This window comes from Heptranchias perlo, chromosome 27, assembly GCF_035084215.1.
Source record: "Heptranchias perlo isolate sHepPer1 chromosome 27, sHepPer1.hap1, whole genome shotgun sequence".
In the NCBI taxonomy this organism is placed as follows: domain Eukaryota; kingdom Metazoa; phylum Chordata; class Chondrichthyes; order Hexanchiformes; family Hexanchidae; genus Heptranchias; species Heptranchias perlo.
In genome coordinates, this window is record NC_090351.1 from 32461995 (window position 1) to 32579616 (window position 117622).

Sequence of the window (117622 nt, forward strand, 5' to 3'; positions counted from 1 at the left end):
CATTGATTAACTTCCTGGATGTAAGTAATCTGTGAGTTTTGTAAACAAAAGTTGGAAAATATTAATATATTTATATTAAACTTACATTTATTGCAGCTATCGCCTATAATTTGTATTCTGCTCAGAGCTAGGTATTATTCAAAGGTAAAAATTCATTAGCAGATAGTTTGTGCTGATATAATTTAAATATAAGACAGCATGGTCAAAACGCTCAACATCATCTCAACCATGAAATACATTATCAGTATAATACATAGAAATAGAGTGATTTCTTCTTCTTACTCATTATCTCTCTTCAATTTAAATGGCCTGTAGACTTCTGATTCTGTACCACGTGATTTCAAAAGCAGTGATCGGGGGATTTACCATTACTGATGGATACAGAGGAATATTAACCTAATATCACATGGGTATATTCCCACTTGATACATTGTGGACATTTTGTTTTTGCTGACAGTTGTCGTACTATGGAGCAATCAGCATTGGGAATCCACCACAGAGCTTCACCGTCATCTTTGATACTGGCTCATCCAATCTTTGGGTTCCATCAATTTACTGTTCCCAACGACCATGCAGTAAGTAAATTTTACCCTGCTGTTAAACAAGCTTATGCTCTTGACTTTCCTAATCGTTAGAGGGCTATTGCTAATCCCAACCGATAGTTAAGCAGTAAACTGAACAAAGTCAACAATCAACAATGAAGACACATTCTCCATAATGCTGTGTCTGGTTGAAGTTTAAGGTTAAATTAGATTTAGGTTTAAGCTTAAATTCACTGAGTAGGCTAACAAGAGGACAGCTGACCGTACCTGGCCCAACATGTAGTATCTTCCTTCACACAGACACATATACACTCACAAACCATACTCTGACACACTCACACACATATACACTTCCACAAAGCCAGCCCCCCACCCCAACACACCCACCCCACCACCCCAACACACCCACACACACACACACGTGCACGCGCACACACACGCGCACACACACATTTTATTTCAGGCTCCCTTAAAAAAAAATCCATGCAAGTTCCTGATCCTCTTCATGTACCTGGGTCTCCCTCCAAGAAAATGGCAACCAGTAATACACTTATGAGGCTACAGAAAATTGGATGGGATGCTTGGTAACAAAAATAAATTATATCTTCAATGTGACAATTTAGATTATTTTTTGGCACAAATATTTGAACCAGCATTGGATTAAATGCTGAAACCTTTATAATAATTTGATGAAATGGATGTTTCTTTGCAGTGGACCATCACCGATTCAACCCAAAAAAGTCCTCAACATATAAGTCAAATGACCAGTCCTTATCTATCCAGTATGGCACAGGCAGCATGACTGGTATACTGGGATATGACACTGTCAGAGTAAGTAGACTGTGATCCTCATCAAGTAAATCAAATCCCGTAACAGTGATAATTGCTTTCCAAAAGTTACAGGTTCAAGTCAAAGATACAAAGATTTTGGAATCAAACATAATGAGTTGGATCAGTTGAAAAGCCGGACAGTTGAGTGGATGTCTAATGATGATGTAGCAGAGGGTATCGCGAGCTTCAAGTTGATGATTTGAAATAAAAGATTTATTTATAAAATATATAAAATATAAATATAAAGTGTAAGATCGACTTTCATAAATTTATTGACAGAACTCCTTTTTGTTGGAGCATCATAGAAATTTCATGAAAATACTCTCTTGATCTAACCATTCAGTTCAACTCAGACCTTTACGCCTATTTGTGTTGTATGTGGGATCTGACAGCCTTTGCTCAGTGGTAGCACTGAGTCAGCAGATCGTGGATTCAAGCCCACTTGAGCACATCATCCAGACTGAGAGTGATGTACTGTTGGAGGTATCATCTTTCGGATGAGACGAAAGTTCTCAGGATGGATGTAAATGATCCCAAGGTACTATTCAAAGAAACGCAGGAAAGCTCTCCCACTGTCCTGGCCAACATTTATCCCTCAACCATCACTACCAAAAAAAAGTAGAATTGGTCATCTATCTCATTGCTGTAATTGCTTGGCTGTGAAGTGTTTTGGGACATCCTAAGGTGCGATATAAATGCAAATTTGTTCTCTTTCATTAAATTCTGATTTTAGATACAAAGAGTAAAATAAAAGTACTGCAATAATATTTAACAAATAGTGTAGAATCGCCTTAAAAAATTTAATTTAAGAAAGCATGATTTAAACAGATGAATAAAAGCGAATGTTTACTAATGTTCTCCTGATTTTTATCCTGATTTTATCCGCTGGATAATTAACTCCAAACTTGGCTCTTCTGCAATAGTTTTAGAGGCGAGTTTTATATTGATAGGAGGTACACTAGAAATTGTGAAGTTAACTGGAGAAAAGCAAACTTCAATTCTTGCCTCCCAACTCTACAACTAAAATCTCTTGTAAGTACCAAAGAACTGAAATCATGGGGTCACTTCCAAATTATTTGCACTTTGCAACAAAAGGGCATCAAATTGACCACGAGATGGAACTATCAATGGCAGGAGGTTGTGAAAAACCTACTCGCCATGTGTGATCAATTTATGAAGAGGATGTCATCATGTCATGAAATTTGAAGTTCGAGTCCAAACATCTGTGCTCTAAACTGTTTGTACATAGTTACATATCATAGGGGCAGTCAGCATGGTTTCAAAAGCAGGAGACAAATCCCCACCAACTTATTAAAACTATTGCAGAAGAGCCAAGTTTGGAGTTAATTATCCAGCGGATATAATTCACTGGATAAGATTTTGGTTAATTCCTCATGATTTATCACATTATCTTGTTTTTCTAGCTTTCAAACGTAGCTATCAGCAACCAAGAATTTGGTTTAAGTGAGACCGAACCAGGCAGTTTCTTTACCTACAGTAAATTCGATGGAATTCTGGGCTTGGGCTATGCATCTCTTGCAGCATCAGGTGCCACGACTGTGTTTGATAACATGATGTCTCAACAATTGGTGCAGAAGCCCCTCTTCGCTGTGTACCTATCCAGGTAAACATTTCGTATGTCTTTGTTTCTCCATCGTATAACCCCTAAATGAAGCAGGTACTGTTTTTTTATGCTTTCACCCAAAAAAACTCAGCTTGACTCAGTTGGTAACACTTTTACCTCTGTGTCCGAAGGTCTTGGCTTCAATCCTACTGCAAAATTTCAGCACATACTCCAGGCTGATGAGTCAGTGTGGTATTGACATTGTCGGACATACTCTGCAGTTTTAAGAATGTACGGCATTATTAGAGGTATTGTCTTTCTGACGAGATGTTAAATTGAAGCCCCGCCTACCTGTTCAGGTGGGTGTAAAAGGTCCCAAGGTATTACTAGGTGTCCTGTCCATCGGAAATCCCTCAATCTATTTGTGGCACTCTGCTGTGTACAAACCGACTGCTGCATTTATCTATAGAACAGTGACTATACTTCAAAAGCATTCATTGGTTGAGGAGCACTTTGAGCCATCCTGAGGATGTGAAAGGCACTACATAAATGCAAGAGCTTTCTATCAAAGTTATTCGTTTTCAAACCTTGCATCCCTTCTCTGGTGCTATCAGCCCAATTTAGAATTGAATCCAATAGGATCCCAAAGGTCACAGATTAAATCCTGTATAATTTATTTAAAAGGCATAGTTGCTTTATTTGAGCAGATAGAATCCTATTGGATGGCATGAGTTTCCTGGAGTATTTATGGCAAGGATACTGACACATTGCAATTAATTACTTTTAATAACTGATTTGGAAAAATGATGATTTAGATACAATATCCAATGGGCAGTGACATCACCAAGTGCTAAACCTCTAAACCAGAAATATTTCAATGTGAATGAAATTGTTTCTTTGTCTCTGAACTTTTTTTAAAAATCTATGTTTTACAGAGAGGATGGTCAGTCCGGAAGTGAAGTTGTATTTGGTGGAATTGATCCAAACCACTACACCGGTCAAATTAACTGGGTTCCCGTTACTCATGAAGCCTATTGGCAAATCCTCATTGACCAGTGAGTGATTTTCCCATCTACAACTGGGATACTTCTGAAAGTGGCGTTCGACAAATCAACCATATCAAAAGATAAAACTTTATTGAGACAATGTGCTGAGGATGTCACTAATAATATTTTTCAGGTGAAAACATTTTTGGAAGGCTGATTACAGTAGAGAGCACATTCACTGTATTTCAGTCTTGCAATCAATGTTTAATCCAATGGTTTGAAAATAAGTAGCCAGAGGCGACATGAGGATGCATTTGATCAGACGAGTGAGTTGTAATGATCTGGAATTCACTGCCTGAATGGGTGGTGGAAGCAGATTCAACAGCAACTTTCAAAAGGGAATTGGATAAATACTTGAAGGAAAAACATTTACATGGCTATGGGAAAAGAGCAGGGGAATGGGTCTAATTGGATAGCTGTTTCAAAGAGCCAGCACAGGCACGATGGGCTGAATGGCCTCCTCCTGTGCTGTACCTACTCTGATACTATGATACCATGAAGTACATATATTTTACTTGAAGAGCTTTTTGTCAATAGCGACCATATGAAAATTCTGTTGGTCGTGAAAGGCCAAAGATCATGTTAATTGAATTCAACTCTCATTCATAAAATGAGGGCAAGTGTCTGTCTGTGGCACCCATAACCTTATACTGTATTGGCATTTTTGTTATCTTATTGATTGGACAGGGGCAACTGCACCTGACATATGGGCCTGTGGTTGTCCTGCAATTTTACACACAATGGCGTCCAAGTGTGCCACCTATTGGTGGAACTATTGGATCTTTACAAACCACTCTTGGTCGGTTCACAGCTGTGCCCATGAATGAGGTTTCCCATCACACTGTCAGCAAGTGGGAAATGGGGCACCTGTTCTTGGCATCATTGGACCAACAGGCATTAGTGCCAGTGGACGGTAGAACTTGATACTGTCTGCTTCTCTACTGAAAACTGATTTTACCAAACTATGTTGAAACATACAAGCTAAAAGAAATGAAGGATTAAAATACTGAGTCTGTTTTAAAAATGTCAGTTGTGTCAGCATTTACTGAAGATATAACGTATATCATAGCTGATTAGGAACCCCAGCTTGGTATTACTTGTTCAATTGGTCTAATAAGTGTAGTTTTTTTAGATCTTTGACTAACTCTTGATCCAATTATCTCCCTCAGAGTAACAATTAATGGCCAGGTTGTGGCTTGCGATGGAGGTTGTCCTGCCATTGTTGATACTGGCACTTCTCTTCTTGTTGGTTCCAGCTCAGCCATCGACACAATTCAGCAGTATATTGGAGCAACTCCAAATTTCTATGGCGAGGTAGAGATGCCATGTTACAGTATCTGGTGCAGTGAAGGATTGTCTGAGAGTGCATCAATGATTGTTTCACACTGTAGCCTGTCGCAGACAATTTCAGAATTTAAGTACTTACAAAGTGGAAATTGATATATTTTAATAATATTGCAATTTCTCATATATAATTGGCTCTGCAAAAATTCCCTCAGCCTCTTTGCGGGTATTAAATTACATTCCATACAAATGAGGCAACAATCACTGTAGCACAGATGTACGGCCCCAGAAATGCTTGGAGTTGCATCACCATTTGTTGCAAGTGCAAGGTAACGAATCTTTACATATTTGAGTCTATTCACTCAAGGACAAAAAATAGTGCTGGAATAGGCCACAGTGTCAACTCAAGAAATCCACAACCTACAATCCTATTATTGCTTTAACATTTAGATGAGCTCTAATATTTAGAAAGGTTTAGTGTGTTGTTGCTTAATTTATCTTAAATATATTCTGGTAACTGGCAATGTTCCTCGATAACAATTTTCTTTCAGCTTGCTTGTTTTTTCCAATTTCACCTCACATTAATTCCAATAGTGATTAACTAGTAATTCCATTTAATTATAGATGATTGGTTGTAAATCCCGAAGCTGAAACAATCACTAAAAACTGTTGCTATTTTCTTCCAGTACTCCATAAACTGTAACAATATCAACAGCATGCCCGATGTGGTTTTCACCATCAATGGAGTTGACTATCCTCTTCCTGCCAAAGCATACACGTTGAAGGTATGTGTTCATGTCTTTATTGCAATATATCCTTTTAATTACAGTCTTATAACAGATACAATTTTTGGATGGGAGCTTATTTTTGTTTATTTGCCATTGTCAACCACTTTTGACATTTAAGTTTGTGCCATTTACTGTGGGGCTGCCAATTTTCTCTCTCTGTCTGAAGAGGAAAGAGAGAAAGAGCACAGAGTCTCTCCTCTGACCCCTTCCCTCGCTCTGTGTGTTGATGCTTCACTTGGTGAGCTGCCAATCAAAGTTAGCATCTTGCACAAGAATCCACCTGCTTGGTGTGGAAGCTTCTGGTACTGGTATTGCCCATTTACCTTGATGGCCATATTGAATTGGAAGCCATTTCCGCAGCAAGCTGCAAACTGCTCTGGAATTTGCTCAATATTTTCCCATTGTCACAGCACTGACACAAGGTGCAGAATGTAAACAGTTTCACCCCTTGTCCCATTTCCTTTTGGAATACTCATTAACATTTCCAACAATTTTCAAAAGATATAAAGGAGTAATTGTTCAGAGATTAATCAAACATGCTGTAGAGATCACTCAAGGAGATAGACAAATGACCCAGTATTAATTGTTCCCCCTTTTCTTACAGTACACTTACAGCGACCAAGTCAGCTGCACAAGTGGTTTTGGCGGCTCTGGTGGATACCTCTGGATTCTGGGAGATGTGTTCATTGGAGAATATTACTCCATTTTCGACAGTGGCAACAATCGTGTGGGCTTGGCTAAGGCTGTCTAATTTATTCATCTATATTCTCATTGAAAGCTCACCCTGATTCCCATTTTCATGTTGACTTAACCAGTCACCTGATTCCCCAGTGCAGCAATTGATACCTGGCTGCCCAGTGTAAGAGATGAAGTCATCACATCTTGGATGACTAAAAACAAAGATACACCGTTGACTGCTTGGCTGTGTGTTGGTGCTCAGCAGTGCTGTCCACTAAGTTACAACTGAAAGGCAATGAAAAATTAAATAAATGTCTTGTCAGGGTGGGCTTTTAAAGGAACAGTCTTAGATCACTAGTTCTGGATTGGAAATGAGAATGTTGATATAGTCTAATTATATCTCCTCTTTGATTGTGTAGCACTTTTACTCAGTTCTTTCTTGGTTTGGACATTCAGCTGTGATATATTATTGGTGCAGTGCTTCACTCCAGAGCCATACACATTTCTGTTGAAGGTGGATGACCTCTGCAGTGAAACCTGATTTGATGTAAATGTGATCCTAACATCACACAGCTGGTTTTTCTATCCTTTGGAATCTCTTTATTAGTGTAGTTCCTAAAATTGCTCAATAAAATAGAATCATGAAATGCACACTCCTGGATTTCCTGTCTCTTTTTTCTTTCATGACTTTGTGCGGGGAGGGCACCTCAATTCATTTTCACATTTGCGTTGATCGATGCTGTGGCTAACTCATGGAAACAATTACAAAACACAGACAGGAATTTGCAGATCAGATGAGAAGTAGTTGTTGAATGATGTTCTCAGTAATTTGAACAGGTGGTCATGGAGTCCAGGTTTGGCTATCATTGAGGTATCGGTAAAATTCAGATACAAGTCACCATTGATTCAAGATGGCAAACCTGGTTTACATTTTGGATTGAAAGTTAGTGGACCCTGGCCTAGAACATCCAATGGAGCCATCAAGATTTCCCAAGTTTCTGAGAAACAGTTTGTGATGAAATTAAACATATAAACACAGAGGAGGTCAGCATCTAAAAGTTAAGTTTGTGTTTAAGATTACCTCCTTGAAGTGTTCACTGGAGATGTCTATATTACGATAACCTCCAACCCAATAATCCAATTATACTTATGGACTTCAACATCAACAAGATGGAAGCTCCGGACAGACTTAAAAAGGTTATAAACTAACAATTCACAGGGAACTAAGGAAGTCAAGGGATGAGATTTGTGAAGTGCTGACAGTCATCATGAAATAGTTATAGGCAGATTCCATTGGATTGGAAACAAGCCGGTATCATATCCATATTCAGTAAAGGTGAAGAATCTAATTTGGCAAATTGCAGATGTTCTCACATCAATAACAGGCCATGTATTGCAATCAGTTATCAGGAACAAATGAGAATTAACTGTATAATAACCTAATAAATAAAAGCCAACTCTGTTTCAGTAAGGGAAGATCCTGTCAGGGTAACCTCACTGACCTTCCTTTTCACATGGCCTATCTGGGCTCTTAGAAAGCTTTTGACTACTCTCCTCATGTTAGGCTGCTACATGTCTGAACACAATGGGAATTCAAGACAACAGCTTTGGAATGGACAAGAAATTTGCTGAAAGATAGGAATCAGTAGATGTTTGCTGGTGGACTGATGTCAGAGTGGGAAGAAGTACTGATTGGAGTGCCCCAAAGATCGGTGCGGGGTCTCCTATTGTTTCTAATTTACATCGACCTGGAGATGCTCAGTACAACTCAATTGGCCAAGTTTACAGATGATAGTAAACTAGTGGAGGCAGCTGAGACTTTCCTCTTTTTACATTCGAACTTTCTTGTGATGAACATCCCGTTAGTCTTTTTGATCAATTTTTGCACCATGGAGCAAGCTTTTAATAACTTTTGAATAAGTACCTGGATCCCTAAACCTTTTTGATCCTGAACCCTTCCCCCAGTGCTGTCCTATTCAGATTACACTTCCATCTAACATTCTTATGTCCAAAGTACTGCCTCATATGTTAATTTGCATCTGCCATTGTCCTAGACACTCAATTAATCTATTTATGTTCTTTTACAACTTTCTGCTCTCTTCATAATTTTATATAACTCCTAGATTAGTATTATCTGCAAAGTTGGATAGAATCTCTTCTATTCCCTAACACATGTCATTTATATACAGTGTGAAAAGCTGGGGCCCAGCAATGGTTCCTGAGCATGCACCTTGTCAAACGCTGCTTGAGAATAAAACATTGCATTTGAAATTTGGCATTGTTTGATTATTTTGTAACATTTTCAGATTGGCTGAGGTAGTTGAATCTCTTTCATTCATGATGATATGACAGTAAACACAAAAAATATGAACAGGAACAGAGAAAGGGTTAAGTATAATAGGTTTATTAATGAGTTATAACAAGTAGCAAAGATGGTTAAAATACAATAGTATAATTAAGTATGCTGGTTAGATTGATACAACCTGGCTGATTATTCATGAAACAAGTACTTCAGGGTGTGCACCCGCCAGAGTACTAATCAATGGGGAGTCCAGCTGTGCCTCCAGAACATTCTGCCTCATTACCGAAAAACACCTCACTTATATATGTTTGAAAGACAAACTACTCTGTATGTCTGAGCTTCCCATCAATCATCTCCTGTGTCTCAAAATGGAGGCAATCAGCCTAACTCCCATACTCCCAACATTCAGCACAGCAACACTCCTTTCTGGTTCCCCAGCACTAATCTTAACAACCTTCTGCATTCCTCCAATGATACCACCATTAAGGTGACCCAGGTGCGAGTTAACCAAAAGGGTGTTCTCTCTCAAGGTTGTGAGCAGCTTGTTTTGATACAAACAACAAGCCCTTTGTTCACAGCTGATTTAACATGTATTCTACATTAACATAAGATTTATAATAATAATATAGAAAGGTTGTGTAGTGCTTTTCTTACACTGCCCTTGACATCAAGGCAACATCCCAGCAAGTGTGGCACCAAGGAACCCTAATAAAGCTGAAGTCCATGGGGATCAGGGGATAAACTCTCCAATGGCTGAAGTCATACCTGACTAAAGGAAGATGGCTGTGATTGTTGGAGGCCCATCTTCTCAGCCCCAAAACATTGCTGCAGGAGTTCCTCAGGGCAGCACCCTCGGCCCAACTATCTTCAGCAATGACCATTCCTCCTTCGTAAGGTCAGAAGTGGGCTGTTTGCTGATGATTGTACAGTGTTCAGCTCCATTTGCAATTCCACAGATAATGAAGCAGTCCATGCCTGCATGCAGCAAGACCTCGACAACAACCAGGCTTGTACTGATAAGTGCCAAATAACATCCGTGCCACACAAGTGTCAGGCAATGACCATCTCCAACAAGAAGGAGCATAACTACCTCCCCTTGACATTCAATGGCATTACCATTGCTGAGCCCTCCAACATCACCATCTTGGAGGTCACCATTGACCAGAAACTCAAATGGACCAGCCACAAATAATGCCGTGCCTACTAGAGCAGATCAGAGGCTGGATACTCTGCAGTGAGTGGCTCATCTCCTGACTCTCAAAAATCTTTCTCCCACCCAATAGGCACAAGTCAAGATTGTGATGGCATACTCTCCAGTTGCCTTGACGGGTGCAGCTCCAACAATACACAAGAAGCTCCACACTTTCCAGGACAAAGTAGTCGCTTAATCCACCACCCACCCACTGGCTCAAACAAACACTCCCTCCACATCCGGCGGACTGTGGCTGCAGTGTGTCCTACCCACATGATGCACTGCAGCAAACTCGCCACGGTTTCTTCAGCAGCACCTCCCAAACCCGCGTCCTCCACCAACCAGATGCAGAAGGGCAGCAGGGGCATGGGAACATCATTACCTCCAAGTTCCCCTGCAAGTCACACCATCTTGACTTAAAGGAACTTCGTTCATTGACTGAGCAGCCTCCTACTGTTCCTTTAAGGCTGCTCTCTGCTGGTACGAATGGGTGGAGCACGTACGGTGCACATTCCACCCATTTTTACCTCAAAACTTCCTTCAGTTCCCTGACATTAAACTTAAAACACGAATCAAATGTATTAAAGAAGCAAGCACATTACCCAACAGTGATAATATAATTCAATATTTACAGCAGAAAGCCTATTATATAACTCCTCCAGTGAACAAAATTTTAAAAGTTGGAACTCTAAGAAACATTTGAAAAAAATCTTTCAGATAAACAGTGATTCCTTTAATTCTGGAATATTTTTCTGACCGATTCCTTCTCTTCGAGATTTTCAAACTGACCCCCTCGATTCAAACTGAATCGCTCCTTTTATATTCCAGAAAAGTTACTGCGACTTCTAGGATTTTGAATATCGGACTGCTCAAACTTAAATAGGAAATTATTACTCATATACAAACCAAGCCAATCATACCACATTGTTTCAGTTAGAATTATTGCTCTCTTCAGCCTGAAAGTGAAAAAAATCTTTCAACGCTGTATCGAAATGAGTTTGGTATATGAATTTGAGCTGCATTTGATATATTTTATAAATTGCTTAAGTACAATGACGGAATTTAAAAAGAACAGGCACAAACCGAAAAGTGGACAATATTCCTCATTTTCGTTGCAACCTCCATCCCCTCCCAATATGTAATCAAGTGAAACTACCAGAATATCGACATAACCACAGTAACCTCGTCATTCAACTGTGACCATTTGCCTTCCACAGATGGCACTCCGCGGTTCCAGCAGTGGAAAATTAAATTACCGATCCTGCATTTTTAGTTAATAAGTGCAATTGAAAATAAGAGAGACACAGGCTGTGAGTTCCATGGTGAAATAGCAAGATCAGTGTTGCATTAAATTCAGGGATTTTCAGGAAATAAGCAACACAACTTATTTCATGAATGAAACTGTTTCTTAGCTCTATTATTTGGTTCTGAATTATTTTCATCGAGAGTTAAAGAATGTGCACTTTGTTTAGCAAATTAACTTTCATGGATAGGAATGGGCAAGGATTGGAGAATTTCAAACACCTTAAAAAGATAATTTATTCACTATAATATCACATATAATTGAGATATATTGGATGATGTTAAATTACATCTTCAGTGAATAACTTTGGACAGATTTAAGTAAATACAAACCTAATAAGACATGTGTAAGAGTACTGGTTGTATGTACCTTATGATCAATACACGGAGTGCACGTATTCTGTATAATGTGAGTCAGTGCAGATTTCACATAGTACATGAATAATGATCTCACCATCTGGTGGAGAAGGTCGGTAGTAACAATATTTTGATCAAATTCAATCAAATATAAATTTCATAGGACAGCCTTCCATCTTCAACGAGCTGCATTAATGAGTAAAAGACTATTTTCCTTCAAAGCTGTAACATTCACAGCGTGCAGGAAGGGCTCTCTGGAAAAAATCATTTGAACCGCTTGATTCCTCACGAGTTGCTCTCAAGTGCCCTGGTTCAGGTGCCTTATTACTTAATGTGTAGCAAATGGCAGTGCTACATTGGAATTTCCCTTCAGAGTCTCTGATTTAGTCCTTTGTCTTTTTCTTTTGGGGTTCAGGAGTCCATGTGCACATTCAAACAATTGCCTTTGAAAGGGAAGCTGCCAGTTAAAGGGAAGCGTCACTCTTCTGGGAGAATGGCTGAAGCAGTCGCAGCTGGAAACTATCGCAGATTCTTGGATTCAAGTCCAGGGGTCCTTTTATCAGAAGCCTCAGCCAAAAGAGCGCGATTTTGGGCCTTGAGGGCAGGAACTCCCATGAAAGGTTGGTGCAGTGTGTCTGGAGGGAGGAGGCAGAAGCAGTCAGTGCGACCTCCACCACCCCAAGAAATGTCACACAATCCTGGAAGAGGTTCAATGATGGAACAAGGGTAGCTCAGGTAAGTCTAGACACTCTTGCCACTGCACATCCTCTACCACTCAGGAAGCTTTCCTTCATCTCCTTACCTCTCATATTCACTTTCTCTCTGCATCGATGTGTCAAGAGAACTCACAACTGCAAAGGGCAACCCCTACAAACACTCCAACACCTTCATTACTCAAAAACTCTCTGCCAACTCATATTGCCTGCCACATGTGCTACAGCTAGTCTTCAAGGACAGCTGATTTAAAGGGACCTTCACATTTCATCATCTTAGGACGCATGCACCTCTGCTACTCATATGCCCGAAACATTGTTTTCTCTTCTTCCAAAGGAAATGGTTCATACAGGGCATGTGGTGACAGGGCTGTGCCATGAGATTCAGAGGCACAAATGACAACATAGGTACAATCAATAACCTCCTCAATCCTGGGAATGCCAACAGATCTGTAGAATTCTCTTGCCATAACACTTTGCTGCGGTTGGTCAACAGTGAACTTGATGGTCATAGCTGAATAATGTATCAAAGAGGTTACAGATGCATCTGTGGTTAGCAAAGTGGCTGACACGATAGGTATCCCCAGTGCTAGCCTATAAGGAACCCAATCTGTAAGTGCTTACACAATCACAGTGCTACGTTGATCTGCAATGTTGTCTGGAGGTTATCCTGAAGTGGATGGCATAGCTCCATCATTGCCTCCCTGCTCAGCTGCAGTCTCTTTTGACACATCTCTTCTATAATTCCAAAATAGCTGTGCCTCATATGGTAGACTTGGTATATTGTATTGGTGGAACATGACAGTTCGTCTTACATGCCACCTAACAAAACGGTAACCTTATGCATGCCCCAGTATTAACAATCTACCAGTCTATTGCTGGGTATAGAATGGAAATAGTACAGGATGCACACCATATGCCCCTGACCTGTCTGATCGGTAGAATAACACCTTTCTAACAAATCATATATTTCAGGTTAAATTACAAAACACATTTCTTCTAAGATATAAATTTGTACAGAATTATAGAAAAACTTCATTAATCATGGGGCTATCAATGTCGTTACTGAGTTATTTATATTTTGTGTATTCAATGCGTCATCCATTGCACCTGAATATTTTGTAATGTCCAAAAATGAAGTGATTGCTCAATGAATTAACCAGCGTAAAATACACTTGCTAGTTCTTGCTGTCAAAAATTGTCCAATAGAAGATCTCTCAGAATTCAGAGCTCTCCAGAAGAACTGATAAGAGCTGCACTGTTAAATTCATTGGCACAACTTTTTTAAATGTTATAATTCTTCTGTAAGAAAAAATAAAGGCAAACATTGAATACAATTTCCCACATTTTCTTTACTTTTGTTAACACTTCGCCATGTTCAGTTCATCAATGAAAATGATTGGTGATCGTTTCTTTCCTTCTCAAATCCCTGAAAGACGTTACATTAAAAGCCGGCAACGGTAAGATTTCCAACTACTCATGTGTCAGCCTTGGCTTAGTAGCAACACTCTTGTCTCCAAATCATAAAATTGTGGGATCAAGCCCCACTCCAAAGACTTGAGCATATAATCAAGGGTAACACTCCAGTTCAGTACTGAAGGAATGCTGCACTGTCGGAGGTACTGTCTTTTGGTTGAAATGTTAAACAGAGACTTCTCTGCCTTCTCAGGTGGATGTAAAGATCCCATATCACTATCTGAGGAAGAGCAGGGCAGTTCTCCTGGTAACCTGGCCAGCATTCCTCTGTCAAGCAACACCACTGAAACACATTACTTGGTCACTTATTTCATTGCTGTTTGTGGGACCTTGCTGTGTGCAAACTGGCTGCTATGTGTCCCTACATTATAACAGTGACTACACTTCAAAACTATTTCAGTTACTGCAAAGCACTTGTGCGACATCCTGAGGTTGTGAAAGGGGCTATATAAATGCAAGTTATTTACTTCTTTACACTTACACAAATTACACATTTCTCAAGTAAATTTCGCCAAAATTTAGTGCACGAATAAATTAACATTCCTCAATGGAAAATGTCAATGCAAATGTTTGCAGGATTTTTTGACATCAAAAACTGTTTTCTTGTGAAAGCTTTAACTTGAAGTCATGAGCGATTAATAGCAAAATGCTGAACAAGAAGAGTAATTGTTAAATCAAAGGTTCTAACCAATTAAAAGAAAAAAAAATTAACCATTAACAGTATTTCTAAATTACATGGGAAAATTAATACTGAGGATTGTACTGTGTAAGTGTGGCATAATTTAATGACTCCTTCATGTGCACAGAGAGTCAGACCTATAAATTGGTTGGCTGTAAATCGCAAAATTGCATGAGCCAGCAGCTCTTAGAGGGCTGCTGTTATGCCCTTGAAGGAGAGTTGTCTCAAATTGTTCAGCTGAAGAGAGCAACCAATTTGAAAGCATCATGTGTGCAATGAGGACTGCACCAGAGACTCCTGCCTTCAAATACAACTCCTTGGAAGTGATAGTTGGCAGCATGTGGAGTGCGATAGTTTGAGAATTTCTGCTGGAAATTTTAGCATACATACGCTGATTTTGAACTAACACTGTGAGGACTTGCAACTGGGAATTTGGTGAGTATGGGAATTCACTGGTAGGTGTGTTGTATTTTTTTATCAAACTGAAATTTAACTGAGATTAAACTTAGTTGACTAATTTTAAAAAGCTGTAAGTCAGTGGCAGTTAATAGTTAGCAGACAATCAGCTGTAAGTAGGTTCCTGACTAGGTATTAATAATTTTGGGTGGAAGTTGACTCACCAATTGTAACTAGGATGTGTCAGAATGGTTATATAGTACAAGGAGCTTTGCAAAAGCACAGAGCTTGGTAAAGACAGAAAGTGAACCATTCACGGGTGAATTGCTAACAGAGTGAGGACTTTCAATGGGAATTTAGTGAGCGTGGGAAGGAGGTGCAGAGGGGGAAGGAAGCGCAAAGTGATTTAAACCAAGGGACTATAAACTAATCTATCAACATTTAAAACGCAAATAAAAAGTACATAAAATTTTGAAAAATTAATTACTAATTTTTTTGATATTAAAGCTAAATCCATTTACCAAATATGATCTAGATCTCAAGTGATTCTATTAGTCCTAGATATAAACTACTGATTAAATAAATAAAAACTAGAGATGGCAGTACAGGGTGTGTGTTGGAATTGTAGTATGTGGGAGTTTGTGGACAGCAAGACCATCCCGGATTGCCACATCTACAGTAAAGATTGATGAGGGCAATGCGATTGATGTGATGCATATGGACTTGCAAAAGGTGTTTGATAAAGTGCTGCATAATAGGCTTGTCATCAAGATTGAAGCCCATGGAATAAAAGGGCAGTAGCAGCATGGATACAAAATTGGCTAAGAAACAGGAAGCTGAGAGAAGTGGTGAACGGTTGTTTTTTGGACAGGAGGGAGGTGTACAGTGGTGTTCCCCAGGGGTCGGTACTAGGATCACTGCTTTTCTTGATATATATTAATGACTTGGACTTGGGTGTACAGGGCACAATTTCCAAATTTGCAGATGACACTAAACTCGGAAGTGTAGTGAACAGTGAGGAGGATACTGATAGACTTCAAGAGGATATAGACAGGCTGATGCAATGGACGGACACGTAGCCGATGAAATTTAATGCAGAAAAATGCAAAGTGATAAATTTCGGTAGAAAGAATGAGGAATGGCAATATAAACTACAGGGCACAATTCTAAAAGGGGTACAGGAACAGAGAGATCTAGGGGTATATGTGCACAAATCATTGAAAGTGGCAGGGCAGGTTGAGAAAGCTATTAAAAAAGCATACGGGATCCTGGGCTTTATAAATAGTGTACAAAAGCATGGAAGTCATGATGAACCTTCATAAATCGCTGAGCTAGTCTGACCCATTTCTCTGCCCTTGTTGGGTCAGCTAAATTAATAGATTATGCATTAGAGCAATAAATAGTAAGTTAAATATTACCCATTGCAGAAAGGGCAACAGGTTATCAAACAAAGAAAGAGTTGATAGTCCTGTGTAAAGAAGGCAGTCATTCCTCCTTAATGGAAAAAAACGGCTAGAGTTTCTTGGGCAACAAAATAATACAAGGTGACTAACGGCAACTTAAGTGGATGGCATATCTTACAAGAACCGACAGGAAAACAGGGGACATTTGACTGTGTTACATCTGTTCATTTGCCTCAGCAGAACATGATGGGAGTTACCCAGAGGTCTCCAGTATGGCTTTATGCGCAATGTACACATTTCCTCTTTTGTCTCCAAAAAAGTGCAGACATATGTTGAGGTTCTCATTTATTGGCAGCTGCTGAATTCACCCACGTTCCCACTCTTGACTTGAGCTGTTACAGTGAGTGCAAGTGGGCTGTTGGGCATAGGGGCGATCACAGCAGAGCCTAATCCTCTCCTTATCCAATGTCCATGGATGCAACCTTCCAACAGAGTCCATTGGATAACAATCAGGAGTGGGAATCTTGGTGTTGTCCCTTTCACGGGCTGGAAAATGCTGGAATCAATTGCATTACTGCGATTAAAATCAGCTAACACACAAATGTCGAAACTGTTGTTTTGTAGGCATTATAGCAAAGTCCCACAAACATCAATGAAATGAATGACCAGTTAATCTATTTTGTTCCTGTTGGCTGAGGGATGAATGTTGGGTAGTACACTGGGAGAATTACTACTCTTTTTTGAAACAGTCCACCTGAACAGTAGAAGGGTCCAGGGTTTAATATCTCATCTGAAAGGCAACACCTCTGACAATGCAGCATTCCCTCAATGCATCATTGAAGTGCAATCCTAGATTATGTGCTCGAGTCCTGGACTGGAGCTTAAAGCTTTATGAACCAGTGGTGTGATTTTTACCAATAAGCCAATATCTACGCTTGACATAAGAGCATATTTCAAATGCACAAAATATCCTTTTGACATATCTAATTGAGCAGTGCATCGCTCTTGCAGCTAATGGTGTCAATTGAACCCCCTCAATTAAAGTAAAACCAAGTAGCGCACTCCTGGGCATTCAGTAACGGATATGTTTCAACATCCGCGTGGCTAAACAGCTAAATGTTATATCCAGCAGTGAAGCAGTTAATTTATCTTGTGATGTACACGTGGCAATACTATTTTGTGGTTTTGATAAGACTGTTTTTAACCCAATTTGCAAATATATTTATGATTGCTTTATCAGTTATAAGGCTAATCTTTAATAATACAACACTTAACATGGTTTATTTTAATACAACTTATATTAATTAAGTGCCTTTTAAGTTGAAGAGTGTCCTTAATAAAAGGGATTGTGTTTGAGATAAACTAACCATGAGTACATTAATATTTACTTCTCATGTTGAATGATCTTATCTGGGTCCTCGTGACAATGGAATAGGTTGGTCTGAGCGAGTATAAATGTTGCTGCATAGACCCCAAACTTTAAGTTCCGAAGAGTGTCTGAACCAATTCAACGGACAAGATGAAGTGGCTACTCATCACGCTCGCTTGCATTCAGCTCTCTGAATGTTTATTCAAGTAGGAAATCATCTGATTTTTGGCTAAATTTTGGAGAATATATTTCTTTGATGAAAAAATTAATGAAATATCTTCCTTGTGTGCGTTTGGAGCCCCCACGGCTGTAACTGCAAGAAAAAGAGGGCTGGTGTCCAGCAACTCCCTGTCATGGGTCAGACTTGGATGTGGTAGTGAATGTTGATAAGCACCTGTGGAACCATATTACAGTAAAGAGCCAACATCTTTAGGAAAGGAGAGGAGCGGGGAAAAGTGACAAAGAAAAAGGATTCTGTAGTTACATTTTTAACTTCATTACCTAAGGTTAAGAGATAGAAAGAATAATTTGTCAGCAAGGAACATTAAAAGTTGATGAAATTTCAAACTTACTTCTTATCTTTACAGAGTGCCCTTGATTAAGGGTAAACCTGTCCGTCAAGTTCTTCAGGAGAAGGGACTTCTTGAGGACTTCCTCAAGAATCATCCATATGATCCCTGTTCCAAATTTGAAGGACCCTCCCAATCCCTGGGATCAACTGAACCATTGATTAACTTCCTGGATGTAAGTAATCTGTGAGTTTTGTAAACAAAAGTTGGAAAATATTAATATATTTATATTAAACTTACATTTATTGCAGCTATCGCCTATAATTTGTATTCTGCTCAGAGCTAGGTATTATTCAAAGGTAAAAATTCATTAGCAGATAGTTTGTGCTGATATAATTTAAATATAAGACAGCATGGTCAAAACGCTCAACATCATCTCAACCATGAAATACATTATCAGTATAATACATAGAAATAGAGTGATTTCTTCTTCTTACTCATTATCTCTCTTCAATTTAAATGGCCTGTAGACTTCTGATTCTGTACCACGTGATTTCAAAAGCAGTGATCGGGGGATTTACCATTACTGATGGATACAGAGGAATATTAACCTAATATCACATGGGTATATTCCCACTTGATACATTGTGGACATTTTGTTTTTGCTGACAGTTGTCGTACTATGGAGCAATCAGCATTGGGAATCCACCACAGAGCTTCACCGTCATCTTTGATACTGGCTCATCCAATCTTTGGGTTCCATCAATTTACTGTTCCCAACGACCATGCAGTAAGTAAATTTTACCCTGCTGTTAAACAAGCTTATGCTCTTGACTTTCCTAATCGTTAGAGGGCTATTGCTAATCCCAACCGATAGTTAAGCAGTAAACTGAACAAAGTCAACAATCAACAATGAAGACACATTCTCCATAATGCTGTGTCTGGTTGAAGTTTAAGGTTAAATTAGATTTAGGTTTAAGCTTAAATTCACTGAGTAGGCTAACAAGAGGACAGTTGACCGTACCTGGCCCAACATGTAGTATCTTCCTTCACACAGACACATATACACTCACAAACCATACTCTGACACACTCACACACATATACACTTCCACAAAGCCAGCCCCCCACCCCAACACACCCACCCCACCCCAACACACCCACACCCCACCGCAACCCCCCCCCCCCCACAATACACACACACACACACACACACACACATTTTCTTTCAGGCTCCCTTAAAAAAAAAATCCATGCAAGTTCCTGATCCTCTTCATGCACCTGGGTCTCCCTCCAAGAAAATGGCAACCAGTAATACACTTATGAGGCTACAGAAAATTGGATGGGATGCTTGGTAACAAAAATAAATTATTTCTTCAATGTGACAATTTAGATTATTTTTTGGCACAAATATTTGAACCAGCATTGGATTAAATGCTGAAACCTTTATAATAATTTGATGAAATGGATGTTTCTTTGCAGTGGACCATCACCGATTCAACCCAAAAAAGTCCTCAACATATCAGTCAAATGACCAGTCCTTATCTATCCAGTATGGCACAGGCAGCATGACTGGTATACTGGGATATGACACTGTCAGAGTAAGTAGACTGTGATCCTCATCAAGTAAATCAAATCCCGTAACAGTGATAATTGCTTTCCAAAAGTTACAGGTTCAAGTCAAAGATACAAAGATTTTGGAATCAAACATAATGAGTTGGATCAGTTGAAAAGCCAGACAGTTGAGTGGATGTCTAATGATGATGTAGCAGAGGGTATCGCGAGCTGCAAGTTGATGATTTGAAATAAAAGATTTATTTATAAAATATATAAAATATAAATATAAAATGTAAGATCGACTTTCATAAATTTATTGACAGAACTCCTTTTTGTTGGAGCATCATAGAAATTTCATGAAAATACTCTCTTGATCTAACCATTCAGTTGAACTCAGACCTTTACGCTTATTTGTGTTGTATGTGGGATATGACAGCCTTTGCTCAGTGGTAGCACTGAGTCAGCAGATCGTGGATTCAAGCCCACTTGAGCACATCATCCAGACTGAGAGTGATGTACTGTTGGAGGTATCATCTTTCGGATGAGACGAAAGTTCTCAGGATGGATGTAAATGATCCCAAGGTACTATTCAAAGAAACGCAGGACAGCTCTCCCACTGTCCTGGCCAACATTTATCCCTCAACCATCACTACCAAAAAAAAGTATGATTGGTCATCTATCTCATTGCTGTAATTGCTTGGCTGTGAAGTGTTTTGGGACATCCTAAGGTGCTATATAAATGCAAATTTGTTCTCTTTCATTAAATTCTGATTTTAGATACAAAGAGAAAAATAAAAGTACGAGAAGAATATTTAACAAATAGTGTAGAATCACCATAAAAAATTAAATTTAAGAAAGCATGATTTAAACAGATGAATAAAAGGGAATGTTACTAATGTTCTCCTGATTTTTATCCTGATTTTATCCGCTGGATAATTAACTCCAAACTTGGCTCTTCTGCAATAGTTTTAGAGGTGAGTTTTATATTGATAGGAGGTACACTAGAAATTGTGAAGTTAACTGGAGAAAAGCAAACTTCAATTCTTGCCTCCCAACTCTACAACTAAAATCTCTTGTAAGTACCAAAGAACTGAAATCATGGGGTCACTTCCAAATTACTTGCACTTTGCAACAAAAGGGCATCAAATTGACCACGAGATGGAACTATCAATGGCAGGAGGTTGTGAAAAACCTACTCGCCATGTGTGATCAATTTATGAAGAGGATGTCATCATGTCATGAAATTTGAAGTTCGAGTCTAAACATCTGTGGTCTAAACTGTTTGTACATAGTTACATATCATAGGGGCAGTCAGCATGGTTTCAAAAGCAAGAGACAAATCCCCACCAACTTATTAAAACTATTGGAGAAGAGCCAAGTTTGGAGTTAATTATCCAGCGGATATAATTCACTGGATAAGATTTTGGTTAATTCCTCATGATTTATCACATTATCTTGTTTTTCTAGCTTTCAAACGTAGCTATCAGCAACCAAGAATTTGGTTTAAGTGAGACCGAACCAGGCAGTTTCTTTACCTACAGTAAATTCGATGGAATTCTGGGCTTGGGCTATGCATCTCTTGCAGCATCAGGTGCCACGACTGTGTTTGATAACATGATGTCTCAACAATTGGTGCAGAAGCCCCTCTTCGCTGTGTACCTATCCAGGTAAACATTTCGTATGTCTTTGTTTCTCCATCTTATAACCCCTAAATGAAGCAGGTACTGTTTTTTTATGCTTTCACCCAAAAAAACTCAGCTTGACTCAGTTGGTAACACTTTTACCTCTGTGTCCGAAGGTCTTGGCTTCAATCCTACTGCAAAATTTCAGCACATACTCCAGGCTGATGAGTCAGTGTGGTATTGACATTGTCGGACATACTCTGCAGTTTTAAGAATGTACGGCATTATTAGAGGTATTGTCTTTCTGACGAGATGTTAAATTGAAGCCCCGCCTACCTGTTCAGGTGGGTGTAAAAGGTCCCAAGGTATTACTAAGTGTCCTGTCCAACGGAAATCCCTCAATCTATTTGTGGCACTCTGCTGTGTACAAACCGACTGCTGCATTTATCTATAGAACAGTGACTATACTTCAAAAGCATTCATTGGTTGAGGAGCACTTTGAGCCATCCTGAGGATGTGAAAGGCACTACATAAATGCAAGAGCTTTCTATCAAAGTTATTCGTTTTCAAACCTTGCATCCCTTCTCTGGTGCTATCAGCCCAATTTAGAATTGAATCCAATAGGATCCCGAAGGACACAGATTAAATCCTGTATAATTTATTTAAAAGGCATAGTTGCTTTATTTGAGCAGATAGAATCCTATTGGATGGTATGAGTTTCCTGGAGTATTTATGGCAAGGATACTGACACGTTGCAATTAATTACTTTTAATTACTGATTTGGAAAAATGATGATTTAGATACAATATCCAATGGGCAGTGACATCACCAAGTGCTAAACCTCTAAACCAGAAATATTTCAATGTGAATGAAATTGTTTCTTTGTCTCTGAACTTTTTTAAAAAATCTATGTTTTACAGAGAGGATGGTCAGTCCGGAAGTGAAGTTGTATTTGGTGGAATTGATCCAAACCACTACACCGGTCAAATTAACTGGGTTCCCGTCACTCGTGAAGCCTATTGGCAAATCCTCATTGACCAGTGAGTGATTTTCCCATCTACAACTGGGATACTTCTGAAAGTGGCGTTCGACAAATCAACCACAGCAAAAGATAAAACTTTTATTGAGACAATGTGCTGAGGATGTCACTATTAATATTTTTCAGGTGCAAGCATTTGTGGAAGGCTGATTACAGTAGAGAGCTCATTCACTGTATTTCAGTCTTGCAATCAATGTTTAATCCAATGGTTTGAAAATAAGTAGCCAGAGGCGACATGAGGATGCATTTTATCATACGAGTGAGTTGTAATGATCTGGAATTCACTGCCTGAATGGGTGGTGGAAGCAGATTCAACAGTAACTTTCAAAAGGGAACTGGATAAATACTTGAAGGAAAAACATTTACATGGCTATGGGGAAAGAGCAGGGGAATGGGTCTAATTGGATAGCTGTTTCAAAGAGCCAGCACAGGCATGATGGGCTGAATGGCCTCCTCCTGTGCTGTACGTACTCTGATACTATGATACCATGAAGTACATATATTTTACTTGAAGAGCTTTTTGTCAATAGCGACCATATGAAAATTCTGTTGGTCGTGAAAGGCCAAAGATCATGTTAATTGAATTCAACTCTCATTCATAAAATGAGGGCAAGTGTCTGTCTGTGGCACCCGTAACCTTATACTGTATTGGCATTTTTGTTATCTTATTGATTGGACAGGGGCAACTGCACCTGACATATGGGCCTGTGGTTGTCCTGCAATTTTACACACAATGGCGTCCAAGTGTGCCACCTATTGGTGGGACTATTGGATCTTTACAAACCACTCTTGGTCGGTTCACAGCTGTGCCCATGAATGAGGTTTCCCATCACACTGTCAGCAAGTGGGAAATGGGGCACCTGTTCTTGGCATCATTGGACCAACAGGCATTAGTGCCAGTGGACGGTAGAACTTGATACTGTCTGCTTCGCTACTGAAAACTGATTTTACCAAACTATGTTGAAACATACAAGCTAAAAGAAATGAAGGATTGAAATACTGAGTCTGTTTTAAAAATGTCAGTTGTGTCAGCATTTACTGAAGATATAACGTATATCATAGCTGATTAGGAACCCCAGCTTGGTATTACTTGTTCAATTGGTCTAATAAGTGTAGTTTTTTTAGATCTTTGACTAACTCTTGATCCAATTATCTCCCTCAGAGTAACAATTAATGGCCAGGTTGTGGCTTGCGATGGAGGTTGTCCTGCCATTGTTGATACTGGCACTTCTCTTCTTGTTGGTTCCAGCTCAGCCATCGACACAATTCAGCAGTATATTGGAGCAACTCCAAATTCCTATGGCCAGGTAGAGATGCCATGTTACAGTATCTGGTGCAGTGAAGGATTGTCTGAGAGTGCATCAATGATTGTTTCACACTGTAGCCTGTCGCAGACAATTTCAGAATTTAAGTACTTACAAAGTGGAAATTGATATATTTTAATAATATTGCAATTTCTCATATATAATTGGCTCTGCAAAAATTCCCTCAGCCTCTTTGGGGGTATTAAATTACATTCCATACAAATGAGGCAACAATCACTGTAGCACAGATGTACGGCCCCAGAAATGCTTGGAGTTGCATCACCATTTGTTGCAAGTGCAAGGTAAAGAATCTTTACATATTTGAGTCTATTCACTCAAGGACAAAAAATAGTGCTGGAATAGGCCACAGTGTCAACTCAAGAAATCCACAACCTACAATCCTATTATTGCTTTAACATTTAGATGAGCTCTAATATTTAGAAAGGTTTAGTGTGTTGTTGCTTAATTTATCTTAAATATATTCTGGTAACTGGCAATGTTCCTCGATAACAATTTTCTTTCAGCTTGCGTGTTTTTTCCAATTTCACCTCACATTAATTCCAATAGTGATTAACTAGTAATTCCATTTAATTATAGATGATTTATTGTAAATCCCTAAGCTGAAACAATCACTAAAAACTGTTGCTATTTTCTTCCAGTACTCCATAAACTGTAACAATATCAACAGCATGCCCGATGTGGTTTTCACCATCAATGGAGTTGACTATCCTCTTCCTGCCAAAGCATACACGTTGAAGGTATGTGTTGATGTCTTTATTGCAATATATCCTTTTAATTACAGTCTTATAACAGATACAATTTTTGGATGGGAGCTTATTTTTGTTTATTTGCCATTGTCAACCACTTTTGACATTTAAGTTTGTGCCATTTTCTGTGGGGCTGCCAATTTTCTCTCTCTGTCTGAAGAGGAAAGAGAGAAAGAGCACAGAGTCTCTCCTCTGACCCCTTCCCTCGCTCTGTGTGTTGATGCTTCACTTGGTGAGCTGCCAATCAAAGTTAGCATCTTGCACAAGAATCCACCTGCTTGGTGTGGAAGCTTCTGGTACTGGTATTGCCCATTTACCTTGATGGCCATATTGAATTGGAAGCCATTTCCGCAGCAAGCTGCAAACTGCTCTGGAATTTGCTCAATATTTTCTCATTGTCACAGCACTGACACAAGGTGCAGAAGTAAACAGTTACACCCCTTGTCCCATTTCCTTTTGGAATACTCATTAACATTTCCAACAATTTTCAAAAGATATAAAGGAGTAATTGTTCAGAGATTAATCAAACATGCTGTAGAGATCACTCAAGGAGATAGACAAATGACCCAGTATTAATTGTTCCCCCTTTTCTTACAGTACACTTACAGCGACCAAGTCAGCTGCACAAGTGGTTTTGGCGGCTCTGGTGGATACCTCTGGATTCTGGGAGATGTGTTCATTGGAGAATATTACTCCATTTTCGACAGTGGCAACAATCGTGTGGGCTTGGCTAAGGCTGTCTAATTTATTCATCTATATTCTCATTGAAAGCTCACCCTGATTCCCATTTTCATGTTGACTTAACCCGTCACCTGATTCCCCAGTGCAGCAATTGACACCTGGCTGCCCAGTGTAATAGATGAAGTCATCATATCTTGGATGACTAAAAACAAAGATACACCGTTGACTGCTTGGCTGTGTGTTGGTGCTCAGCAGTGCTGTCCACTAAGTTACAACTGAAAGGCAATGAAAAATTAAATAAATGTCTTGTCAGGGTGGGCTTTTAAAGGAACAGTCTTCGATCACTAGTTCTGGATTGGAAATGAGAATGTTGATATAGTCTAATTATATCTCCTCTTTGATTGTGTAGCACTTTTACTCAGTTCTTTCTTGGTTTGGACATTCAGCTGTGATATATTATTGGTGCAGTGCTTCACTCCAGAGCCATACACATTTCTGTTGAAGGTGGATGACCTCTGCAGTGAAACCTGATTTGATGTAAATGTGATCCTAACATCACACAGCTGGTTTTTCTATCCTTTGGAATCTCTTTATTAGTGTAGTTCCTAAAATTGCTCAATAAAATAGAATCATGAAATGCACACTCCTGGATTTCCTGTCTCTTTTTTCTTTCATGTCTGTGTGCGGGGAGGGCACCTCAATTCATTTTCACATTTGCATTGATTGATGCTGTGGTTAACTCATTTAGGCAGTTTCAAAACTCAGGCAGGAATTTCCAGATCAGGTGGGAAGTGGTTGTTGAATGATGTTCTCAGAACTTTGATCAGGAGGTCATGGAGTCTAGCTTTGGCTGTAATTGAGGTGTCGGTTTAATTCAGATACAAGTCCCCATTGATTCAAGATGGTGGACCTCGTTTCCATTTTGGATTGAAATTCAATGGACCCTGGCCTAGAATTTCCAAAATGGCCAGCAATGTTTCCCAAATTTCCAAAAGACAAGTTAATGTTTCAGATTACTTTCTTGAAGTATTCACTGGTAATGTCTATAGTACGATAGCCTCCAACCCAATAATCCAATTGTACTTATGGACTTCGACATTAACGAGATGGAAGCTCTGGACAGACTAATGTGCTCAAAATAATCAAATCACATGGTACCAAAAGATCCAAGGCATGAGATTTATGAAGTACTGACGGTCATCATGAAAGATCCCACTGGGTTGGAAACAAGGCTGATTTATCCCCATATTCAGTAAAGGTGACAATTCTAACTTGAGAAACTACAGATGGTCTTACATCAATAGCAGATCATATAATGCAACTGGTTATCAAGAACAAACTTGAGAATTACCTGTCTGATAACCTAGTAAATAATAACCAACACAGTTTCAGTCAGGGAAGATCCTGTTTACTTGCTATTAGCAAAGCTTGATTGTATTTTATTTCCTATCAAATACAAAAATGAAAATGACAGACAGGAAAAGATGAACTGATCCATCCAGCCTGCTCCATGCAGTTGTGATACCATATACATCATGATACAGACACATTCTACCTACCTGGAGAGTTGTAATATCTCGGGGGAGGCAAAAGAAACAATTAAAAACAGGCCAATTGGGGATATAAAATATGGAAAATTCTACTCCGGTCCTTTTAGGTGATCAAATCTAATCCAGGAGATCACATTGATCCTGATTTATATTATAGGGTATGTACCTCTTGTATGAGGTGATCTCCACCCCAGCCACAAACCAGTCCAGCTCTCTCTTGAAGAATTCAGCGATTCAGCTTTCACCGCATGAGCTGGCAGCCTGTTCCACAAGTCTCTTGGCAAAGAAGAACTGCCTAACATCTAATCCAGTTTGCCCTTACATAACTTGTAAGTGTGACCCCAAGACCCCCTAAACTATCCAGTTTAAATAATTGGTCCACATAAGCACAATCTAGTCCCTTCAATATTTTTTATACACCTCAATCAAATCTTCCTGAGTCCACATTTTTCTAAATTTTACAGCCCAAGCTCTTTCAGCCTTTCTGGATAACTACGGAGTTTTAAACTGGGGATTAATCTTGTGTCCCTCCTCTGCACCCTTTTCAAAGCTCACAATAAGAGGAAAGTAAAACTGTAACTGTAACACTGAAGAGTTATTTGGTATTGAAGTGACAGAAAGTTCTGGCAATAACAAAAACAACTTGCATTTGTATAGTGCCTTTAATGTGATAAACTGTCCTAAGGTGGTTCACATCAGACAGAGATGGACCAAATGGTAAAGGATTTAGGATGAACTAGCCAAAAGCAAGGTCAAAAATTTGAGGAGGTTTTTAAAGGCAGAGAGGGAGGTAGCAAGGCAAAGAGGTTTAGGGAGGTAATTAAGAGGGTGGGTAAGCCAGCTAACATCTCCAGCATCAAGTGTATATAACCAGTATTGGGGAGTTGGGGGAGGTGGCGGTGGCTACACAACAGCACAGAGTTAGAGGATCATAGGATGCAAGTATGGCATGTAGGGCTGAAGGAGGGGCATGGAGGGATTTGTAAATTAGGACAAGCATTTTGAATTTCATGCATTGGGATTCAGTGGAGGTCAACAGGGACACAGATGCATAAGACAGTGGTGGCAGAGTTTGGCAAGTTGGAGTTTGTATAGAGAGTTCAGGAGGCTGGTGAGAAGGCCCTTCGAGAAGATGAATCTTAAATAAGGGTTTCACCAACGGAGGGCTCAGAAAGGGGTAAAAGCAAGCAAATTTGCAGAGGAGTTACATAAGAACATAAGAAATAGGAGCAGGAGTAGGCCAATCGGCCCCTTGAGCCTGCTCCGCCATTCAATAAGATCATGGCTGATCTGGTCCTAACCTCAAATCTAAAATCATGTCCAATTTCCTGCCCGCTCCCCGTAACCCCTAATTCCCTTTACTTCTAGGAAACTGTCTATTTCTGTTTTAAATTTATTTAATGATGTAGCGTCCACAGCTTCCTGGGGCAGCAAATTCCACAGACCTACCACGCTCTGAGTGAAGAAGTTTCTCCTCATCTCAGTTTTGAAAGAGCAGCCCCTTATTCTAAGATTATGCCCCCTCGTTCTAGTTTCACCCATCCTTGGGAACATCCTTACCGCATCCACCCGATCAAGCCCCTTCACAATCTTATATGTTTCAATAAGATCGCCTCTCATTCTTCTGAACTCCAATGAGTAGAGTCCCAATCTACTCAACCTCTCCTCATATGTCCGCCCCCTCATCCCCGGGATTAACCGAGTGAACCTTCTTTGTAGTGCCTCGAGAGCAAGTATGTCTTTTCTTAAGTATGGACACCAAAACTGTATGCAGTATTCCAGGTGCGTTCTCACTAATACCTTATATAACTGCAGCAATACCTCCCTGTTTTTATATTCTATCCCCCTAGCAATAAAGCCATTGAGATAATAACTTGCTCTCTGATTTTTCCTGCCAAAGTGCATAACCTCACATTTTCCAATATTGTATTGCATCTACCAAATCTCCGCCCACTCAACCAGCCTGTCTATATCCCCTTGTAGGTTTTTTATGTCCTCCTCACTCTCTACTTTCCCTCCCATCTTTGTATCATCTGCAAACTTTGATATGTTACACTCGGTCCCTTCCTCCAAATCGTTAATATAGATTGTAAAGAGTTGGGGACCCAGCACCAACCCCTGCGGAACACCACTGGCTACTGGTTGCCAGTCTGAGAATGTACCATTTATCCCAACTCTCTGCTTCCTGTTAGATAACCAATCCTCCACCCATGCCAGAATATTACCCCCAATCCAGTGATTCTTTATCTTGAGCAATAATCTTTTATGTGGCACCTTGTCGAATGCCTTCTGGAAGTCTAAATACACTACATCCACGGGTTCCCCTTTATCCACTCTGTACGTTATATCCTCAAAGAACTCAAGCAAATTTGTCAGACATGACTTCCCCTTCATAAAGCCATGCTGACTTTGTCCTATTAAATTATGTTTATCCAAATGTTCCGCTACTGTCTCCTTAATAATAGACTCCAAAATTTTACCCACCACAGATGTTAGGCTAACTGGTCTATAATTTCCAGCCTTCTGCCTAATACCCTTTTTAAATAACGGTGTTACATTAGCAGTTTTCCAATCTGCCGGGACCTTTGCCGAGTCCAGAGAATTTTGGAAAATTATTACCAAAGCATCCACAATCCCTACTGCCACTTCCCTCAAGACCCTGGGATGTAAGCCATCAGGTCCAGGGGATTTATCCGCCTTGAGTCCCATTAATTTACTGAGTACCAATTCCTTAGTGATTTTAACCGTATTTAGCTCCTCGCCCCCTAGAGCCCCCCGTTTGTCCACTGTTGGGATATTCTTAGTGTCCTCTACCGTAAAGACTGAAACAAAATATTTGTTCAGCATTTTTGCCATCTCCATGTTTCCCACCATTAATTTCCCGGTCTCATCCTCTAAGGGACCTACGTTTGCCTTAGCCACCCTTTTTCTTTTTATATAACTGTAGAAACTCTTGCTATCTGTTTTTATATTTTTTGCTAATTTATTTTCATAATCTATCTTCCCTTTCTTAATCAATCCTTTCGTTACTTTTTGCTGTCTTTTGAAGACTTCCCAATCTTCTATCCTCCCACTAAGTTTGGCTACCTTATATGTCCTTGTTTTTAGTCGGATACTATCCTTAATTTCTTTACTTAGCCACGGATGGCTGTCATTTCTTTTACACCCTTTTTTCCTCTGTGGAATATATATTTTTTTGAAAGTTGTAGAATAACTCCTTAAATGAACACCACTGTTCATGTACCGTCTTACCCTTTAAACTATTTTCCCAGTCCACTTTAATCAATTCCGCTCTCATACCATCATAGTCTCCTTTATTCAAGCTCAGTACGCTTGTTTGAGAACCAACCTTCTCACCCTCTAATTGGATATGGAATGTAACCATGTTATGGTCACTCATTCCAAGGGGATCCTTAACTAGGACATTATTAATTAATCCTGGCTCATTACACAGGACCAGGTCCAAGGTTGGTGTTTATGATAGGACGTGAAGTTTGTATCTCAACTCAGGGGCGAAGAGGACCACTGATTCAGCCTATGTGAACAGTTGGGCAGGAGGATAGTGTCAGGAGCATGGGTACAAAGCTTTGGGTGGGAGCCAAATGTGATAGTTTGGTTTTCCAGTATTATTCCAATAGCAGCATTGTGTAATCAGTTTCTGAGCTGAAATAGTATCATTCAATACAGAACAACACTGGAATTGTTCATGTTTTCCAAACTGTTTGGACAAACAGTTCCTCATTATAAATTCAAATAATAAGAACAAATATTTGACAATAATCTGCCTTATACTAGAAGGGATAGTCTAGTTTTATTCATGCACTTTATTCCATATAAAATTATAAAACACTTCTCTTGTAAGTGTTATGAACGAGATCTTTATGAAACTAGGATGGGTGAAATTAAAGTACTACAATATATATTAGATAATGAAGATCTACGTGAAACAAAAGGTAGGATTTTTCTGTGAGACGATCCCTCCCAATGCTCTCAACTCCTGGTGTCATTCACTTTTCAAACCAGTAGATGTCGCTCATGGGCAGGTAATTGATTACAGGCAAACTGTGGGTGAAGCTGGTTGTCCAAGATCTTCCTTCTTTTCCCCTCCCCTCTCTGAGTAAACAATTATAGTTAGTGGCCCAACCAAGGATCAATAAAGCACCCCGACCAGGACACATACATTTTGAATATCAGTCAAGGCTGTGATTCAAGCACAAAACCATCTGGACTGGGTTAGGATTCCCCACCACTGGCTTCGAATTGGACAGTCAAGTTGAGTGATCGGATATGCAAGGGTTGGCAGGGGAGTGAGTGAGCTGACGTGGTCTTTATGCCAACTAATTGAAATTTCTAAAACATATATAAATGGGACCCAAGAGTTTCTTTAACTTTTGTGCCTTATGATGCAAATTAATTATTTGCCAGCAACTGTCAATATCATTCTGTGACTGCAGATAAACTGTGAGGCGGAGTTGGTCCTGTAAAATTTTCCCATCCTTTGACCCCACTGAGTACGGGGTATTTAGTGGTCCAACTAATTTTTATCAGCAGCAAAGATCACATCAAATAAAAAAATGAAAGACTTGCATTTATATAGCGCCTGTCATGATCTCAAGACATCCCAAAGTGCTTTATGGCCAATGAAATACTTTTGAAGTGTAGTCACTGTTGTAATGTAGGAAACATGGAAGCCAATATGTGCACAGCAAGCTCCCGCAAACAGCAATGAAGTAAATGACCAGGTAATCTGTTTTTGTGTTGATATGTTAGTTGAGGAATAAATATTGGGCAGGACACCCCTATTCATCTTCGAATAGTGCTATGGGATCTTTTACATCCACCTGAGAGAGCAGACGAGGCCTCGTTTAAACTTCTTATCTGAAAGACAACACCTCCAACATTGCAGTGCTCCCTCAATACTGCACTGAAGTGCCAGTCTAGATTAAATGCTCAAGTCTCAAACCCAGTCAGTTTCCTAAGTATGTGCTGCTGGCAGGGAGGCCATGCATATCTGGCAAGTACTTTTTTAAATTGATTCTTTGGATAAGGGCATCGCTGGCAAGGCCAGCATTTCTTGCCCATCCCTAGTTGCCCTTGAGAAGATAGTGGTGAGCCGCCTTCTTGAACCGCTGTAGTCCATTTGATGAAGGTGCTCCCATGATGCCGTTAGGTAGGGAGTTCCAGAATTTTGACCCTGCGATGATGAAGGAACGGTGATATACGTCCAAGTCAGGATGGTGCGTGACTTGGAGGGGAAACTTGGAGGTGATGGTGTTCCCTGCTGCCCTTGTACTTCTGGGTGGTGGAGGTCACGGGTTTGGGAGGTGCTGGCTATGTGATCATAAATTCCAGCCACTTGCAGCCAGCATGTGTGAGTCACTGCTCAGAGAGTATACTTGGATACTTGGTTTATGAAGGGTGCACACCCAAATATTCATAGCCTGTCTTTTCTCTTTACAATGCTGGCTTACCTACTGCATAGTTCCATCATTTTATGTTTTTATTTCAGATTTCAGGCATTTGCAGTTTTCTTCCTTTTGTGTTTCTCTCTCTTTATGGGGTAGACTTTGACTTTGTTCGATAGTGTAAAATGGGTGATAGCGAATCTGCAGCCCATTTTACATCTCCCCCAGTTTTTATTTCCATTGAAGTCAACGGAAATGGCTGCCGACTTGCTACCACCCGTTTCACACTATCGAGCAAAGTCAAGATCTACCCCTACATCTATTTTGTGGGCTATGGATGAGCAGGTCTTCTAAGGATCACAGGGAGAACAAGGTGACCCAGAAGTGGGTCCAGAGTCCCATTATCAGTCCCACTGACAGGCTTGAGCCGGTTGAATGACAAATATTTAATTACCAGTCTGCCCCCTCACACTAGCAATTAGAAACAGAGGCATTCCAAGGTCTGCATTGTGTATCCAATACATAACATGGATTATTTCAGCTGGCAGTTTAACTACTTCAGTTAAATCTTTCATCTGTTTAGTTCCCAGGCTCCACTTATCACAAGCCTCTGATTATTTTACTGGGTGTAACTATTATACCCTTTTATCACAGACGTTGTGTATCACAGTGATTAATGCTTAAGCAAAGCATTTTCCTATTGGTTCTGACATAGCTGCCCAGTTAACCAAAGAAGTACTGACAGTTCATACAGAGTGTAAATCTTACTTGATCTTAAGTGACTTTCCGGTCTATAGTAGTCCAGAGCCTAAAACGACAGGAGACTTTCAGCAAAAGGTTACGATTGCCTGAACTTACCTGCATTCTGCTTGTTGGAACTGTTCTGAAACACAGAATGAAGTGGATAGTCCTTGCTCTTTGTTGTTTCCATCTTTCAGAATGTCTTAAAAGGTAATGAAACAAAAACAGTTTTTTTAAGGAATTATACTGTTGATATAACTGGTACCTAATACTATAAATCAGTGTAAAAGGAATAGTCCAAATGAGGGAATCTAAAGGTTGCTTCATCGCCTCATAATTTCAGCCTTTGCTTTGTGGCTTATAACCAACCTAACCCTCGTGGTGAGTTTGGTCGGTCCTTCACCAGGTCAGCTGAAATGACACCTCGCTTCAGTGACCTGTTTTACCTGTAGGGAGAGAAAATTGAAACAGCTAACTGTGTAACAGTAGGTCTGTTTTTCACCTCAATTTCCTACGCTGGTGTCCCATAGCACCGTACTGCCCTAATTGGCACTAAATCATACTTAAAGAAGCCAGAAGATGGCCAATGTGTGTAATGGAAGAATGTCACACATTGAAGGTGTTTTTCTGTAGTTGGGGTTCAGGTGTGTTGTTGGGCAGTGTAGAGAAAGCTTTGTTCTGCATGTAACTATGCTGTCTGTATGTGATCTGGGAGTGCTTGATCCTGATTCTGACTGCCCAATATGGGAAGTGTTACATATCCCAGCAGTAACGTCTGATCACCTCGATGAGCATAAAATTTAATCAGAAGAAGTAAAAGCAAAACTAGGCAATAGTCCGAAAACTGAGAGAGACCATAAAAAGTCACTAAATTAAAATTGTCAAGAAATTGACATTCACAGAATCATTTAAAGATTGATAACAATGTTATCAGAGATCTAGATGAAGGTATAGGGAGAACTATCTGCAAGTTAGTTGACAGGAAGATATGTGCGGATGTAAGGACCGGAAATGAAAAGAATAGATTGCAGGCGGATCTAGATACATTAGAGGAGTGGGCCTATTTCTGGCACATATCTTTTAATATAGATAAATGTAGCGTGATGCACTTAAGTAGGGCTATACATGGGTTATACACTGTGCAGGGTTGCAAATTCAAGGTTGCTTAGCAGGAGAAGGACCTGGGTGTTATGGTGCATAAGTCAATGAAGTGCACTATAACCCATGATCTATTGTAAAAGTAAATAGGGTGTTAGGGGCCAATTTAATATGAAATATTAATTACTGGGGTAGATCCTCCTGGCCCTACAAAAATAATTTTAGATTTACCTTTTTGGGGCCTCTTCTTAACCGCGCACACTCCACCTAGTAGGCCCTCTAACTTGCATAGGTTAATGAGGCTCCTGCCTGATTCAGGAAATGGTCTGGGCTGCCCAGTGGAAGGCTTGAGTGCAGATGGTGTTGGAGCGGGAACCAGCCGGTAAGTTGATTTTAACTCCGCCATTGTCCCCTGTCTGTTGGACGGAAAAAGTTAAAATTGCCCCTATTATCTTTTCTCTGTATAAAGCATCGGTAAGGCCACTCCTAGAATAATGGGGGAAAAGTTCAACTCATGGTCGGGCTTGTTAGGGTAAAATTTGGGCTGTTGGGTTAAAGGCAAAGATGAAGTGACTATTGTGTGCATGGCTGCGGTCACTGCCCCAAGACCACACTGAAATGCGCTTTGTGCAGACCAGACTAACCCTAATTAAAAGCTTAAACATAACACTTGACTACTAAACAAAATGGACTCTACTAAACAAAATGGATTCTGTGATTGTGGGAAAGACATTTAAAATGCTGAGTTTGTATATTCAGGAAACTGACTTACAGTCTGGGAATACAAAAGACATTTCACAACGAGCTGATAAAAACTACAGAACCAGACTGAATAGACAAAGGCCATACTGTCTTAAGGTGATAACAGTTGTTTTAATGTGATTGGAGGTCTGTGGTTGCTGTGCGGGCTTAATTGGCTAATGTGTAAACTAACGAAGACTAATGATGTAATAGCTGCTGAAAATCTGTATTTCAAATGTATAAAAAAGCATGACAACCATTTTGAAGTTGAGAAGAGTAGCTGCGTGCGCTGCGGAGCGTCCAGTTCTTCTCCCAAAGTACTTTGTCCAATAAACTGCATGTTGAATCTTTAAGTCTGACTCCGAGTGGTGATTTTCCCACAACAAATCTCATGGTCGGGCTCATTTTGTGTCTGAAAATAGGGCGACCAGCAGTTGAAAATCGTGGTGTTGGGGGGTTGGGGGGATGGGGATGATGGGGCGCACCCCAGCCATCCTCTTGACTCCCAAGGCCCGTTTGATGCCACATTCAGACGGGACTGTAAATAGGCTAGCAGCTCGCCTGCCTGAGGGGTTGGTCTCCTGGAGATTGTTTGATCATCTTCCTGAGTCAGAGGTGGAATTTCGCAAGATTGGCCTTCTTTTTTTTAATCTTTATTTGCCTTTCCCAAGAGATGGCTGTGTGTGGGGGGGGGGGGGGGGGAGGGGGAGGGGTGATGGTGTGCGGATGTTACACCATGCTAGCATGCAACAGATTCAATGGAACAGAACAGTTGATCTTTACCTGTCCTTCACTTTTGTATGTTTATATTTCCAAAAAATGTTCATGAGTAAAAGAATTTGAGATATGTGACTTGCAGAAGTAGTGAAAGTTAGGTCATTTGGAACCTAATGTGTAGGAAATCATGAGTTAATGACCAACCAACGATTGTGCCTTCAGCAGTTTTACTATTATATCTTTACAGAATTGCACTGAAGAGACATAAGTCTATCAAGCAAACAATGAAAGAGAAAGGGATACTTTCTGATTTCTGGGAACACCATAAGATTGATATGATACAATGGGGTCAAACCCAGGAGTGCTCTGCTATGCAAAAGTCAACTGAGCCCCTTCTCAACTACATGGATGTAAGTCTGCTCCTACAATTATTTCATTGAAGGCCTACATCTTTATAGTCATTTGTGAAGTTGAGTGCTAGATATTGGGATTCGAAACTAAGTAACATGAAATCTTCATTAGTGCTGACAGAATGTCCTTGGTATAGCTCTACAAATAAATCAGAGGAGGCAGAGATCATCAGAGGCAGGCGAAGTAATAAATTGCAGCTACCATTGTTTTTTAACTTGAGTGAGAAGGTCAAGAACTGACCTTTTGTCCTTCCATTGGGTTACCTCAGGAGGCTCCAATGAGTCCTTTGACACGTTGGGGTTGAAGGGCTGTGGGCTTTGTTCATCTCACATGAGGATCTCTCCAGTGGTACGAGCTGCACACAGACCTACCACGCTGTCTCTGTCAGCTACATCATACTCTGGGGAAAGAAACAATTGGATGCATCACCTTAGTTTCATCCTGCTGACTGAAAAGGACCTTACAATTTGCCAGCCATGCCTGCAGTCACCCTCCATTATGCATGGGTATGATTAAAGTTATATTCTGACATCTCCTGGCAAATCCTTTCTTAACCATCTCAATAAATCAAGTTAAAGAAGCACTTAAGTACAAACCAAAATTGTTATTACATAAACACTTACGGGGTAGCCTGTTCTACATTCTTTGTAATGCTACCAAGATACTTACAAAGACGTATGTTGTGTAATTACCAGCACCTGATCTGGCACATCCATTTAGGGTATTACGGATATCATGTAACGAGCAGCTGAAAACTATTCCCAGTAGTTAAAATAGAGCAGAATTTAATGTTTAACACATGGCAATGTACATTACAGTACATAACTTGCACCAAATGCATTGACAGTGTCAAAGAGGTGTGTTTGGACAACAAGGGGCATTAGACTTTGCACAATCCGTGGCAAAAAGATTAGACTTGTTAGTAATGTTTGCTCTGTCCCTGATTCTTTTTTGACAAATAAATAGAGCCAGATTAAAAATGTCACCTTTCTGAGTTTCTACCTGGGATAATTTATGAAATTGAGATGAACTCTTGAATGTTGCTTTTACTGATTTATTTGTCTTTTAGGAGATACTACGGACTGTACATCCTCACTTCATTTTGAGGCAATAAATGCTTCAGATCACCGTGCTGATGTCCTGTGCTTTGAAAATGTAACTGCATTCACAATAACTTTAATTGGAGAAACAAAGAAAGAAATGACTGACAAAAATTGAAGGGTCAATTTTAACCCCTCCTCGCCCAACAGGAATGGCGTGGGTGGGGGAGGGGGGTGCGATTTGCCCCACCTTCCCAACTCCTATCCCATTTATACCTACCTGACTTCAGGCATGCGAAGGCCATGTATGGTCTCAGGCCTTCCAGCAAAAGCTAGCGGCAGTAAGGATCCAGGTCCGGGTAAGGTCCTTTTTAAAAAGTTTGTGATGCTTCCTTATGGCCCTCCTGGCTCCACAAGGTACCTTGGGCCTCCCTTGCCCAGGGCCTCTCCCCCCAACACCCCCCACACCCCCCACCCCCACATCTCCTGATCAGAGACTGGCTTCCCCCCAATCCATAATTACCTTGCCGGGGACTGTTCCCATGGGCCCGGAACCCCCCCCCCCCACCCCAGCCACCACCTCCCCACTAATTTTGACTCTTGCCCACCGACGGTGACATCACTCATGCCAGCTTTGGGCAGGAGTCAGAGTCGGGGAATGCAAATGAGGCTCGGGTGTTAAAATTCCCCCGAGACTCACGCTCCGGGGAGCCAGATGATTCACCGACGGCTTCAGCCCCCACACCCTCCAATCTCTGCACCCTCCCCCCCAACACCCCGCATCCCGAGTTAAAATCGACTCTTTACTGTGAAGCAGTTGTGAATAAGGCCTCACATTATTGAGGTTTCAGCTCCTGTTCCAACTTTCAAGGAGTTTCAACAGAGCCCAGGGCAAAAAGTTTCTTTTAACAACAAAAGATTTGCATTGATGTAATTTATTGGAAGGAGGCTTTCACTCTAAGTTGCTCGGAGTTTATATTTTGAACATTTTGTAAGTCAGTGTAGGTGGGTCGACAAGCGGTTTATTAGATAGACATGGACATAGCTATTCAGGGCAATCTGGTGCTACCTATATTTCCTACATCGATATAATTATTCATGTTTCTTAACAGGCTCAGTATGGAGGACAAATTTCTATTGGCACCCCGCCTCAGAATTTCACGGTCATATTTGACACTGGCTCATCCAATCTGTGGGTGCCTTCAGTTTACTGCTACAGCAAAGCATGCAGTAAGTATAACCAGATCAGCAAGAGACAGCATTGTCACCAGGGTAACCTCTAAAGTCCCTGCTTAGATTGGTACTCCTTCAGGTTATTCAGGTTATCATTAACTTTAATATATTTTTTCCATTTCTGGGCATGTTCTGGAGGATATATTGGTGTGTATCGAGTGCTTTTATTTTTGGAAGCTAAGTTATTAATAAGGATTAAACATAGAGGCCAAAAATCTTGATATGGGGAGGGCAAACAAGGCAAGGGAATACACAATAAATGGGAGGACACTGAGAGGTATAGAGGAAGTGAGGGACCTTGGAGTGCATGTCCACAGATCCCTGAAGGTAGCAGGACAGGTAGATAAGGTGGTTAAGGAGGCATACGGGATACTTTCCTTTATTAGCTGAGGCATAGAATATAAGAGCAAGGAGGTTATGCTAGAACTGTATAAAATACTAGTTAGCCACAGCTTGAGTACTGCATACAGGTCTGGTCACCACATTACAGGAAGGATGTAAATGCACTAGAGAGGGTACAGAGGAGATTTACGAGGATGTTGCCAGGACTGGAGAATTTTAGCTATGAGGAAAGATTGGATAGGCTGGGGTTGTTTTCTTTGGAACAGAGGAGGCTGAGGTGTGATTTAATTGAGGTGTATAAAATTATGAAGGGTCTAGTTAGAGTGGACAGGAGGGACCTATTTCCCTTAGCAGAGAGGTGAATAACCATGGGGCATAGATTTAAAGTGATTGGTAGAAGGATTAGAAAGGAGTTGAGGACATTTTTTTTCACAGAGGGTGGTGGGGATCTGGAACTCACTGCCTGAAAGAGTGGTAGAGGCAGAAACCCTCATCACATTTAAAAAGTACTTGGCTATACACTTGAAGTGCCATAACCTACAAGGCTACGGACCAAGTGCTGGAAAGTGGGATTAGGCTGGGTGGCTCATTTTCAGCCAGCGCAGACACGATGGGCCGAATGGCCTCCTTCTGTGTCGTAAATTTTCTATAATTCTATGATTCTATAAAAAATCTTGATCCCACTCTATTACCGTAACAATGGCGGGACGGAACTTACGTTGCATCCAAAAGATAAGTGCCTGATCCCGTCGGATTTCCTGGGATCAGTCAATTTGCATATCGTTGGTGGATACTCACACCAGTATTGGCACAACTTGGGCATTCATGGGGGAGGGGGAGGGAGTTGGAAAATGCAATGTGCCCATTTGCTTAGGAGCAGAGCCAGGAGGTCCAGGTGAAGACTTTGTTGACAAGTGGAAATCGTTCCCTTTTTAAGAAGGCAATTTCATAATGGCTACATCAGAGATTTGTCAGGGTTCTAAGCCATGAAACTTGCTTGAAGCATTCTTGTGGGCACTACTTCCACCACTGAAATGTAGCGTATGCCTGTATCTTGCAGGCACCAGAGTGGGAGGGGAGGGGGCAAGTGGGAATTCAAGTGTGTGACGCCATCCTGCCAGTCCCTGCTCCATCTCCAGCATCAGGATGCAAGGGGGCAGATACAATGACTGCCCACCTTCACCGTGCACTACCCCTTCATTGACTTCATACTTCATTGGCTATGAAGCACTTTGGGATGTCAATGATTCATCATTAGCAACTGTACCCAAAATTTGGTGTCATCTACTAACCTAAACACCTTGGGCAATATTCCGTCCTCCGAATCATTTTATAAAGATTATAAACAACAGCAACCACAACACAGTCGGCAACCAGTTTCCATCTGACACACTAAGCTATCCATCCTCCAGCCACGCACCTATCCAGCCTAATCCTTTATCATCGTCCCATGGGCAGGCACCTTGTGAATTTGTGTGTTGTGAGAGCCATGAAGGTAACTTGCACTGCCTGATCCCTATTCATCAGATCAGTAACCTCCTCAAAAAAATCCAGTAAATTGGTTAAATGTGACCTGTCACTCTGGACCCATGCAGCCCCTTCCCCATCCAAAATGTTATTTACTGATTCATTTATAAAGGAATATTAATGCTTTAGCAATGAGAATTTATATTGTAGAATATCGTACCAACTGGGATGTAATCCCATCCTTGTATTAGCAGTATGAAAGAATTTATACATGGAAGTATTCCAAATGCTTATGGTTTAAATCAGGTGGGTTAAAATGATCAAATCTTTACCTAGAATCGTGTCTCAGTGCAAAGATATTTTTCTTTTGCAGAACAGCATAACATGTTCATCCCAGATGAATCATCGACTTATGAGAGAGATGGGCGCCCCTTCTCAATCCATTATGGCACAGGCAGTCTGTCAGGAATAATTGGAATAGACTCAGTGACAGTAAGTAATCGTTTTATCCTAAACAGAAATCCGGAATATCACAACTGACACAGTGCGTACACAACATTGCTTGTGGAATATTGTATTTAAAAAGGCAAGTCGTTTCAAACGAGGCTAGCATCGTCCAGAAGGCCCCAGGCTGGATCACTGCTGGGTGCTTAGTTAGCCGATATCAGCTGCAATTGGTTTCAGAACTCCCAGGCTAGGAGAAAAAAAACAGCAAAAAGTTCACATTCCTGATTACTATCCCGAGATCCCTACAAATCAGTATTTGAAGTCTTGCAATTTTCTATGTCTGCATAGCTGCTTTTCTCCAGAGACTTAGCACAAAATCTAGCCTGATCAGGTGCAGTACTAAGGGAGCACTGCACTGTCAGAGGTGCCGTCTTTTGAATGAGATGTTAAACCAAGGCCCCGTCTGCCCTCTCAGGTGGTCATAAAAAGTCCTGTGGCACTTTTTTCAAGAAGAGCAGGGGTGTTCTTCCCAGAGTCCTGGCCAATGTTTATACCTCAGCCAACATCACTAGAACAGATGATCTGGTCAATAGCACATTGCTGTTTGTGGGAACTTGCTGTGTGTAAATTGGCTGCCATGTTTCCTACATTACAACAGTCACCTCACTGCAAAAGTACTTCATTTGCCGTAAAGTGCGATGGGAAGGCCTGAGGTCATTAAAGGCGCTAATTAAATGCAAGTCTTTTTTTCTTGCTTTCTTTCTGTATTTAGGTTGAAGGTATCTCTGTTGTGGACCAGAAATTTGGTGAAAGTGTGACAGAGCCTGGCACTACATTTGTGTACTCCTCATTTGATGGGATTCTTGGACTCGCCTACCCGTCTATCGCAGTGGCAGATGCCACACCTGTGTTTGACAACATGATGGCGCAGAACCTGGTGGAACTGCCCCTGTTCTCTGTTTATCTCAGCAGGTAGGGCTCTTATAGTCTTTACAAGAATTAGACTAAATATTTGGAGAGCATATCTTTGAGATAAAGGTTCCCATTCTTTGACACCCATTAGCACAACACAGTGTTCTAGGTTAGCATAGTTGGAGTACTTTCCATGCGTTCTAATTACATGAACATAATTAAACTGTAGGAAATCTGAGCACGGTTAATGAAGCCTTTAGCCCTTTCATCAATGCATATCCAGATATTTTGAACCAAGTTCACTCCATTAATATATGTTTCTGCTTGCACCACCCAGCTTTAAACAAAAATATTTCACAGTCCTATGGCATTTTATGAAAAGGATAACTGCAATTAAATGAAAATATTACCCTTATGTAACTTCCCCTCCACCCCCCCCCCCACCCCAGGATGGCCCAGTTCATAAGTACGCAGCCTACAGGCCAGGAAAGTCCCAGGTTTGATTCCTGGATTGCGCTGAGTAAGTTGCTGTTTCAGAATTGGCTTCAGTGCACCTGGTCATGGGAACAAAAAAATCAGCCAGAGTTTCTGCCCCTGATCACTATCAAATAATGTTGCTGAAAACCGTGTGGGTTACAGACATGAAGAATGAATGGGCGAGGTACTTGAGGGGGGATTGGGGGGGGACGGTCTGCAATTAACATAGGCTATATGCAGAGAATTAGCATGACAACATCCAGAACTTATTATCATATTGAAACAATCTACATGCCCAGAATTGGCAGGTGAAACAGTATTGATTTAATTGCTTACTGAAGTGTTTGGGGTTTGTTACCTGATCAGTCTGTGCAGTGAGGTTAACCACATACAGAATATCTATGTGTCTGCATCCACTGCCTATCAGCAAAACTTCACTTCCTGTTGTCATGTTTCTGTCAATCTTTTTGTGTCAACTTTTCCCCATTATAAATTCCTATGTCCACATTTATAATGGATTTTGCCTATGTGAATCCATCACTGTGATTGCACAATATGATTCCCATAAATTGCTTAAAATGCTTTCTGACAATTTCTTCATCCGCCATTTTTTCTCAATAAAATTACAAATTTCACATTTAAATTATTAAATGTATCTACTGATTTGTCTTTTGTGCCTTTTAATGCCATGTTATAGTTTCTTATTGAATGCCTCAGCCTCTCCCATGATCCTGGCCTCGACTGGATATTTTTACCTCACAACAGTTGAGAGCTTTCAATTTAATCAGTAGATACTGAGATTTTAGTGTGCAGAATTCCCCAGCATCCAATGTGTACAACAGGAATTGAAAGGTAGGACGGTGTGTCCCCTCATCTTTTGAGGATTACAGAGTTTCTTTGGTTTTTCTATAAGACTTTGAAAGAAACTGGAGATTGAATTCTCCAGTTAAACTCTGCTCTCTTCCTCAACTGCCAGATCCCAGCAATTCCCAGTGCACCAAAACCCCCTCCCGAGTCCTGCTGGACTTCAGGATCTCCCTCCTTATGCTTCCTCTCTTGCTACTCCTAGATATTGCCAACCCCACCTCAGTGCTGATAAACCTTTAAACTACCATCGCAGTGCTCACTAACCCATAACCACCCCCAATGTTCCTAGACTTTAAGAATCCCTCTCCAATGTCCCTCTCCCGCAGTCCCAGATCCCATGACCTGCCTCAGTGTCTCCCTCTTCAACGTTCCTGGACAGTGTCAAAATTTTGCCCAGTGTTTTTGCAACGAATGCGTGGAAATTAGGAACCATGTTAAGATGCCCAAACTTACTTAATTCCCTTAACTGACTGGTAGGTTAATGCAAGGGGGAGGGGAATGGTGGTAATGGGAAGAGGGAACAGATGTCCACTGCTTGCTATTTACGAACAAATCATAATAGTGAGTATAAAGAACATACTTACGATTTTGTTACAAATGCTGAACAGAGGAATCCTCCAGCCATGTTTTTAACTAACATGGTTTTGTATTGTAGTCTACTGCCATTTTTGCAGTGTTTTATTTGGTAAAAAATAGTTGTTGTTACTTTTGACCAAACTTTAACTATACCTCTTTTGTTTTATTTCACAGGAATCCAAATGATATGTCTGGCAGCGAAATCACTTTTGGTGGATTTGATACTTCTCACTTCACTGGTGAACTCAACTGGATTCCCGTAACTACTCAGGGATACTGGCAAATCCAGCTAGATAGGTAAATGCAGGCTCAAGTGTAACTCCAGATAAGCTACATGTGTGTCTGTCATATCAGGTGGTGCACCAGGGAGTGTAGTTTTGCATGGAATCATTAGATGGCAGTAGAAGCATACTTCCTGCAGACATAGCCTTCAGTGGAGCTTTGAAGAGATCCTATCGATGAACTAGAGTTAGTAACAGCAACAACAGCATGATGTGGAATAGGAAACTCCGGGTGGGGGCGAGGTGGGGGAGAGAAGTGGGCATGGTGTGCCACAGATAGATTTTTGAATCAAGCAAGGGATTCCTTAGGAGATAATAAAGAGAGACTTCATCAGAACCACAACAGCCTTCTTAATTCTGCAGTGTCTGCGACTTAACGTTGGCTGCAGACTGCTGCAGTCGCAAAGGGCTTGAACAATTCTCTCCTGAATGAGGACGATAAGTTCTTATGAGGACGTGAAAAATTCCAGAACCAGAAAATGTCATTTGGCCTATCAAGCTCACCCCATCCAGAGTCCATGTATGATCATTCTAGCATGGGCCGGCCATTAGCCTAGTCCCAGGGTCTTTCATCTAAAGGTGCTTTAAAAAATGCGACCAATAGCAAATGCACAACTCTACCGCCCTAAATAAAAATCTCCTGACGTCTGATGTTCCGCCAGCAGCGGAGGCCCACTTGTTCATGGCTCTTGTGAGACGAGGTGTCATCTCGGTTTAAACATGAAAACGTGGAGCTGGATTCCCTCCTTTGTATTGGTGGGAATCTTGGGTCAGCACCTTCCAATGGGAGGGACAGCACTAGGTGAAATAAAGAGGAAGAGTGACATTTGAACCCCATGTGACCCCGTCCCAGAACAACCTTAGCAAATACAAAAGCACCTTAAAATGTGTGACTGCGTTCAATTTCCTCACACTGATAGGTTCAGAATCCCTCCAAGTCGGCGCTGCTTCAAGGCGTTACTAATATTTGTTGTTTGAACAAAATATTTTCAAATATCAACAGCAAATAAAAGGATGTTAAAGCCAAAATTCTTTTTAATTGACTGTTAAAAGATGCTGACAATGAGCCTCTGTCAAAAGCAACCCCATTCCAATTACCCAGAACAGCCATCTTAGAGAATAAAGAGGGATTGTTAAGTGAGGTGTTGTACACTCTTATAGTTTACTGATCAGCTGTTCAATAATTGCTGCTCAATGGCACTTTAAACAGCTGAGCAAAATTCTGCTTCGAGTGTTGGTCTAGGACTAAACCCGGGGGAAAACAAGATTGATCTGCAAAGCATTGTTTTTGAGAGGATAGGCTGAGAGAAGAGGGTGAGCAGCTCATCGAACAGCTGTTTAAAGTGTCGCTCAAGGCTGAGCAACAGTACAAGTCGGGAATCGACTACTGCAATCAGACGGTTACAGTGATTATTTGAGCTACAAGCCAAATCGATCACTACAACCAGATTCACTGTACTGGCAAAAGAGCGGCAGCGTTCAAGGATTTCTTAGTCAGGCACAAAATTTTAGAGAGCAATATGATATCGTAATTATGCAAACGTGCAAATTAGGTGTGATTTTGTTGTGACAACGCAAAAAGTAAAGCCCCTTCAAGAGCTTCCTTCTGTGCCATACGACACTTATTGCAGTGAAAGGTCACTCGCTGATAAAACGCAATACAGTCCCGAATGCTACGAGATTAATCTATCACTTTCTGCCTTTCAGTGTGAAAGTTGGCGGCATGGTTGCATTCTGTGAAAACGGATGCAAAGCCATTGTAGACACTGGCACGTCTCTCCTCAGTGGGCCCACAACGGACATCAGTGCACTACAGAACAGTATCGGTGCAGTTCCCAGCAGTGGTGGAATGGTATGTGTAACGACATCTGATTTCACCAAAGCGAACATGAAAGTATTTATGAAATACTCTTCATGATTCACATCAAGTTGTCAAGGAGGATAATTCAATTCCTTTATCCTTTTTTAATAACAGATTCGAAAAGCTAGAGACAGTAATATGTCTGACAATTAACTTCATTTATTATTGTTTCAAAATATTCATCTTAAGACTACATACAGAGCAGTACACGTCAGTCCGACCTCTAGAAAGTTATGTGTAAAGAACTTCCTGGGAATGGTTATCCAAAGCCATTCACGGTATCTCACCTAAAGTTCCCACTGAGCTGCAGTGAATTGCGTTCTTATATGTTTCATTACTAGGACAAATGTGGGTTTCATATATCATCATGTATCCTTCCCTCCATCATATAGTCAGAAATGGGGATGTTCACTGATGATTGCACGGTGTTCAGTTCCATTCACAACCCATCAGTTAATGAAGCAGTCCGTGCCCGCATGCAGCAAGACCTGGACAACATCCAGGCTTGGGCTGGCAAGTAACATTCACGCCACACAAGTACCAGGCAATCACCATCTCCAAGTGAGGGTCTAACATCCTCTTGACATTCGGGGGGATTCGGCATTACCATCACCGAATCCCCCACCATCAACATCCTGGGGGTCACCATTAGCCAGAAACTTAACTGGACCAGCCACATAAATACTGTGGCTACAAGAGCAGGTCAGAGGCTGGGTATTCTGCGGCGAGTGACGCACCTCCTGACTCCCCAAAGCCTTTCCACCATCTACAAGGCACAAGTCAGGAGTGTGATGGAATACTCTCCACTTGCCTGGATGAGTGCAGCTCCAACAACACTCAAGAAGCTCGACACCATCCAGGACAAAGCAGCCCACTTGTTGGCACCCCATCCACCACCCTAAACATTCACTCCCTTCACCACCGGCGCACTGTGGCTGCAGTGTGTACCATCCACAGGATGCACTGCAGCAACTCGCCAAGGCTTCTTCAACAGCACCTCCCAAACCCGCGACCTCTACCACCTAGAAGGACAAGGGCAGCAGGCGCATGGGAACAACACCACCTACACGTTCCCCTCCAAGTCACACACCATCCTGACTTGGAAATATATCACCGTTCCTTCATCGTTGCTGGGTCAAAATCCTGGAACTCCCTTCCTAACAGCACTGTGGGAGAACCTTCACCACACGGACATGTGGTTCAAGAAGGCGGCTCACCACCACCTTCTCAAGGGCAATTAGGGATGGGCAATAAATGCCGGCCTAGCCAGCGACGCCATGAATGAATTAAAAAAATCCTTTTGACACAACCGCTGCCATTTCAGTTTATCAGTTGTTATCTCCTGTTGTGTAAACCCCTGCTGTCTTTTCTCTTCCAATCTTTATTGCAAAGGAAAGTTTCCTCTTATCTACACTGGCAATCGAAATTCCTTCTTAAAATTCCCTCCAGCTGTGATAAATAGCCTGTCTGAAACAGCACACAGTTTAAACCAATGCCACCTTTCTGTCTTCGTTCTGTATTAAAATAATGTAAAAACATATCTATATTCTGACACAAGTGGTAACATATGTGCATTTCAGTTAAGTGCCACAGGAACTTTTATGAGAAACGAGCTTATCTGTAACATAAGGGTGAAAGTTCCACCCGATGGAAGCAGAGGACGGCCAAGTGGGATCAGAACTGCAAAGTAGTGAGTTTGGAAACTCGGTGACTCTGCACTCATTTCACACACCATGCAAAATCCTGCACAGGTTTTCTCACTGACATGGTCTGTTCTTCACATAATGCGCAAGCGCTTCATTAGCTATTTAAATTTCATGCAAATGAGGGCATTAGGATGCAGTCCTCAATTTCCCATGTTTCTCGCGCTGTTCCCACGCAGCGTTAAATCCACCCATCTAAAAGTGACAATTAAAGGCCAATAAGGGAGCTATTTAAGGTAGACTCATTTTTCTTCAACTGCCAAGTGATTCCAAGATATGGGAATTGCCTTCAAAGCACCCCATCATAGGATTTTATTCAAAGAGATGGAAAAAGGTCAAAGGAAGCAGACCAGTGCAATCAGAGGGCGCCAGAGTCAGTCAACCTGTACCCACCATTATGCCACCAACTATAACTGCAGGCCCAAACACACCTCAACCAAGCAATAACCAGGGGGACTGCCTTTCCAAGCTCTGGGTCACCACAGAAGCAGCTGTAGAGCTATGCCACTTGCTGCAAACAGACCTGCAGCCAACCTCTTCACCAGGGATGATGCTGCCACTGGCAGTCAACTTTTTAGCCTCTGCCTCCTTCCAGGCTAGCATAGGGATCTGCTGCAGTATCGGACAATAGTTGCCCACATTCAGTCTCTAAACACTGTTGTGCTTTTACAGTACTCCATAGATTGCGGTTATTTATCCAGCATGCCTGACGTGACCTTCATAATAGGTGGAGTCGAGTATGTTCTTCCTCCTCAGGCCTACACGCTTCAGGTATGTGGAAATTTACTTTATAAGAAAAAGAACTGTTTGACTCAACAGAAAACTGGAATTCCACTTTTTTAAATAGGTTCGTTAAGCAGAATATTGACATCACTCCACGTGGGATACATTTTACAAATGAATACTCCCACGTAGAGCTTCACGCGACAGGAGTGCATGTCAGGAATTCCGGTGCTGAGGTCAACATGCCCGACTTGTAGCCCTTGCACGACTAAGGGGGGGAAAATTACATGGGCTGCAGATCAGGTGCACTGACCTCTGCACTCAAATTCTTTGCAAGCGCTCCTGTCACACAAAGTTCCACACTAGCAGCATTAAATCAGAACATTTACCCCACAAATCCACAAATGAACAAAAAAAAACTATAACTGACTTTACCAAGGAAGAAGATGCTGCCAAAGTCACAGTAAAAGAGGAGGTAGTTGAGATACTGGATGGGCTAAAAATTGATAAAGCGGAGGTACTAGAAAGACTGGCTGTACTTAAAGTAGATAAGTCACCAGGTCCGGATGGGATGCATCCTAGGTTGCTGAGGGGAGTTAGGTTGGAAATTGTGGAGGTACTGACCATAATCTTCCAAACATCCTTAGATATGGGGGTGGTGCCAGAGGACTGGAGAATTGCAAATGTTACACCCGTGTTCAAAAAAGGGTGTAAAGATAAACCCAGCAACTACAGGCCAGTCAGTTTAACCTCGGTGGTGGGAAGCTTTTAGAAACAATAATACGGGACAAAATTAACAGTCACTTGGACAAGTGTGGATTAATTAAGGAAAGCCAGCATGGGAATTGTTAAAGGCAAATCATGTTTAACTAACCTTATTACTTTTTTTGATGAGGTAACAGAGAGGGTTGATGAGGGCAATGCGTTTGATGTGGTGTATATGGACTTCCAAAAGACATTTGATAAAGTGCCACATAATAGGGTTGTCAGCAAAGTTGAAGCCCACGGAATAAAAGGGGCAATGGCAGCATGGATATGAAATTGGCTAAGTGACAGGAAGCAGAGAGAGGTGGTGAACGTTTTTTTCAGACTGGAGGAAGGTATACAGTGGTGTTCCCCGGGGGTCAGTACTAGGACCACTGCTTTTCTTGATACATATTAATGATTTGGCCTTGGGAGTACAGGGCACAATTTTAAAATTTGCAGATGACACAAAACTTGGAAGTGTAGTGAACAGTGAGGAGGATAGTGATAGACTTCAAGAGGACATAGACAGGCTGGTGGAATGGGTGGACACATGGCAGATGAAAGTTAATGCAGAAAAGTGCAAAATCATACATTTTGGTGGGAAGAACGAGGAGAGGCAATACAAACTAAAGGGTACAATTCTAAAGGGGTGCAGGTACAGAGAGGCCTGGGGGTATATGTGCACAGGTCGTTGAAGGTGGCAGGGCAGGTTAAGAAAGTGGTTAAAAAAGCATGCAGGATCCTGGGCTTTATAAATAGAGGCATAGAGTACAAAAGCAAGGAGGTTATGATGAACCTTTATAAAACACTGGTTCAGCCACAATTGGAGTATTGTGTCCAATTCTGCGCACCGCACATTAGGAAGGATGTGAAGGCCTTGGAGAGGGGCAGAAAAGATTTACTAGAACGGTTCCAGGGATGAGGGACTTCAGTTACGTGGATAGACTGGAGAAGCTGAGGTTATTCTCCTTAGAGCAGAGAAGGTTGAGAGGAGATATGATAGAGGTGTTCAAAATCATGAGGGGTGTAGACAGAGTAGATAGAGAGAAACTCTAACCATTGGCGGAAGGATCGAGAATCAGAGGACCCAGATTTAAGGTGATTGGGCGACACGAGGAAAAACTTTTTTACACGAGTGGTTATGATCTGGAATGCACTGCCTGAGGGGGTGGTGGAGGCAGATTCAATCGTGGCTTTCAAAAGGGAATTGGATAAGTACTTGAAAGAAAAAATTTTGCAGGGTTATGGGGAAAGGGAGGGGGAGTGGGACCAGCTGGATTGCTCTTGCAGAGAGCTGGCACGGACTCGATGGGCCAAAAGGCCTCCTTCTGTGCTGTAACCATTCTGTGATTCTATGATAACAGAAAAAGCAGTGCAACAGTAAGTGTGTAAATAAATATGCTAATCTCTGCAGGTTATAAATGATGGACAGTTTCAAAACCATGCCACTCATTTACAATTTTACAATGATTATCATGCCTTATTTGTCAGGGTGTCAGCCATGGCTCAGTGGTAGCACTCCTGCCTCTGAGTTAGGATGTCGTAGGTTCAAGCCCCACTCCAGGACTTGAGCACATAATCCAGGCTGACACTTCAATGCAGCATTGAGGGAGTGCTGCATTGTCAGAGGTGCCGTCTTGTGGGTGAGACGTTAAACTCAGTCTGCCCTCTCAGATGGACATAAAAGATCCCATGGCACTATTTTGAAGGGGCGTTCTCCCGGTGTCCCTGGCCAATATTTATCCCTCAATCAACGTAACTAAAAACAGATTATCTGGTCATTACGTCATTACTGTATGTGGGACCTTGCTGTGTGCAAATTGGCTGCCTCGTTTCTTACAATTCAACCGCGACTGCACTTCAAAAGAAAAAGTACTTAATTGGTTGTAAAGAACCTTGGGACGTGCTGAGGTTGTGAAAGGCACTAAATAAATGTAAGTTCGTTCTTTCTTTATTTGGTATAGTGAGCACTGTTAAATATGATGATCGATTAACCTGGTGAATCCCACTTGTGCAGGAGGAAGATGAATGGGGACAAGTCTCTTGCAGCAGTGGATTCCAAGGCATGGACATCCCTCCTCCTGCTGGACCACTGTGGATCCTGGGAGACGTCTTCATAGGATATTATTATGCTGTGTTTGACAGAGGGAACAACCGAGTGGGACTGGCTAAATCTGTCCCTTAATGTATTGTTTCATAGGTTCAGATGAATGGAGTTTCAATGTTTATTAGAAATCAGTTAGAATTTGTTAAAAATCCAATCAGTATATCATGTATTTACTTCTTAAAATTACATTAATGTACTGTGTTTGTGTTGCGGGGGTGGGGGCAGAGGTAAGGGTTGTTCAGGCAGCTGCTATCTTGGAACATTCAGTGATAACCTCATTGAAACCGTCCGTCAAAGTTCTGCCGTGTTGCTACAAGTCTGTACCAAGCCATGCAGATGTCATGTCAAAACGGATTTTGATTTTCCTCTTGGTTTGGTTTTAAGTCGGGGGGGGGGGTTGGTGAGGGGGCGGTGGGTGTTAATATATATTTCAGGGCACATACAATCATCAATCATCACATCACTGTTCACAATTATGTTTACAAATGCGGCAGAGAGCCTGGTGACGATGCCCTTTAAATGACAGTGCTCCTTTAAATGACACTGCCCCTTTTAAAGCAACAACATCCCTTTGCTATGAATCCACTCATCATACTTAGAAATTCAACATCCACCAATCAGCGACCTCTGTGCCCTCAGGTTGATTTCAACTCACTAAATCGAGAATTTAAAACTGCAATGCCACACAATTATTTTTAAATTGAATTCTAATACACTCCTATCCCAACTTGAACAAAAACAATCTGGATGTAGTTGCCCTTTAAAGAGTCAACCTTGTCACTGGAAGAGGAGAAATGCCAGAATAATTGGGAATTCTTTTTGTTGCAGTAAACTCACATATGGCAAAATTTTGCAATGCAATGGGCAGGTTTCAACTTTATTAGTATCATTGCATTGCAGTGACTTGCAAATACAGAAAAAAGGCTTGCCAAACACTTTTGTTTAAAGGAATCTACTAATGTAAAGTGTGTTGCATTTGTTTACTTATTAAACAGTCGTTCAACCGTACGTGTGTCACCTAAAATCACAAATCGGCTTCTGCATGGAGCTGTTTTTATTACCGCTTTAATTCACTCTTATTATTTGATGATTAATCTTTCAAGAAAGGGCTCATCATTATACTCAAACTATCACATATGTACAGTGTCCATTGGGTGAAGGGGAACCACCAAGAAATTATTTTTGTTAAAATAAGAAGGTTATTGTTTGAATTGCAGTTTTTTCCAGTTCAGTAAAGGGAGATTTACGCAGCGTTCTGTGCTGGGATCATGAGAGTGAGCACTGAAAAACATACAGGAGGCCGATTATGGGAACAGTATGCGACAGGAAAAGGCAGAGAGAGACATTTGAGGGCAGAGATTGCGGAGGACGAAAGACTTGAGAAAGCGATAGCAACAGAAATTGGCAGATAGAAATAGACAAAGTCAGTTAAGGATGAGTGGAGAGATAGAAAAAAAGAGTAGAAGGTTAATAGAGAGAGAAAAATAGAAGTATGTAGCGACATGTGTGATGATATTGCACATTTAAAGGGGACTTTTACACTTGTGATAATGCTGATAATTAAGGGCTGCCCCTAATTCTAGAATTGAATTACAGCCTATATACTAACATCATTTCAAAAATAATTATGGGAGCTTTTGCAGATCAACAGTTTAAATACTTTGTTACACAAATATCGACTGATGTAACCAGCGTGGCAATCTAATTGTGCTATTATGTGGTCAGACCACTAGATGAAAGGGTCCAAACATAGACTGACATTACACATTAGGGAATTCACAATGTAATATTTTGATTGAACTCTACAGTTAATAAAATTTTGGGCTGTGGGAGAGGGGGCGTGCAATTAATATACAAAGCGCTGATACAAATTTCCTTTGCTTGTCATTTAGCATTAACCTGTTTATTTAATTGCTTCTGTTCAAATAGTGAAAAAAGGAATACAATAATATCACACACGACAATTTCCCCTCTTCAACGTTCACTAATACAGTTTGTACTCTGCGATCTTTACAATGAACAGGAGCTTTTGAAAACAGAACAAAAAATCTCTTCTTTGTTTCTCACAGGTTGAATTAAAAGCTTCACTGTGTTAATGGTGTTTCTGAGTTTATTTATGATCGTTGTCTTTTATCGTGTCTTCCTTCTGTCTTACTATTTCCAATGGAACTACGCCAGGTATATTGGCAAGATAAAGTTTATCTGTTTTAGAGTCATATACTTACACCAGCGTTATCTTGTCACAGGCTCAGTGTGTTATGTGTTAGAACACCTGAAAGATAGGCACAACCATTCCTCACTGACAAAAGGTAATTCCATTGAATAATCATTGCACACTGATATATTGACCAGGAAGATGTATCATGCTTGTGGGTATTTGAGCTTATTCACGCAAAATGGTTCAAAGATATTATTAATAATGAGAAAGAAGCATTCTTTCTCATTGGAACGGGAGATCTCCAGCTTGGTTCAACTCGTGTTATTGGGTTTATAAGGCCCAAGATCGGGGTCAGGGATCAGGTCGGGTCGGGTTGGGACAGGTCGGGAATTGCGGAGACAAGGATCGGAAGGCCAGGGAATTTGAGCCCAGGCAGCCTGGAATCGGGGTCCGAGAACTAGGGGCCAGTTAACGCGGGCATCGGGGGAGGGAGATCGAAGGTCAGGGCTGGGAGCTGGGGAGATCGGGGGTCGGGGCCGGGAGTGGGGGAGATCGGGGGTCAGAGCCGGGAATGGGGGAGATTGAGGGTCAGGGCTGGGAGCGGGGGAGATCAGGGGGTCGGAGCCGGGAGTGGGGGAGATTGGGGGTCAGAGCCGGGAGTGAGGGAGATCGGGGGTCGGAGCCGGGAGTGGGGGAGATCGGGGGTCGGAGCCAGGAGTGGGGGAGATCGGGGGTGGGGGAGATCGGGGGTGAGGGCCGGGAGTGGGGGAGATCGGGGGTCAGAGCCGGGTGTAGGGAAGATCAGGAGTGGGGAAGATCGAGGTCAGAGCCGGGAGTGGGGGAGATCGGGGGTCGGGGCCGGGAGTGGGGGAGATCGGGGGTCGGGGCCGGGAGTGGGGGAGATCGGGGGTCAGGGCCGGGAGTGGGGGAGATCGGGGGTCAGGGCCGGGAGTGGGGGAGATCGTGGGTCAGAGCCTGGAATGGGGAGATCGAGGGTCAGAGCCGGGAGTGGGGGAGATCGGGAGTGGGGGAGATCGGGGGTCGGGGCTGGGAGTGGGGGAGATCGGGTGTTGGAGCCGGGAGTGGAGGAGATTGGGGGTCAGAGCCAGGAGTAGGGAAGATCGGGAGTGGGGGAGATCGGGGGTCGGAGCCGGGAGTGGGGGAGATCGGGTGTTGGAGCCGGGAGTGGAGGAGATTGGGGGTCAGAGCCAGGAGTAGGGAAGATCGGGAGTGGGGGAGATCGGGGGTCGGAGCCGGGAGTGGGGGAGATCGGGGGTCAGAGCCGGGAGTGGGGGAGGTCAGGGGGTCGGAGCCGGGAGTGGGGGAGGTCAGGGGGTCGGAGCCGGGAGTGGGGGAGGTCAGGGGGTGGCGGCTGGGCCAGGAGAGCAGGGAGCAGGGCCTGAAAAACGAGTGCTGCGTGGACTAGTTTCTAGGCGTAAGTGTTGAAAGCAGTGGTGGTAATGCTCATCTCCTGTATGATGTGCTGTGTATTATTGGAGGTTTGTTCAAATAAAGTGACAAATTAACAGCAGATAAACAGTTAACAGACATGGCCAGGTATGTGCATGAAAACTGAATATATTCCGTCTGACAGGATGTAGTTCTGTCTCAACAAGTTTAGTTTCTATTTCAGCCCCTTTTCTGACCAGCTTTCAAAGATTTCCTAATCATGAATCATGCTCTGTTTGTATTCTAACCCCCTTTCACAGTCTCAGCTGTTACAGTGGGTAGCACTCTCGCCTCTGAGTCAGTAGGTTGTGTTTTCAAGTTCCACTCCAGAGACTTGAGCTGAAAATCTCGGCTGACACTTCAGTGCAGTGCTGAGGGAGTGCTGCACTGTTGGAGGTGCTGCCCTTCAGATGAGAGTTAAACTGGGGCCCCGTCTGCCCTCTCAGGTGGATGTAAAAGATCCCATGGCACTATTTCAAAGAAGAGTAAGGGAGTTCTCCCCAGTGTCCTGGCCAATATTTATCCCTCAACCAACATCACTAAAACAGATTATCTGATCATTATCACATTGATGTTTGTGGGACCTTGCTGTGCGCAAATTGGCTGCCGCATTTCCTAAATTACAACAGTGACTACACTTCATAAGTACTTCATTGGCTGTAATGCGCTTTGGGACGTCCTGAGGTGTGGAAGGCGCTATATAAATGGAAGTCTTTCTCACACCTACTTCCTCTGTGGCAAATCTCCTCTCCCTATGTTGATAATTCACCTAGTTAATGCCTGCCTTCCTCTACCTTGTGGATTGCAATGGCTGCCTGCATTAGAGATACTGAGTGAGGAATGTCAGCAAGGACACCAAAAGACCTCCCTGCTCTTCTTCAAATGGGTCCATAGGGTCTTTTATATCCAATTGATTCACTAGACCAGGCAGACAGGGGCTCAGGTTAACATTTAATTCCAACAGTGCCGCACCCCTTAGATGTGAGAGTGTTGATTATGTACTTCTAGTAGGGCTGGAACCCACAGTCTCTGACTCAGGAGCGAAAGTGCTACTGTTGGCCAGAGGCTGCAGAAGACTGCTGAGCTGAATTCGAAGTGCTAACAAAGACACTGACCTTTTGAACTGAGGTGACCTGGAGTTCAGTCACTGGTCTGAACTGGCCAGAACCGGTTTGAATTCGTTCCGCTTCTTACAGAGACAAAGGGACGGTGATGCTACCTGGGCCCTTGGAACAGAGCCAATCAGGGAATGACATCGGTCACTCCAGCAACTTTGAGCCAACCGGAGAAGACAGCATCGTTCGAAAAGACAGACTTGGGGAATAAAAACTGAGGAGTTGCTGGCTTGGGGTCAGTGTGTGTCTTTGTTTGTTTGTGAGCAAGAGAGAGAGAGAGAGAGTGTGTGTGTGTGTGTGTGTGTGTGTGTGTTTTTGTTGGTGAGTCTTTGTTTGTGAAGGAGACTCTGGGAGACTCTGGAAACTAACCCTCGTGGAAGTGGGAACCTTACGTCAGGGACGTAAAGACTGCGTCGAGGACATGGAGACGACGTCGGGAGTAAGAGGGAGAATTGCCTGGCCAGCAGCGTCTCTCTTTTCCGGGTAATATAATATCCTTTCTATTCTGGGACCACTCTGGGAGTGTCGTCGGGAAACCTAGTGGGTGTGCGTTTAAAGCCTGATACTCGGGGAGTATTACTAGAGAAACCTAGTGGGTGTGCGTTTAAAGCCTGATACTCGGGGAGTATCACTAGAGAAACCTAGTGGGTGTGCGTTTAAAGCCTGATACTCGGGGAGTATTACTAGAGAAACCTAGTGGGTGTGCGTTTAAATCCTAGTTTGAGTATAAACCTGTATAACCTGCTGTAAACTACATGCCTATATCTAACTAGACGTATAAGCGGTATGTACATGATCTAATAACGTTAATAAAGCGAATTGAGAATTAAGAGAGAATTGACTCTTCCTCTGTGTACTAAGCTAAAACCGTTAACCGGTGACTTCCGGTCAACATATTTGGCGTCCCTGGGTGGGCTCGAGGATAAATCTCTCCGTTGCGTCAGTGGGAGCCTCGAGGCGAACCGAATTTGGCAAAGTATACAGAGAACAGGAGTCTGAGTTAATTCATAGTTAATAACGTAAGATGACGAATAAAGGGAAATCACCAAGCCCTGGGGACTTGGACTGTTTTGATTGGAAGGGACTCCTTCAAAAATACGTAATAGGGAAGTGGCCGCAATACGGGGATTATGCGGGTCACATTGGAGACAAGGGAACGCCTGTTGGGGAGGTCCTTTGGAAAATTGCGCAAACAAAGATGTCAGATAGGAAATTTAAAAAGATACAAAAGTCCGTAGCGATCGGATGTTTACTTGAGGAATGGATAGAATGGCGACAGCAGGCTAGGAGAGAGAAAGAAGAGACTCAGAAAATCCAAGACGAATTAGGGGAAGAGAATAAAAAACTCAGTGAGGAGATAGCTCGCCTTCGTGAGAAGGTAACTGATCGACAGGGACAGAGAAGTGCAGATTTGATGCACATGAACCAATATCAGTTACAGTGCGAAAAATTGACTAATGAAAAGAATAAGAGAGAGGGAGAAGCCCAAGCAGCTAAAGCTGAGGTGGAGAGATGGAAACAACAATGTGGTGATTTAAAAACTGCTATGAATGTGATTCACAGAGCAGCTCAGGAGAAGAGGAGTAGTACTGGCGATCACACAACGTGTCAGAAAGTGATAGGGAGGCTGCAAGATCAGCTAGCCGCACAGAGAGGCATATTGTGTGCTTTTGCACCCGGGAGAGGTGAAGAAAGTGGTTTAGGGGATGTAGATTGGGATGATTTAGCAGACAAGGCGGATAGATACAGCAGCGGTGATAGGGAACCTCCACTAGGGGACCCACCGCCAGCATATGCTCCAGAGCAGAAAAAAACGTCTGCCCCAATGGCCCCCCTGGTAACTACTAGAGCACAGATGGGGGAAGATGGTCAGGATATGACATATTCCACCCCACTTGGGGTACAAGAACTGAGGGTTATTGCAAAAGATATTGGAACGTGTGCACCTGGGGATGATCCTAGGGAGTTGTTCCTAGCGGTCAGGCAACAGAGAGCGATACACGGCTTAGATGATGCTGAGGAAAGGAAATGAATCCTAATGTGCCTACACCCACATATACACTCCGCCCTACCGGAGGAACAAAAACTTGGTAGAGGCACGAATGAAGCCTTAAAGGACCAGATATTATCTGTCATGGGCGATAACAGAGGGGATCCAGTGGAGGCGCTGATGAGATGCTATCAAAGGAAAGGTGAACACCCCACTGTATTTTCGGCTCGCATTTGGGCGGTGTTTCAGGGGGTCTATGGTACAGACCTAGACAGGGATAATTTACAGCGGGAGGTTAGGAACCGATGGCTGAGAACACTAGTGTCGCATGGCACTGAGGAGTCGAGGAAGGCACTAGATCAGTTTGACCCCGCTGATGACACACATACGGAACCCTGGATAATTAGGAAGATGGTTAGAGTATGGAAAAGGGAAATACCCAAACGATCCAAGGCATCCGGGGACAGAGCAATGCCTGTTAAAGATCAGGTGATAATTTGGAGAAATGAAGGGAGGGGACCTAATAAGGGGGAACCCCCTCCAGCTTATCAGACAGTGGGAAGAGGTAGAGGCAAAGGAAACTTCTCAGGAACGGGGAGAACTCAAGGCGAGGTGTCCAAATGCTATAACTGTGGCCAAGAGGGACACTTCGCAAGGGGCTGCCCGAACCCAAGACGAGAGAGTGCAGGTCGGGGAAGGAATCAGAGCCTACCCGTGGAAGGGTCGAATAGACCAAGTCCTCAGTGTGATACGATAGAAATATCACCGAGTTCTGGGTTGTACCCCGAACTGCAATGACGGTGTCAGGCCTCTCCGTTATGGGTGTGTGACACGCGGTTAGATGACACGGGGAGACCCCTAGTGAATGGTAGGGTCGGAGGCCGCCCTCTTACATTTCTTTGGGACAGAGGGGGATCTCGAACCACCGTTAACACCACTCAGATCAATGACATAGATTGGAAAATTCAAAACAAAATTATTCTAAGTGGATTCACAGGACATTCACAAGTGGAATATGTGAGTGTACCGTTGGAAGTCGGTGTGGGAGGCATCGTGATAGAGCATTCAGTGGTTCTTATTAAATTACCTAGAGAACAAGAACATATATTAGGGAGTGACTATATGGCCAAAGCGGGATTCTGCTTCGACCCCGTTAATTGTATGATTTGGCAAATGCCTTTGGGCATGGGCAGTATAAATCACACAGTCGTCCCAGTGGGGGAATATCAGGATAGGATATGCACGATCGGGGAAATGTGGATAGAACCAGGAGAAATGAGTAACGATCGTGAAGTACAACAGATTATTGTACAAAACTCAATAGTATTTGCCCGACATAAACATGATTGTGGGAAAATGACCGGGAGTGTGTGTATACAAGGTCCAGACCCCAAACCACAGAAGCAGTATGGTTTCCCAAAACAAGCAGAAGAAGAGATAGAGAAGGTGATACAGAGTCTGCTGCAGCAAGGGATATTAAGACCAATAGCTTCTACTAATAACGCACCTATTTGGCCAGTGAGGAAACCCGACGGTAGCTGGCGACTAACGATAGACTACAGAGAATTAAATAAAGTCACCCCGTTAACAGCGCCTACAGTAGCAACTAGCCCAGAGACAGTAGTTCGACAGAATGAGGATGCGCAGTGGTTTACGGTTTTGGACATAAGTAACGGTTTTTGGTCTATTCCACTGGAGAAAAAATGTCAATATAAATTTGCATTTACTTTCCAAGGACAGCAATATACATGGACCGCCCTGCCGCAGGGGTTTCACAATTCCCCGTCCATATTTCACCAACGACTGAGGGAAGGGTTAAAAGGATTCTCAAGGCCTGAATGCCTAGTGCAGTATGTAGACGACTTACTCCTACAAACTGAAACCAAGAAGGAACATTATCAACTACTAAGTGAATTACTGCAGTTGTTACATGACTTGGGATTAAAGATTAACCCTAAAAAAGCGCAGATCATGAAACAAAAAGTTACTTACTTGGGAGTGATTCTGACGCCGGGACAAAGGGACATTGACAAGCGAAGGGTAGAGACAGTTGGCAGACTCCCTGTTCCGCGGGATGTAAAAGGGTTAAGGTCCTTCTTAGGGTTGGTGGGATATTGCAGGGACCATATTGATGGATTCGCCACAAAGGCGGCCCCACTGATGGAATTATTAAAAAAGAATGTGGCCTGGGAGTGGAAAACAGAACACAGCCAGGCCATGACTGATTTAAAGCAGGCACTAGCTGCCGCGCCTGCTTTAAAAACCCCAAATCCAACGGAACCGTTTTTATTGGAGGTGGCGACCACAGACACCACCCTCTCGGCAGTTCTATTACAGGAGACACACGGGAAATTACGACCAGTAGCGTACGCCTCACGTATGCTCTCACCAGTAGAGCAGGGGTATACGGTATGCGAAAGACACTTGCTAGCTGTCTTTTGGGCAGTGCAGCATTTTACTTATATAGTGGGACTAAATCCACTTACAATATTAACAGAACACACCCCAGTACAGTTACTGTTAGATGGAAGGATTAAGGATGGTTCAGTTAGCCAAAATAGAATTGCTAGATGGACATTGTTGCTGCAAGGGAGAAATATAACCGTAAAGGGGGTAAAAACCACCACTATGTTAGCAGACAACTTAGTTTATCAGGGAGAAAAACATGAGTGTCAATTGATGATAGCAAATGACCCCAAGGGCCCATTTGTATCAAAACAAAAAGGAGGGGGTAAGACGGGGCCTGAAAGCAGAAAGACAAAGGAAACAGGAAAGGAAGAACCCTCTTTTCAAATTTTTGTGGATGGCTCTTCATCAGTACAGGACAGGGAAAGAAGAAACAGCAAAGCAAGGCTTATTTCGATGCAAAAGCCAGCCCGATAGAGTTGAGCCCTGGACAGAGAGTAATGATTAGAATATACCAGCCCACCTCATTCTTGAGTCCAAAGTTTGCCGGTCCCTATGAGATAGTAGACAAAGCTAGTCCATCTGTATACAGGATATTAACGGCACCAGATAAGAGTGGCTGGTACCACATTAATCAGCTAAAGTTGGTAGGAGAAAAACAAAATAATCATCATTGGCATGTGCTGCTCGATGCTAACGATGATCTGAATTTTGAAGGTCAGGGAGATCAAGAACTGGACCAGTTACAGGTCCAAGAGGAGGTGATCGAAAACAAATTTGATACTGTGCGTTCGCATGCAGAGGCGAATCCAGGAACAAAACGAAAGGAAAATAAAACAAAAAGGGGGAGTAAGTGGGTTCGAAGAAACGGACGGTTAGAATCTGAAACAAATTGGGAACAGGATTTGGACGGTCTGGCTCAGTATATGGAGAGACTGGACTTATGATAGTACCTAAAAGAAACTGTACATAAGAGCAGAAATTACGCTTGTTTATTCCAGGTCCAGCCTAGAATGAAGGGGATGATGCATTTTGTTGCTATCGGATTGATCGTCATCAGAACTGTGGTTGAACCTGCCTCGGAGTCGTCACGACGAATGAACGTGCCTGAAGCAGTGTCGGCGACGGAGGGATATCCCGAGACCAGGGACAACTTTGCTCTGCAGAATAAGACAGTCCGAACCAACAAAGGGAAAAGGGAGGATTTAAATTTGTATTATACGGGAGTGAATGGGTTAACGTGTGTAGGAAAGACTTTGGGTATACCGGAGGGAGCGGGAGTACGGTTTTCATGTAACACAGTTCTAGAGGTGACATTATCGGTAATCCCAGAGGGAAATATTATTAATCAATTTGTGGGTCCATTTATGGAGTGACCATCGGGGAGCGACGGTCGAGGTAAAATTATGGTCCACTGGGACCACACCTATGTAAATATTGACTGGAGTAGTGACTCATAAAGGGACATATTACGTTGGGGCGGTGTTTCATATTCCCCGGCACGAAGGCAATTTGACCTATCCGTTAAAAAGAGTTCATAATGTGGGCAAGTATCATGAGGGTACTTGGATCTCTTTGAGCAATCCACCATCTCATGCTATTGTAATGGACGGTGCTGAGAAAGGGGTAGATTTGTCAAAGTGTCACCAAGGAGGGAATCACTGGGCCTGTCCAGAAGAGATAACGAGACAGAGACTTACTAATTGTGGGTTCAGTACTTATGAAAATTGTTCATTGTCCATTTTGCCAGTTAACAACCAGTCCTTTTTACAATACGCCCTTGTGGGACAAACGTATTACATAGCCACAGCGGCTATGAGCTATAACAAAGGATGGAAACAGTGCCCTCTGGAGGGACACAATGTGGCCATTAACAATGTGACCTCAGACCTGGTTGTCGGTGGACAAGTTCTGCCTAAGCCAATAATGAGGATGGTAATAAACGAAAACCTCACCGTCCAACGTACCGATATAGACCAAGATCTGTGGAAATATGTTCCTACCGAACTACCACCCATTCTGCACCTGACTGCAGATTGGATGCAAATAGCGGAGGAAGCCAATGAGATAATTCATCAATGGACTAAACACACTAAAATAATTAAAACGCATGCTGATAAAGCAGATGAACTGTTACGGGACCCCGGGTTCTGGAATAAGTTTTGGAATTGGGGATCTAATGTTCAAATACATCCATGGGTCAGGATTTTATCACATGCTGCTGTAATTGTGATTTTATGTGCATTACTACTTGTCATATTCAATGTATATCAGCTTATAAGGTGGAAAAATGAAATTTTGCAACAATTGAATGTTAGTGCTATAATGAAACAGAAGAAGCGATTATCAACATAAGGACAGTGTGTGAAGTATATTTTATACGCTTCCTTTTTGTATTGTTTATATAACCATTTATATTGTTTTTTCTATAATCATATGAAATCGCGGATGTAACATACCCATTGGGGGACAATGACGGCCTCAGGAGTGGTACCTAGAAAGGGAGCATAATGATCCTAAGATAGGCATCTTTGGATCAAAAGGGGGGAGATGTTGGCCAGAGGCTGCAGAAGACTGCTGAGCTGAATTCGAAGTGCTAACAAAGACACTGACCTTTTGAACTGAGGTGACCTGGAGTTCAGTCACTGGTCTGAACTGGCCAGAACCGGTTTGAATTTGTTCCGCTTCTTACAGAGACAAAGGGACGGTGATGCTACCTGGGCCCTTGGAACAGAGCCAATCAGGGAATGACATCGGTCACTCCAGCAACTCTGAGCCAACCGGAGAAGACAGCATCGTTCGAAAAGACAGACTTGGGGAATAAAAACTGAGGAGTTGCTGGCTTGGGGTCAGTGTGTGTCTTTGTTTGTTTGTGAGCAAGAGAGAGAGTGTGTGTGTGTGTGTGTGTGTTTTTGTTGGTGTGTCTTTGTTTGTGAAGGAGACTCTGGGAGACTCTGGAAACTAACCCTCGTGGAAGTGGGAACCTTACGTCAGGGACGTAACGACTGCGTCGAGGACGTGGAGACGACGTCGGGAGTAAGAGGGAGAATTGCCTGGCCAGCAGCGTCTCTCTTTTCCGGGTAATATAATATCCTTTCTATTCTGGGACCACTCTGGGAGTGTCGTCAGGAAACCTAGTGGGTGTGCGTTTAAAGCCTGATACTCGGGGAGTATTACTAGAGAAACCTAGTGGGTGTGCGTTTAAAGCCTGATACTCGGGGAGTATCACTAGAGAAACCTAGTGGGTGTGCGTTTAAAGCCTGATACTCGGGGAGTATTACTAGAGAAACCTAGTGGGTGTGCGTTTAAATCCTAGTTTGAGTATAAACCTGTATAACCTGCTGTAAACTACATGCCTATATCTAACTAGACGTATAAGCGGTATGTACATGATCTAATAACGTTAATAAAGCGAATTGAGAATTAAGAGAGAATTGACTCTTCCTCTGTGTACTAAGCTAAAACCGTTAACCGGTGACTTCCGGTCAACACTACTAACTAGGCAAAACTGACACTCTCACCAAACTGAAAAGCTTTGCATGTATTAGGATGTGGCAGGGATTTCCAAGGCATGAAGAAATTTAAGCAACTGAAATAAAACAATTTAAAAAATTTTTTTCCATTTTTCATGTATATTCTAGATTCTATGATGAGAATCTTTAAGAGGAACTGAATAACTCGTGTAAATAGTACAAGTATAACAAAATGGAAAGAGCGCAAATCATTTTCTGCTGATTTCTTCTGATCTTAGGAGAGAAGCTAACCCAGGAAACTTCCCCAGCAATTATCCCCAAATGACTTCAGAATGTGCCGAGCAACTAGCCTCTATTGACCTCAAGAAGTGCTTATTTAAAGATATTAGACCTGGTGGCCTTAAAAGGGACATGTTTGACAACACACAACCCCAGCAACGGAATAATATCGTGTAGTATAATGCTGCTGCCTTTGTAAAACAACATATCCTTTGATGGTATTAATGCAATATAAGATCTACTAATAGAATATAACATACAATCTATTAAATAAACAGAGCTTCTGCCCTTACTAAGGTGTATTTTGTTACATTCAAAGGGAGATACGTGTAATACAGACAGGGGGAGATGAGAATTGAAGAGAAGAAGTGGACAAATTAAGTATTAATTAACTTCTTGTCTATGCCATGTCCTCTGCCCAGATTCTCACTCCTGACTGGTTCTGAACTGGGCAAATGGTAGCAGCCATACTGTGGATCATGGGACTGTTACCAGCACTCAGTTTCATTCAAAAAAAAAATACAGAAGTAGTCTTTAATGCCACGCACTGTGATCTGGAACACTCCACGAACATACCAGCTGACAGCTTGTAGATTTTCTGTTTCCATCTTGCACAGAAACCAAATGACTACATAATTTGGCACAGATAATAAGCACAATCTGTAGTTTCCAGTTTCTGTGCTACTGCATCCTCGCACGCAGTCCTACAACACTTTTAAGTTCTGCACAGAATTTTCTCTTTACTCCCCACATTAATTCCTTTTTTTTTATTTATATGAATAAAAATGTTCATGCTTATCAAGTTAAAGGATATCAATTCTCGAGAATGAAACATTTTCTCCGAGTCCACATGAACTACCTTAAACTTAGAATCATAGAGCACTTAGAAACATTTGGCCCATCATGCCTGTATCGGCTCTTTGAAAGGGCTATCCAATTAGTCCCACTCCCCTGCTCTTTACCCTGCGAATTTTTCCTTTTCAAGTATTTATCCAATTCCCTTTTGAAAGTTACTGATGAACCTGCTTCCACCACCCTTTCAGACAGTGCATTCCAGATCATAACAACTCGCCGCGTAAACAAAATTCTCCTCATCTCCTCTCTGATTCTTTTGCCAATTACCTTAAAAAAAGTATCGTCAGGCAGGGTAGCAGGCCAGCATGGGGACTGAACCCATGACCTTGATTTTACTATTAGCACTATTATGCTTAACGTATAAACTCACCCAGCTTTAAGCCTACCCATATTTGCTGTCTAATCCATATCTGCCTTTATTTACAAGGGCTCACATTGTCTTCTCTGCACAAATGTACTACCCAACTCTGTTTTTTCAATGTTTTCAGTCAATGGTCACAGCTCATCTCCCAATCCAGTTCCTCACTTAAGTAGTGAGCTGCTGAATTCATTTCAAGCATCATGTTATAGTCCACTCTCTCTAAGTTTCCAAGGTGGATTTTTTTTTACTTTTTAAACATTCCAACATCATACCTTCAACAATTAACAGCAATGACAGCGTATCAGGTTTTTAATATTTCATTGGCCATGAAGTGCTTTGAGAGATCCTGAGGCTGTGAAAAGCGTTATATAAATGCAAATTATTTCTTTTCTTTCTCCAGTCAGCTTCAGATAATTAAAGTTAGACAGGATGTGTGTTGCTATAGGGTGGAGTTGTTTAGGTAACAAATATCTGTGTGGTTAGCAACCAGATTAATCCAGTTCATGTTTTTTTTGCTGAAGTAGTTGGAATTGTGGTTAGATAAATATTGACCACCACTGTAAACAGAAAGGACAATACATATGGTACAGGATTTCAAAACTACCTGGCCTAGAAATTCGGTTGCGTCCACTTTCGTACCCCGTGCCTGAATGGTTAGGTCCGAGAATCCCTCGATATTAGGCCTGAGGCCTCATTAATATCAAGCCGGTGTTGCGGGAGTAGCCCGCTGGTAAAGAGTGAACCAAGATCGGGCCGCTGCTAGCATCCCAGCAGACCGCAGGTAAATTACTTCCCATTCTGTTGTTAAGGCTGTTGCTATGCCAAAGGTACCGATTTAGATCTGATATTTTCTTGCAACAATGCAGAGCAGATGAATCCAACTTATATTTTTTGCTCTCTAGCCAGAGAAATTGGTGCCCTGGGCATATGTGTTTCTAACACCTGAATGCCACTCAAATTTTAATGTTAACTTAGACTGACAGTCAGCTCTCTGCCAACATTAAAAAGATTAAAATTCAAGTTGAAAAAGTTCCTAGTCCAACTAGCTGGAAGCAGATCCAATAGCAACTTTCAAAAGTGAATTGGATAAATACTTGAAAAGGAAAAATATGCAGGGTAAAGAGCAGGGGAGTGGGACTAACGGGATAGCTCTTTCAAAGGGCAGGCACAGACACGATGGGCCAAATGGCCTCCTTCTGTGCTGTATGATTCTATAACTAACATCCTGGGAATGCTATAAACCTTCACTTTACACCGTGATAGTGCAGTTGGTGTGAAGCCTTCGTGACAAGAGACTAGCGACTGAAGGATACATTTAATTCAACCTGTTCCATGCCTACATTAAACAACACAGATTTTACAGATAAAAAGCTGAAGCTATGAAGTTTAACTGGTTTGCTTGAGAACCTTTTATCAGCACAACTGCATTATGATTCAGAGCAAGAACCTTAACTTACATACTTCAGAGTCTAACCAATGGGAGTGGCACAATTGACCACATTTCAAATCCTATCATCTATAAATGTATGAAAGATCATCACTCACGAGGATTCTGATCAGTTTACAATGTACATAATAAGAAGGGTGTGACAGTAAGTAATACTGTAAAAGGACATACTGATAAAATTGCATGTAAAATCTCAATATGGAACACACCAGGGTTACATAACACATGATTAAAGGGCTACTTATGAAAAAGTTTTGGCAAAACATTTTTCCGTGCGTCGAGAAGGAGAAATGTTGAAAAAGCGACGGACCATCTTTGTCACAATGGTGTCACTTGATAATCATTCAATGGTGTTTTTCAACATGATTTATGTTTTGTTAAAGGACGTTAAAAAAAATGCTAAAGACAGCGTGCCTTTAAACTGGTAACAGAAAGGGGAAGTCTCTCTCAATCCACAAGATTATGCGATGAATCACAAAGTGTGACTGAAGATCAGAAGTGCTGAATCATGTTCACATGTTGAATGTGTCAGAACTCAAACAGCAATTGAAAACAAGTGGAAGTGGGATAAAGCTGAATACAGTTATCACAGGTGTCATGTTCTAGTTGAAGAGAAACTGATATCAGATGGTAAACCAAAGCAATCATTTTAAAATAAACAATAGCTTCTACTTTACTCAGGGGAAGTAAAGACAGTGACACTGCCTGTCAGAGATTTCTGAGATTGGCATATTAACTATTTGAGTGGCAGAGAGATTCGTTTGTCATAGTTTGGAATTCTTTGGCCATTTTCTCATTGAAAATTTTTTAATCATAAGCAATTTTATAAATTTGTTCTGCGCAAAAGCTGCCTAAAAGATATTAGGGTAGGAATTGGTTGTGCCTGTTTTTCGGGCCTAAAACGGACACCAATTTAGCAGTGGGACTCCCTGTGCCCAACCTGCGCAGGCATTGATCCCACTGCTAAATTCATGGGGCTGGGTGTCCCGGGCGGACGCCTAAAACAGGCGATAGGCCCCTTTAAATATGTAAATTAGGGGTCTAATGCCGCTTCAGCAGCCCCCATGACTACCAGCCCCAGGTAACTTCAATAAGAATTAATTTTTTATGGTTAAAACCATCCTGTGGAGCAAGGAGGTACAGGAGTGATGCTCCAACTTCACAAGAGTCGTGATTGCCCTTCCCGGGACTTACTTGAGGGCCGCTGACCGCTTTGCTCGGGCGAGCTGCCGGTGGAGGTGTGACCAGTACCAACAGCTCACGCCGAGTATATTGATGAGGCCCGAGGACAGATTTCCATTGATCCTCAGGCCTCTTGATTTGGGAGTGCACCTGCCACGCAGCACCAAGTGTGGGCCCGAAAAGGAGCCCAGACCAAAATCTACCCCATTAGCTTTCTGGGACAGCCCCATATTGAGTTGTGATTCCATAGATAAACAAATAGTAATTAATATGTGAGATGGAAAGTTGTTTCTTTCAGACACCAAACAATTGGCAATTCACTAGCAATGTCTGGCCATTCAACAAGGCAGCTAGCACTTGGGCATTGACAAACTCTTTTGACCTCTGTGAGCCAAGAGAGAGGCTTTTAAAGATCAGGTCAAATACCAAAAAGGTAGGCAACTTGCAAGGGGAGAACCTCCGCCCTGAGGATCAGAGAGAGGTCGTACTTTTACATTAAGTAAAGGGGGTATCTGAAGCGGACTGGCATACGGGGGTGAAGTTTATTTTTGGCAGGGGTGCAAAACGGGCAATAAAGGATCAGCCGCCCATTCTACACCCTGCCCATTTCCCTTGAAAAATCAGGTGGTGTGTATAATGGGCGGTCAATCTGCTACCATAGGGTTGCCAACTCTGGTTGAATGTATTCCTGGAGGTTTCATCACATGACCTCTTGCCTCCAAGTGCCCTGCCCCCACGCTCCCACCATTGGTCGCCCAACACGTCCATCCTCTCCGAGCACCGCCAATTGGAAAGCGAAAAGATTCTTCATTTCCTAACTGGGTGATTCTTGACTGTCAGTCAAACAGCCTTTTTTCCCCATCTCCAATGTTTTTATAACTAATAAACAGAAGTGTTCAAAGAAATTGAAAAAAACACACAATTTTTTTTAATGCCCAATAATTTTTCTCCCTGGTTGCTCGCAGCAGCGTCCTGGAGATTAGTTTTCAAATCCTGGAGACTGCAGGCCAATCCTGGAGGGTTGGCAATCCTACTCAACCATTTGTTTTGCACCCTCCCAGAGTTGAATTTCACCCCCCATGTGTTCTTTATTTTTGTTATTGCACGTGAACAGAAGTTACATCGATTGTACCAAATGTCTCTCATCATACTTAGCGTTCTGTATGCTTTTCCTACTGTGAAATAAAGCAGCTTCCAAATCAAACCGAATGCTGTCTCACCTGGAGTTAACTTGGTCTGCCTTCAGAGAGATTGAAAGAGTACACGTATGTAAGACACAGAGATCCAGTCCAGAACACACGGGAGTTGCATTGTTCCCCCCACCCCGTCCAGTTCCTGGTACCTACTCGTAGCTGTAGGGCAGCGGGAGTGAACTTTGTAAGAAGCAGGTGACCGGACTGCTTAAGGAGGCACTGAACCCAAGTAAATATCTGCACCAGCTCTGAAATCGTATCAAAGTTCTCATAGGATAGATAGACAGCCTATCTTCCCAGACCATTCTTATTGGCCTGTACCTTAATACCATAAATCAGCTTTTTAAATATCGAAAATTCTGCGGCTTTCTACATATTTCAAAGCTAGACCAAACATCAGCTGAGCTACTGACCCGAAGCACAGACGTCTGGACATTTTCCCCCGTAGATTTGGAGCACGTCCTAATTTTGCTAAACTTTGTTTTTTTCCTAAACTCCTTCAGACTTGGGCTTGTGATTATTTTTTCATGATCTTTGCGTCCTTTGAAGGTCTTTTTAATCATTTCGTACGGTTGGAGTGGGATTGTGTTCCATCTTCAATGGCACCATCTCCACAGGTTGCCACTCAGATTTGGGCCCCAGCTGGAAAGTGTATTGTCCTTTCATTTCCTTTGACTTTTCATTGCTTTTCTTAGGCATGGTCTATTAAGTGCTTTATCTGTGCCACATATTGGCGGTATTAATGTGATACAAATATCTTTAATTGGCAACTGGATGGCGCAGTGAGCAGCCTTTATAGAGGCATAAAAAGGTAAAGAAAAATTAAACTTTTAACACTTGTTCAAGGGGAAGCCACCTCAGCAGAACAGGCGGATAAAACTCCTGAGACTGTGGACTGTAATGAGTATGAATACTTGCGCATATAATCTAAAATAATGAGTAGATTTTAGGATCTGGACCAGTATTCCAGAGGCCTGGAATAATAATCCAGAAAACATGAGTTCAAATCCCACCATGGCAGTTTGAGAATTTGAATTCAGTTTTAAAAATTTGGAAATGAAAAGCTGCCATCAGTAAAAGTGACCATGAAGCTGTCAGATTGTCATAAAAACCCAACTAGTTCACTGATGTCCTTCAGGGAAGAAAACCTGCCGTCCTTACTCAGTCTGGGTCACATGTGGATCCCGTCCCAATCCAATGTAATTGACTCTTAACTTGCCTCTGAAGTGGCCATTCAGTTGTATCAAACCGTGACAAAGAATAACAAAACTTTCACCACATGGACTGTAGCAGTTCAAGAAGTAGTGTCCACCATCACCGTCTCAAGGGCAACTAGGGATGGGCAATAAATTCCGGCCTTGCCAGTGACACCCACATCCCAAGAATGAATTTTAAAAAAGGTTCTTTTATATTATAAGGCTATTATGCTTCCTTTTTAAAATTGTAATATGTTTATGCAATAATTAGAATTTCTAGTTATTAATGTTGCAACAAAATGTGATAGTTTCTATTTACCCAAATATCTTTGGTATTTGCACTCTAATGGAGGCTGGAGATCTTGGACCTCTTAAATCTAATTGTACAAACACTCAGCAAAAACAATTATATCAAATGACTCTCTACCACACATTGTTGCCTCGAGACCTGCAGATTGGCCTAAGCACCTGTTGGTATTGTAGGGATGCTTGTCTGATACAAGTATATCAAGCTCACAGTCAAGAAGTGACATTTCATACTGACAGTAGGGGTTTATGTCTTAGTATGAAGCCCATACTGTCCAAGCCTGGCAATATAAATGGGATGGATAAATAAGATTAGAACTACTTGCTCGCATGGAGGGTAAACACCAAATGGTTAGGCCGAATGGCCTGTTCCCTGTTGTAGCTTCTCTGTATTTCTATGTATGTATTTCTGTGATTGTAGTGTGTATAAACTGCCTGCTTTTTGGGGACCTATGTCCAGGCGGGCAGTTTGATTACCAACTCATTGTCAGATGGTTGTATTAGACCTGTGCCCCTACATCACTCTCTGAAAGAGAGGTTAGGATACTTCATGTAAATCAAACAAATTAGCAGTCATTTCTGCCCGCTCCTGATTTTCTGCCCTGGAATGAAGCAATTTAAGCTGTCCTCAATACCTTTCGGGCACATAGAGAAGGCCAAGAAGCCTAATGATTGATATTTGCGCCAAAGAAAATGTTCAGTCATTAACAAATATCAACATCTTCCTTGATCCTGACAATCTGCATTGCTATCCAGTGAACTAGGATTAAACATTAACATTAATCAATTTGTCCATACCTTTCAATATCGTCAAGGGACAAGATGGAGCAATGTGCAGAATGTGACCAAAATGTATAACCCCTGAAGTGTAAGGCGTTTAAATTCATTGTGAAATTTGCACATTTGTGCTGGAACTCACTGCTAAGTGATGATAGAAGGAATTAAAGAGTGAGTGAGAACATCATTTTATTTATAAATGCAACAAAACGCATTAGGATTTAACTCTGAATCCATCATTTGAATCTATCATTATTTTAGAATTTGAAAGGAAATATCAGCTGAGGGAGGTGATGTAGAACCTGGCAGTATGTGGCGATGAGGTCAATTCCCAAAGGGATTGTGAAGTGCTCGATGAAATGTGGAACATTCGCGAGGCACAAACTAATCTACAGCAAGCTTTATAAACAGAGCCTTTTGTACAAATAGTGTAGCCTGTGGCTATTGATTTGAAAACAACTTTTGTCAAAATGTATCTTGCTGTCTACTCATTGTATAAATATGGTCTGATTCCATTGCCCCGTGGAATTTTCTAGACGAACAAAGGATCATAGTTTCAGCAAATTCCAAACTAATGAGGTTTGCAGAAGTTTATTTTAAGGAAGAAAAAAACTTACATTTAAAGCACCTTTCACATCCACAGGAAGTCCGACAGCACTTTGCAGCCACTTAATTACCTTTGAAGTGCATTCAAGTGGGTTAACATGGCAGCTAATTTGCATACAGCAAAGTCTCACAAATAGCAGTCAGATAAGTAACCAATTACTCTGTTCTGGCTGAGTCGGTTAAGGGATAAATGTTGGCCAGGACACTAGAACTCCCTAATCAGGAATAATGAAAGTTCTGGAGACTTCGACACTGTAACTGATTTTTTTAAGCATTAGATCTCTTGCAGAGAAATGATTTGTAGAGGTTTTAATTTGCCACAGGCCCTATTCACAGAGGATGAGCTATGAGGAAAGATTAAAGAAGCTGAGGCGGTACAGTTTAGAGAGGAGGGCTTAAGTGGAAAACTCAATGAAGTATAGAAAATGTTAAATGTTATAGATCAAATAAACGCAGAATATTATTTCAAGTAAGTTAGGCTGGTTGGATATAAATTGAAATTCGTGAAAAGTAAATTTAATATAGACATTAGAAAGGATGGGGCTAAATTCGTAAACCTTCCTCCGTTGTAAGTCCAATAAGAGAGTGGTGGAAGGGTTAGGAATTAGATGAAGATTCCACTTCCCCCAAATGAGGTCACCGCCATCAGAGGGGGTGTGACCAGGGTTGAGATTGCCAGACCAGGAGTTTTCTTGTCCCCAGCCTAGCGGAATTGGTAGGCCAGTATACGGAGTGAAATCAGGCGTACCAGCTGTAAATATGAGGCCCACCTGGGGGTCTGAGCCTGAGACTTGGCCTGAATCCCTAAAGATTTTTAATTTTTTAAGCTTTTATGGCCCCCATATAAAGGGGGCGAAGGTTTGTGGGACACAGGGAGGAGGTTTCTAGGGGGGTCTCACCACTCTTCCCCCAAAGCAGTGTCATCATCACATTGAGCAGCCTCCCTATCTGGTGAACAACCAAGATGTACCTCTGGTGGCATAAGCGCCCACCAAGACATACTTAAATGAGGTCTCATCCCCCTGACCCGGCATACTTTGGCATGGTCAGCACTGGAGATCACACTGTACTAAACACAAGGATATTGGGATACTCAAAATGCAATTGGATGCTAGGCTAAGAGAGTCAGCCTACTAGAGAGATGAGCTTTAATGGGCTTAAAAGCTTTTTCTCACCCTTGACTACTATTCTGGGGTGAACTTCACAATGTAGTGCTCCCAGAACAGAACTTTGTGTGACAGGGAATTTGGGCACAAGGGTTAACATATCAGATTGATGCTTGATATAATTTCCCATCCATTAAATACGAATGTTAGCCTTATGCTGCATTCTGGGAGGTTGCAGCGTGGGACTAGTGCATTCTGGGAGTCTTCTGCTGCCTGTTTGAGCCTTTTCATTCAACTGATGGAGGGATAGTCGTGGGGAGATTTGGGTTGTTATTAACACAAAATCCCAAGCATCAGAAAGGGGGGCAAACCTTGATGGTGGAAAATGCTTGAAGTTATTGGTCAGATTTCAAACATTGAAAAGGCAAGTATTAATAATTTTGCTCTGATTATGTAATTTTTATGTGTTTATTATGTATGAAGCCTTGTTCAGTACGATGTCCTTGGGTTACTGAGAAAATAAGATGGGGACCTAGAGGGTTTTGAAAAACTATTTGCAGTCATTTCATTGGCAACCCTCATGCTTCTTGTTAGTTGTATTATCAGTAGCTATTTGCTGACTGTTGATTATTGATTGGTAGTTTTCATAACCCTCCCCCCCCCTCACTAATTCTTCACTGGTACATCCCTTGTTACTATTTTATGAATGTGAAGTTTAATCAATTGCGAGTGAGGCAGGAATATTTATACCTGACAAGGTGCGACAAGCACAAACATGTGCAGAAGATGCTTGGAGCCATTTTCCCATCCTTATAATGATCCTGGGCCTCTTTGTATCTGTGATCTACGGCTGTCCATGGCATGGAAGCAAGTGAGTTCAGGAGCTTGCAATGTCCAAGCCCCTGCAGAAACCTATAAGCAGCTACATCAACAGGCTTATAACTAATATTTAAGAATGTGCTCAATTTGCTTCTAATCTACTCATGATAAAGGCTTATTATTATGTCATTTCTGTGCGTGTTGCATCAGAGATTGTACAATCAGGTTATTGGCCTAACCTCGGAGCTTTCCCCTTTAATGCAGTGAGTAAGCCAGTGACGGTTTTGTTCCACCCTGCTGTAGTGATGCAGCAGCTGTCTGTTGGGAAACACCCCTGTTGCTAAGTAGGGCAGAGTCATCTGAATCTGAACAAACCGGCTTTTGTGCTTACTCTGAGAAGTGCTTTGTTTGACAGAGGTCCGATATCTGGGTGCTATTTGCCGAGTGGTCAATCCTACCCCATGAGATGAACTGAAAGTAAAATGGGACTGAAGGTATCAGATTCCGAAGTGCTGCTGTAGATTTCTGTGCCGATCGTAACCTCTTCATATCCTGTCAAGAACTGCAGTGGGAATGTGCCAAACTGTAAGTAGCTGGAGAACAATCTTAGGGAAATTGCTTCTTTCACCATTGTAGGCTTTATTTGTAATTAGGTAATAGGGTTTTTTCAAACTTCACTATCTCCCATTTCTGATTCCTATTTAGGAACTGGTGTCAGTCATAAAAGGAATTTATCTGTCACTTTATGCCTGACAATGTTATTGAATGTGGTATAGGTTACTGAAACTCTACATGTCAGTGCCTGTGTCACTGGGCTGTCTCTGTACAGATAATTTCACTGACATAACATTATCTGACAATGACCAGATAGTCAACCTCAATATTAAATTGTCATGTTAAATATTTGGGGGTGGTGTTTCCGTTCGTTTACACCAGTAATATCAGGGCAATCCAGGCAGAATTGGCCGATCCAGCGCAAAGAATCGGGCAATTTTAAACGTAAGTAAGTTATGCCCAGAACCACTTACGTCCGTGTTTTGCGCGATCTTTTATGCTGGTTCAAGATTTAATTCGCCCGATTCAGGCCCCTCCCACAAACTGATCATGCCCCCAGGTCGCAATTGTGAGATTCCACGAATTGCACTGGTTCAGAAAGGCTTTTCAAATTGAGTTCATTTTCATAGGCACACAGGCACTAGTAGCCATGTTTTAAAAGTTTTTACTGATCAAAAAAATATTTAATTTACTAAGAAACTGACTAGCATACACCAATGAAAATAGTAAATGGTTCAGTACAGTTTTTTAAAGACATTTTCAGTGATTTTAAATCAAGTTATTCACAGGTGGAGGACTGGACACTTTTATCAAAAATGCAAATTTTTGGTGATCAACCTATTTTGAGCTAAATTAATAAATCTGCACCAATATGGCAGGCAGTGCATTTCTGGCTTGTAATGAGAATGCACTTCCTGCCGGCTATATTGGAGGCTTAGGAGGCCTGAAAAACAGGTGCTGCGCGGCCGAATTTCTAGGCCATGATGTTAATTAAATCAACTTTCAAGTAATCAAGAGCCACATAAAGCATCCCCAGTTCCTTCTCCTGGCAGATATGTCTTGACAATTGGAGAAGACAGTGCTTTGTGGTTGTTATTAGGAAGGAAAGAAGACCAAAGAATAGGTTAAGGCCATGAAATTCTTTGGGTTGTGATCCCAGCGATTACACAAGACCGTTCCTGATGGTGTCCTCCAGCGCTGACCCCACTGTAGTTGGCAGAGTGGGTGAGAGAGCACTTCATTAGCGTGGGGCAGTCGGGCACAAGCGCCACTTCAGGTACATCTCTGGTGTCCGCCAGCCCCACCCTCATGGAAACTCAGGCGTTGCTTCACTCTTGGGGAAAGGTTTTCCAGTTTTCCCCTCTAAACCATGGCAAACATCTTATCTGAAGTGGTCAGAAGTGGGGAAGTTTGCTGATGATTGAACAGTGTTCAGTTCCATTCGCAACCCCTCAAATAATGAAGCAGTCCATGCCCGCACGCAGCAAGACCTAAACAACATGCAAGCTTGGGCTGATAAGTGGCAAGTAATATTCACGCAGGACAAGTGCCAAGCAATGACCAATGACCACCACCTGCACCTTCCCCTCCGAGTCACACACCATTCTGACTTGGAAATATATCGCCGTTCCTTCATCGTCGCTGGGTTAAAATCCTGGAACTCCCTACCTAACAACACTGTGGGAGTACCTTCACTACACGGACTGCAGCGGTTCAAGAAGGCAGCTCACCACCACCATCTCAAGGGCGATTAGGGATGAGCAATAAATGCCGGCCTTGCCAGCGACGCCCACATGCCATGAATGAATTTTTAAAAAATCTGCCCCCTGCGCCAGGGGCCGATCTCCAAAAAATGTTCCATAAATAATTCTGCTGGGCTTTGGGGGTCCAGCCAATTTGCCTGGTCTTGACACCACTAGTGGGGCCCACTTACGTTCCGTGAGGAGGCCGGTACGCCTCAACGCACTCAGCCTATCAGCCGCCATATAAACGCTGGGCCCCAACTGAAGATTAGGAGCAGGAACCTCCGTCTTTGGGTGTCCTTGCCCTTGGGTCCACCCCACGTCCACCATTTGTTTTGGGTGGAGCAGACAGAAGTGGCAGGAGACTGTCTGACCATCCAAGAGGTCCAATAATTGGATCTCCTGGATGGTCAGACAGTTTCCTGCTGCAGTTATGGCAGAACCTGCATGGAATTTCAGGGCCTATATCTTTTGTAGTGAGCTTAGGGATTTTGGCCAAGTCATCCAATGTAACCAAATAAATTGACTTTCAGGGAGATTTAGAATCACAATCAATAGAATGAGTTTGGAAGTGCAACAAAAACAATATTTGAGCACATTAGTTGAACAAACAGGATCACCACATAGTGTGGCAGTAAGGTTATACTGGAACTCTACAAAGCATTAGTGAGATCACACTTGAAGCGTTTTGTCCACTTTTGTTCACCAGAATCACAAAAAAGTAATAGAGGCATTTGGAACAGGCTCAAAGAAGGACAAGTAGAATGGCATCTTAAACCAACAAGCTATGAGGAGCAGTTCATAGAGTTAAATCTGTTGTTCACTGGAAAAATGACTAAAGGGGATATGATTCCAGTTTCTGAAATAACGAAGGCAATTGGTGGGGAAAAATGTGCTGAACCAAAAGAGAATGAGGAAATATGATTGTAAATTAAGTAAACCTCAAGCTAAATGTGATGTAAAGTGTAAGGAGTGCTGCAAACTTAGAGCTGCTAACTTGTAGACTAAAGTGCAATCTATTGCAATGAAAGTGAGCTCAGTCAAATAAATCTCTGGTTTAATGTGGGTTGAGCAAAATGGTCATTGGTGTCAATGCAGGAGGATGGTGAAAATGGACTGAACAGATTCTACAGGGCACGGTTGACAGGCTCAACTGTCTTTTCTTACTTTTGCTTTCTTTTATGCCAATAGGTGTCAGCCGTAGCGCAGTGGTAGCGCTCTCACCTGAGTCAGAAGGATATGGGTTCAAATCCCACTCCAGAGACTTGAGCACAAAACCTAGGCTGACACTCAAGGGCAGTACTGAGGGAACGCTGCACTGTTGGAGGTGCCATCTTTCGGATGAGATGTTAAATCAAGGCCCTGTCTGCCCTCTCAGGTGGACATAAAAGATCCCATGGGACTATTTCAAAGAAGAGCAGGGGTGTTCTCCCCGGCGTCCTGGCCAATATTTATCCCTCAACCAACATCACTAAAAACATGATCTGGTCATTATCACAATACTGTTTGTGGGACCTTGCTGTGCACAAATTAGCTGCCATGTTTCCTACATTTTGAACAGTGACTACACTTCAAAAGTACTTCATTGGCTGTAAAGCGCTTTGGGATATCCTGAGGTCTTGAAAGGTGCTATATAAATACAAGTTCTTTCTTTCTATGTTATATATTAGCATAGTCTTGCCAGTGGCTATGATGATAACATTTGCCATCAGTTTCTACGCTACTTTCTCTTTTCAGTCTCGAACTGATGTCTGTGACATTGGTCAATCCACCAAGTGTGTGACTATTACTCTGGCCAATGTCTTGAGGCCTCCCTGAAATGGACTGGCTGCTTTACACTTCCTACTTGATAATCCAGGAATTTCGGTGCTGTTTTAATTCAAATCTGGTCTACGTCTCTGATACCAGAATATGTAAACTCAAGTGTGAATTAAAACAGTGCCAATACAGGAAACAGAGAGTAGTGGTGAACGGTTGTTTTTCGGACTGGAGGGAGGTGTACAGTGGTGTTCCCCAGGGGTCGGTACTAGAACTGCTGCCTTTTTTGATATCTATCAATGACTTGGACTTGGGTGTACAGGGCACAATTTCAAAATTTTCAGATGACACAAAACTTGGAAGTGTAGTAAACAGTGAGGAGGATAGTGATAGGCTTCAAGAGGATATAGACAGACTGGTGGCATGGGCGGACACGTGGCAGATGAAATTTAATGCAGGGAAGTGTGAAGTGATACATTTTGGCAGGAGGAACGAGGAGAGGCAATATAAACTAAATAGTACAATTCTAAAGGGGGTGCAGGAACAGAGAGACCTGGGGGTATATGTGCATAAATCTTTGAAGGTGGCAGGACACATTGAGAAAGTGGTTAAAAAAGCATATGGGATCCTGGGCTTTTTAAATAGAGGTATAGAGTACAAAAGCAAGGAAGTTACATTGAACCTTTAGAAAACACTGGTTCGGCCACAACTGGAGTATTGTGTCCAATTCTGCGCACCGCACTTTAGGAAGGATGTGAAGGCCTTAGAGAGGGTGCAGAAGAGATTTACTAGAATGGTTCTAGGGATGAGGGACTTTAGTTACTGGATAGACGGGAGAAACTGGCGTTGTTCTCCTTAGAGTAGAGAAGGTTGAGTGGAGATTTGATAGAGGTGTTCAAAATCATGAAGGCTTTAAATAAAGTAAATAAAGAGAAACTGTTCCCATTGGCGGAAGGGTCAAGAACCAAAGGACACAGATCTAATATGATTGACAAAAGAAGCAAAGGCCTGGTGAGGAAAAGCTTTTTTACGCAGCGAGTAGTTATGATCTGGAATGCGCTGCCTGAAAGGGTGGTGGAAGCAGATTCAATCGTGGCTTTCAAATAGGAATTGGATAAATACTTGAAGAGAAAATATTTGCAGGGCTACAGGGAAAGAGCGGGAGAATGGGACTAAGTGAATTGCTCTTACAAGGAACTGGCACAGGTTCGATGGGGCAAATGGCATCCTTCTGTGCTGTAATGATTCTATGATTCTATATAGAAACAGCAAGACTGCCTTTCCTAGAATGCTGAGTCTCTTTGATTGCACACATGTGGAACTAAAAAGAATCAAATTACTTTCTGCACTTTGAAAGGTTGCTATGAACTGTCAGGAGCTGTGCGATGTTAAGCATTGCCAGCGATTATATTCCTGTTATGATTTTTTCGGGCCTATTTTCCTTTGCTTTGCATCCTAGGGATCAGATCTTGACTTTGCTCGATAGTGTAAAATGGGTGATAGCGAACCAGCAGCCCGTTTTACAGCTCTCACAATTTTATTTCTATCGGACTGTTACACTGTCAGCTCACACTCGTACTGTGAGTGAACTCACGTTACACTATCAGCTCACACTCAAGCGGTGAGTGAACTCACTGTTACATGTCAGCTCACACTCATACTCTGAGTGCTCTCACTGCGACACTGTCAGCTCACACTCGGGCGGTGAGTGACCTCACTGTTACACTATCAGCTCTACTCATACTGAAAAGTGAGTGCGCTCACTGTTACACTGTCAGGTCACACTCGGGCGGTGAGTGACCTCACTGTTACACTGTCAGCTCACACTCGGGCGGTGAGTGACCTCACTGCGACACTGTCAGCTCACACTCGGACTGTGAGCGACCTCACTGTTACACTATCAGCTCTACTCATACTGAAAAGTGAGTGCGCTCACTGTTACACTGTCAGGTCACACTCGGGCGGTGAGTGACCTCACTGTTACACTGTCAGCTCACACTCGGGCGGTGAGTGACCTCACTGTTACACTGTCAGCTCACACTCGGACTGTGAGCGACCTCACTGTTACACTATCAGCTCTACTCATACTGAAAAGTGAGTGCGCTCACTGTTACACTGTCAGGTCACACTCGGACTGCGAGTGCCCTCACTGTTACACTGTCGGCTCACACTCGGACTGCGAGTGCCCTCACTGTTACACTGTCAGGTCACTTAGCATCTTTCACCCTACAAACTACATTAATGATAAAAGGCTGTTTAGGTAAACCGCTGCATTTAAATTCTTGATATCAGAGTAGAGCTGGCTAAAGAAAGCTGCAGCTGTGAACCCTGAGGGGTCGAAATTGGTATGCTTTACGCCCTTTTTCCGTGGGTTAAATAGGTGCTAAGCATACCAATTTAGCAGGGGACGGCCTGCGTTCAATCTGTGCAAGCATTAGACCCAATGCTAAATTCATGGGGCCCAGTTTGTGGGCACCAGAACAGGTAGGCCCGAGGCCCGATCGAAAGTTGGGCCTCATTTAAATTAGGCCGGCAGGCTGCGGATGCCTGCTGCCTGTCCTCAGGCTGCTCACTGGCAAAGCGGGAGGTTAATTTCGGGTCACTGTCGGGGGACTGGAGGAGAAGGAGGGTGGGATGAGCGGGAGAGGGGCTAGCACTGGATGGGGTATTACAATTGGCTTCTGTGTCTTTAGATTAGGAAAGATGGGAAGAGAAATATTAAACAAGGTTGCAACTTCTGGTTGCGACTGGGTGGCCCCTGAGAATGTGAACTTGTGGAACCAGGGGGGACATTTCCTCTGGTTATTATGTATCAGTAACATTGTTAAGATAGTGTGAAGACTTCCTACATTTGTTGTTTTTAGTGTTCTAAAAGATCGCAATTTTGCTAGAAATAGTGGTCGGAGGAAATATTCCTGCTACACTGACAACGTCACCAACATGTAGTGAGCAAAGGGAATCTGGTGAAGACGGGAGCAGGGTTAGTGAGGATTGGGGTTATGCTGGAACACCCTGCCGACACTATTCAGGCTCACACATGAAGAACCACAGCGTGTCTGTGGAACTGTACCCCAGCAGGAGACAGCTCTTCCATGAAAGGAGGAAATAAAAGCAGAAAGGATGTGAAAAAATACACCTAGCACATGACCCCAAATGTCATGGTGAGAGACCAGCACATTTCAAAAGTCGAAATTGCGCCCATATAAAATCGAGGCTCTGGTGAAGTGGCTTCTGTTGTTTTTCATTTAGGTTTGGATTCCTGAATAACAAGAGCTGTGGTACCACAGTCTTCACCTTGGCCGTGTTTGTTTGCAGTTGATAAAAGCCATAATTGAAGCATTAAACGCTACTGAAACTCTAGTAATGTGTTCATCGTGATTCAATTACACATTAAAACAAAACAGTATCACTACAGGGGAATTCAACTCTAACTTTTAGACTAGGATTCAGTTTCACATTCAGTTTCCCACATCCCTAAATCTGATCTTTGGATTCAGGTTTCTTCACCCACTTTGTGTTTATTCAACCTTCTACTAGAATTCCTAGCACGCCCATGAGGGTTTGATTCGTCAAATCCTCCAGAGCCTTTGAGCACTTAGAATTCCCACTCCTGTACACTCTATGGGTCATGTGTCTGTCGTAGAATTCCTTGAATTTCAACCCAATCCTAGGAATTCCTGCCCGTGATGCATGGTAACAGGAAACTCTCCGGTGCTGCATCGTTAGCGGTTATCGGGATGTTTCCCCACAAGGTTTCACAAAGATAAAACTTTTCAGTTTCCAGGGCGAATCCACTTCACCCGTGCTCATGAAACCTGAAGCAGCTTTTTTTTAACCTCAACTCTACGCAGTCGACAGGTGAATTAATCGGAACTTGGCAAGTTTGGAAACACTCGAGTAGATCAGAATTAAGCCAATTCAGATCAGTTGAGAGGTTGAATGTTTCTTGGGTACTTCTCCCTGCAGTAGACTCTCTTCGAGAGTTGTACAAAAAACAATATTGTAACAGAAAGTGTGTACAGGGAGGGCTGTTTTTTTTTAAAATGGTTCCTTTTCTTAACGAGGGAGCCACAAACAACACATATGCTGGAGATTGTGGTGTATCAGAAAGTTTTATTTTATTTTAGTATTGCTGCGCTGATCGAGCTGAGGGATGTTTGCTCTTGTAAAAAGAATACTTTCCCATTTCGTCCACCATGGGGGTAATTTTAACCCCCAAGAACAGGTGGGTTATGGCAGGTGGGAGGTTAAAGTACCAGCTTTTCGGAGCGGGATCGCATCCCAGCTCCAATACGCCCATTTCCAGGTTTAACCCGTGTTCATTTTGCGCGAGTCCAACACCCCGGACCTCTTCTGCACAGTAGACAGACTTAAGGGCTGGCTCCTTGGAGATAAGGGTTACCCCTCTGCAGACTGGCTCATGCCACCTGTGAGAAACCTCACCAACGAGGCACAGCAGCGGTACAACCAGACCCACATTACCACCAGGTCCGTCATCGTGCAAGCCATAGGAATGTTGAAGATGCGCTTCAGGTGCCTGGATAGATCTGGGGGAGCCCCTTAGTACACAGCGGGAGTGTGCAAAATAATAGTCATGTGCTGCGTCCTGCACAACATAGCACAGCAGAAAGGGTTACAGGTGGAGGAGCTCAAATGCGTTGGGAAAGGGGGAGAAAGTCAACTGGTGCTGCAGGCCGGAGAGCAGCCAGAAGACCTCCACCACCTGGTTCATCCTGCAGGGCCCGTGGAAAGAAAACAACTTATCTTCAAATTCACTCCAAATGTTTGCATCTAGGCACTGCTGAGATCTTCCAATCTGAACAGGCTGGGCATAAGGAGTAAGGCCCATATCAGTGGGTATCCGTACAACAGGGCTTCTGCCAAGGAGAGTCCCAAGAAAGTGAGGCTGGAGGCGTCACGACATCACTCCCACCTCACAGCATAGGATTATCATGCATATGCCTGGTCAGGGCACAAGTGCCCCGCATGCCCACCCTCAGGGGAAAGCCTGTACGTACTGGGGCAACATGGAGGGGTTTGGAGATCTGGTGTTACAAATCTCTGTCCCTCTTACCTCTGATTTGCACCTGGGGAACGTGTGCCCCAGGCACAGTGCAGAGGAAAATTGACCCTTAAATCTCTATCATGTGCCTCCATTTTTTAAAGTGGAGCTTCCATCTGTTAACACCACAAGAGCCAAATAATTTTGGAGGATAATAGCAAAAATGTTATTTCCTGTGTACTATGCAACACATAATTGGCCACAAATTGCAATACATTCCATCTCGGCCTCCTCCCAATATCCCCACCATCACAGAAGCCAGTCTTCAGCCAATTCGATTCACTCCACGTTATATCAAGAAACGACTGAGTGCACTGGATACAACAAAGGCCATGCACTCCGACAACATCCCGGCTGTAGTGCTGAAGACTTGTGCTCCAGAACTAGCCGCGTCTCTAGTCAAGCTGTTCCAGTACAGCTACAACACTGGCATCCACCCGACAATGTGGAAAATTGCCCAGGTATGTCCTGTCCACAAAAAGCAGACAAATCTAATCCGGCCAATTACCGCCCCATCAGTCTACTCTCAATCATCAGCAAAGTGATGGAAGGTGTCGTCGACAGTGCTTTCAAGCAGCACTTACTCACCAATAACCTGCTCACTGATGCTCAGTTTGGGTTCCGCCAGGACCACTGGGCTCTGGGCTTCATTACAGCCTTGGTCCAAACATGGACAAAAGAGCTGAATTCCAGAGGTGAGGTGAGAATAATTGCCCTTGACATCAAGGCAGCATTTGACCAAGTGTGGCACCAAGGAGCCCGAGTAAAGTTGAAGTCAATGGGAATCAGGAGGAAAACTCTCCAGTGGCTGGAGTCATACCTAGCACAAAGGAAGATGGTAGTGGTTGTTGGAGGCCAATCATCTCAGCCCCAGGACATTGCTGCAGGAGTTCCTCAGGGCAGTGTCTAGGCCCAACCATCTTCAGCTGCTTCATCAATGACCTTCCCTCTATCATAAGGTCAGAAATGGGGATGTTCGCTGATGATTGCATGTGTTCAGTTCCATTCGCAACCCCTCAAATAATGAAGCAGTCCATGCCCACATGCAGAAAGACCTAGACAACATCCAGGCTTGGGCTGATAAGTGGCAATTAACATTTGTGCCAGACAAGTGCCAGGCAATGACCATCTCCAACAAGAGAGAGTCTGACCACCTCCCCATGTCATTCAATGGCATTACCATTGCCGAATCCCCCATCAACATATCCTGGGGGTTACCATTGACCAGAAACTTAACTGGACCAGCCATATAAATACTGTGGCTACAAGAGCAGGTTAGAGGCTGGGTATTCTGTGGCGAGTGACTCACCTCCTGACTCCCCAAAGCCTTTCCACCATCTACAAGGCACAAGTCAGGAGTGTGATGGAATTCTCTCCACTTGCCTGGATGAGCGCAGCTCCAACAACACGCAAGAAGCTCGACACCATCCAGGACAAAGCAGCCCGCTTGATTGGCACCCCATCCACCACCCTAAACATTCACTCCCTTCACCACCGGCGCACAGTGGCTGCAGTGTGTACCATCCACAGGATGCACTGCAGCAACTCGCCAAGGCTTCTTCTTCACCTCCCAAACCCGCGACCTCTACCACCTAGAAGGACAAGGGCAGCAGGCACATGGAAACAACACCACCTGCACGTTCCCCTCCAAGTCACACACCATCCCGACTTGGAAATATATCACCATTCCTTCATCGTCGCTGGGTCAAAATCCTGGAACTCCCTACCTAACAGCACTGTGGGAGAACCTTCACCACACGGACTGCAGCGGTTCAAGAAGGCGGCTCACCACCACCTTCTCAAGGGCAATTAGGGATGGGCAATAAATGCCGGCCTTGCCAGCGACATCCACATCCCATGAGCGAATAAAAAAAAATGCATCTATCAATTTCTAGTACCTCAAATATAATATTCTTACCTAGGAACAATTTGCTCCCACAAAGAACATTTTGCAAGCCAAAGCTATACGTGTTTCTGGAAAGCTACATTTGAAGTCCTGCAGGTGACTGAGGGACAGTATATCAGTAGTAACAGCATTGAAAATGGATTAACGGCCAAAACAATTGAGCTCTGCTCATCAATGTTTCTTCAAAGAAGTTTCAGGCAGAAGCCTGGTCTTGTGTTTACTACCAGATATTGAGCATAGTAAAAGGCAGCCCTGCCAGTATATGTTTTAGCAATGATTAAATACCATTGAATCTTATATTTGACCATACATTGGATTAACTCGGCATAGTCTAGCCCTTCACTTTAGATCGTTTAATAAGCTCTGGTCAAACCACAAACCAGTTATAAAAATGTAAAAAATTGACAGTCTCATTTGGCATTCCGACCTTTAAAATATAACGAATTTAAAAACAAATTACCAATTCTTAATAGTATTCAGTAACGCATTAACAGACCTAGAATGGAAATATTGAAAAGTCCAAACAGACCATAACTGGTTAAAGTTCTTTCAACACCAAACTGCCCATAGATTAAAAAGGTTTACTGTTAATTCATCCTGAATATCTGCGATTAATAAATAGCAAAGTACCAAAGTTGTTTCTTTAAAAAAAATCTTCTGACTCTTTTATAGCATTGGTAGAATTGCTTTAAATAATTTACATCTGTTAGGTCATTCTAATTATGACCCTGATATAATGCAGTAAAGCTGTAAATGTAGAGAGCTTTTGGAACCTATAAGTGTTTGCAAGACTGTAATCTAATTAAAGGGTTCAGATGATGTTATAAAGAGTGAAAGCAAAACTCAAGAGGTTGATAGCTGCCCTTTGACTTCTAAAATGAGATTACTGCCATGGGAACATTCCAGAATTTTTTTTTCATTAAAAAAACATTGTTTGCTCCCCACCAGCTTTTTCCTTTCTCTGCTCCTCTCCGAGAGGCGCTGACTCATGGAAGGTTACAGCTCCACAAACACTGACAGCTCCATAAAAGCTGTGGTATTATTGATTCCCTTAAATACCTTCACTGGCAGCAATGGGTGATTTATGAGCTGACCAGTGAACATTTACAGGGAGTTTGTGACCTGGTGCAGCCAGTTTGCTGACAATTTTCTTCGGTAACTGTTCACAAAAAGTGTACCTCGGATTAACCAGCCTAGAACCCAGGAACTGGTTTCACACAATGTAAAGGCAGCGGGATCTGACTCCCAGCACAGCGCCGACTGAGTCCCAATGGGGGAATATGTCCCCTCAGCCCAGGGGCAGTCACACAGGTCTGTTGGAAATAGCACAGACACAACGAGGACTAGTCCCGTTTTGATGGGACTGTTGAAAGACTGGAGACGTACAATGGACAATCATTCTGTGGGAGTGATGGGCAGGGAGAGTTCAGGTAGCTGATGGGTCTGTGGGAGCGATGGGCAGGGAGGGTTCAAAGTATCTTGCCCAAATAGTGACTGTATTTGTAACATTTATTAGTGCAATTTTTCTAGGGAGCTTTATTTAGTTTTGGGGCTTATTTTGTGCTCAAGGCCCAGTCCCACACGGGCAAAGATGGCAGGACAGGACATTTGTAAAATTCATGTCGTCATGTTGTGATGTTCAGATGGACGAATGAATGATTGTAAAATTCCCACATTTTTATTGAGAAATCACCTGTAATTGATTCCTGGGAAATTCTACATCTAGTGAGTCGAAATATGGATAATTTATAAACATTCAAACGTAATTGTAGAGTCGAGACCAAGTGTAGTCTTCAGATGAAGTGGAGTTAAATGTCGTGGGATAATTGGATCAGGATGCACAAATATAATTCACTTCCCATTTTAAAGTCATACATTGTGTGTATATTTTTATATAGCACTTTGATTTAATATTATTTATGGTTAAATGGTACAACTTAGCACAATTTGGAGAGCATAGGATTTTCTCTGCAGCACAGGCTGAGGAGCTGGCAGATGGAAAACTGAGGCGCTACAGCACCACCACTGGCAGGAGGGTCCAGTTACAGCATGACAGGTTTACATAGGCAGATTTCATTATCAATAGGAAAGTAGACATAGGAATCTATAATGCAAAAAGTTGACACAAAAGTGTAACAAAACCATGACAACAAGAAGCAAGCTTTGATAGGCAAAAGGTATGTGCAGATAGAGGACTTTAACTATATTATTGATGTATATGAGTTTTACATATCTTTACAATTTGGGCTATTACAAGATACTTTTTCTCATGTCCAGCACAAAGGGCCACTCCCTTAAGCAAGTCCTCACTCCCTGGCTCCAACCCTTTGCTGTCTTTTGCCTTGTAAAGGGCAAATGGAGGTTCCAGCTCTTACAAGGAAGAAAAGGAAACTCCTGAAAGCAGTGGAGACCCAGCCCAGCCAGAGTTACAGTGGGAGACCAGTGGAACCCCTGAGAAATTTTGGCTCCAGCGCCTCTGATATAATCAGTGGCCACCTACACACCTGGAGGGCCAACAGGTCCACACAAATATCTGTCTCTCCTTCTTGCAGTTGGTAATCAGTATTAACTGTTTCTAACACCTGGGTGAACTTTAACATCTAATACTTGTTAAGCAGTCCATCTAGACAGAGGTGACTCTGTGACCTTTGAACCAGCAGTGTAGATTCCCTCCAATACTAAGCAACAGATGGCAGTGAGAATCTTTCTGAGCATGCAGTTGCAATAACCAGTGTAGGCTTGATGGACCAAGTAACCTGTTTCTGTGCTGTAATTGTCTATGAATTAACATGGTTACGATGCTGACACAGTTGTAAGATTTCATAACGAAAAATTAAATCAGGAGTTCACTCTGATTCCAAACAAGACAGGTCGCTGATCCTTCACAACATCAGTAAGCCATTAATTTGCAGCAAAATTCCATCTTTCTGTCAGCTGCTCCATTAAAACCCCGTCATAACACACTGTTTCTTCCTGTCGCATTATACAGAGATACACAGGAAGACTTGCTATCAATAACGATGATGTGGAGATGCCGGTGATGGACTGGGGTTGACAATTGTAAACAATTTTACAACACCAAGTTATAGTCCAACAAATTTATTTTAAATTCCACAAGCTTTCGGAGGCTTCCTCCTTCCTCAGGTGGTGTGGAAATGAAATTTTCGAATCCTTCGCATTTGAAAATTCTGTGATTTTCAAATGCGAAGGATTCGAAAATTTCATTTCCACACCACCTGATCAATAACGATGGCAGTGAGATGGCAGGTACAAAATCCAAACTGAGTTTGCAACAGAAGAGCTCCAAAATATAAAGAGAATGAAACTACATTATTTATTTTTTAAAATGGTTAGGTCCCTGGCAGTATGTTCCCACTGTTGCACACTCCATGTTGCACACTCCATGGTGCAAACCACCATAACTTATTCTCTGTGCACTAAATTTTGGAAGATTTTACACCGTGTTACTATCACTGGTTCATTTAAAACCTAAATTTACTATTTGTAATAACCTATCAGCTAGTTAAAATCAAATATTGTTTTACAATGATCTGATGACTTGTAGCCACTTCACACAATGTTATTTTTTTCAAATTTTTGTCAAACCATCAGATGGGTTTGAGGTGCATTGTTTACAAAAAAATAACAAGACGCTTCAATAAGAAACTTGTATAAATGAAAAATGATCTTGTTTATGTGATATTGTTGCCTGATATGCGACTGTTATGATACAATGACAAGGTGTCAGCCTTGGCTCAGTGATAGCACTCTCCTGCCTCTAAGTCGGCAGGTCGCGTCCCGCTCCAGAGACCTGAGCACATAATCTAGGCTGACACTTCAGCGCAGTACTGAGGGGAGTGCTGCACTGTCGGGGGTGCTGTCTTTTGGATAAAATGTTAAACTAAGGCCCCGTCTGCCCTCTCAGGTAGAAGTAAAAAATCCCATGGCACTTTTCGAAGAAGAGCAGGGAGTTATCCCAGTGTCCTGGTCAATATTTATCCCACAACCGATGCCACCAAAAAAATAGGTTATCGATTATCTCATTGCTGTTTGTGGGACCTTGCTGTGTGCAAATTGGTTTGCTGCATTTCCCCACGTTACAAACGTGACTGCACTTCATTGGCTGTGAAGAGCGTTGGAACGTCCTGTGGTCGTAAAAGACGCTATATAATTGCAAGTTCTTTCTTGTTGTGGAGATGCCGGTGATGGACTGGGGTGGACAAATGTAAGAAGTAGCACAACACCAGGTTATAGTCCAACAGCTTTATTTGAAATCACAAGCTTTCGGAGTTTTGCTCCTTCGTCAGGTGAAGTGAAGAGTTGCATAAAGGCACAGCATATATAGTCAGAGGCGTTCTCCAAGGCGGCCTTCGAGACACACGACAACGCAAAATCGTCGAGCAGAAATTGATAGCCAAGTTCCGCACCCATGAGGACGGCCTCAACCGGGATCTTGGGTTCATGTCACGCTACATGTAACCCCACCTGACGTAGAGTCATCCAGACTCAAGTCGTAGCTGGCTTGTTCTCCATACACAGATGCGGCCGAACCTGCTGCAATTTCCAGCAAAAAAAGTTATCTGTTTTTAATACAAACCCCAGCATCTGCTACATTTGACCCCTGGTGACCCCACCTCAGTATTCTTGGATGTGATGTTTCCCTGACTAACCTGTTTGAACACCATTCACTCCTTTGATTGCTATGATCATCTCTCTGCCGAGGTGTGATAAAGGGCAGTTAGAAAGATTATCTGTAATCACCAGGCATTGTTCTCTGACTATATATGCTGTGCCTTTATGCAACTCTTCACTTCACCTGACGAAGGAGCAAAGCTCCGAAAGCTTGTGATTTCAAATAAAGCTGTTGGACTATAACCTGGTGTTGTGCGACTCCTTACAAGTTCTTTCTTCTTTGTGTTGTCATAACATGGCACAGTTATGATACACTACCGTTATGATATGCTGCTGTTGTTATCATATGGTGCTGTTATGATATGGCATCGGCAAGATATGGGACTGTTGCACTACAGGTATGATTTTAAGACCAGTACTGCTTAGAATCATGTGGAGCCAGCAGTACTGAGTAGTAATGCAGGTGATGTACTGCTCTATCATCAGGCAAAGGACAGCCCTGTGCATGTGTATATTATATGCCTGTACAGAACTCTGCTCACCACCATCCAGATGTCCGTTAAAACTTTTATGTTAGCGAAGAGCCACAGGACAGTCAGCTCCTTAAGCAGTTTAGGAACGAATCCTAAAAAGTCCTTTAACAGCCCAACTGATCGCCTGAGACTTTTACACTTTTGATTTGTACCATTTGTAGTTATACCGCTACTGGTGTAAAAATATATCTCCTCCAGGTGACCCCCACTTCTTGCCTGAGTCCGATCTGGCTGACTTCATTCCCAAGTCGCAATAGCACTTGCCCTGGCACGAAGCCAAAACTACTTGATGTTGACACATGCCGTGTACTGTAACAGGGTTTGTATTAAAGCTAAAGCAAAATACTGTGGAGTTCTGGTGGACAGTCATCAACCTTTTTTTTTATTCGTTCATGGGATGTGGGCGTCGCTGGCGAGGCCGCATTTATTGCCCATCCCTAATTGCCCTTGAGAAGGTGGTGGTGAGCCGCCTTCTTGAACCGCTGCAGTCCGTGTGGTGATGGTTCTCCCACAGTGCTGTTAGGTAGGGAGTTCCAGGATTTTGACCCAGCGACGATGAAGGAACGGCGATATATTTCCAAGTCGGGATGGTGTGTGACTTGGAGGGGAACGTGCAGGTGATGTTGTTCCCATGTGCCTGCTGCTCTTGTCCTTCTAGGTGGTAGAGGTCGCGGGTTTGGGAGGTGCTATCGTAGAAGCCTTGGCAAGTTGGTGCAGTGCATCCCGTGGATGGTACACACTGCAGCCACTGTGCGCCGGTGGTGAAGGGAGTGAATGTTTAGGGTGGTGGATGGGGTGCCAATCAAGCGGGCTGCTTTATCTTGGATGGTGTCGAGCTTCTTGAGTGTTGTTGGAGCTGCACTCATCCAAGCAAGCCGAGAGTATTCCATTACACTCCTGACTTGTGCCTTGTAGATGGTGGAAAGGCTTTGCAGAGTCAGGAGATGAGTCACTCGCCGCAGAATACCCAGCCTCTGACCTGCTCGTGCAGCCACAGTATTTAAATGGCTGGTCCAGTTAAGTTTCTGGTCAATGGTGACCCCCAGGATGTTGATGGTGGGGGATTTGGTAATGCCATTGAATGTCAAGGGGAGGTGGTTAGACTCTCTCTTGTTGGAGATGGTCATTGCCTGGCACTTGTCTGGCGCGAACCTGAAACTTTAACTCTGTTTCTCTCTCTAATAAACCACTAATAAATCCAATAAAGAATTCAGGAGAAACTTCTTTACGCAGAGAGTGGTTAGAATGTGGAACTCACTACCACATAGAGTAGTTGAGGCAAATAACATAGATGCATTTAAGGGGAGGCTAGATAAGTACATGAGGGAGGAAGGAATAGAAGGGTGTGTTAACCGAGTGAGATGAAGTAAGGTGGGAGGAGGCTCGAGTGGAACACAAACACCGGCATAGACCTGCTGGCTGAACTGCCTGTTTCTGTGCTGTAAAATTCCATGTAATTCTGTGTAATTCCCTCAACAGATGTTGCCTGACCTGCTGAGTGTATCTGTTTTGATTTTGTATTAAAGCTATCCTGCTGAAAAATAGTGATTTAAAAAAAAAATAAGCTTGTACAGGCCACACCAGAGCCATGCCTTTGGGGAACTGTCCCGTTCAACAGCATCAGCACCAATCCTGTTAGTATTCAGCCAGTTGTCCGATGACAAAATATCTTCCTATGTTTGTTTTGCAGGTACCATAGATGAACACCAATAAGACAGTGGACCTGAAAATAATTATCCTCGGTTCCCTTGGGTAAGCAGCAACTTATCTTTTAAAAAATATACATTACAGACTTCTGACATCCTTCAGAGACATTCGGGAGAAGTCGGGAAAAGAGGTGTAAGGGGGGGGGGGGGGGGGGGGGGTAGAATGAAAGGAAAGATCAAGTGAAAACAAAGCACATCAAATGGAATATTTCTCTACCTCAGGAACCTGTCCTTGTGAATCACATGTCAGGGCTACATAGGGTTCACTCATATAAATATGACAACAGTGAACTGCATTTTCTTTTGTTTCTCCATTGGAATTTCGAAGAGGAAACAAGAAGACGTTCCACCTAACCTAACAAGGCCAATTTTCCGACTTTGCACTTCCGCTGGAGAACATTAAGTGTCAAGAGCACATATCGGAAATTTGGGCTCACATTGACCACGATTCTCCAACCGTTCCTTTACATGGTCAGAAAGTCACGGAGGGTGAGTTTCGTCGGAGGGATTCTCCCGATCGTCTGCCACGACGACAGAGGAAGAGCCGTGAAAACCCATGATAAATGGCGTAGAATTTACAGCACAGAAACAGGCCATCCGGCCCAACTGGTTTGTGCCGGTGTTTATGCTGCACACACCCCTCTTCATCTAACCCTAACAGCATATCCTTCTATTCCATTTCCCTCATGTGTTTATCTAGCTTCCCCTTAAATGCATCTATGCTAATCGCCTCAACTACTCCATGTGGTAGTGAGTTCCACATTATACCCACTCCCTGGGTAAAGAAGTTTCTCCTGAATTCTCTATTGGATTTATTAGTGACTCTCTTATATTTACGGTCCCTAGTTCTGGTCTCCCCCAAACATCTTCTCTACGACTACCCTATCAAAACCCCTTCATGAATTTAAAGACCTCTATTAGGTCACCCCTCAACCTTCTCTTTTCTAGGGAAAAGAGCACCCCAGCTTGACTAGTCATTCCTGATTGTTATAACCTCTCAGTTCTGGTATCATCCTTGTAAATCTTTGTCGCACCTTCTCCAGTGCCTCTATATCCTTTTTTTGGGGTCGCAGTGGCTCTCCAACATCCATGGTGCCTCCAGCTGAACTTTTGATGTGCGCTTTCCATGGACAAGGCTCCCCACTAGGAGTGCAAAGTTAGAAAATTACCCCCCCACCCCTCGGCCACAAGACACTTCACTAATGGGTGGCTCCACCTCCAAGCCCCTCCCCCAACTCCAACTCGACTGCAAGGAATAAAATATGTAATTCAGTCACAGTGTAGATATCTAAGGATTAGACCATCAGTAAATACCAACTCTACTGAATTATTCAAAGGCAAACTGGATCAGTTCCTGGTTCAGTGAAGAGTGGCCAAGGTACAGTGGTTTGGAAAAATCATTTAAAAACAGTAGATTTGACCCTGAAAGGACCAAATGCTTTTTTCACCATCCCTTCATTCTCACATTTGTTGCAAAGAGAGTCAGAAGCAGATATAAAAGAACTACAGGCCCTGAAAAAAGTACATCCTGATCTACATTTTAAAGCACCTACGCTGCCAAACTCAAAGCTGGCAAACAAATTAAGATAAATTTGCATTTATATACAGCCTTTCACAACCTCAGGATATCTAAAAGCACTTTACAGCAATGAAGTACTTACTGTTGTAATGTAGGAAATACAGCAACAAATCTGCACAGCAGGGTAATGAGATAAATGACCAGGTGCTGGGGCCTCAACTATTTACAATATATATCAATGACTTGGATGAAGGAACAGAGTGTCTTGTGGCCAAATTTGCTGATGATACAAAGATAGGTGGAAAGGCAAGTTGCGATGAGGACACAAAGTGTCTGCAAAGGGATATTGACAGGTTAAGCGAATTGGCAAAAATTTGGCAGATTGAATATAATGTGGGAAAATGTAAAAAAGCAAAATATTATTTGAATGGAGAAATACTACAAAATGCTGCAGTACAGAGGGATCTGGGTGTCCTCGTACATGAAACACAAAAAGTCAACAGACAGGTGCAACAGGTAATCCGAAAGGCAAACGGAACATTGGCCTTTATTTCTAGGGGGATAGAATATAAAAACAGGGAAGTCATGCTCCAACTGTACAGGGTGCTGGTGAGACCACACCTGGAGTACTGCGTACAGTTCTGGTGCCCTTATTTAAGGGAGGACATACTTGCATTGGAGGCAGTTCAGAGAAGGTTCACTAGGTTGATTCCGGGTATGGAAGGGTTGTCTTATGAGGAAAGATTGAACAGGTTGGGTCTATATTCATTCTAGATTCGAAGAATGAGAGGAGATCTTATTGAAACATACAAGATTCTGAGGGGATTCGATAGGGTAGATGCTGAGAGGATGTTACCCCTCATGGGGGAATCTAAAATGAGGGGGCATAATCTCAGAATAAGGGGTCGCCCGTTTAAGATGGAAATGAGGAGGAATTTCTTCTCCCAGAGGGTCGTGAGTCTATGGAATTCTTTACCCCAAAAAGCTGTAGAGGCTGAGTCATTGAATACATTCAAAGCTGAGTTACACAAATTTTTGATCAGCAAGGGAGTCAAAGGATATGGGGAAAAGGCGGGAAAGTGGAGTTGAGGTAAAAATCAGATCAGCCATGATCTCATTAAATGGCGGAGCAGGCTCGAGGGGCTGAATGGCCTACTCCTGCTCCTATCTCTTATGGTCTTATGGTCATATGTTCGTTGTGAGATAACTGTTGGCCAGGACACTGGAGAAACTCCCTGACCCTTCTTCAAAGATTGTTGTGGGATCCTTTACATCCACCTGAGAGGGCAGACAGGGCCTCGGTTTAACATTTCGTCCAAAAGACAGCACCTCCGACGGTGCATCACTCCCTCAGTACTGCACTGGAGTATCAGCCTAGATTTTGTGCTCAAGTCTCATGGAGTGAGGCTCGAACCCACAACCGTCTGTCTCAGAGGCAAGAGAGTGTTACCACTGAGGCATGTCTGACACCGTGGAAACAATGCTGTCCGTCAATGGACATTCCACCAGCCTACACTTTTGCAGTGTTTTCCTGAGGAAGGCTGTCTTAACAAGGAGGTAAGCACTTCCCTTGTGCTGCTGTGAGAGTTTGAATAGCACACTTCTGAACCCTCACACCAATACAGCCACTTAACTCAGCGCAGCTACATTGACTGACTGGTGTTGGTCATTGCACCATCAAGCAAGTGCGCCACCTGCTGGCCACTCTTAGTAAATCATTGTAAACAATTTTACAACACCAAGTTATAGTCCAGCAATTTTATTTTAAATTCACAAGCTTTCGGAGATTTTCTCCTTCCTCAGGCAAATGTTTCAAGATCTCCTTGAAGCCTACGCATTTATACATATTGAACAATAATACATGGTGTTTACAGACTGCCCCTGCAACTGCCCGTTGCCAAGGCAATCACCGTGTTCAGACAGAGAGGTGTTACCTGCAGAACCTCCGAATACACATTCAACAAAAAAACAAACAGGGAAAAAAACAGAGAAAAAAAAACACAGAGAGAGGCAGAAACATCCGGAAGGCAGAGAGAGCCAGCAATTGACCCATTATATTAAAAACAGATAACATTTGTTCGCTGGTGGGGTAACGTGTAGCGTGACATGAACCCAAGATCCCGGTTGAGGCCGTCCTCATGGGTGCGGAACTTGGCTATCAATTTCTGCTCGACGATTTTGCGTTGTCGTGTGTCTCGAAGGCCGCCTTGGAGTACGCTTACCCGAAGGTCGGTGGATGAATGTCCATGACTGCTGAAGTGTTCCCCGACTGGGAGGGAACCCTCCTGTTTGGCGATTGTTGCGCGGTGTCCGTTCATCCGTTGTCGCAGCGTCTGCATGGTCTCGCCAATGTACCATGCTCTGGGGCATCCTTTCCTGCAACGTATGAGGTAGACAACGTTGGCTGAGTCACAGGAGTATGAACCATGCACCTGGTGGGTGGTGTCATCTCGTGTGATGGTGGTATCTGTGTCGATGATCTGGCATGTCTTGCAGAGGTTACCGTGGCAGGGTTGTGTGGCGTCGTGGACGCTGTTCTCTTGAAAGCTAGGTAGTTTGCTGCGAACGATGGTCTGTTTGAGGTTGGGTGGCTGTTTAAAGGCGAGTAGTGGAGGTGTGGGGATGGCCATAGCGAGGTGTTTGTCCTCATTGATGACATGTTGAAGGCTGCGGAGAACATGGCGTAGTTTCTCCGCTCCGGGGAGGAACGCGATGGACACCTACAGACGCTGAAAGACGCCCTAGTAAGAACGGGATATGACGCTCGACTCATCGATCGACAGTTCCGATGGGCCACAGCAAAAAATCGCATAGACCTCCTCAGGAGACTAACACGGGACGCAACCAACAGAGTACCCTTTGTCGTCCAGTACTTCCCCGGAGCGGAGAAACTACGCCATGTTCTCCGCAGCCTTCAACATGTCATCAATGAGGACAAACACCTCGCTATGGCCATCCCCACACCTCCACTACTCGCCTTTAAACAGCCACCCAACCTCAAACAGACCATCGTTCGCAGCAAACTACCTAGCTTTCAAGAGAACAGCGTCCACGACGCCACACAACCCTGCCACGGTAACCTCTGCAAGACATGCCAGATCATCGACACAGATACCACCATCACACGAGATGACACCACCCACCAGGTGCATGGTTCATACTCCTGTGACTCAGCCAACGTTGTCTACCTCATACGTTGCAGGAAAGGATGCCCCAGAGCATGGTACATTGGCGAGACCATGCAGACGCTGCGACAACGGATGAACGGACACCGCGCAACAATCGCCAAACAGGAGGGTTCCCTCCCAGTCGGGGAACACTTCAGCAGTCATGGACATTCATCCACCGACCTTCGGGTAAGCGTACTCCAAGGCGGCCTTCGAGACACACGACAACGCAAAATCGTCGAGCAGAAATTGATAGCCAAGTTCCGCACCCATGAGGACGGCCTCAACCGGGATCTTGGGTTCATGTCACGCTACACGTTACCCCACCAGCGAACAAATGTTATCTGTTTTTAATATAATGGGTCAATTGCTGGCTCTCTCTGCCTTCCGGATGTTTCTGCCTCTCTCTGTGTTTTTTTTTCTCTGTTTTTTTTCCCTGTTTGTTTTTTTGTTGAATGTGTATTCGGAGGTTCTGCAGGTAACACCTCTCTGTCTGAACACGGTGATTGCCTTGGCAACGGGCAGTTGCAGGGGCAGTCTGTAAACACCATGTATTATTGTTCAATATGTATAAATGCGTAGGCTTCAAGGAGATCTTGAAACATTTGCCTGAGGAAGGAGAAAATCTCCGAAAGCTTGTGAATTTAAAATAAAATTGCTGGACTATAACTTGGTGTTGTAAAATTGTTTACAATTGTCAACCCCAGTCCATCACCGGCATCTCCACATCATTAGTAAATCATAGTATCATAGAGGTACAGCACAGGAGGAGGCCATTCGGCCCATTGTGCCTGTGCGGGCTCTTTGAAAGCGCTATCCAATTAGTCCCATTCCCCTGCTCTTTCCCCAGAGCCCTGTAAATTCCTGAGAAGCCTCCTCCAGCTCTGGCGCATTCTGCTTGCCACCAAGCAGGCTGTGTGGAGCCAGGAGCCTTTATGAAGGAAAACTTGGGAATATCAGGAAAAATCGAAATAAGAGAGTATTGTACGGAGTACATTGAGATAGTGTCAGACAAGGCCTAGTACTATAAACCTCTCCTTCCTCATTGGAAGACTCTCTCAAATGCAATGGTCTTGAATACAAAATGCTATTGATCCTGGTCCTTGAATCCAGTTGCATTTATCTAAATACCACATGTATAATTTTGTATTTAAAGATTATCTAAACTCTGGAACTTACATCATTGTTGGCTATAAATTCAATAAATAAGGTGATAACGGGTCAGTAATTTTACTGCGTGGTTTTTCAATGGTTTATTGCCCAGTCTGTGCCAACCATGCTTAGGATATGGTGTCTACCTGAACAAAATAAGATATTTGGGGAAGGGTCAGAAGGTTTAAATTTCAGTGGTGATGGGGCAAAAAAAAAAGCCATCTTTACTGTAATATGTATATATTTTAGTTTGTTAAATGTAGTCAGTTGAAGCTTTCAAGACTGAGATAGATAGATTATTGTTTGGTAAGGGTATCCCGAGATCTGGAGCAAAGGTGGGTAAATAGGGTTGAGGTACAGATCGGCTGTGATTTGATTGAATGGCGGAACAGGCTCGAGGGGCGTAATGGCCTACTCTTGTTCCTATGTATCGTCCTTGCAAAAAGGACTGGAGTCACGGTCTCAGCAGGGCAGGATCCGACATGTGTGTTTTTGTGGCATTTGTGCAGGTTGGTTTAAAGGTCATCAGACAGTACCACATTTCATCATTGTGCTGAATGCCTCTTCCTCCACCGGTACTCAGCACTTCTGGTGTCGATATGGCCGAACGCCAATGGCAAACTTATCTTAAGTCTTGAAATAAATGGCATAGCAACAGCACCAGAACAGGGTGGCAGTGGGTGGCACCTGCAAACAGCACGATCTCAGACTGGGCAGAGAATTCGAAGAATCACTAAGCTCTGGGGCAACCACTTTGGGGAAGAAAATCCAGGGGCCTACAGGGTCACATGACTCATTCACATGTGCATCACTTTAGTTGGAGCAGGCTTAAATTTAATTTCAAAATGAAGTTAAGTAGTGATTGTATTTTTCTGATTCCTTTAACGCAGTGTTGGTAAAACCTCCCTTCTGAACCGGTACGTCAACAATAGATTCACTGAAGAGTATCGCACCACACTGGGAGCATGCATCCTTACAAAGCAGATCAGGGTGGACAATATGTTAGTAAAGCTACAGGTGAGAAATACTTGCATTGTTGCATCAGGTGCACTACACATGTGAGAAGAACTGAAGACCTGACTGGTCTAGTCCAGCAGCTGTATCGGCCTCTACCACCTAGAAGGACAAGGGCAGCAGGCACAAGGGAACAACACCACCTGCATGTTCCCCTCCAAGTCACACACCATCCCGACTTGGAAATATATCGCCGTTCCTTCATCGTCGCTGGGTCAAAATCCTGGAACTCCCTTCCTAACAGCACTGTGGGAGAACCTTCACCATACGGACGGATGGGCAATAAATGCTGGCCTTGCCAGCGATGCCCACGTCCCATGAACGAATAAAAAAAAAATGAGTCCTGTAATGGTCTTCCACTGAGGAAAGCCATCGGCACTCAGTTATGCTTTTAATTCCTCCCTCCCCTCCTTCTGATCTTTTTCTACTCCTGCACTAACATGTTTCAGCCTTGGTTCAGTTGGTAGCTCTCTCGCCTCTGAGTCAGAAGGTTGTGGGTTCATAGTCCCACTCCAGAGACTTGAGCACAAAATCCAGGCTGACACTTCAGTGCAGTACTGAGGGAGTGTTGCACTGTTGGAGATGCCGTCTTTCAGATGAGACGTTAATCCAAGGCCCCATCTGACATCTCAGATGGATGTAAAAGATCCCATGGCACTATTTTGAAGACGAGCAAGAGGGGTTCTCTTTGGTGTCCTGGCCAATATTTATCCCTCAACCAACATCACTAAAACAGATTATCTGGTCATTATCTCATTGCTGTTTGTGGGACCTTTCTGTGCGCAAATTGGCTGCCAGGTTTCCTACATTACAACAGTGGCGACACTTCAAAAGCACTTCATTGGTTGTAAAGTGCTTTGGGATGTCCTGAGGTCATGCAAGGCGCTATTTAAATGCAAGTTCTTTCATTTTTATTCTTTATGCATTGAATACTTCTGAGTTCAGCACTGTAGAGGACAAGCATCATCAGAAGTGGAGAGATGTGAGCTCCCTTAAGGGTTCAATGGGTGACATGTGCAATACTAATCCATACAGACTTGGAAGGTGGCTGACCCAAAGCAAGCTGGGGGCAAATCAGAAAGGAAGAGTAAGAAAGCGCATCCATTCCTCATATGCTTTTGGGGGAGCTGTGGGAACACCCCATAGATCCTTGTACAATAAGCACAATTGCCCTCCAGAGCTAGACAAATTGGACACCTCCGACTCCCACTGCGGTCACTATAGTAACATACTCCTTCCTCTTGACACACATGAAGGGTACAAAAAGCCCACTGCAGACACAGAACTCTGAGCTCTCTCCATGTTGCCAGCAGGTATCAGCCAGAAGAAAGCCAGTGTGAGGCAGGTGGCTTGCTGAATAGGCCAGAGAAACCCACACTGAATAGGCCAGAGAGACCTGCAGTGAATAGGTCGGAGAGATCTGCAATGAATAGGTCTGAGAATCCTGCAGTGAATTGGTCAGAGAGTCCTTTTTTTTTATTCGTTCATGGGATTTATAGGCCAGCATTTATTGCCCATCCCTAATTGCCCTTGAGAAGGTGGTGGTGAGCTGCCTTCTTGAACCGCTGCAGTCCGTGTGGTGAAGGTTCTCCCACAGTTCTGTTAGGAATGGAGTTCCAGGATATTGACCGAGCGACAGTGAAGGAACGGCGATATATTTCCAAGTCGGGATGGTGTGTGACTTGGAGGGGAACGTGCAGGTGGTGTTTTTCCCATGTTCCTGCTGCCCTTGTCCTTCTAGGTGGTAGAGGTCGCGGGTTTGGGAGGTGTTGTCGAAGAAGCCTTGGCGAGTTGCTGCAGTGCATCCTGTGGATGGTACACACTGCAGCCACTGTGCGTCGGTGGTGAAGGGAGTGAATGTTTAGGGTGGTGGATGGGGTGCCAATCAAGCGGGCTGCTTTGTCCTGAAGTGAAGAGGTCGGAGAGACCTACAGTGAATAGGTCGGAGACATCTGCAGTGAATAGATCAGGGAATCTTGCAGTGAATAGGTCGGAGAGACCTGCAGCGAATAGGCCGGAGAGACCCACAGTGAATAGATCGGAGAGACTCATAATGAATAGGTCGGAAAGACCTGCAGTGATCAGGTCGGAAAGACCTGCAGTGAATAGGTCGCAGAGACTCATAATGAATAGGTCGGAGAGTCCTGCAGTGATCAGGTCGGAGAGACCGACAGTGAATAGGTCGGAGAGTCCTGCAGTGAATAGGTCGTAGAGTCCTGCAGTGAATAGGTCGGAGAGTCCTGCAGTGAATAGGTCGGAGAGTCCTGCAGTGAATAGGTCAGAGAGTCCTGCAGTGAATAGGTCAGAGAGTCCTGCAGTGAATAGGTCGGAGAGTCCTGCAGTGAATAGGTTGGAGAGTCCTGCAGCAGAAACACTCTGATGAGCCCAAATTAAAACCAACAAAATTTACAAGCACCTTCTTACTTTGCAGGATTGACAAGTGAGTGACAGGTTATTAAATGATTATGGCCTCAAGTGAGGCAGCCATTTGATCCAATATCTACTGACTGTCTTTTGTTCTTCAATTCAGATTTGGGACACTGGAGGGCAGGAGCGCTTCAAGTCACTGGTCCCCTCCTACTCTAAAGGGTCAGACGGCTGTGTGCTCGCATTTGATGTGACCGATCAAGATTCCTTCTATGCCCTGGAAGGTTGGAGGGAAGAGATACTGAGGAACATACCTTCAGGATGTGAGGATTACCCTTTCATAGTTTTAGGCAACAAAATTGATTTAACTGATAGGCAGGTAAGTCATACAGAATCATAGAATGATACAGCACAGAAGGAGGCCATTTGGCCTGTCGTGTCTGTGCCGGCTCTTTGAAAGAACTATCCAATTAGTCCCACTCCCCTGCTCTTTCCCCATAACCCTACAAATGTTTCCTTTTCAAGAATATATCCAATTCCCTTTTGAAAGTTACTTCCACCACCCTTTCAGGCAGTGCATTTCAGATCATAACAACTCGCTGCGTAAAAGAATTTCTCCTCATCTCCCCCTCCCCCCGGTTCTTTTGCCAATTATCTTAAATCTGTGTCCTCTGTTTGCTGACCCTCCTGCCAGTGGAAACAGTTTCTCCCCATCTACTCTATCAAAACCCCTCATCATTTTGAACACCTCTATTAATTCTCCCCTTAACCTTCTCTGCTCCAAGGAGAACAATCCCAACTTCTCGAGTCTCTCCACATAACTGAAGTCTCTCATCCCTGGTACCATTCTAATAAACTTTATAAAGTCCAGATGGATACAGTCAGACTATAAATTTCGACATGTTATATAAGCAGGTGCTCTTTGGTAACAGTAAATGCTGTGGCCGAGACGTTTGGGAAGAAGTAAAGTTGCAATCGAGTTTCATATTTAAGTTCAGGGTTTCTAATTCTCACTATAAAATCATACCCTCCAGCCCAATGGAACAGTCTGTTTATTCGACAGTTGCAGCTAAAGAGGCTGAATGTAGTTCTCTGTCTGAAAGTTATCACAATTTATCTTTATTTTGTTCATTATAATTTTAATCTTCTAGCCATGCAAGAAGTTGGAACTAACTGTAAGGCAGAGTATTTACTTTCTGCGACTTTTGCTTTGCAGAGAAAATGCCTATTTTCTAACCGTCTATTTATTCGATAATTGTAGCGTGGGCGATTTGGTGAAATCACCTCAGTGGGAAATAAAAGAAATTGTTTTTCAGCTGACTCTCTGCCTGATTAGAGTAGAGAGAAAGAGAGAGAGAGAGGGGGGGAGGCAGTAGAGGAAAGAAAGAAAGGAACCCAAGCAGGGCTTCCATTAGAACCGGCCAGATTTCCACTGAACAATCAAAGCTCTTAATTCCCCCAGTGACACCTGTGCTATTCTTGAACCAGCCTGTAGGTGGTGCACAAGGGCTGCACTGCTTGGCCCACTTTCCAATGTTCGTTCTCCTTCCTCTGAGAGAGGCCCCACTGTCTCCATCAGGCAGCCTCGTTTGTGATATTCCTGTTTTTAATGAAAATTATTCAAATAGTTTCCCTGCAATGATCTAACTGAAGGCAAGGCGGGATCTATTTATGTTCAATTTTGTTTGATTGAGGTTTTGTTTGTTGCTCCCTTGCCAATTTTGTCCCCTTCTCTTCTGGAGATGTTGATTCCTTGCTGGAGTTTGTTTCCATGGACTCTAGGACCTCAGCCAAGTGGCCATTATTCACGTGTGAGCCTCGGCAGTGGGTGTTGTCAGATTTCTTGGCTGCAGGTCATGACAGACGAGCCCAATCCTCTCCTGACACCCACAGACGTTGGATGGCGATCAGGAGAGGGAACCCTGGTTGATTTTTCACGGAGGCTAGTTGTAGCATTCCTAACACTACACGAGCTGAGACCAGCTAATTCAGGACAGACCAGGGACGGGTCCTGGAGCCTTCTGGGTCTTCGTGACTCAGGCGCCCGCTGGATAAATTGGGAAGTGCTTTTGTTGAGATTTAATCCACAACATGCCGCATTTTATAATTCACCCTCATGTTCAAATTCCTCCATGGCCTCGCCCCTCCCTATCTCTGTAACCTCCTCCAGCCCTACAACCCACCGAGATCTCTGCATTCTTCCAACTCTGGCCTCTTGTGTATAACCCATTTCACCCCACCATTGGCTGCTGTGCCTTCAGCCGTCTAGGCCCTAAGCTCTGGAATTCCCTCCCCAAAACTCCACCTCTCTACCTCTCCTCTTTTAAGATGCTGCTTAAAACCTATTTCTTTTGACCAAGCGTTTGGTCACCTGTCTTAACGTCTCCTTCTTTGGCTTTGTGTCAACTTTTGTCTGATTACACTCCTGTGAAGTACCTTGGGACGTTTTACTATGTTAAAGGTGCTATATAAATGCAAGTTGTTGTTGCTGTATAAATTACAAGCTGAAGGAAATTACACTGTTAACCATAGATCATCCCAGAGGCCCTCTTGTTCCTTTTTATTAGGGGGAGGGAGTTTTAGATGTTTTCTCTCTGAAACATTTTTTGCACCTTCCCCGACCTTGAGTCTCCTCCACCATTCTCACTTTGTGCATTGGCCAGATGATCTGCACCTAGACTTCCACGAGAGCCGCTCTGTAAAAGGCCACAGGGAGTGAAAGAAAATTGAGGTAATTGTCCCACCCTCCATCTCTGCTTCCACCTGAATGAAAAACTTGCATTTATATAGCGCCTTTCACAACCTCAGGACGTCCCAATGCGTTTTACAGCCAACAAAGTGCTTTTGAAGTGTTGCTGTTGTATTGTAGGAAATGCAACAGGCAATTTGCGCACAGCAAGGTCCCACAAACGGCAATGTGATAATGACCAGATAATCCGATTTTAGGGGTTGGTTGAGGGATGAACATTGGCCAAGACATTGGGGAGAACTCCCCTGCTCTCGTTCGAAATAATGCCATGGGATCTTTTACGTCCACCTGAGCGGGCAGACGGTTTAACGTCTCATCCGAAAGACGCACCTCCAACCATGCAGCACTCCCTCAATGCTGCACTGGAATGTCAGCCTAGACTTTGAACTCAAGTCGCTGGAGTGGGACTTGAACCCACGACTTTCTGACTCAGATATTCCCCTCCCCCTAGACAAGCTTGATGTCGGTTGCTCACTGTTTGCTCTCCTGGTTCTGACTTCAGTTGTGCCTTGATATGATGATTGCCTTTAATTATTCCCAGAAATACATTATTCTCCAGTCTGTATGACCTCATGACTCGGTTTAAATTGAACCACAATGTCCTGAAACAGGTGTAAGCATAAATATGTACCTTGGGCAGGTGCGGCCAATGTATTAAGACTCCTAGGGCTCTTTCAGCTCCATCCTTAGCTAAGTCAACATCATTTGTAGATGTCATCTAGATTTCCTGCCTATGTGCAGCACTTTACACATATCTACATTAAATTTCATCTGCGATCGTCCTGCCTACTCATATATCTTGTCCAACACGGTCAGTAATCGCAGGTCTGCCTCTTCCCTGTTAGAGGACTTACTCTCCAGACTCTTGATTCTTGTTAAAAATGTGTTGATTGTTCATTGAAGTCGTTCAGTTAGAGAGACCAAAAGAAAATATAGTTCAAATTCAACAAAAAGATATCTAACACTATTCGCTAAACTGCCTGTACTGGACTGCATGATATCACAGGTGATGTGTTTGCACCAGGAATTCTCAGTTAAAGTCCAAAAGGGATGCTGTCACTGCATTGGTGAGTTTTCAGGCAGGCTTTGTCCCGGAAGACTCTGTTCAGACCCTGTCTTGTTGATGGACACTATAACCTAGAAATTACTATTATTGGATAAACATTTGACACCTTCATTTAGCATTCCTTTACTCACTATTTAGGCATGGCGTTAGTCCATTTAAAATAAAGAGGCTAAAGTCTGCACTACATTGCGGGGAGAGGAACGTCATACAAACATGTTAAGTGGGCGACCGCTGAGATCGGTGACAATAATTTCTCGCCATCTATCTGCTGAGCTGCTGTGGTAATTTCATGATCCGGCAGTCTCGGCTCCCACAGGCAGCCCTTGATTTCCCAAGATGCAGTTCCCCCGTAAAGGTTGCTCCACCTGGGAGTGCCAGATCATGGAGTCGCCCCCAAACTCTAAAGTTTTTCAGTGCAGCGTTAAAATACATTTAAAGAGGGATCATTGACTCTTTAGGCTGATGCACCAGTACAGCACTGAGGGAGTGCCGAATTGTTGGAGGTGCCGTCTTTCAGATGAGACATTAAACCGAGGCCCCGTCTCCCTTCTAAGGTAGATGTAAAAGATCCAATGGCACTATTCTGAGACGAGCAGGGGAGTTCTCCTCGGTGTCCTGGCTAATATTTATCCCTCAACCAACACCACTAAAAATAGACTGTCTGGTTATTATCACATTATTGTTTGTGGGATCTTGCTGTGCGTAAATTGGCTGCCATGTTTCCTTCACTACAACAGTGACTACACTTCATTGGCTGTAAAGCACTTTGGGACGTCCTGAGGTCTGAAAGGTGCTATAGAAATGCAAGTCTTGCTTTCTTTTTGGGCAAATGAACCAGTCAGAGAAGCTTTATGCCGTTTTAGTCACAATGACATTATGCCCAAAATTTCTGACACAAATATGCTCATTGACAGATCGACGTAAAATGGTGCATGAAACATCTGTCGGAGACGGCCCTGTCCATTTAACTATTCCAGTGCCACCAACATGGATGCCAATGAGTTATCTTGTCAGCTGTGTCAGACTTTGGAATATTAGTTCAAAAACCGCATGAACATTTGACCTGGCCCTTCAGTGACATGACCACATTAAAGCCTGAGCCTAGTGGCTGTTTTTTCAACCAATTAGGAACTGAGTTTAAGAGACACGTGCCCTCCTGAGCTCCAGCACGGAGTTCAGGCGCGAGAGGCACAGGACTAAAGCTAACTTTGGGTTTTTAAATACAGAGGAAAAATTGTGAAAAAAAGAAGTTTTCAGCAGACGCGCGGCTAACCTTGTAGGATATGACTCTGCAGTTATGGTCACATTATGATCACTCCTGCGTTCCTTTCACTCTTGCAGGTAGCAAGCGATGAGGCAGAAGCTTGGTGCAAAGCTCAAAATATTCCTTACTTCGAAGTGAGTGCAAAACAGGGTATCAACGTGGGCCACGCCTTTGAGAACATTGCCAGAAATGCTCGGTTGCAGGTAAAGATTACATCACTTATTTAAAAACAATCTATCACTTTTGCCCAAAATAGGCAATGGCCCAGAATTTGCTGGGGAAATAACGACGAGTTTAATGTGGACGCTGTTATCAGCGCGTAAATAACCCGGCAATTTGTGGCGAGGGAGAGATAGGGCGTGAGTTGCGAATCGCTGGAAATTGCTGGACGATTTGCGCCGCTCCACCGTTAGCCTCGCAAAGACCGAACCTCACTGTCAACCTCCCCGTGAGTTTCAAGAAATTGCTGCATTTGTGCTGGTAAAACAAATGAAACGCGCCGCAGAAAGTTAGGGCTGGTACTCAACAGCGTAAGGACCCTTTTAATGATGAGGCTTATGTTCCTGCAATGCCACTCAACCTCTCCGGCCCAGAAAGGGAACAATTGAAACTGTGGAGTCTCACTCCTGCAGATAGTAAGTTGCCCTTAGAGATTTTTTTAATTTAAAATTTATTTATTTTTTCTTACTTTTCCTTTGCCTCCTTCTTCCTTCTCTCAGCAAGAAAGCATCTAATCTGAGATATGTGACTGTGGAGGTCACTAAATTATTGCTCTGTTAAAAACTCCGCTCCATTGTAAATTCACTAATCCCACACTCCCGAGCAGGAAGCCACACTCGAAGGGAGCAGGGGTTGGAGATGGAGTTACTAGACCGTAGCACCGAACCTTTGACCCTGAGCTCCGTTCGAGTGCCTCCATGCAAGGAGCAGGGCATCAGCCGCCTGTTGAAATGGATTCCCTCCCTCGTGCCTCAAGCGCGCCACCTGGTGGGCCAACTCATTTAATAAAATAAAGGAAGCAATGCTCACCTGCTTCCTGTCGGCCTATGTACTCCCGCCCATTGACTAACACATGCCACACAGAAAAATGGTACGGCATTTTGGTCCTACCGAGTGGGATGACGTCAGTGTTTCTAGCCATCCAGAAGCGCAGAACATTTGCAGGTGACTGAACCATTAAGAACGCATCATCTCAATGCTATTGTTATATCAGCGCTGTTACTGATGTCAGACACCAGATTAATGTGGCAATGAAACTGCAGCTCTCTCAAGTGTTACCCTGTTGGCGTAACTCACTCAGTTTAGCTAATAAAATGTACATTGTGTGTGTGTGTGTGTGTGAGAGAGAGAGAGACACACTCTTAAAAATAAACAAAGCTCCCCAGTGATAATTTCGAGAGGCTCCACTCTCGGTGCAGGGGTTGCTCGATGCCAACTGTGGTCAGAGGTAGGGTTAAAACAATACAGCCCTGATCCCCCGACCCACGCTCACCTGTGCTTCCATGCACATTTTCGTCCCTTTCCGCCTCCCTCCACCCCACCACTCCGCTTTTTCTCCTGAGCTACAGCTCCACAGATAGTAGCAGCTCTCCTCTAACTTCACCCAACCTCGATCTGTGAGCCTAGATTGTGGGAGTCAATGGCTTGTCCGACCATGAAGAACATCACAGCTACAGATCTTTCCTTTACCTGACATCCCCACACATGGGGAACACTGGGTAGTGATCTGGAACCGTTATTACCTCCTCCCCCACTCCCATCCCACTGAATGTCAAGCTGAGAACCATGAGTATCACTGAGTCCAAATCAATAGTGCAAGCATACGCAAGGCTCAAATATGACATTACTATCACTTTTAAGAAAGAACTTTGATATTGCACAAGAAAGTAGAACCAACTCATGCCCACGGTGATTGAAACATGGGTTATAGTCACACCCTGTTTAACACGGAAAGTACAATTCAGCCTGGCACCGCACACAATGATACACCTTAACGTGTCACCCTGCTTGATAAAATCTTTCATAATGAATGGTTACCTTGGTATAAAGGAATACACTTGGCCACGCTCTCTAAGTTGAAAATAAATGGGACTTACCAGTAATGCAAAGGCATGGTGTACCTTTAAAATGTAGCTTTGTGAAATGGGGAACGCAGGGAGCATTTGATAGACTCCCCCTACATTGCTGCAAAGTTCCATTTATTTCATCCTTAAAGTGGAACAAGGAGTTTTACTTTATTTAAAGGATGAACAAAGATCCTAGCAGCTCATGCCATATAACCTGGGACAGGGCTAGGCTCATACTTTTTTCATTTTAAATGAATCTCTCTGTCTTGCTGTCATGTGTCAGACTTTACCTTGTAAGCTGATTCCCTCTCTATAAGACCACAAGCTGGAGAGCAGCATTTCTTCTGATTAGTGCTGGACAGGGAACAGAAAGAGTCAGGAGTGTGATGGAATACTCTCCACCAGCCTGGATGAGTGCAGCTCCAACAACACTTAAGAAGCTCGACACCATCCCGGACAAAGCAGCCCGCTTGATTGGCACCCCGTCCACCACCCTAAACATTCACTCCCTTCACCACCGGCGTATTGTGGCTGCAGTGTGTACCATCTACAAGATGCACTGCAGCACCTCGCCAAGGCTTCTTCGACAGCACCTCCCAAACCCGCGACCTCTACCACCTAGAATGACAAGAGCAGCAGGCACATGGGAACAACACTGCCTGCACGTTTCCCTCCAAGTCACACACCATCCCGACTTGGAAATATATCGCCATTCCTTCATCGTCACTGGGTCAAAATCCTGGAACTCCCTTCCTAACAGGACTGTGGAAGAACCTTCACCACATGGACTGCAGCGGTTCAAGAAGGCGGCTCACCACCACCTTCTCAAGGGCAATTAGGGATGGGCAATAAATGCTGGCCTTGCCAGTGACGCCTACATCCCATGAACGAACAAAAAAATATTTGAGAGAGCGATACAAACTTGCGAGGGGCACAGAGAGCTCTGTGCACCTCAAAATGGTCTCTGCTGTAGACTGGTAAACATTGGGTTACATGTTGGCTGTGGTATCAGTGAGACAGAACATGTGACTGGAATGTTTTCTGAGCTGCAGAATGAATCAGGAGTTGTGGTGCGATACTAAGTGTGGGAGCAGTTATGTTTAGAAACTGTAACTAAAGCAGATCTATCTAGTAACCGTTTTTTCCCGGATTGTGTCATATTGTTTTTGACTGTGTTCCATTTTTACGCAATTTTTGAAATTTTTCTTAAAGGGGAAGGAAAGTCCAAGAGGAGCAAACTTTTCATTCAAAGTACAACCCAATTATGTAGCACATATAATATCCAACCCAAGTTTCAGCTATCTCCCCAACACTCTGGAATCTCTTGCCAAAGCCCTTTGGTTGCTACATCTCTCTTCATCTTCAAAGCCTACCTCTTCATGCATCCGTTGTCCCTTCCACTAAGTCTTTCCCCATGCCTACTCATGTCTGCTTACCCCTTCTTGTGGAGCGTCTTATCAAAAAAAAACCCAAGTCTTTATTGAAGGAAGACAGGGTGGAAGGCCCGTTTGCTGGGTGGCTGTAAGGGTCCAATGTGAAAATGAGTTTGAACGGTCTCAATCTAGTTCCTGGGGGGGAGGGGGGTACAAAACTGGCACGAAACCAATAATCCCATTCAGCGAGGCTGCAGGGCGACAAGTGTGGCAAACAGAAAACTGTCACAATAGGCAGTGCTGTTCTGAGGTCAGGGCTCAGGAACATTGTTGGGGAAGAATAGAGGAACCCTTAGCTTTGCATCTGATTCTCCTATAATGGAAGTGCTTGATGTCGGCGTTTCATGTTCAAAATGGTAAGTGTTCCATTCCCCAGCGCTAACATTCTTCACCATGATGAGTACAACATTCACACATAAAATCAATATAACTTTGTTTTTGACTACCATTGGTTTTCTCCATCTAACCAACAAACTTATAATTTATTTCTTGGATGGAGAAAAGCAATTGCAGTCAACCGACTCTTACAGTTTGCATTGGTTGCCTGCACGGTCCTGCTTTTGGAGCACATGTTTCTGAAGCTGTGCTACCAGTGGTACTGACACTGCTTGTGCCAATACTGACGTCTTATCATGGCCGATGCTGGTACTAGCAGAGGGTTTGACTTTCATCTGGTTGGGGGAATTTGGCGTCCAGCAACATGGTGATGGAGAATGCATGGATCTAGCAAGGCCTTCTAATGGCAGAAGGGAGGTGAGTGCCTGATACTTGGTGGTGCCTGGGACTTGGAATATGTTGTCATGCCCTGGCAAAGTTCGTGAATAATCAGTTTGTGGGGAATACACCACTTTCCATTTCAGGCAATTAGTATCTGTATTCATAATTGCATCCAGACTGGTTTTTGTTCATTTTCCCCCATAACACAGTGATAATATTCCATATTAGTCAACATTAAACCGAGTCCCCGTCTGCCCTCTCAGGTGGACGTAAAAGATCTCACAGCACTATTTCAAAGAAGAGCAGGGGAGTTCTCCCGTGGTGTCCTGGCCAATCTTTATCCCTCAACCAAAATCAATAAAAACAGATTATCAGGTGATTACCGTATTTCTGTTTGTAGGACCTTGCTGTGCGCAAATTGGCTGCCGCGTTTCCTACATTACAAGAGTGGCTACACTTTAAAAGTACTTCATGGGCCATAAAGCCCTTTGGGGCATCCTGAGGTCATGAAAGGCGCTATATAAATGCAAGTTTTTTCTTTTCCTTACTGAGAAATCTGCAATTTCAACTTCACAAATATCTAACTTTCGCCCCTTTGATCCCGAAGAAAATCAAAATTTCACTCCAAATGTATAAATGATCATTGTAGATTGACAATGGGTAGCAATGGATTATTCTCTCCTTCCATCCTTCTGGTAGAGAGTCATCTCATGTCTGCTCTTGTGCATTTCCTAGAAGCTAGTTTTTAAAAATTTATTCGTTCATGGGATGTGGGCGTCGCTGGCAAGGCCGGCATTTATTGCCCATCCTTAATTGCCCTTGAGAAGGTAGTGGTGAGCCGCCTTCTTCAACCGCTGCAGTCCGTGTGGTGAAGGTTCTCCCACAGTGCTATTAGGAAGGGAGTTCCAGGGTTTTGACCCAGCGACGATGAAGGAACGGCGATATATTTCCAAGTTGGGATGGTGTGTGGCTTGGAGGGGAACGTGCAGGTGATGTTGTTCCCATGTACCTGCTGCTCTTGTCCTTCTAGGTGGTAGAGGTCGCAGGTTTGGGAGGTGCTGTCGAAGAAGCCTTGGCAAGTTGCTGCAGTGCATCACACTGTGTATGGATGGTACACACTGCAGCCACTGTGCGCCGGTGAAGGGAGTGAATGTTTAGGGTGGTGGATGGGGAGCCAATCAAGCGGGCTGCTTTGTCCTGGATGGTGTCGAGCTTCTTGAGTGTTGTTGGAGCTGCACTCATCCAGGCAAGTGGAGAGTATTCCATCACACTACTGACTTGTGCCTTGTAGATGGTGGAAAGACTTTGCAGAGTCAGGAGGTAGAGTCACTCGCCACAGAATACCCAGCCTCTGACCTGCTCTTGTAGCCACATTATTTATATGGCTGGTCCAGTTAAGTTTCTGGTCAATGGTGACCCCCAGGATGTTGATGGTGGGGGATTCCGCGATGGTAATGCCGTTGAATGTCAAGGGGAGGTGGTCAGACTCTCTCTTGTTGGAGATGGTCATTGCCTGGCACTTCTCTGGCGCGAATGTTACATTCCACTTATGAGCCCAAGCCTGAATGTTGTCCAGGTCTTGCTGCATGCGGGCTCGGACTGCTTCATTATCTGAGGGGTTGCGAATGGAACTGAACATTGTGCAATCATCAGCGAACATCCCCATTTCTGACCTTATGATGGAGGGAAGGTCATTGATGAAGCAGCTGAAGATGGTTGGGCCTAGGACACTGCCTTGAGGAACTCCTGTAGCAATGTCCTGGGGCTGAGATGATTGGCCTCCAACAACCACTACCATCTTCCTTTGTGCTAGGTATGACTCCAGCCAGGGCAGCAGAGATGTGGGAAATGGTCTGGGTGACCTTTGGGTTGAGCAGAGGGAGGAAAGCAGCAGGAGCAAACCTAAGGTGAGGGGTAAAGCAATACCTGCTTTAGCACCTGTCTTGGAACAGGATTGAGGGTTATAAGGATTAGCATAAATAGAGACGACAAAATACTGTGTGGAATACAATGGCTCCTCAATTACTGGAGCTAGGGAAATGTGCCATGGAAGAAAGTTGGTCTAGGAAGTAAGGTTAGGTAGGTAGGTACTTGCGAGTTGTATTTGCTTTCTTTGGGGCAGAGGGCAGGGAGAATCGTCACAGAACCTTTCCTCAAGAGGTTACATTTGCTGGGTAGAATCCATGATAGAGTGGACCCTGTGAAAGAAGCTGGGTGATGGGCTGAATGGCCCCTCTCTCATTCCCTGATTTTCTTTTACTTCTTCATTTTTCTGTTGTCACACATTCAACTTGAGGTGAGCCTTCATATTCCTATTAACACGGAGCCTCCTGGTAAATTATTTACTTTGGAGTCTATAAACAATGTTTTTTTTCTTTCTTTCTCTTCAGGATGCAGAAGGGAAAGATTGCTATTTGACAAAATCCATCTCCCTGGGAGAGAACAAAAAGTCAGAGAGACAGAAATGCTGCTGAGACTCGTGGCTGGATGAGAAGTGGAAAGCCAGTGTTTGGTGACCATTTTCATGATGTCCTGGAGTAGGCTTTGGCTACAGCTGTGCTGTTATACAAATATTTATTTTTCTAAGAATCAGTGAAATCTGCAGTTCAATTTTCTAAACCACTATAATGAGACAATATTTTTTTTTATTCAGAGATTGCTATGGATTTGGACTTGTTCCCAACTACCACTAGTTTTTAATATGAGATACAGTGGCATATACTGTCAGATAGAAAAGACATCCAGAGCCTTAAAATTTGAACCTTGAAAGTTTGAATGATGCCGGGGCTCATTTAATTTGGTACTTGGACCACAGTTGAGTTTAAACTGACTCAGGCCATGGCTGGAACTTACAATTCAACTGGTGCCAATGTGGAATCTCCCTGTGTGGGCGGCAATGGAGTAAAATCCCTCGCAGATTCCTGGTAATGCAGTTTGTGGTACTTTACACAACTTTACACTGCCTTATCGCTGTTCAACAGGTTATATTGGAGAAGACTCGTCCTAGCGAGCAGATTGCAGGGAAAGGAGTTGTCGTAATCCAAAGTAAAATATATATTTTTTTGCACAGATAAGGGTTGTTTTTGGTTCGGCTCCTCTCCATGGTTACGGCGGAGTCCACATTCAGAAACCAAGTTTTTTATTTCAAAAGTAGCCTCACTGCTATACCACAAAATCTCTGTTCTTTGATTTCAAAACTACTACTCGGAGAACAGATTTAGCTGTTTTGTGCCCTCTAAAATGTGGCAACACCATTTGGTGGTACAGGTACGGACAATTGGAATCAGCCATTCATCTAATTTTGTGGTAGAAATGAATGCAAACTCTATTAGTGCCAGGCTCATTCATTACTGCTTCGTCATAATCTTTCCAACACTTTAAAGCTTTCACAAAAGAAAACTACAGCCAGATGCTTTATGTACCCAGAATATATAAGAAAGAATGGAATAAAGAAAACCACAACCAGCCCCTTTCTTCAACCTTCTCAATAGGCCACAAATCTTCTCAGATCATCTCACGCTTCATCGTCGTAACTTCATTGGAGGTTTACGGGTGTGAACGGGGTTTCCGCTGCTCGTCCGGTGATGTTACGGTGGCGGAGAGAGAACCGAGTCAGGTCCCATTCATTTAATCTGCTGGGTGAAAATTCAGCACAAGCATTCCCTGATTTCCAAAGGTAATCAAAGAAAACTCTATTTCATCCATTCTCCAATATACAAATCTGATCTACTGTCCTCCAAGCAACATCTCCTTCTCCTTCCCTCATCCCCACAGCATTACTATTCTGGCCCATGGAGCATTTGATCTCCTCAGTCTGCATCAATGCTTAGAATGAACAGTCCCATCTCCGAATCGAAAATCCATGATTTATCCACACAATTCCACAAATCTTTATTGCCAGCAGTAAAAATGTACTGGAGATCAATTCCGCTCAATCACACACCAATTTTAGGATTTATGGATGTCATTCGGAACCCAAAGCACCAAATAAAACATTGGTTCGGCAGAATTCTTGTTGCTGGATTTTGGTCTCTGCAAATTTTTGGTCATTGTCAATTAAAAAATGTATTTTGCAGAAAGAAACTACAATATACATCAAATGAGATCAGCACCAGTGCTTCTTCAGTCAACAAGCCTTACAGAAAGATGCACAAAGACTGACATCAGCTAACACCACTGCCAGTTGCAATAGGGTTAGGGTTAGGGTTAGATGAAGTAGGGTGGGAGAAGGCTCGTGTGGAGCATAAACACCGGCATAGGGCCAAATGGCCTGTTTCTGTGCTGTAAATTCTATGTAACTAACTGCCCCACATCAATGGTTGCTAATACTGAGATAGATAAAGAAGCTAAGGTGATCCACTCAAGCTTGGATATAGATCTGTGAATAAATATCAACTCATTTTGGAATGGCATTCATTATAACATGGTTAGTCAATAAAGAGTTAAGCGCAGGGCTGTACTGCACATGCATAGTTAATTTAATGGTAATTAAATCATCATGTATGGGTCTGATCTCACTGGTTAGTGGGTGTAGCATTAGGAAGATTTTAACACAGGCTTTTGTAAATTAGGGACAAAAGGGAGATGTGCTGTTGTCCAGTTACAGTTATTGTATATAGGGTGTTCAAATATTCATTTTGAAAATATTTTTCAACCGGTTAATTTAATAATTAGATATACTATGATGAAAGAAAATGATGACAATATTGAAAAGACTATTTTCTCCAGTAGATTTTCTGCCATGTGCCATTGTTGGCCCTTATAGTGTCTGCTGGGAATTGGGTATGTGTTGAGCTGCATGGACCAGAGTTTAATTTGAACCTGACCTGCCCAATGGGAAACTGGGGCGGGGGGGGGGGGGATCAGGTCAGCCACCCGTTTTACACCCCACCCGATTTTACTTTCCAATGACTTCAATCAGATCGTAGTCAATTGAAAGTAAATTTGGCAGGGGTGTGAAATGGGCGGCTGATCAGATCGCCTCAGTTTCCCGCTGGGCAGATTAGGTTCAAATTAGCCCTCCAAAGTTCTAAAATGCGATCGGCACAAGGCAGAATTTGTTTTTAATCTAAAGATTATAAATGTACCATGCTCACTGGGGTAAAGGATCAAAACTACCAGCAGCTCCAGGACCAAGTGTAAATTTCATAAGATCAAAGAATCTCCGTAGAGTTGATGGAGGAGGCATGAATATTGTTTAAATTATCTGCGACCATCAGTTGATGATATAAGCCTGGAAACTATACTGTGTGATATTATCACATGAATGCTTTTCATATCCTATTCATTTACATCCATAAGGTTACACAGGATATAAGGAGAACAAAAAAAAGGAAAAGGTGGCTGTTAGAGGCCATCTAGAATTGTCATTTTTTATATATATAAGGATGCAGAGTATTTCAGGGCTTCACATACATGTTGTAAACACAATTGGCTTTCATCGTTTGTTAATGATACACTTTCGCAAGGTGAAGGAAGTTGAAGCTAATTTTGTGACAAAATAATTATTGATGGTTCCTCAGCATCTTGCAAGAATCTGGCCGTTCCCTTAAATGAGAGTTGCATCTGCTGGAATTGCAGCTTTTGAATGGAAACCATTGGGGTTATTTTCACCTTTATCACTCAGGTCGGTCAACTTGCAGAGCGGAGCAACTGCCTGTTATAGAACCCGTCCGATTTTCATTTCCCTGAAGAATTGGGATGGGTTCTATAACAGGCAGGAGATTACCTCCCACTAGTTTACTGTCCAACCAGTGAAGGTGAAAACTACTCACCCACCCACCCAGCCCCAGGATTCTCTTAGCTTTTCATTCAGATTAACAGGCTTTCTGTAAAAGTATAACTGTTACACTAGTTGCATCGTACCAAATGCTTTATTCCTGGATGCATTGCCATGGTAACACCAAAAAATTGCACAATCTCAGACAGCTTACATGTAGGCAGCTGATGCGTTATGGGACTGTGACATTCATTTGTACTTATTGACTGTAAATATTTTTTCACAAATAAATGAATAATAGTCAGGTTCATGAGACCAGTGCTTCTCCTAAGTTGACTTAAACAAGATACGTTGCTGCCTAAACAATGCCGCGTAATGGTAACTGTTATTAAGGTCATTATTTCTGCCAAATACTCAGTTCTAGGGAGAACGCAGGCACATATGGTTTTTTCTAACTGTTCAATATTTGCTTTGGTTGTGCAGGCACAGTATTGTAGTGTTGTGTAAAGTAAAACATTGGTCATGGAAAAGGCAATCACTGAATATCTCAATAATTCACCAACTTGATTTTAATTTTCCAAAGTCAAGAGCTCACATGAGAATGTACAAAAAGTATTCCAAAAATTGCATTGAAAATGTCAAGTTTAGAACAAATGTAAGGAGTCACACAATGCCAGGTTATAGTCCAACAGCTTTATTTGAAATCACAAGCTTTCGGAGCTTTGCTCTTTCGTCAGGCAAAGCTCCGAAAGCTTGTGATTTCAAATAAAGCTGTTGGACTATAACCTGGTGTTGTACGACTCCTTACATTTGTCCACCCCAGTCCATCACTGGCATCTCCACATTAAGTTTAGAACAGTAAGCTCTTATTATAATAATTGTTTTAAAGTTTATCCAATTACCAAGTAAAATGTATCGAAATTATTTCCATTTTTTGGAGTCTTTTTCTAATGACAGTGGGGCTTTCATTCCTTGTGGCAATGCACTGGTTAATTCGCTGGCATAAAGTTCTTCTACGTGCTATTTAAACATAACTATTAACCCATTCAAAGAAACCGGTTTAAACAGTTAACGCAGGAATTTTACATGAACCCATGAACCAGTGTGTTACCAAAAGAAATGAAACCCCATTAAGTTTATGACTGACTTGTTTGATTACCCCTCTGTGAAGTACTTTGGGATGCTTTTCTACATTAAAGGCACGATCTAAATGCAAGTAGTTGTTGTTGTGATACGGGGGGTGGGGAGGTGTGATTAGTAATGAATATATTACCACATTGACATGACGTTCCTTTGTCTGCTATTTTAACAAAGACAACTTTAAATGGGTTAACACTTTAGAGGAATTTTATGTGAACGAGGTAATATATTCAGCATTACTTAGGTGTTGTGTGAGTTCAATGCTGCTTCTGGAAATGATGGTCTGTATTCAATGACATTCTACAACTTTGAATGGGAAGAAGGAGCTGGAAAAATATAGAGGAGATTCCAGCTGATCAGATCCAGAATAAAATCTATAGTGGAATAAATGTCTGTGTTTCTTTCATTATTTTAATCAAAGATTCAAGCTTCTTGTTCTTTACAATGTTCTGTATAAACAAATAGGAATAATTAACTGTGAGAAAACAGCTATTGAGGGTTGTCCTCTGATTGAGGTGAAAGCCCCATGTAGGCCAATGACCCAACCCTGTGAGACCATGTGGAGACCCCCTGACTCAGCGGAATCTGAGGGATACCGCCAAATTATCCTGACCCCAAAGTTTGTGGTTCATAACTGTACCGACAACTTCAACGTGCCATTGTGTTCTCCTGAAAGTACTATGCAACAAAACTGTACAGTGATTCCACAAAATAGGAACATAGGAATTGCTGGACAAAAAAGATTAAGAGTCTTCTAGTTCGCCATCTACAATCCTGGTAGTTTCAAGATG

General features: G+C 42.9%; 3 protein-coding genes, 1 long non-coding RNA gene and 1 pseudogene across 4 annotated transcripts; 4 read left to right on the plus strand and 1 right to left on the minus strand.

Moving 5' to 3' along the window:
* The window catches only part of LOC137344733 (pepsin A-like), an 8016-nt pseudogene extending 638 nt beyond the window's left edge, over positions 1 to 7378 (plus strand).
* Positions 7379 to 9134: 1756 nt separating this feature from the next.
* Positions 9135 to 68914, minus strand: LOC137344545 (uncharacterized). Its single transcript, XR_010968380.1, has 6 exons — positions 68782 to 68914; positions 40478 to 40604; positions 36304 to 36463; positions 33214 to 33298; positions 18495 to 18675; positions 9135 to 13901 (listed from the first exon to the last, which is right to left on the minus strand). It is a non-coding gene; the product is annotated as an uncharacterized lncRNA (long non-coding RNA).
* On the plus strand, positions 18048 to 25491 carry LOC137344543 (pepsin A-like). The gene is made up of 9 exons (XM_068007590.1): positions 18048 to 18128; positions 18510 to 18666; positions 19104 to 19221; positions 19913 to 20031; positions 21455 to 21654; positions 22530 to 22649; positions 23811 to 23955; positions 24612 to 24710; positions 25317 to 25491. Exons 1-9 carry the CDS (start codon positions 18073 to 18075, stop codon positions 25461 to 25463), a joined length of 1161 nt encoding a protein of 386 aa, XP_067863691.1. The 5' UTR covers positions 18048 to 18072; the 3' UTR covers positions 25464 to 25491.
* LOC137344542 (cathepsin E-A-like) lies at positions 33156 to 50977 on the plus strand. The gene is made up of 9 exons (XM_068007589.1): positions 33156 to 33306; positions 35900 to 36062; positions 38216 to 38333; positions 40519 to 40637; positions 41365 to 41564; positions 43599 to 43721; positions 45413 to 45557; positions 47942 to 48040; positions 50757 to 50977. Exons 1-9 carry the CDS (start codon positions 33251 to 33253, stop codon positions 50922 to 50924), a joined length of 1191 nt encoding a protein of 396 aa, XP_067863690.1. The 5' UTR covers positions 33156 to 33250; the 3' UTR covers positions 50925 to 50977.
* Positions 68915 to 73880: 4966 nt separating the features above from the next.
* On the plus strand, positions 73881 to 113428 carry LOC137344541 (ras-related protein Rab-7b-like). Its single transcript, XM_068007588.1, has 6 exons — positions 73881 to 74149; positions 91443 to 91504; positions 98187 to 98313; positions 100841 to 101056; positions 105834 to 105959; positions 112363 to 113428. Exons 2-6 carry the CDS (start codon positions 91452 to 91454, stop codon positions 112444 to 112446), a joined length of 606 nt encoding a protein of 201 aa, XP_067863689.1. The 5' UTR covers positions 73881 to 74149; positions 91443 to 91451; the 3' UTR covers positions 112447 to 113428.
* Positions 113429 to 117622: the final 4194 nt, after the last annotated feature.

Excerpts from the sequence above, each read along its gene's own strand:
- LOC137344543 (XM_068007590.1), top strand. The coding sequence starts at position 18,073 with ATGAAGTGGCTACTCATCACGCTCGCTTGCATTCAGCTCTCTGAATGT. Across the intron at positions 21,655-22,529 it reads TTCGCTGTGTACCTATCCAG|AGAGGATGGTCAGTCCGGAA; the intron begins GTAAACATTTCG and ends TATGTTTTACAG. Across the intron at positions 22,650-23,810 it reads TGGCAAATCCTCATTGACCA|AGTAACAATTAATGGCCAGG; the intron begins GTGAGTGATTTT and ends TATCTCCCTCAG.
- LOC137344542 (XM_068007589.1), top strand. The coding sequence starts at position 33,251 with ATGAAGTGGATAGTCCTTGCTCTTTGTTGTTTCCATCTTTCAGAATGT. Across the intron at positions 40,638-41,364 it reads TTGGAATAGACTCAGTGACA|GTTGAAGGTATCTCTGTTGT; the intron begins GTAAGTAATCGT and ends TTCTGTATTTAG. Across the intron at positions 43,722-45,412 it reads TGGCAAATCCAGCTAGATAG|TGTGAAAGTTGGCGGCATGG; the intron begins GTAAATGCAGGC and ends TCTGCCTTTCAG.
- LOC137344541 (XM_068007588.1), top strand. The coding sequence starts at position 91,452 with ATGAACACCAATAAGACAGTGGACCTGAAAATAATTATCCTCGGTTCC. Across the intron at positions 91,505-98,186 it reads ATTATCCTCGGTTCCCTTGG|TGTTGGTAAAACCTCCCTTC; the intron begins GTAAGCAGCAAC and ends CCTTTAACGCAG. Across the intron at positions 98,314-100,840 it reads ATATGTTAGTAAAGCTACAG|ATTTGGGACACTGGAGGGCA; the intron begins GTGAGAAATACT and ends TCTTCAATTCAG.